At 41.2% G+C, this 140,839-nt stretch overlaps 1 long non-coding RNA gene across 1 annotated transcript; it reads left to right on the top strand.

Moving 5' to 3' along the window:
- Positions 1-19,301: 19,301 nt before the first annotated feature.
- LOC138852987 (uncharacterized) lies at positions 19,302-114,779 on the top strand. Its single transcript, XR_011392227.1, has 3 exons — positions 19,302-19,445; positions 113,908-113,956; positions 114,182-114,779. It is a non-coding gene; the product is annotated as an uncharacterized lncRNA (long non-coding RNA).
- The last annotated feature ends 26,060 nt before the right edge of the window (positions 114,780-140,839 follow it).

Here is a 140,839-nt window from a genome sequence, read left to right as displayed (position 1 = left end):
CAAAACTAATCACATAATGATGGGGCTGACTAGGCATAGCATTAAGTAATGCATTAATTAGAATATTGAACAGTGTGGGACTGAGCACACCTCCCTGTGGGGTTCCTAATTCAAAGTCTTTAGTTACACTTCTATGTCCCTGGAACAACACAGACGATTTTCTGTTGGACAGGTAACCTTTACTCCAGCGGAGAAGCCATCCTCCAACATCCATTCTGGCAAGTTCACTAATGATTACATGTCGGTTGGCTACATCGAAAGCGGATTTAAGGTCAAGGAAGGTAGTGTATGAGCTGTCAGTGTGCAGGGTGAGAAAGGTGGCTATGCAATGATGCACACTCCTTCCATGCATGAAACCATGTAACCGGGGAGACAAAAATTGTTTACCTGGAGTTTACCTGGAGAGAGTTCCGGGGGTCAACGCCCCCGCGGCCCGGTCTGTGACCAGACCTCCTGGTGGATCAGAGCCTGATCAACCAGGCTGTTGCTGCTGGCTGCACGCAAACCAACGTACGAGCCACAGCCCGGCTGATCAGGAACTGACTTTAGGTGCTTGTCCAGTGCCAGCTTGAAGACTGCCAGGGGTCTGTTGGTAATCCCCCTTATGTGTGCTGGGAGGCAGTTGAACAGTCTCGGGCCCCTGACACTTATTGTATGGTCTCTTAACGTGCTAGTGACACCCCTGCTTTTCATTGGGGGGATGGTGCATCGTCTGCCAAGTCTTTTGCTTTCGTAGTGAGTGATTTTCGTGTGCAAGTTCGGTACTAGTCCCTCTAGGATTTTCCAGGTGTATATAATCATGTATCTCTCCCTCCTGCATTCCAGGGAATACAGGTTTAGAAACCTCAAGCGCTCCCAGTAATTGAGGTGTTTTATCTCCATTATGTGTGCCGTGAAAGTTCTCTGTACATTTTCTAGGTCGGCAATTTCACCTGCCTTGAAAGGTGCTGTTAGAGTGCAGCAATATTCCAGCCTAGATAGAACAAGTGACCTGAAGAGTGTCATCATGGGCTTGGCCTCCCTAGTTTTGAAGGTTCTCATTATCCATCCTGTCATTTTTCTAGCAGATGCGATTGATACAATGTTATGGTCCTTGAAGGTGAGATCCTCCGACATAATCACTCCCAGGTCTTTGACGTTGGTGTTTCGCTCTATTTTGTGGCCAGAATTTGTTTTGTACTCTGATGAAGATTTAATTTCCTCATGTTTACCATATCTGAGTAATTGAAATTTCTCATCGTTGAACTTCATATTGTTTTCCGCAGCCCACTGAAAGATTTGGTTGATGTCCGCCTGGAGCCTTGCAGTGTCTGCAATGGAAGACACTGTCATGCAGATTCGGGTGTCATCTGCAAAGGAAGACACGGTGCTGTGGCTGACATCCTTGTCTATGTCGGATATGAGGATGAGGAACAAGATGGGAGCTAGTACTGTGCCTTGTGGAACAGAGCTTTTCACCGTAGCTGCCTCGGACTTTACTCTGTTGACGACTACTCTCTGTGTTCTGTTAGTGAGGAAATTATAGATCCATCGACCGACTTTTCCTGTTATTCCTTTAGCACGCATTTTGTGCGCTATTACGCCATGGTCACACTTGTCGAAGGCTTTTGCAAAGTCTGTATATATTACATCTGCATTCTTTTTGTCTTCTAGTGCATTTAGGACCTTGTCGTAGTGATCCAATAGTTGAGACAGACAGGAGCGACCTGTTCTAAACCCATGTTGCCCTGGGTTGTGTAACTGATGGGTTTCTAGATGGGTGGTGATCTTGCTTCTTAGGACCCTTTCAAAGATTTTTATGATATGGGATGTTAGTGCTATTGGTCTGTAGTTCTTTGCTATTGCTTTACTGCCCCCTTTGTGGAGTGGGGCTATGTCTGTTGTTTTTAGTAACTGTGGGACGACCCCCGTGTCCATGCTCCCTCTCCATAGGATGGAAAAGGCTCGTGATAGGGGCTTCTTGCAGTTCTTGATGAACACAGAGTTCCATGAGTCTGGCCCTGGGGCAGAGTGCATGGGCATGTCATTTATCGCCTGTTCGAAGTCATTTGGCGTCAGGATAACATCGGATAGGCTTGTGTTAATCAAATTTTGTGGCTCTCTCATAAAAAATTCATTTTGATCTTCGACTCTCAGTCTGGTTAGCGGCTTGCTAAAAACTGAGTCATATTAGGACTTGAGTAGCTCACTCATTTCCTTGCTGTCATCTGTGTAGGACCCATCTTGTTTAAGTAGGGGCCCAATACTGGACATTGTTCTCGATTTTGATTTGGCATAGGAGAAGAAATACTTTGGGTTTCTTTCGATTTCATTTATGGCTTTTAGTTCTTCCCGCGATTCCTGAATCCTAAAGGATTCTTTTAGCTTAAGTTCGATGCTTGCTATTTCTCTGACCAGTGTCTCCCTACGCATTTCAGATATATTGACCTCTTTTAGCTGCTCTGTTATTCTTTTCCGTCGCCTGTAAAGGGAGCGCCTGTCTCTTTCTATTTTACATCTACTCCTCCTTTTTCTTAGAGGAATAAGCCTTGTGCATACATCGAGTGCCACCGAGTTAATCTGTTCTAGGCATAAGTTGGGGTCTGTGTTGCTTAGTGTATGTTCCCAGCTTATATCGGTTAGGTCTTGGTTTACTTGGTCCCACTTTATGTTTTTGTTATTGAAGTTGAATTTGGTGAATGCTCCCTCGTGACTAGTCTCATTTTGTCAGTCTGGGGCTCCACGCATACATGTCTGAACCTCAATTATGTTGTGATCTGAGTATATCGTTTTTGATATGGTGACATTTCTTATCAGATCATCATTGTTAGTGAAGATGAGGTCTAGTGTATTCTCCAGTCTAGTAGGCTCTATTATTTGCTGGTTTAAATTGAATTTTGTGCAGAGATTTAAAAGCTCGTGTGAGTGTGAGTTTTCATCAGAGCTGCCTCCTGGTGTTATTACTGCAACAATATTATTTGCTATATTCCTCCATTTTAGGTGCCTTAAGTTGAAATCCCCCAGGAGCAAGATGTTGGGTGCAGGAGCTGGAAGATTTTCCAGACAGTGGTCAATTTTTAACAGCTGTTCCTGGAATTGCTGGGATGTTGCATCCGGAGGCTTGTAGACTACCACAATGACTAGGTTTTGGTTCTCGACCTTTACTGCTAAAACTTCCACTACATCATTTGAGGCATTAAGCAGTTCTGTGCAAACAAGTGACTCTGCAATGTACAGGCCAACCCCCCCCTTTTGCCTGTTCACTCTGTCACATCTGTATAGGTTGTAACCTGGGATCCATATTTCGTTGTCCAAGTGATCCTTTATGTGGGTCTCAGTGAAAGCCGCGAACATTGCCTTTGCCTCTGCAAGCAGTCCACGGATGAAAGGTATTTTGTTGTTTGTTGCTAGCTTTAGACCCTGTATATATGCAAAGAAGAATGTTATCGGACTGGTGGTATTGTTGGTACTGGGGGGGGGGATTTTTTTTCCAGCATTAGTATCTGTATCTGTTGGTTTGGAGTGGAGGCCATCGACTGTTTACCTGGAGTTTACCTGGAGAGAGTTTCGGGGGTCAACGCCCCCGCGGCCCGGTCTGTGACCAGGCCTCCTGGTGGATCAGCGCCTGATCAACCAGGCTGTTGCTGCTGGCTGCACGCAAACCAACGTACGAGCCACAGCCCGGCTGATCAGGAACTGACTTTAGGTGCTTGTCCAGTGCCAGCTTGAAGACTGCCAGGGGTCTGTTGGTAATCCCCCTTATGTGTGCTGGGAGGCAGTTGACCAGTCTCAGGCCCCTGACACTTATTGTATGGTCTCTTAACGTGCTAGTGACACCCCTGCTTTTCATTGGGGGGATGGTGCATCGTCTGCCAAGTCTTTTGCTTTCGTAGTGAGTGATTTTCGTTTGCAAGTTCGGTACTAGTCCCTCTAGGATTTTCCAGGTGTATATAATCATGTATCTCTCCCTCCTGCGTTCCAGGGAATACAGGTTTAGAAACCTCAAGCGCTCCCAGTAATTGAGGTGTTTTATCTCCGTTATGCGCGCCGTGAAAGTTCTCTGTACATTTTCTAGGTCGGCAATTTCACCTGCCTTGAAAGGTGCTGTTAGAGTGCAGCAATATTCCAGCCTAGATAGAACAAGTGACCTGAAGAGTGTCATCATGGGCTTGGCCTCCCTAGTTTTGAAGGTTCTCATTATCCATCCTGTCATTTTTCTAGCAGATGCGATTGATACAATGTTATGGTCCTTGAAGGTGAGATCCTCCGACATAATCACTCCCAGGTCTTTGACGTTGGTGTTTCGCTCTATTTTGTGGCCAGAATTTGTTTTGTACTCTGATGAAGATTTAATTTCCTCATGTTTACCATATCTGAGTAATTGAAATTTCTCATCGTTGAACTTCATATTGTTTTCTGCAGCCCACTGAAAGATTTGGTTGATGTCCGCCTGGAGCCTTGCAGTGTCTGCAATGGAAGACACTGTCATGCAGATTCGGGTGTCATCTGCAAAGGAAGACACGGTGCTGTGGCTGACATCCTTGTCTATGTCGGATATGAGGATGAGGAACAAGATGGGAGCTAGTACTGTGCCTTGTGGAACAGAGCTTTTCACCGTAGCTGCCTCGGACTTTACTCTGTTGACGACTACTCTCTGTGTTCTGTTAGTGAGGAAATTATAGATCCATCGACCGACTTTTCCTGTTATTCCTTTAGCACGCATTTTGTGCGCTATTACGCCATGGTCACACTTGTCGAAGGCTTTTGCAAAGTCTGTATATATTACATCTGCATTCTTTTTGTCTTCTAGTGCATTTAGGACCTTGTCGTAGTGATCCAATAGTTGAGACAGACAGGAGCGACCTGTTCTAAACCCATGTTGCCCTGGGTTGTGTAACTGATGGGTTTCTAGATGGGTGGTGATCTTGCTTCTTAGGACCCTTTCAAAGATTTTTATGATATGGGATGTTAGTGCTATTGGTCTGTAGTTCTTTGCTATTGCTTTACTGCCCCCTTTGTGGAGTGGGGCTATGTCTGTTGTTTTTAGTAACTGTGGGACGACCCCCGTGTCCATGCTCCCTCTCCATAGGATGGAAAAGGCTCGTGATAGGGGCTTCTTGCAGTTCTTGATGAACACAGAGTTCCATGAGTCTGGCCCTGGGGCAGAGTGCATGGGCATGTCATTTATCGCCTGTTCGAAGTCATTTGGCGTCAGGATAACATCGGATAGGCTTGTGTTAATCAAATTTTGTGGCTCTCTCATAAAAAATTCATTTTGATCTTCGACTCTCAGTCTGGTTAGCGGCTTGCTAAAAACTGAGTCATATTGGGACTTGAGTAGCTCACTCATTTCCTTGCTGTCATCTGTGTAGGACCCATCTTGTTTAAGTAGGGGCCCAATACTGGACATTGTTCTCGATTTTGATTTGGCATAGGAGAAGAAATACTTTGGGTTTCTTTCGATTTCATTTATGGCTTTTAGTTCTTCCCGCGATTCCTGAATCCTAAAGGATTCTTTTAGCTTAAGTTCGATGCTTGCTATTTCTCTGACCAGTGTCTCCCTACGCATTTCAGATATATTGACCTCTTTTAGCTGCTCTGTTATTCTTTTCCGTCGCCTGTAAAGGGAGCGCCTGTCTCTTTCTATTTTACATCTACTCCTCCTTTTTCTTAGAGGAATAAGCCTTGTGCATACATCGAGTGCCACCGAGTTAATCTGTTCTAGGCATAAGTTGGGGTCTGTGTTGCTTAGTGTATGTTCCCAGCTTATATCGGTTAGGTCTTGGTTTACTTGGTCCCACTTTATGTTTTTGTTATTGAAGTTGAATTTGGTGAATGCTCCCTCGTGACTAGTCTCATTTTGTCAGTCTGGGGCTCCACGCATACATGTCTGAACCTCAATTATGTTGTGATCTGAGTATATCGTTTTTGATATGGTGACATTTCTTATCAGATCATCATTGTTAGTGAAGATGAGGTCTAGTGTATTCTCCAGTCTAGTAGGCTCTATTATTTGCTGGTTTAAATTGAATTTTGTGCAGAGATTTAAAAGCTCGTGTGAGTGTGAGTTTTCATCAGAGCTGCCTCCTGGTGTTATTACTGCAACAATATTATTTGCTATATTCCTCCATTTTAGGTGCCTTAAGTTGAAATCCCCCAGGAGCAAGATGTTGGGTGCAGGAGCTGGAAGATTTTCCAGACAGTGGTCAATTTTTAACAGCTGTTCCTGGAATTGCTGGGATGTTGCATCCGGAGGCTTGTAGACTACCACAATGACTAGGTTTTGGTTCTCGACCTTTACTGCTAAAACTTCCACTACATCATTTGAGGCATTAAGCAGTTCTGTGCAAACAAGTGACTCTGCAATGTACAGGCCAACCCCCCCCTTTTGCCTGTTCACTCTGTCACATCTGTATAGGTTGTAACCTGGGATCCATATTTCGTTGTCCAAGTGATCCTTTATGTGGGTCTCAGTGAAAGCCGCGAACATTGCCTTTGCCTCTGCAAGCAGTCCACGGATGAAAGGTATTTTGTTGTTTGTTGCTAGCTTTAGACCCTGTATATATGCAAAGAAGAATGTTATCGGACTGGTGGTATTGTTGGTACTGGGGGGGGGGATTTTTTTTCCAGCATTAGTATCTGTATCTGTTGGTTTGGAGTGGAGGCCATCGACTGTTTACCTGGAGTTTACCTGGAGAGAGTTTCGGGGGTCAACGCCCCCGCGGCCCGGTCTGTGACCAGGCCTCCTGGTGGATCAGCGCCTGATCAACCAGGCTGTTGCTGCTGGCTGCACGCAAACCAACGTACGAGCCACAGCCCGGCTGATCAGGAACTGACTTTAGGTGCTTGTCCAGTGCCAGCTTGAAGACTGCCAGGGGTCTGTTGGTAATCCCCCTTATGTGTGCTGGGAGGCAGTTGACCAGTCTCAGGCCCCTGACACTTATTGTATGGTCTCTTAACGTGCTAGTGACACCCCTGCTTTTCATTGGGGGGATGGTGCATCGTCTGCCAAGTCTTTTGCTTTCGTAGTGAGTGATTTTCGTTTGCAAGTTCGGTACTAGTCCCTCTAGGATTTTCCAGGTGTATATAATCATGTATCTCTCCCTCCTGCGTTCCAGGGAATACAGGTTTAGAAACCTCAAGCGCTCCCAGTAATTGAGGTGTTTTATCTCCGTTATGCGCGCCGTGAAAGTTCTCTGTACATTTTCTAGGTCGGCAATTTCACCTGCCTTGAAAGGTGCTGTTAGAGTGCAGCAATATTCCAGCCTAGATAGAACAAGTGACCTGAAGAGTGTCATCATGGGCTTGGCCTCCCTAGTTTTGAAGGTTCTCATTATCCATCCTGTCATTTTTCTAGCAGATGCGATTGATACAATGTTATGGTCCTTGAAGGTGAGATCCTCCGACATAATCACTCCCAGGTCTTTGACGTTGGTGTTTCGCTCTATTTTGTGGCCAGAATTTGTTTTGTACTCTGATGAAGATTTAATTTCCTCATGTTTACCATATCTGAGTAATTGAAATTTCTCATCGTTGAACTTCATATTGTTTTCTGCAGCCCACTGAAAGATTTGGTTGATGTCCGCCTGGAGCCTTGCAGTGTCTGCAATGGAAGACACTGTCATGCAGATTCGGGTGTCATGTGCAAAGGAAGACACGGTGCTGTGGCTGACATCCTTGTCTATGTCGGATATGAGGATGAGGAACAAGATGGGAGCTAGTACTGTGCCTTGTGGAACAGAGCTTTTCACCGTAGCTGCCTCGGACTTTACTCTGTTGACGACTACTCTCTGTGTTCTGTTAGTGAGGAAATTATAGATCCATCGACCGACTTTTCCTGTTATTCCTTTAGCGCGCATTTTGTGCGCTATTACGCCATGGTCACACTTGTCGAAGGCTTTTGCAAAGTCTGTATATATTACATCTGCATTCTTTTTGTCTTCTAGTGCATTTAGGACCTTGTCGTAGTGATCCAGTAGTTGAGACAGACAGGAGCGACCTGTTCTAAACCCATGTTGCCCTGGGTTGTGTAACTGATGGGTTTCTAGATGGGTGGTGATCTTGCTTCTTAGGACCCTTTCAAAGATTTTTATGATATGGGATGTTAGTGCTATTGGTCTGTAGTTCTTTGCTGTTGCTTTACTGCCCCCTTTGTGGAGTGGGGCTATGTCTGTTGTTTTTAGTAACTGAGGGACGACCCCCGTGTCCATGCTCCCTCTCCATAGGATGGAAAACGCTCGTGATAGGGGCTTCTTGTGGTTCCACTCCAGGAATGACTGGATTTGGTGTACGATTTCTGCCATTTCCTGCCAGTTTTTTTTCCTTCCTGGCACTAAAAAACCTCTCCCTCTTGAGTGGCTGTGGCTACTGTTGTGATAGAAACACAGGCCTTATCTCTAGGCTTTATTGAACATAGAATCTTCATAGTACTTCTGCAACAACTAAATATAATGACTAGTACATCTAATAATGGCTTCTACAGGGATGGTGATGTCTTGCATATGTCAAGAGAAAAGTTATAACTACAGGCCACATATTTAAACTCACCATGTAATCTGCATCACTGATAAATGGATATAGTAGGAGAGAATCACACACCATGTGTTGGCACCCATGACACACACCAAACTGTTGTTGTTGTTAAGGGCCCCAAGAGGTGGTGCAGTATTATCCTGCTGCTGCTCCCCACAGGACCAGTATCACTACAGCTACCCAGGTTTTCCCATGGCCTGGATGTTTTGTATCTTTTTGTCCCCTTTAGATGGTATGCCTGGCAATTTAAGTTATAGCACAGTCTTTCCTGTACTGAAGAGGTACACATTTCAGGGTGAAAAAGCTTACAGGAAGGGAGTTTGCATTTTCCTATTGTCATATGGGCATGGCATTTTCTAGGGTGGTCATAGTTGCATGTCCCATCTGTTTTTCCAGATTTCCCATGCCAGCAGATACCAAGTGCATAGTATGTGCACAGGCTTGGTTTCCGCTTGCCTTGGGTTTCTGTGACTGTATTCCCTGTTGGTGCATGTTTCCCTGTCTTACTTCTATCATCCCTAGCACCAACAATGGAGCTCCCACCAGTTGTTTTTGGTAATTTATCCTCAGTATTGCTATTGGAGTCCTCTTGTTTGCTATTTCCTGAGGTATTTCTAGTTTGCAATATTGGTTTTATCTTATCTTTGACTACACTTGTTTCCCTACTATGGCTCCTGTCCCCTATGAGGTCATTTATATGTTTTCCTTCCTGCGTATAATTCCCGACTACCTGGACAAAATCTCCAGCTTCACCATTACTGTCTCCCAGGACAGCACCTCCAGCTTCACCATTACTGTCTCCCAGGACAGTATCTCCAGCTTCACCATTACTGTCTCCCAGGACAGTATCTCCAGCTTCACCATTTCTGTCTCCCAGGACAGCACCTCCAGCTTCACCATTTCTGTCTCCCAGGACAGCACCTCCAGCTTCACCATTACTGTCTCCCAGGACAGCACTATCAGCCCCACATTTACTGACTACCAGGACATCACCTCCAGCCTTACAGTTTGTGAGTACATGGCCAGTATCAAGGGCAGTACCATTCAGCCCAGACTTTTTATGTTCCCATCTGTTGTAGAAAGCTTCCAGGTTTTCTATGAAAGCAGCTTTGATGTTGTCCTCTTTTAATACCCTTGTGATTTTAGTCCACAGATTTTCCTCATTTGGGCATACCCAAAAACACTTCTCTGTTTTAATACTGCTTGTAGCTAGTTCTGGGATATCTGCACAAGGGGCGTGACACCAATTTCCACAAAAATGACAATTTATCCATGTGGAAGCCCGTTTGTTTGACTGACCACAGACTACACACAGCTTCATAATGATTTGAATGGTTGATTTACTGCAATTCTACTAGCAACCTCTTGAATATTCTATTAATAACCTCCTTAAATGAAGCTCTAGCTATTTGTATTTCTGTTTCTAACTGTTTTTGTATATTGGACAGCTTACCGTCACGTTCCTGATTTTTAATGTTTGTGTTTATAAGGGCGCCTACAACCCCATCCGTTTACAGTCTGCTTTATTGTCCAACGAAACCGTTTGAAACCAGTCCCGGGTTCGGACCAGTCAAGGGTTTGGACCAGTCAAGGGTTCGGACCAGTCGATCTGATCTGATCAGTGGGTCACTTATTTAAACATACTGGTCGGTGATTTGAGCTAGCACATGAAGGCTCTACTGGAAATTATCTACCCGAGTAATATGTGATTTGAGTGATACAAAAGTATAACTTGCGTGTTGAAGAAATCGGTGACTGCTGGCACTCCTACAATGACGAACGGTCGACCTCCACCCTTGTTTATCAATCGCTGTATCTAGCTTTTCTATTTTTTTTTTTTTCCATCTCCACCACAATAAATGCTATATTATCACTATAGTTGACTGGTGCAAATTTTGGAGGAAGGACGCTTTTTCTGTAGTAATAATTGCTTCTCATTGTGTATATTGCGACCGCTGGTAACTACAGGTTATATGAAATTCACAGTAACGTCTGGTAATTCAAGAAAAAGAAACTAATGAAAGTCACTCCACTCCACTAAGTACCATTATAATACTGGTTAGTTGCTACTACAACACTGTATTCTGCTATTCACTGGTATCACTAGATTATATGCGAGTACACTAGCAGGCCAGGAAGATTATTAAAACAGCTGACCTGTGGTAAGTTTCTGGCGACTTCTGGCACCTGCCTCTATAGGCTTATCACTTTGTTGTGATAGAAACACAGGCCTTATCTCTAGGCTTTATTGAACATAGAATCTTCATAGTACTTCTGCAACAACAAAATATAATGACTAGTACATCTAATAATGGCTTCTACAGGGATGGTGATGTCTTGCATATGTCAAGAGAAAAGTTATAACTACAGGCCACATATTTAAACTCACCATGTAATCTGCATCGCTTATAAATGGATAAAGTAGGAGAGAATCACACACCATGTGTTGGTGCCCATGACACACACCAAACTGTTGTTGTTGTTAAGGGCCCCTAGAGGTGGTGCAGTATTATCCTGCTGCTGCTCCCCACAGGACCAGTATCACTACAATCTCCCCCTTCTAAAATATCAGAGACAGTAATCTCCCAAACTGTTAGGTGGGCGACGTACACGTCCCGACCTTCGTAGCCCTTGAGCCTCTTCACCAGGTTCGATATTTTCCAGCGGGGTTTGGTTACCTGCTGGAGCAGAATCCTCTATTTCCATAGGGGTAGTCTCAAGGGGCTTTCCAGGAGAAAACGAAGCATCTTTCACATCTATTGGTGTATCTTGAGATTCCACACTAATAGGGATTTCAACTGGGGCTAAATGTCTTGTAGATACTGTAGTCTCTTCACCATTTTGGTAGCGAATGTGGGCGTAATGTGGATTAGCTTGCAGGAGCTCTACCTCTTCCACTAAAGGATCCGTCTTGTTCATCCTACGGTGACTCTTCAGGAGAACGGGTCCAGGATGACATAACCAAGTGGGCACGGAGGCTCCCGTAGAGGAACGACGTGAATAGATGAGGAGTCTTTCATGAGGGGTTGCATTAGTAGCTGTGCACAGCAGTGATCTAATAGAGTGAAGAGCATCAGGTAGGACAGTTTGCCAGTGTTGAACAGGTAGATTGCACGACTTTAATGTCATTGTAACTGCCTTCCATATAGTACCATTGAACCGCTCCACTTGACCATTGCCTTGAGGGTTGTAGCTTGTTGTTCTGCTGCAGGCAATACCTTTGCTAGCCAAAAACTCCTGAAGTTCGTTACTCATGAACGAGGATCCCCTGTCTGAATGGATATAAGCTGGCATACCAAAAATAGAGAACAACTGTGAAAGACAACTAATAACAGTTGAAGCAGCCATATTTGCACAGGGGAATACAAAGGGAAACCTTGAATATTCATCTACTATGTTAAGGAAATACCTATTCTGATTTGTGCTTGGTAGAGGTCCTTTGAAATCTATATTCAATCTTTCGAAAGGCTGGGTGGATTTTATGAGATGAGTCTTCTCTGGCTGATGAAAGTTTGGCTTGCACTCTGCACATACTCTGCATGCTCTGATCACTTGTCGCACATCTTCCACTGAGTAGGGCATGTTCTTTGATTTGACAAAATGGTACAGGCGTGTAACTCCTGGGTGACACAAAGCCTTGTGGAGAGCTGAGAGTGATTGCAAATCATGACATGCTGCTCCACAGTGGGACCTAGAGAATGCATCAGGTGAGATGTTCTCTTGACCCGGTCGGTACAGAATATCAAAGTCATAACACGATAGTTCCATCCTCCAGCGTAATATCTTGTCATTCTTTATCCTACTTTTGTGCCTCTTGTCGAACATATACATCACGGACCGTTGGTCAGTCCTTATGGTGAAATGTCTACCAGTTAAATAATGCCTCCAGTGGCGAACTGCTTCTATGATGGCCTGGGCTTCCTTTTCTACAGCAGCATAACATTTCTCTGATCCTTGAAAAGTTCTCGAAAAGAAGGCTACTGGTCGTCCTGCCTGAGATAAGACTGCAGCAATGGCAATGTCAGATGCATCCGTTTCCACTTCGAATGGTAGGGACTCATCAATGGCTTGAACTACTGAGTTTTCAATGTCCTGTTTGAGAGTATGGAAAGCGGCTTCTGCTTCCTTTGTCACAGGAAATGTGGTAGCACTCAATGGGCGGACTTTACTTGAATAGTTGTAGATCCATTGTGAGTAATAAGCAAAGAGACCAAGAGTTCTTCGGAGTGACTTTTTGTCTTGAGGCATTGGAAGTTCCCGTAGAGGTCGTAGTCGTTCAGGGTCTGGGAATATTGAACCTCCTTCCACTACATAACCAAGGATGCTAAGCCTTTTAGTTGAAAAAGTGCACTTTTCCTCATTGTAACTGATATTTTTCTTCTTGGCGGCTTCCAAAAACTTATCAAGGTTTGCATCATGTTCCTCCTGGGTCTTGCCACAAATGGTAACATTATCTAAATACGCGTAGGTTCCCATGAGTTGCTCTTCCTGAATGAGTGAATCCATAATTCGTTGGAAGCAGGCTACCCCATTGGTGACTCCAAAAGGGACTCTGGTAAACTGATACAGGCCATCACTAGCCTGAAACGCTGTGTATGGTTTATCTTCACTCCTTATAGGGACTTGATGATAGGCACTCTGCAGATCAATTGTGCTAAACACATAGTACTGAGCAATTTTGTTCACTGTATCGTCAATTCGAGGTAGAGGGTACCCATCAAGAAGTGTAAATTTGTTGATTGTCTCAGAGTAATCGATAGCCAGTCTCCGTTTCCTATAACCATCTTTAACAACAACAACCTGTGCACGCCAAGGGGAATCACTCGGTTCTATAATACCCTCCTTCAGCAGCCTCTGAGTTTCTTTCTCAATGAACATCCGATCCTCATAAGAATAGCGGCGTGACTTAGCTGATATAGGATGGCAATCCGCGGTAAGATTTGCAAACAGCTTTGGTGGGTCTACCCTTAAAGTGCTAAGTCCACAGACAACAAGAGGAGGCAGTTCACCTCCATATGTTAAGGTGACACTACCATGCAGCTTCTGAAAGTCCTGACCAAGGATAACATCAGAGCACAGTTGTGGCAGAATAGCTAAATGTACATCTTGATAATCCTTTCCATTAACTCTGAGATTTACCTTACAAAACCCTAAGGTCTGAATAGAGAGAGATGTTGATGCCATGGAAACGGTACCTGATGAGTGATGTAGAGTCAAGGAGAGCCGTTTAACTAAGTCAAGGTTGATGAAACTCTCTGAGCTGCCACTATCAATAAGACCATCTACTTCTGTTCCTTTGATGAATACTTTCACAACTGCCTTTGACAGTGAATTTGGAGTAGCCGCAGAAGTCACTGTTGCTAGAGTCGCATGATCACTGGAATGTGTGGAGGCACTAGCTCTTGTTGATGCATTAGCACGACATACTTTAGCAAAGTGACCTTTCTTGTGGCATTTATGGCACATTGCTTCACGAGCAGGACACTTTGGACGTGGATGTCTTGAAAAACCACAAACGAAACACACCATACCTGCTGCTGCTGTCACTGAGGCAGGTTCCCCAGTAACTTCATTGCAAGAGTCTTGGTCAGGAATTGCAGCACTTACCACTCGAGAAGGCTGAGTGGTACTGTATACTTCAGAATTCTTCTGGGCTGAATCTAGAGCTCTTGCCTGGTCAAAGGCAGCGGCTAAGTCGAGAGTTTTATTCTCCAATAAACGCTGCCTTATTATTGGTGATTGCAGGCCACTGATAAAAGCATCCCTGATGGACTCTTCACAATACTGAGCAGCTGTCACTGCTTGGAAGTGACAGTCCTTACCTAAAATTTTCAGTGCTTGAAAGTATTCCTCTAAGGACTCATCAATCTGCTGGCGGCGAGTTGCAAGGCGATAGCGTGCAAAGATTTCATTTGTAGGTTTAATATACTGAGACTTGAGGGTTTTGATAGCATCTTCGTAGGTATTACACTCAGAAATAGCCTCATATATCTTAGGTGACACAAAATTGATGAGCAGACTTAGTTTATCTAGATCTTCTTTAGGAAGGGCTCCCAAGAAGTTTTCGAAAGTCTTAAACCAGTGCTTCCATTCCTGAGCAGCCGTTGATAAGCTGGGGTCACAGTCTAGCCTCTCAGGTTTCAGTAAACGCTCCATGTTGTGATGTAGTCTAGCGCAGGATCACCACCAGGTAGCCCAGGATTCTATGTTCAATAAATTGTTGTGATAGAAACACAGGCCTTATCTCTAGGCTTTATTGAACATAGAATCTTCATAGTACTTCTGCAACAACAAAATATAATGACTAGTACATCTAATAATGGCTTCTACAGGGATGGTGATGTCTTGCATATGTCAAGAGAAAAGTTATAACTACAGGCCACATATTTAAACTCACCATGTAATCTGCATCGCTTATAAATGGATAAAGTAGGAGAGAATCACACACCATGTGTTGGTGCCCATGACACACACCAAACTGTTGTTGTTGTTAAGGGCCCCTAGAGGTGGTGCAGTATTATCCTGCTGCTGCTCCCCACAGGACCAGTATCACTACACACTTCATTTACAAATTCACCTGTTTTCAAATGACACACACACACACACACACACACACACACACACACACTTTAGTTTAATATCTTTATGCACCCCATACCCATCCTGTGGGCGGTAGTCAAAAGATTACAAAGGTGTGAGTTCATTACCTTTGTAAATTGTGAGTTCATTGCCTCTGTAACTTGCTCAGCTATCAAAACTTTGGAGTCCAGTCCCTGGACCAATCATGTACCTCTGTAATCTTTTGACTACCACCCACAGGATGGGTATGGGGTGCATAATAAACATATTAAATTAAATTAATTCAAATGACACTTTAGCCTTTATCATCAATATACTAGGGAGCCACTGTAGTATACACTATACACTATGTATACTCAATATTATCAGGGAGACTTTCTTTCCTCTGACACGAAAAGTTCAATTATTATTATTTTTTTTCACCCGGGACACAGGCCTATGATTCCCCTCTGGCAGTAAACTCTGCTAGGTAGTGCACACTAATTCTCCTTTTTTGACTCAGTATATAATGTTTTCCGCCCAAGATTGGTTCCAGGCGCTAGAGGGATGTATCGTATAGGATTGATGACACCAATTAAAGTTCTAGCACGTAAGAGCGACCGTGAAAACACGAGATAACCCGGAGCACAACGAGGCACGCTGACACCCTGGCGCGTGTGTGAATAAACTGGATAAGTGTGGATGTACTGAACAGGGAGTAAGTTTAGATCCATGAAGAGTGGGGGGGTGTGTTGCCAGGGATGGGATTTAGTGATTATTCTTACTGCAGCTTTTTGTTGGGTTATTATTGGCTTTAGGTGTGTTGCTGCAGTTGATCCCCAAGCACAAATAGCATAGGTGAGGTATGGATATATAAGTGAGTGGTATAGTGTGAGAAGGGTATTTTGCGGCACGTAGTATCGTATCTTCGAGAGGATCCCAACCGTTTTGGATACTTTTTTGGTTATGTGTTGGATATGGGTGCTGAAATTCAGGTTGTTGTCAAGGTATAGGCCTAGGAATTTGCCCTCATTATGTCTGGTAATTAGAGTGTTGTCGATCTTAATGTTAATTTGTGCATCTCCTGCTCTGCTACCAAACATAATATAGTAAGTTTTGTCAGTGTTAAGCATAAGTTTATTGGCTGTCATCCAAGTCGATATTTTGATAAGCTCCTCGTTAACTATGGTGTTGAGGGTGGCAAGATTAGGGTGAGAGATGACATAAGTCGTGTCATCAGCAAAGAGAATGGGTTTCAGGTGTTGCGATACGTTTGGAAGATCATTGATGTATATGAGGAAGAGCATGGGACCGAGGACACTTCCCTGCGGAACTCCAGTATCAAGTGGCCGTGTTGTTGATGCTGTGTCTTTAATGGTGACATACTGATACCTATTAATAAGGTAAGATTTGAAATAAGCAAGCGCATGGCCTCTTATACCGTAATGGTCAAGTTTGTGGAGTAGGATGTCGTGGTCTACTGTGTCAAAAGCTTTTCTTAGGTCAATAAAAATTCCTAGTGGATATTCCTTATTTTCCAATGCTGTGTAAAGCAGATCTAGCATTTTTATGATTGCATCATTAGTGCTTTTATTTTTCCTGAATCCAAATTGGCAGGGGTTGAGTATGTTTTGTGCTGTTATAAATGAATATAGTCTCCTGTGTATGGGTTTCTCAAAGATTTTGGATAGCAATGGTAAGTTTGATATTGGCCTATAGTTGTTTAAGTCTGTAGGGTCACCACCTTTATGTATTGGTGTAACCCTTGCCATCTTGAGTAGTTTCGGGAAGGTGCTAGTTTCTAGTGACTTGTTAAAAAGTAATGAAATAGCATGCGAAAGGATACGGGCCGCTCGCTTGTACAGTAATGGTGGGACATTAGACAGATTCCCTGAGTTGTTTTTAAGTGACTTTACAATCTCGGTGACTTCCGAGGGCTCAGTTGGTGCAAGATAGAAGGAATTTGGAAAATTCCCATCTAGGTAGTCCCTGGCATGGGCATTGGTATGTGGGATTTTATTGGCGAGATTAGATCCTATGGTTGAGAAGAAGTTTATCTTGTTAGCTGTGTCAGTGGGATGTAGTGGTGTTTCATTAGGTTTAGTTAGGACAATATTCTTGTTTTTTTTCAGTTTGTGGGTCCCTAGAATCTGAGAGAGTGTTTTCCAGGTCTTTTTTATATCTCCTCTAGTGTCTGTGAATCTACTGGAGTAGTATAGTTGTTTGGCTTTCTTTATTACTTTGGTGAGAACTGATGAATAGTGTTTAAGAATATCTTTGTGTATTAAGCCCTGTCTATATTGCTTTTCATATTGGTGTTTCTTGTCAATGGATTTCAGAATGGTGCTGGTTAGCCATGAGCAACCAAGCCGTTTGTTTGTGATCTGTTTCGTTTTTATAGGACAAAGTTTGTTGTATAGTCTAAGTAATTTGTTAAGAAAAATGTCTGTCCAGTCATCAATACCATTGGCCTTGGAGAATTCTGTAGGCCAGTCAACAGTCTCTAGGTCAGCTGTGAACTTCCTTATTGAGGCCTCGTCATAGAGTCTAAATGAGACTTTGTTGTATTCAAGTGGTGGTTTACTAATGTTTGTCAGGAGGAAGGTAGGGTAGTGGTCTGTAGTGCTATCTGTGATTATCCCTGACTTAAGGGGGGCTAGTATATTGGTCCATATGTGGTCAATGAGCCTGGTTGGTTTAGTTACTGTTGGTATGAGAAGTGTGTTGTTCATATTGTTGATGAAATCAGTTACAGGCTGATCATCTAGTAAGCCAAGGTTGATGTTGAAGTCTCCAGCTAAGAGAAGGTGGTGCTTATTCATTTGTCTGTTTGTTATTAGTGACTTCAATTTCTCACTGAAATTTGGGATGTTTGTGTGAGGTATCCGGTAAATGGCACCGATTGTTATAGGTGTCTTAAGGTTTTTTACAGTAAAATTAGCAAAAATATATTTCCCATATTCATCGCTAAAGCAAGTGGTACTAATACAAGATAATTGGTTAGAGTAATAGATTGCAATACCACCCCCAACTTGGTTTGGTCTGTGGTTGTGAATTGCTGTGTATCCTGGTAGAGGGTAGATATCTATTGTGTCCTGCTTAAGCCAGGTCTCAGTAAGAATAATGCAGGAGAAGGATGTCTTTAGTGATTCAAGGAGTGCCAGGAGGTCATCATAGTGTTTGCTTAAGGACCTGATGTTGTAGTTAAGTAATGATAGACTTTTAGCATTGTTTAGGATAGTGCTGGCTTGTGATGCTGTGTAATAAAGGCAGTTACTTTCCAATAGGTTTTGATTGGGTGTCAGATTATGGAGGTTTAGATCAGGGTCAATGTGATCAATCATCTAGGTTTAAATTATGGTTATTTACATCCTGAGTTGTGTGTTGAGTTCTAGTACTGATATCTGTAGTGGTGGGAAGTTTGGATAAGTATATAGCTAGAGTATTTTGGTCATATAGAGTATAGTCACTACTACACATAATGAAGTTGATGTTGTCTGTGTTGTGCTGGAATGAACTAAAGTACAACTAGGTATAAACTAGTAATATAAAAATACAAATTTAAAATAGAACAAGACTCTCACTTGTAATTGCACTAAGGTCTAATATAATGACTTTTGTGGAGTCTATGTTTTGAGCTAGAATGAGCTATAGTACAACTAGATTTAATCTAATAATATAAAAATACAAATTAAAAATAGCACTAGTCTCTCACTAGTAATTGCACTATGGTCTAATATAATGAATTTGGTATTGACTATAGTACAACTGAGTTTAATCTAATAATATAAAAAAGGCACAAGACTCTCAGTTGTAATTGCACTAAGGTCTTATATAAGTTGTTTACAAGAATTAGAGTATAACTAGATTTAAACTGACAGGATAAAATATACAAGTTAAGGTAGCAAAAGAATAAAAAAAAAAAAATAATAATAATAATAATAATAATAAAAATGGCAATGACTTGGTTATAATATGCTAGTAAGATGGTAGACAGGATAATATAAAAGTTGTAGTTGAAAATACTAGTTTAAAAAAGTATAGAATAAAAATGGTCAATAAAAGAAGTTTACAATAAGTTTGATCAATATAGTTTAAAGCAAAATTGGGCAATCACCTTTTCCGAATCAGTTGTGAACCATACCTTGTACAAATAAGTTAAACATTTATCATTCATCGTTTCAAAGATAAGCAGGCCTCAATACGCTGTCAGTGGCCCTTATAAACTCAACAAGAAGCAGCAGTAGCCACAATATTGTGACTGTCTGTGGCCCTATAAACCCCAACAACAACAAAATATTGTGATTTATTAATCAAAACAACAATTATAAACATGAACCTTTTGAGGAAGAGGACGGAAAAGTAAAGAAATTGAGGTAAATGATCATTTTTCTCCTTTAACAGTATTCATAAATATGTGGTGTTATCTCTCAAACAAAAGGACCCCAGTGAAAATAAGTCACTTTGACTTTTTTTTGGGGTTATCCTTGGTAATTTACACTATGTATGATAATTGTCCTTATGTCTACCTGTGCCTAAATAAACTTACTTACTTAAAGTCCAGATTTGCTTGAAATAAATGTTTATTCATAAAAAAATATTACCTGGAGTTAGTATCAATATTTTTCTCTAAAGCTATTTTACTCTCATCATTGTGGACAAGACCCAAGATGATGCTGGAAATTAATTAAAGGTGTTTAAAGGTAAGATGCAAAATCCAATTTATTTAAAGGACTAGATAAAAAATTAAGATAAGGTTAGATCTGCATAAGTGCACTTTTTATGGATGTCCATAACTTATGTGCCGTCAAGTTAGTTATAATTTTGTTATATATGTAAACCTAAATAAAATAAAATATTTAGAGTAATTATAGAGATGAGTGCTTTTTGTGCATTCAGCAGCAATCTATAATTTGAACTAATCAATATTTAGCTTTTTTCGTGCAAATAGGAAGAAAATAGTAATTGCTGAGTCTGGCTACTCAACATATTTTGGTAATAAATTATAGTCAGACACTGCAACATCATGGAATCTTGGTACAAAGACTTCTACGCTTGTCCAACCTTTGGATGATGACCTACTTACATTAGTGGCAGGTCCCACTGTGATCCCGTCTCCTCCTGCTTCGAGTCACCTAACTGCAGTATATAAGCCACCTCTCTGGCCCTATGCTGTACTTCCTACAAGAGTGATGGACTGAACACATCAAATTCAGGCTGAGGGACTGATTACCTGAAACTCCTCCTTTCCTTACCCATTTCTACTTTGTATTGGACAGATGAAGCCACTGTATGGTGAAACGTTTCTTCAATAAAGATTCTCATATGTTGCATAAGTGTCTCATAGTTTAAATTGTCTAATATAAAGTGGGTTGTGCCATAGGGATAGTTATAAGGTATACAAATGGAAAAAACAATGTAACTTTATGTAACCCAAAATAACCTAACAGAATAGTACTTAGCATAACCAAATCTAGCCTAATAAATGATTTTATAATATTACTCACATTGCAGCATGCAAAACTGTCGATTTATGACATAAACAGTGAATATACACGTATCAGTATGAGAAGAAATTACTCCGCAATAATGTGTATTGGAGTAAGTTTATTCATGTATAGGCACCCATAAATACAGTTACATAAATTATCATACATAGCAGCATATGTGTAGATTACCTAGGATAACCCAAGAAAGTCAAAGTGACTATTTCCATTGGGGTCTTTGGAAATAGATGTGTTCATATGTTTCACCATAATTGACTTGGCACATCATGTGACTGATGAGTGGCTAGGTGTGAATATTAACAGCTGATTGGTTGAATATTAACAGCTGATTGTTTTGCAATTTTTATTCCAAAATAACAGTTTGCACAAGAAATAGTGCATGAGTTCCTCCAAAGAACTCATGCACCACTTTCAATAACTGTCAAAAATTTAACAAAATTTAACACAGCCCATCCTAACTTTACCTAGCATAATTTAATCTAATGAAACCTAACCAAAACTAACATTGGTCAACAACAAAAATGCTTCTGAGATCAGAGTAGCAATTTCCAACTAATTTTAGGTCATTGAAAATGAATACAGTATCGTGGTTAAAATTGTTTGTTATCTCTACTTTTCCATATACACCTATGTATCACAACAGGTTCCAACAGGCTTGCAGCAGTGTGTTTCTTACCACACTCACAGTCTTACTGCCCTTCATTATTGTTCCAGCAATCATAGAAGGTGGTTGTGCTGTGCAAGTTTATATTTTATATGAAAGGTAGGTGATTTTCTTAGCCAAGCACTTTTCAAACTTATAATAAATACTCACTGAGCAAGCTATTGATATGCATATGAGGCATATATTAATTTTATTTTCCTACTGAATGCTATAAATACTTCTGCTTAGATATCATGCTCTGTATTATAATAAATTAATGAACAAATTTTCTGTTTATCTTCTAATTGTTTGTTGTTTTCTTCTTTCAGATGCCGCATACTTGTGTGAATAGGGCAGACAACTTCTGCTACACATGCGGTGAGGTAAACTTTGCATCACAGAAACACTGTATAACTGCTATGGTTAGAAAGGCATATCACCTACATTTTGGATGCAAGATTGGTGACCAGGATAAGAACTAGGCTCCACACATATGCTGCAACAAATGTGCTACTAACCTTCACTAATGGTTGAACAGGAAGAGAAAAGGAATGCCTTTTGCTGTGCCAATGACAGGCGGGAGCCAACAAAAGATTCCAACAATTGTTATTTCTGCATGGTACCTCCAGTACAAAAGGGCTTGTCAAAGAAAAAAAAGGGGTCCACTGAATAACCAAACATTCCATCAGTTATTTGCCCAGTTCCACATGAAGAAGGTCTACCTGTTCCTGATGCACCAACTTCGGTATCCTGCAAGTCAGATGAAGAAAGTGGTGAGGAGGAAGAAGAGAAGGATGACAGTGCTGGATTGCAGAGTGACTGAAACTTTGATGAAGCACACTCCTCTAGGCCACATCTCATAACAAAAGGGAAACTCCATGACTTTGTCAGGGATCTGCAACTACCCAAAAATAAGGTAGAGTTGCTAGGCTTTTGTCTTCGACAGTGGAATCTCCTAGCAGCTGATGTGAAGATTTCAAAATTTCGTGACTGTCATCAGCAGTTCAATGATTTCATAATAGAAGGTGATTTAGTGGCCTGCAACAATATTAATGGTCTAATGGAAGCACTTGGCATTGACTGTGAACCCAGTCACTGGAAGCTGGTCATAGATTCATCAAAAACGAGTATGAAAGGTGCCTTGCTGCATAACAGCAATAGTAAACCATCAGTTCCTGTGCGCTATGCACCACATATGAAAGAAACTTATGAGAATATAAAGCATATGTTGCAATGCATGAAATATGATGAACATCAATGGCAACTCTGTGGTGACTTAAAGGTTGTTGTTCTTGTGATGGGCTTGCAGGGCAGATACACCAAGTACTGCTGCTTTCTATTTGAATAGGACAGCAGTGCAAGAGGTTCCCACTACACCAGGAGAGACTGGCCACCTCATCAATCACTGGAACCTGTTATCAAAAATGTTCAACATCCACTTCTCATTGAACCAAAAAAAATTTTGCTACCACCACTACACATAAAACTGGGGCTCATGAAAAACTTTGTAAAAGCTATGGTCAAATCCAGTCAGGGATTCTAACATCAAAATTCCCCCTCACTGAGCGAGGCAGAGGCGTCGTAAATGGGGGGCCGCCCCGGGTGACACCATTTAGGGGTGACACCATAGAGCCTCTAAAGAAGGTGACACTAATGCCCAAAACAGTGCTGCACCAACATAAGAGAAGAATCCTTCATTTCTATATAGCCTATTATATATTAACAAAGTACAAATAAGCCTATCTAAGGAAAATCATTGATTTTGATGATGTGATAGGTGATTTTGCATAATTGAAGGCAAGGAAATGTAAGATCAGATTCACTGAGATGTTACCTGTACTCAAGGTCAGATCGGAACTAGCGTTTCTCTGATATTGCAATGTTTTTCTTTATTTTTCAAGTTTTTTTTTTTTTTGGCATTGTTAAAGATGAATAAATGTAGGATCTGTTGGCTGTACTCAAAGTGGTATTTGAGTTTGTTTCCTCAATATTATTACGTTTATTTATTTTATCATTAATAAAGTCGAGAAGTATTCTCCTGTTCAGTTTATGGTCTTAAATGTTCTCATTGTTAAACATTTGTCGCTGGTCATGCAGTAGTGACATAACTGGAGTTTACCTCCCCCCCCACCCTTGAATTTCATGGGGGTGACACCAGAGATGCTCCCCCGGGTGACACCAGAGATTCCGCCCCGGGTGACACCAGAGATGCCGCCCCGAGTGACACCATCTCTAGCGACGCCTCTGGAGCGAGGCTAAGATAATAGAGGGAGTCTTCAATGGTCCTCAGATTCAAGAGCTTCTTAAAGATGGTGACTTTGAATCAGATCTTCATGGGGAGGAGAAAGCTGCTTGGGAAGCGTTCAAGTTATTGGCGAAGGGATTTCTTGGAAACAGAAAGGAAGGTATCTATGAAGAATTGGTGGAAAACCTCATCAAAGCTTACAAGAACATGGGATGTAACATGTCACTGAAAATCTATTTTTTTGACTCACATTTAGACTTTTTCAGCAAACTGTGGGGCAGTTAGTGACAAACATGGTGAAAGGTTTCACCAAGATATTTCCAACATGGAAAAGTGGTACCAGGGCAAATGGGGCACAATAATGTTTGCAGACTATTGCTGGACTTTGGCAAGAGATGATTCTTCAGCCCACTATAAGTGTCAAGCAAAAAGGCAGAGAGTAGGTATGGATTAGAGTTTAAAACATACTGACACATACTGTATGTTATAATAAAATACAGTGGAACCTCGGCTTACAAACGCCCCACCATGCAAACTTTTCAGGATACGAACTGTTTGGTTGATTTTTTACTTTTGGATACAAACGAAGTTTCAGGATGCATACTTCCCCCTCAAGTGATGTTCCTTAAATAAATAAATAAATATATAAAATATCTGTTTCTTTGCATTTACATATCATAGTATGATTGGAGCAAAGAAAGCCACTATCGTGCTGAGGCATTTTGGGCACACTTAACCTACTTATGTCTAGACAGGTGAAGAGTGGTAGTGGTTATGAATGTTTAGCTCCTCCAACCCCATGGACTTCCCCAAAGACACAATAGATTCCACAACAGGCAGAGGGTCGACAGGGTCAGGGTCAGCCTCAAACCCTTCAAAATCCTTGTCAGGGACACAATCTGGCAACAGTTTTCTCCATGCAGAGTTCAAAATCCTGGAAGTCACTCCCTTCCAAGCCTTACCTATAAGGCTATGTAATGGAGGATACTGAAGTGATTCCTCCAGAACTCTCTTAGGATCAATCCAGTATCTGAGGTCACTTCAAAGCACCTTTGAAACATTGCTTTCGTGTAAATTTTTTGAAGTTAGAAATGACCTGCTGGTCCATGGGCTGGATGAGAGGAGTGGTGTTAGGAGGCAAGAACTTCACTGTTATAAAACTTAACTCCATAGACAATAGGTCTACCAAATTTGGAGGATGAGCAGGAGTATTGTCCAGTACCAGGAGGCACTTGAGTGGCAATTTATTTTCCTGGAGGTATTTTTTCACACTTCGTGGACCCAGTCAATGAAAATTTGCCTTGTGACCCATGCCTTATTATTAGCTTTCCACAACACCCACAATTTACTCTTGACGACATTGTTTTTCTTGAATGCTCTGGGATTTTCAGAGTGATACACCAGTAAAAGGCTTCACTCTGAAATCCCCACTAGCATTACTACAGAACAAAAAAGTAAGCTTATCCTTCATAGGCTTTTGTTCTGGCAGTGCCTTTTCCTCCTGCATGATGTAGGTTCTCTTTGGCATTTTCTTCCAAAAGAGGCCTGTTTCGTCACAATTGAACACTTGTTGAGGGACAAATCCTTCAGCCTCTACATACTTCTTGAATTCATGCACGAATTCTTCAGCCGCACGTTTCTCTGAACTTGCAGCCTCGCCATGCCTTACAACACTGTGTATGCCACTACGCTTCTTAAATCTGTCAAACCAGCCTTTGCTGGCCTTAAATTCACTAACAGCACCACACAGTCCAGGCATTTTGTTCACGAAATCTGCATGAAACTGCTTTGCCTTTTCACAAATGATCAACTCCACAACACTATATCCCGCTAACTTTTATCATTGATCCACACCAGCAATAACTTCTCCACATCTTTGATTATTGTTGTTCTTTGTTTCATTAGCATATTCACCCCTTTCACAACATTAACTTCCTTGATTTCCACTTTCTTTGCCAGGATGGAAGTGTTTGTTGATTTGGATTTGCCATACATCCTGGCAAACTGGAGCACACATACACCACTTTTGTACTACTTTGCTACAATTTCTTTCTTGAATTCTATTGTGTTTCTCACTTTCTTTACCAAAGGGCTACCATTAGGAACTTTCTTTGGGCACATGGTGGCTTATTTCACAGTTGCACTCAACAAACAACCACAAAAAACGATGGAGTGTTGCTCATTCACGGAGAGACACAGCCAGACTGACTCATGCATGTGGTGGAGTGGCAGGTGGACACATCCAATACGGCCAATTTCCGAGTTGCCTGCCGAAATCCAGGGTAGAATTTCGGCCAAAAAAGTGGCTGAAATTCGATTTGGCTGATATCTTCACTGGCTGATATCTGGGGGTCCACTGTACTTAGGTCTACTGTTAGCTTAATATTAGTGTAAACTTGTTACCTGGCATTTGTATGCATTTACAAGTGGAAAAAATGGTATTCTACTTTCCGGTGATAACTGCTTTAAAGCGGTAGCCTGGAGCCTAACTCGCCATATAAGTGGGGCCCTATTATAAATAAATACGAGTTTATCTTCATTTAGTGATGTACTCGTTTACCAACCACTTGGACTTATGACCAGCTCTCCAACCAATATGCTAACCTAAGTATATTAGAGCTGATTTCCTTTATTTTGTTACAGTATACAATACACTACTGAATAAAAATTTAAAAATATACTAAAAATGTTATAAATGGTGTAAAGAATTTAAAAAAATATCTAAAGATGGTTGACACAACCCCACTACCAGTATAGTATGCTTCTTGCTTAATGACCAATTCGCTTACCAACCTAGTCTTAGGAATGGAACCTCATCGTTAAGTAAGGAGAGGCTGTACTAAATGTGCATCACTACTGCACCATCACAAAGTTGAAATATCGTAAAGTGAGGAGAATCTGTACTGGGGAAGAGATTAATGCCTTTTAAATGATTAGAAGCCCTATCATTTACTTTAGCCAAATGGAAACTTTGGGTTAATGAGTTTTGTGAAAGTAGTTAGGGCAGAACCAACAATAGGAGCCAGCCATTCTTAAAAACCTCATCATTGTACAATCTCTGTGAGTATTGTAAGCAGTAATGTTTGTCATCTTGCCCTTGGCAAGTACCATCTTGCTCTGCTTCACACAAATCTCAATGTATTGGAATGTACCCTGACCAAAATCAAACTTTGCAATATCTACAGTGTAATGGCCAGCTAATCACACAAATAGCAATTGCATCCTGCACATATGATCATCCCAGTATTACTGCATACAACAATGTCATTGAAGTATGACTTTATTCTATCCAGATCCAAGGTGACTTGGTGGATGAATCACTGGAAGGAGCATGGTGTATTGCATAGGCCAAATGGCATATGGTAAGTGTAGAGACTGCATGGACTGTGAATGCTGAGATCTCTAGTATGTAGTGTCATTGGCACTTGGTAAATTAGTCAAATCAGGTCAGTCCTGGAGATGTGTCTCACCTCAGATACCAGATTCTAGGTCAGTAATATCATCAGTCCTGGGCAGTGGGTACCAGTCCACCAGTGCAACATTACTGATCCACTTATAGTCAGTGAACGTGCAGTATTTGCCATTTGGCATGGGCACCATTAAACACAGAGATGCCCATCATTGCGGAGGTTTAACCCTGTAAGTGTCCAGACCCCTGATCTGAAAAGTGTCCACAGCATCCAAGAATTTTATTTTTTTTTTTATTTTTTCTTATGAAACCAACTTACGAGGTGATATAAAAAAGACCTGGAAAACCCTATCAGCAATTCTAGGAACAATAAAATCCCAAGCTCAGATACCCCACCCAATGACTACCTCACTGGCAACTACCTGAACACACTGTTCCTAGCTCCGACTAACCCTACTGAATTCTCCCTTATCAACACACTAAAAAACAAGACAGGAGATTTAAATACCCTACCACTCTTTATATACAAAAAAGCGTCACAAGTACTATCACCAATCATTGCAACACTCTTTAACAAATCCATAGAATCATCTACCTTCCCTACAGTTCTCAAAATAGTAAGGGTTACCCCGATCCATAAAGGAGGAGACCAAACAGACTTGAATAACTATAGGCCAATATCCAACTTACACCCTCTCTCTAAAATCTTTGAAAAATTAATTCATAAGCAAATCTATTCCTACCTCATCTCCCACAACATACTCAACCCCTGTCAGTTTGGGTTCAGGCCTAATAAAAATACTAATGATGCTATTATACACATGCTAGAACACATATACACTGCAATAGAGAAAAAAGAGGTCCCACTGGGGATCTTCATAGACTTACATAAAGCTTTTGATACATTTGACCATGACTTGCTCCATATAAAATTGTTGCACTATGGTATAAGAGGGCACTCCCTCAACTACCTAAAGTCTTATCTCAGCAACAGAAGCCAATATGTGTACACAAACGGGGCAAACTCTTCAGCACAGACAATTACAGTTGGTGTCCCACAGGGAAGTGTCCTAGGCCCTCTTCTCTTTCTCATATACATAAATGACCTACCAAATGCATCGCAACTACTCAAACCCACACTATTTGCAGATGACAATACATATGTCTTCTCTCACCCAAACCCAGTCACGCTAGCCAATACTGTAAATACCGAATTACAGAAAATATCTACCTGGATGAGTAATAACAAACTTACTCTAAACACTGACAAAACCTACTTCATTCAGTTTGGTAACAGAGCTACAGACGTCCCTCTTAACATAATGATAAACGGATCACCTATCACAAAACTCACAGAGGGAAAATTCTTAGGAATCCACCTTGATAACAGACTCAAATTTCAAAAACATATACAACAAATTTTCCAAAAAATTTCCAAGACCGTAGGCATACTATCGAAGATACGGTACTATGTTCCACAGTCAGCCCTCCTGGCCCTATATCACTCACTTATTTATCCCTATCTCACCTATGGAATTTGTGCACGGGGCTCAACAACAATAAACCATCTCAGACCATTAATTATCCAACAAAAGGTTGCAGTCAGAATGATAACAAATTCCCACTACAGGCAGCACACTCCACCAATATTCAAAACTCTAAACCTACTCACCATTCAAAACATCCATACTTATTACTGCACCTACTACATTCATAGAACATTTAATTCTGATAGAAACCCTCCCCTCAAACATCTCCTTACCAACCTCAACAGAACACATGGCCATATGTTACACCCTTTTGTTCATTTTGTTCATTTTCTTCTTATTACATGTTATTTTTGCTATTTCACTTAATATTATATTCAGGAGTAATTCCATTAGTAGCTAAAATGGATTTACTCGAATTTATAATATTATCTGGTCGTATTACTTAGCTTTGTATTTAGGTAGGTCATTTAATTAGTGTCAACTGCTGGTGACCTGGCCAAGCACCAGTAGGTGTTTTGAGCTGCTCGACCCCTGCTCCGACCGAGGCAAAGTGGGCTGGTAAAGCCTCACAGAGTTCAGTTCTTACCTTCCTCACCTCTCGTGAGGGAAGCTCCCTGATTCCTGGATTTAAACTTCTGGTCCCACATGAGGTTCCCTAGTGACCCTCCAGTACCTCGGACGGTATCCGACAGAAACGTCTCGGACGAAGTGTGTGTTGCTGTTTTGGAGACGCTGGTGATTGTCCCTAGCTCTACTAGGAGTGAATTTAAGCAGTATTGGTTCAAAGAGGACGGTGAAAAAGTCATGGGAGACAGACTAGCCTCAAAATTCCTTTAAGTGTAAAATATTCCTAATCTCACTTAGTATATTATGAAAGTTGAATAAGAGTGAATTATTATTGAAGTGTTATGTCTTCTGTCTCATTTGGATTCAGTTAAGTAAAGTGTTATTATGTGAAGAGAAGGTGTTATGATACTAGAGCCGTTCAGTACTACAGTGGACCCCCGCATACCGATGGCACCACATAATGATTAATCCGCATACCGCTTGCTTTAATCTCAAAAATTTTGCCTCGCATACCGCTTAAAAACCCGCTCACCGATTTTCGTCCGAGACGCGTCCAATGTGCGCCCTCAGCCAGCCTCACATGTGCCGCCCGTGCCATTGTTTACCAGCCAGCCTCCGCGGAAACATCCAAGCATACAATCGGAATATTTCGTATTATTACAGTGTTTTCGGTGCTGTTTCTGGAAAATAAGTGACCATGGGCCCCAAGAAAGCTTCTAGTGCCAACCCTACACCAATAAGGGTGAGAATTCCAATAGAAATGAAGAAAGAGATCATTGATAAGTATGAAAGTGGAGTGCGTATCGCCGACCTGGTCAGGTTGTACAAGAAACCCCAATCAACCATCGCTACTATTGTGGGCACCAGAAAGGCAATCAAGGAAGCTGTTCTTGCCAAAGGTTTAACTGTGTTTTCGAAACAAAGATCGCAAGTGATGGAAGATGTTGAGAGACTCTTATTGGTGTGGATAAATGAAAAACAGCTAGCAGGAGATAGCATCTCTCAAGCGATCATAAGCGAAAAGGCTAGGAAGTTGCATCAGGATTTAATTAAAAAAATGCCTGCAACTAGTGCTGATGTGAGTGAATTTAAGGCCAGCAAAGGTTGGTTTGAGAGATTTAAGAAGCGTAGTGGCATACATAGTGTGATAAGGCATGGTGAGGCTGCCAGTTCGGACCACAAAGCGGCTGAAAAATATGTGCATGAATTCAAGGAGTACATAGAGACTGAAGGACTGAAACCTGAACAAGTGTTTAATTGTGATGAAACAGGCCTGTTTTGGAAGAAAATGCCAAGCAGGACCTACATTACTCAGGAGGAAAAGGCACTCCCAGGACATAAGCCTATGAAAGACAGGCTTACTTTGTTGATGTGTTCCAATGCTAGTGGTGATTGCAAAGTTAAGCCTTTATTAGTGTATCACTCTGAAACTCCCAGACCGTTCAGGCAAAAGAATGTCCTCAAGGAGAATTGGTGTGTGCTGTGGAGGGCAAACAGTAAGGCATGGGTCACTAGGGACTTTTTCTATAACTGGTTACACCATGCATTTGCCCCCAATGTGAAAGATTACCTAACTGAAAAGAAATTAGAACTTAAGTGCCTCCTGGTGTTAGACAATGCCCCTGGTCATCCTACAGATGTGGCAGAGCGACTTTATGGGGACATGAGCTTCATTAAGGTGAAGTTTTTGCCTCCTAATACCACTCCTCTCCTGCAGCCCATGGACCAGCAGGTTATTGCAAACTTCAAAAAACTGTACACAAAAGCTCTGTTTGAAAGGTGCTTTGTAGTGACCTCAGAAACTCAACTGACTCTAAGAGAGTTTTGGAGAGAGCACTTTAATATCCTCAATTGTGTAAACCTTATAGGTAAGGCTTGGGAGGGAGTGACTAAGAAGACCTTGAACTCTGCTTGGAAGAAACTGTGGCCAGAATGTGTAGACAAAAGGGATTTTGAAGGGTTTGAGGCTAACCCTGAGAGGATTATGCCAGTTGAGGAATCCATTGTGGCATTGGGAAAGTCCTTGGGGTTGGAGGTTAGTGGGGAGGATGTGGAAGAGTTGGTGGAGGAGGACAATGAAGAACTAACCACTGATGAGCTGATAGATCAACTTCAAGAGCAAGAGGCCAGACCTGAGAAAACTGGTTCAGAGGAGGGGAGAGAGAAATTGAAGAAGTTGCCTACTACAAAGATTAAGGAAATGTGTGCAAAGTGGCTTGAAGTGCAAACCTTTTTTGATGAAAATCACCCTCACACAGCTATTGCAAGCCGTGCTGGTGATTATTACACTGACAATGTTGTGAAACACTTTAGGGAAGTCATAAAGAAACGAGAGGTACAGGCCACTATGGACAGATATGTTGTGCGAAAGAAGTCCAGTGACTCTGAAGCTGGTCCTAGTGGCATTAAAAGAAGAAGGGAAGTAACCCCAGAAAAGGACTCGACACCTCAAGTCTTAATGGAAGGGGATTCCCCTTCTAAACACTAACACTCTCTCTCCCCTCCTCCCATCCCATCAATCATCACCAGATCTTCAATAAAAGTAAGTGTCATGTAATTGTGCATGCCTTTTTCAGTTTGTGTGTACTAAAATTAACATTTCATGTGGTAAAAAAATTTTTTTTTTCATACTTTTGGGTGTCTTGCACGGATTAATTTTATTTCCATTATTTCTTATGGGGAAAATTCATTCACATACCGATTATTTCGCATAACAATTACCCCTCTTGCACGGATTAAAATCGGTATGCGGGGGTCCACTGTACATGTATAAGCAAGATAATACTGTGTATTATCTTTTAAGTGGACTTAAGTGTAAATTTCATGAGTACTCTGTTTTATGGTGCGACCTTTTTAAAGTTAATATAAAACCCTTCTATGGTTTATTAAGGAACTTAATAAAAAACCGGAAAGAAACATTGTGATTGTTTACTACTGAACCCTTGAATGATTTCATCTAGAACAGGATATTCAGTCCTGTTTATTTGTTGCAAGAAAGGGCTAAACAGGCTTAAGTAGTGGCCCTGTACGCAACAAAGTGGGGGCCCATCCGCGAGTTGCTCTCTGATCCAAGGTGCTGGAGGAAATATCAGCCCTAGGAAGTAAGTGCCAATCCCATGAAAGTGAGCTGCTGTTCAGGTACCTGGAGTTTACCTGGAGAGAGTTCTAGGGGTCAACGCCCCTGTGGCCCGGTCTGTGACCAGGCCTCCTGGTGGATTAGAGCCTGATCAACCAGGCTGTTACTGCTGGCTGCACGCAAACCAACGTACGAGCCACAGCCCGGCTGATCAGGAACCGACTTTAGGTGCTTGTCCAGTGCCAGCTTGAAGACTGCCAGGGGTCTGTTGGTAATCCCCCTTATGTATACTGGGAGGCAGTTGAACAGTCTTGGGCCCCTGACACTTATTGTATGGGCTCTTAACGTGCTAGTGACACCCCTGCTTTTCATTGGGGGGATGTTGCATCGTCTGCCAAGTCTTTTGCTTTCGTAGTGAGTGATTTTCGTGTGCAAGTTCGGTACTAGTCCCTCTAGGATTTTCCAGGTGTACATAATCATGTATCTCTCCCGCCTGCGTTCCAGGGAATACAGCTTCAGGAACCTCAAGCGCTCCCAGTAATTGAGGTGTTTTATCTCCGTTATGCGCGCCATGAAGGTTCTCTGTACATTTTCTAGGTCAGCAATTTCACCTGCCTTGAAAGGTGCTGTTAGTGTGCAGCAATATTCCAGCCTAGATAGAACAAGTGACCTGAAGAGTGTCATCATGGGCTTGGCATCCCTCGTTTTGAAGGTTCTCATTATCCATCCTGTCATTTTTCTAGCAGATGCGATCGATACAATGTTATGGTCCTTGAAGGTGAGATCCTCTGACATGATCACTCCCAGGTCTTTGACGTTGGTGTTTCGCTCTATTTTGTGGCCAAAATTTGTTTTGTACTCTGATGAAGATTTAATTTCCTCGTGTTTACCATATCTGAGTAATTGAAATTTCTCATCATTGAACTTCATATTGTTTTCTGCAGCCCACTGAAAGATTTGGTTGATGTCTGCCTGGAGCCTTGCAGTGTCTGCAATGGAAGACACTGTCATGCAGATTCGGGTGTCATCTGCAAAGGAAGACACGGTGCTGTGGCTGACATCCTTGTCTATGTCAGATATGAGGATGAGGAACAAGATGGGAGCGAGTTTATCTGGAGTTTATCTGGAGTTTATCTGGAGTGAGTTCCGGGGGTCAACGCCCCCGCGGCCCGGTCTGTGACCAGGCCTCCTTAGGTCAGTGTCCCAGGATGCGACCCACACCAGTCGCCTAACACCCAGGTACCCATTTTACTGATGGGGAACATAGACAACAGGTGGAAAGAAACACGTCCAATGTTTCTACTCTGAAGAATATATGTGAACAGTATTTAGATAAAGGTAGGGAAGTTTTTATTGCATTTATGGATTTAGAAAAGGCATATGATAGAGTGGATAGAGGAGCAATGTGGCAGATGTTGCAAGTTTATGGAATAGGTGGTAAGTTACTAAATGCTGTAAAGAGCTTTTATGAGGATAGTGAGGCTCATGTTAGGGTATGTAGAAGAGAGGGAGAATACTTCCCGGTAAAAGTAGGTCTTAGACAGGGATGTGTAATGTCACCATGGTTGTTTAATATATTTATAGATGGGGTTGCAAAAGAAGTAAATGCCTTGTGGAACAGAGCTTTTCACCGTGCCTGCCTCGGACTTTACTCTGTTGACTACTACTCCCTGTGTTCTGTTAGTGAGGAAATTATAGATCCATCGACCGACTTTTCCTGTTATTCCTTTAGCACGCATTTTGTGCGCTATTATGCCATGGTCACACTTGTCGAAGGCTTTTGCAAAGTCTGTATATATTACATCTGCATTCTTTTTGTCTTCTAGTGCATCTAGGACCTTGTCGTAGTGATCCAATAGTTCAGACAGACAGGAGTGACCTGTTCTAAACCCATGTTGCCCTGGGTTGTGTAACTGATGGGTTTCTAGATGGGTGGTGATCTTGCTTCTTAGGACTCTTTCAAAGATTTTTATGATATGGGATGTTAGTGCTATCGGTCTGTAGTTCTTTGCTGTTGCTTTACTGCCCCCTTTGTGGAGTGGGGCTATGTCTGTTGTTTTTAGTAACTGTGGGACGACCCCCGTGTCCATGCTCCCTCTCCATAGGATGGTAAAGGCTCGTGATAGGGGCTTCTTGCAGTTCTTGATGAACACGGAGTTCCATGAGTCTGGCCCTGGGGCAGAGTGCATGGGCATGTCATTTATCGCCTGTTCGAAGTCATTTGGTGTCAGGATAACATCAGATAGGCTTGTGTTAACCAAATTTTGTGGCTCTCTCATAAAAAATTCATTTTGATCTTCGACTCTCAGTCTGGTTAGTGGCTTGCTAAAAACTGAGTCATATTGGGACTTGAGTAGCTCACTCATTTCTTTGCTGTCATCTGTGTAGGACCCATCTTGTTTAAGTAGGGGCCCAATACTGGACGTTGTTCTTGACTTTGATTTGGCATAGGAGAAGAAATACTTTGGGTTTCTTTCGATTTCATTTATGGCTTTTAGTTCTTCCCGCGATTCCTGACTCCTATAAGATTCCTTTAGCTTAAGTTCAATGTTTGCTATTTCTCTGACCAGTGTCTCCCTACGCATTTCAGATATATTGACCTCTTTTAGCCGCTCTGTTATTCTTTTCCATCGCCTGTAAAGAGAGCACCTGTCTCTTTCTATTTTACATCTACTCCTCCTTTTTCTTAGAGGAATAAGTCTTGTGCATACATCGAGTGCCACCAAGTTAATCTGTTCCAGGCATAAGTTGGGGTCTGTGTTGCTTAGTATATCTTCCCAGCTTATATCGGTTAGGACTTGGTTTACTTGGTCCCACTTTATGTTTTTGTTATTGAAGTTGAATTTGGTGAATGCTCCCTCGTGACTAATCTCATTTTTTCGGTCTGGGGCTCTGCGCATACATGTCTGAACCTCAATTATGTTGTGATCTGAGTATATTGTTTTTGATATGGTGACATTTCTTATCAAATCATCATTGTTAGTGAAGATGAGGTCTAGTGTATTCTCCATTCTAGTAGGCTCTATTATTTGCTAGTTTAAATTGAATTTTGTGCAGAGATTTAAAAGCTTGTGTGAGTGTGAGTTTTCATCAGAGCTGCCTCCTGGTGTTATTACTGCAACAATATTATTTGCTATATTCCTCCATTTTAGGTGCCTTAAGTTGAAATCCCCCAGGAGCAAGATGTTGGGTGCAGGAGCTGGAAGATTTTCCAGACAGTGGTCAATTTTTAACAGCTGTTCCTGGAATTGCTGGGATGTTGCATCCGGAGGCTTGTAGACTACAACAATGACTAGGTTTTGGTTCTCGACCTTTACTGCTAAAACTTCCACTACATCATTTGAGGCATTAAGCAGTTCTGTGCAAACAAGTGACTCTGCAATGTACAGGCCAACCCCCCCCTTTTGCCTGTTCACTCTGTCACATCTGTATAGGTTGTAACCTGGGATCCATATTTCGTTGTCTAAGTGATCCTTTATGTGGGTCTCAGTGAAAGCCGCGAACATTGCCTTTGCCTCTGCAAGCAGTCCACGGATGAAAGGTATTTTGTTGTTTGTTGCTGGCTTTAGACCCTGTATATTTGCAAAGAAGAATGTCATCGGACTGGTGGTATTGTTGGTACTGGGGGGGATTTTTTTTCCGGCATTAGTATCTGTATCTGTTGGTTTGGAGTGGAGGCCATCGACTGTGGTTCCACTCCAGGAATGACTGGATTTGGTGTACAATTTCTGCCATTTCCTGCCAGTTTTTTTTCCTTCCTGGCACTAAAAAACCTCTCCCTCTTGAGTGGCTGTGGCTACCCAGGTTTTCCCATGGCCTGGATGTTTTGTATCTTTTTGTCCCCTTTAGATGGTGTGCCTGGCAATTTAAGTTATAGCACAGTCTTTCCTGTACTGAAGAGGTACACATTTCAGGGTGAAAAAGCTTACAGGAAGGGAGTTTGCATTTTCCTGTTGTCATATGGCCACGGCATTTTCTAGGGTGGTCATAGTTGCACATCCCATCTGTTTTTCCAGATTTCCCATGTCTGCAGATACCAAGTGCATAGTATGTGCACAGGCTTGGTTTCCGTTTGCCTTGGGTTTCTGTGACTGTATTCCCTGTTGGTGCATGTTTACCTGTCTTATTCCTATCTTCCCTAGCACCAACAATGGAGCTCCCACCAGTTGTTTTTGGTAATATATCCTCACTATTGCTAGTGGAGTCCTCTTGTTTGCTATTTCCTGTTGTATTTCTTGTTTGCAATATTGGTTTTATCTTATCTTTGACTACACTTGTTTCCCCACTACGGCTCCTGTCCCCTATGAGGTCATTTATATGCATTCCTTCCTGCGTATAATTCCCGACTACCTGGACAACATCTCCAGCTTCACCATTACTGTCTTCCAGGACAGCACCTCCAGCTTCACCATTACTGTCTCCCAGGACAGCATCTCCAACTTCACCATTACTGTCTCCCAGGACAGCATCTCCAGCTTCACCATTACTGTCTCCCAGGACAGCACCTCCAGCTTCACCATTTCTGTCTCCCAGAACAGCACCTCCAGCTTCATCATTACTGTCTCCCAGGACAGGACCCATAAAATTAACTATTGAGGCTCAAATGCAACAGTTAATGTGTGAGTTAACCTGGGAGGTTTTGAAGTCTTTAAAACTTCAGAAGTGCTGGCAAATTGCTGTACGCCTAGGAGTGAAGTATAACAAATATTACACCGCCGAGACCACTCGATCTATTTTGAGAAACATGCTGTTTCCAGAACAAGGGGAGGTGGATGACATCGACGATACTGATGAGGCAAGTCTAATATCTCAATTTGAACACTTGGACCGACCGCTTGGAGCACAAGGACTTGATCTTGGTGGCCTTCCAACTTCCCTACCCTCTAGTGATGTGGCTGAGCCAGAATCAAAGGGAGCTGCTGGTGAGTGGACATCTCTGGGAGAGGTGCCTGAAATTGGGGCGTCTAATCACCCAGTTTCTGACCCTGGTTCACAAGAAGCACCCAGCACAGGTGCTCGACCCAAGGAAAGACGGGAAAACTTGTATCCTCCAACTCTCCACTACCGATTGGGCCATATCACAGAGCCAGTTCGAAAGAATGGAGCGCCTTATTACTTTACAAATGGCCCAAATAGAAGCCCAAAGGAAGCTGAATGCAGAAGAGTTCGAGAGGGACACCATACTCTACGAACGTCAGTGGCAAAGGGAAGGAGTTGTAAGGCCCGAGGCCCCCAGAAATATTTTCGACATTCATAAAGCAGCATCTTTGGTACCCAAGTTTTGCGAGTCTGATCTGGACACGTACTTCGATACGTTCAAAAATCAGGCTCGAGCTATGCAGTGGCCCCAAAAATTCTGGGCTGTCTTGTTGCATACGACGCTGACTGGTAAAGCTCGAGAATGTACCACGGCTTTGCCTTACGAAAAGTACATACAATATGACTCCTTCAAAAAGGTCATACTGGAGACCTATGATCTACTCCCTTTGAGCTACCAGCAAGCCTTCCGTACTCTGCAAAGGTTACCAGGGCAAACTTGGGTGGACTTTGCCAGGCAGACGAAGGTAGCTTTCGAGAGGTGGCAAAGAGCCTCACAAAGCAACACCGTAAGCAGCTTAACCCAATTAATACTACAAGAGGACTTCTATAATTCTATATCTGGGGATTTGCGGAAGTTCCTGATCGACCGTCCAACACCTGATGTGATGGAGACCGCTGCACTGGCCAATCGCTACGAGATCTCCAGCCAGCTGATCCGTGATAGAACATCCAGAGAGGAAGCAGTAAAATTGGGTCAGAAGGTTCGACCAGTTAAGTCAAGAACAGAACCTCGCCAAAAGTTTCCTTCAGAAGCAGTGACCTCTCGAACCCTGGATAAGCCATGCAATGGTGACCGGTTTCAACTACGACAGAACCGGGAGGTGTATAAAGCCAGGAAGAACTTGTCCTGTTCATATTGCCAAAAGGGAGGTCATGTGAGAAACCAATGTTATCAGCTGGAAAGGGACAGGAAATATAAGTATCGAGAAGGTGCTCCTGTGCAGATGGTGTCTTCAGTAGCCCACACGCAGAGATGTTTACAGGCAGATCTAGAGCCGGCAGGACCGAAGACTGCTTCACTGAGATGACCTGAGATGAGGGCCATCTCAGGGCAAGAAATTGAAAAGGCAATGAGCCCATATTTTTCAAAAGGAAAAGCTGGTATTGACAAGGGTCAAGTGGTGCTGGTTAAAACCTATAGGGATACGGGGAGTTACTTGACATTGTTAAAAAAGGGAATCCTCTCTGTCTGACTGCACTTATACGAAGATAGATGCACTTCTGGAGGCTTATGGAGGAGCTGTTTCTAGAGTTCCCCTCCATAGGATATACCTAGACCTGGGTTGCTATAAAGGATATGCGACTGTCGGTATATCAGATGAAGGATTTCCTATTAAGTCTGCTGACCTACTGATAGGAAATGACCTAAGCTGCGAAGGAATGAAGAAAGAACCTCTGGTGATAGAAAATACCTCAGGAGAGGATTACGTGATTGAGGCTCATAGGAAGGACCTATCATTATTTCCGCTGGGAGTTGTCACTTGGTCCATGGCAACGACCAGGTTACCTCCTGAATCAACAGAGGAAGAAGAGGACAAAGCTGATCTGGGTTTGAACCTATTGTTTAGTGCGACCCACTGGCCCGAGGATGCGATGTCTGTGTCTGCAGGGCTAGACTCAACTTTAGATTCTTTAGGTGCTAAAAAGTTTAGACCTGAAGATCTAATCCAAGCACAGATGGAAGACCCCTCATTGGAGAAAGTAAGAAAGCTGTTGATAATGGAAGAAGAGGCCAAGAAACTAGAGGACTGTGTTTATTCTAGTAGCGGTATACTTATGAAGAAATCCACCAGAAGACATTCTCTAGGGGCACCTTTGGCCAAGGCCAAGCATGTATTAATCCTGCCTAGGATTTATCGTGAGCTTGCATTGAAGGTCGCCCATAATAGTTCAATGGGAGGACATCTGGGATTAAGGAAAACAATGGTAAAGTTGTCAAAATACTTTTTTGGCCTAGAATGCGGGAAACCGTGGTGGAACATCTTCGCAGTTGCCGGGTCTGTCAGACCATCGGTAAACCTGCTCATACCCCGCCTCCAACTCCCCTCTGTCCTATCACCTCAGATGGCGAGCCTTTTTCCCATTTAATCATCGATTGCATAGGTCCACTCCCCAGGACCAAGGCGGGGAATCAGTACCTATTCACTATAATGGATTCTGCCACCCGTTACCCCGAGGCCATCCCCATGAGGAAAATAAATGCTCGCGCAATAGTCCGCGCTTTAATAAAGTTTTTCTCACAGGTAGGGCTGCCTCGTGAGATCCAGTCTGATCAAGGATCAAACTTCACTTCAAAAATCTTCAAGGAGGCCATGTCATGCCTTGGTGTAAGATCTATCCTCGCTACGAGCTATAGGCCCCAGTCCTAAGGAGCATTAGAACGGTTTCATCAAACATTGAAGGTGATGATGCGTTTCTACTGTGAACAATTCAGTAAAGACTGGGACGAGGGCATTCCTTTCCTTCTCCTGGCCATAAGGGAAAGCGAGCAGGAAAGTCTAGGGTATGGCCCTTTTGAGTTGATATATAGTTATACGGTACGTGGACCCCTCGCAGTATTGAAAGATGTATGGACCGGAAGACGTACTCCGTCAGTTCGGGTATGCCCGGCTTTGATGCAGGAACACCTCACTTTCACGAGGAACCTAGCCGCAGAGAACTTGAAGAAAGCCCAGGCTAAAATGAAACTACGACATGATGAACATGCGGCCTCTCACTCTTTCAACATCGGAGATAAAGTATTGGCTCAAAAATTCATGCCCGGACATGCACTGAAACCAAGATATGAAGGACCTTTGGAAGTCATTAAAAAACTGAGTGAAGTGAATTACCTGGTTCGTACCCCAGGGAAAAAGAAATCAGACCATACATACCATGTTAACCAATTGAAGAAATATTATGGAGGGTTAGCCCCGACTGCTGCCATTCTTCTAGAGTCCCAGCAAGAAGCAGAGGATTTGGAGGACTGCTCCAAAGGAATAGAAGTCCGTCTTAGAAACACTCAAGTTTTACGATCCCTGGATGATTTTTTAAAAGGTCTGGCCTGTGACTGAGCCAAAGAAGTGAAAAATGTGATTTTGAAGTATCCATCATTGTTTGGCGATATACCTAAGCGTTGCACGTTGGGGACACACGACGTGGATGTCCAAGGAGCTGCACCCATCAAGCAGTCCCCTTATCGCTTAAGCCCTATTAAACACCAAGCTCTAAAGGAGGAAATCGACTTTTTGCTGACCCATGGACTAATTGAATGAAGCAAAAGCCCATGGGTGTCACCTTGTGTGTTAGTCCCAAAGTCAGATGGAACCTATCGTATGTGTACGGATTATAGAAAGGTGAATTCCGTCACAGTTCCTGATGGTTACCCTTTGCCTAGGGTAGATGATTTAATCGATATGGTTGCCGGAGCCAAGTATGTGAGCCGGCTGGACTTACTGCGAGGCTACTATCAAGTGCCCCTGACGGACCGAGCTCAGGACATATCAGTGTTTACAGTGCATGGAGGCTTGTTCAACTACTTGGTTACCCCATTCGGGTTGTGCAATGCAGCATCCACGTTCCAGCGACTTATGAATGACCTTACTTATAACCTTGAGGGGGTTGAAGCCTACCTCGACGACCTAGTAGTCTTTAGTGACGAGTGGAGTTCACATTTAGTCCGTCTGGAGGCTCTTTTTAAGAAATTAGATGCTTATAATTTTACCATCAATTTAGCCAAATGCAAATTTGGACAAGCAATGATTAAGTATTTGGGCTTCAATATAGGTCAGGGGACGGTGGCACCTATCAGTGCAAAAGTGAGAGCCATTGCAGACTTTCCTATACCAAGAGACAGAAAAGGGGTGCAGAGATTTTTGGGAATGGCTGGGTATTATAGACGATTCTGCCCTAACTTTTCACACATAGCTGCCCCCCTTTTCGCGCTAACTAGTTCTAAAATTAAATTTGCTTGGTCTGAGGAATGTAGTATGGCTTTTAATAGGTTAAAGCGATTATTGAACTCCTCTCCAGTATTGAAAAGCCCTGATTTTAACTTTCCCTTCCTGTTACATATAGATGCCAGCAGTTATGCTGTTGGATCAGTACTACTGCAGTCCTCCCCCTCCTTTGATATTCTACATCCGATATGTTATTATTCCTCCACCTTAAAGCCACACCAAAAGAATTATACAACCGTAGAAAAAGAAGCTCTAGCCCTGGTTATCTCTCTCGAGCATTTTGAAGTTTACTTGGGAACATCACCTCATCAGATTACAGTATACTCAGATCACAACCCTTTGACATTCATTAATACCATGAAGGCTAAGAATGCCAGAATACAGAGGTGGGCCCTTAGAATTCAACCTTTTTCTATTAAAATCCTACACATAAAGGGCAAACATAATGTAACTGCGGATGCTTTGTCCCGCCCTTAAACCAGTTGCACCAATATGCCCCTGTTCTAACTTACACCTAATATTTCCTTTTTTGCCTACAGTTATGTGAATGAGTGGTACTGTTTACAGTTTAGTTATGGAGGATGAAGCTTGGAGACCAGTTGCTGTGTCCTTACATTTTACTTGAGAGACAGCATTCGTGTCACCCAAGGCCAAGAGAGAACCCAATTCTGTTGAGGCAGATGTCTGTTGTCTCAACAATATCCTCCTTGAATACCTTCAGAACACATGAAGATTGTCTGGGACGAATTGGTGGTGAAATGTATATCAGTCTTGCTATATGGGTATTTCAGTTTTTCTACTGAATCTAAAAGGTTCAGGATTATTTTTGTCCTATTGTCAGTGCGACATTTGGTCGTGTGGAGGGGATGTTACACCCTTTTGTTCATTTTGTTCATTTTCTTCTTATTATCACAATGGTATACTATTACATGTTATTTTTGTTATTTCACTTAATATTATATTCAGGAGTAATTCCATTAGTAGCTAAAATGGATTTACTCGACTTTATAATATTATCTGGTCGTATTACTTAGCTTTGTATTTAGGTAGGTCATTTAATTAGTGTCAACTGCTGGTGACCTGGCCAAGCACCAGTAGGTGTTTTGAGCTGCTCCACCCCTGCTCCGACCGAGGCAAAGTGGGCTGGTAAAGCCTCACAGAGTTCAGTTCTTACCTTCCTCACCTCTCGTGAGGGAAGCTCCCTGATTCCTGGATTTAAACTTCTGGTCCCACATGAGGTTCCCTAGTGACCCTCCAGTACCTCGGACGGTATCCGACAGAAACGTCTCGGACGAAGTGTGTGTTGCTGTTTTGGAGACGCTGGTGATTGTCCCTAGCTCTGCTAGGAGTGAATTTAAGCAGTATTGGTTCAAAGAGGACGGTGAAAAAGTCATGGGAGACAGACTCGCCTCAAAATTCCTTTAAGTGTAAAATATTCCTAATCTCACTTAGTATATTATGAAAGTTGAATAAGAGTGAATTATTATTGAAGTGTTACGTCTTCTGTCTCATTTGGATTGAGTTAAGTAAAGTGTTATTATGCGAAGAGAAGGTGTTATGATACTAGAGCCGTTCAGTACTATAATCAAGATAATACTGTGTATTATCTTTTAAGTGAACTTAAGTGTAAATTTCATGAGTACTCTGTTTTATGGTGCAACCTTTTTAAAGTTAATATAAAACCCTTCTATGGTTTATTAAGAAACTTAATAAAAAACCGGAAAGAAAAATTGTGATTGTTTACTACTGAACCCTTGAATGATTTAATCTAGAACAGGATATTCAGTCCTGTTTATTTGTTGCAAGAAAGGGCTAAACAGGCTTAAGTAGTGGCCCTGTACGCAACACCATAACACAAGGCACAGATCAGTCTTTGATGTTCCTCAAGTCCATCTCACGCTATGCAAAAACTCAATGCACATAAAAGGCCCTAAAATCTGGAATTCATTACCTGTGAATATAAAAGAAGCACTATCTGTTTATAAATTCAAGTCTCTTCTCAAAAATCACTTACTCACCCACAACTAAATAAATACTGAATAATTGTATCATAAATTGTATCTCGTAAATGTTTCTCATTATTGTATCTTATAAATGTCTAACCTGTGACCCAATCAAACTTTATTTTTTAATTACATTACCTAACAGAATACTCCATTCTACTGAATGCTCAGCAACACAGTAAATGACCATATGACCTATCTTTGTAATACTCATTTGTGTTAAATTGTTATCTGTTTACAATAATGTTTTTACCACTGAATATATCATTGCTTAGTTAATCTTAAGTCAATTTTAAGCCTGCTCGTAATGCTCTGCATACATGTTGCACTGTAATAACTTTGTACTTCACTGTATCATGTTCAAATTAATAAATAAATAAAATAAATAAAAATAAAAGTACAAAACTTGATGGAAAACTTATGGAACTATGCTCTTACAAAGTCAGTGGTCTTGGCGATATTTACGCATTGGTGATTTCACCCACTTTGACCCTTATTTTCAGCCATTTCCATTGTTCCAGCCAACCAAACTCATAGGTACTTTGCTAGTATTCCTTTCTGTTAATTGAGTACAAGAAATTACCCCTTTACCTATTTCAACTACCAAAGTGATCAGAAATTGATAATTTGGCCAATTTCATGGCCTGGTGATCCACAAGACTTCATGATCAACATGGTTTTGTGATCCACATTACAGTGGACCCTCGACTAACGCTATTAATCCGTTCCTGAGAGCTCATCGTTAGTCAAAATAATCGTTAGTCAAGTTAATTTTCCCCATAAGAAATAATGGAAATCAAATTAATCCGTGCAAGACACCCAAAAGTATTGAAAAAAAAATTTTTTAACACATGAAATATTAATTTTAATACACACAAACTGAAGAAGACATGCACAGTTACATGACACTTACCTTTATTGAAGATCTGGTGATGATTGATGGGATGGGAAGAGGGGAGTGTGTTGATGGTCTTAGTGTTTAGAAGGGGAATCCCCTTCCATTAGGACTTGAGGTGGCAAGTCCTTTTTCGGGGTTACTTCCCTTCTTTTAATGCCACTAGGACCAGCTTGAGAGTCACTGGACCTCTGTCGCACAACATATCTGCCCATAGAGGCCTGTACCTCCCGTTCCTTCATGACATTCCTAACGTGTTTCACAACATTGTCAGTGTCACCATTAAACACTTGTTCAGGTTTCAGTCCTTCACTGTCTATGTACTCCTTGAATTCCTGCACATATTTTTTAGCTGCTTTTTGGTCCAAACTGGCAGCCTCACCATGCCTTATCACACTATGTATGCCACTACGATTCTTAAATCTCTCAAACCAACCTTTGCTGGCCTTAAATTCACTCACATCACCACTAGTTGCTGGCATTTTTCTAATTAAATCGTCCTGCAACTTCCTAGCCTTTTCACATATGATCGCTTGAGAGATGCTATCTTCTGCTATCTGTTTTTCGTTTATCCATACCAATAACAGTCTCTCAACATCTTCTATCACTTGCAATCTCAGTTTTGAAAACATAGTTGCACCTTTGGCAAGAACAGCTTCCTTGATTGCTGTTTTCTTGGCCACAATAGTAGCGATGGTTGAGTGGGGTTTTGTGTACAGCCTGGCCAGCTCGGAGACATGCACTCCACTTTCATACTTAGCAATGATCTCTTTCTTCATATCCATAGTAATTCTCACCCTTTTTGCTGTAGGGTTGGCATTAGAAGCTTTCTTGGGGCCCATGGTGACTTATTTTGCAGGTGCAATCACTAAAAGGGCTGGAAGACCCTATCAGAAATTCTGGGAACAAAAAAGATATCACGACATAGCGAAATAAAATTAGCAAAATCAGATGAACCCCAACTCCCACCAACAGAAACAGCAAACAGACTCAATGATTTCTTCTCCACTATAGGTCAAAACCTTGCCAATAAAATCCCAAGCTCAGATACCCCACCAAATGACTACCTCACTGGCAACTACCCGAACACACTGTTCCTAGCTCCGACTAACCCATACGAAGTCTCCCTTATTATCAACGCACTGAAAAACAAGGCAGGAGATTTAAATACCTTACCACCCTTTATATACAAAAAAGCATCACAAGTACTATCACCAATCACTGCAACACTCTTTAACAAATCCATTGAATCCTCCACCTTCCCTACAGTTCTCAAAATAGCAAGGGTCACCCCAATCCATAAAGGAGGAGACCAAACAGAGTTGAATAACTATAGGCCAATATCCAATTTACATCCTCTCTCAAAAATCTTCGAAAAATTAATTCATAAACGAATCTACTCCTACCTCATCTCCCAAAACATTCTCAACCCCTGCCAATTTGGATTCAGGCCTAATAAAAATACTAATGATGCTATTATACACATGCTAGAACATATATACAATGCAATAGAGAAAAAAGAAGTCCCACTGGGGATCTTCATTGACTTACGTAAAGCTTTTGATACAGTTGACCATGACTTGCTCCACGTAAAATTGTCACACTATGGTATTAGAGGGCACTCCCTCAACTACCTCAAGTCTTACTTCAGCAACAGAAGCCAATATGTGTACGCAAATGGGGCAAGCTCTTCCGCACAACCAATTACAGTTGGTGTCCCACAGGGAAGTGTCCTTGGCCCTCTTCTCTTTCTCCTATACATAAATGACCTACCAAATGCTTCGCAATTACTCAAACCCACACTTTTTGCAGATGACACTACATACGTTTTCTCTCACCCGAGCCCAGTCACGCTAGCCAATACTGTAAACACCGAATTACAGAAAATATCTACCTGGATGAGGGCTAACAAACTTACACTAAACATTGACAAAACCTACTTCATTCAGTTTGGTAACAGAGCTACAGATGTACCTCTTAACATAACGATAAACGGATCACCTATCACAAAGCTAACAGAGGGAAAATTCTTAGGAATCCACCTCAATAATAGACTCAAATTTCATACACATGTACAACAAATTTCTAAGAAAATTTCCAAGACTGTAGGCATACTATCGAAGATACGGTACTATGTTCCACAGTCAGCCCTCCTGGCCCTTTATCACTCTCTTATTTACCCCTATCTCACCTATGGAATTTGTGCATGGGGCTCAACAACAATTAACCATCTCAGACCACTAATTACCCAACAAAAGGCTGCAGTTAGAATGATAACAAATTCTCACTACAGGCAACACACTCCACCAATATTCAAAACACTCAACCTACTCACCATACAAAACATCCATACTTATTATTGCACCTAATACATACATAGAACACTTAACTCTGATATTAACCCTCCCCTCAAACATCTCCTTGCCAACCTCACCAGAACACATGACTATAACACAAGGCACAGATCACTCTTTGATGTTCCTCGTGTCCATCTCACGCTATGCAAAAACTCAATGCACATAAAAGGCCCTAAAATCTGGAATTCATTACCTGTAAATATAAAAGAAACACTACCTGTTTACAAATTCAAGTCTCTTCTCAAAGTTCACTTACTCACTCAAAACCAAATAAATACTGAATAACTGAACCTTATAAATTGTATATCCAAAATGTTACTCACAATTATATCACATAAATGTTAAACCTAGGACCCAATCTAACTTTGTTATTTTTTTAAATACACTACCTAACAGAATACTCCATTCTACTGAATGAACAGCAATGCATGCAACCATATGAGCTGTCTTTGTAATACTCATTTGTGCTTTATAGTTATCTGTTTACAATAATGTTTTATCACTGATTTCATCATTGCTTAGTTAATCTTAAGTTAATTTTAAGCCAGCCCGTAATGCTATGCATATAAGTGGCTTTGGCATGCTGCTCTTACCTGTATTTTTTTTTTTTGTACCTCTGAAGTACATAAGAGGTTAGCGTGACAGTGTCAGCGTGCCTCGTTGTGCTCCGGGTTTTCTGGTGTTTTCACGGTGGCTCTTACGTGCTAGAACTTTAATTTGTGTCATCAATCCTATACGATACATCCCTCTAGCGCCTGGAACCAATCTTGGGCGGAAAACATTATATACTGAGTCAAAAAAGGAGAATTAGTGTGCACTACCTAGCAGAGTTTACTGCCAGAGGGGAATCATAGGCCTGTGTCCCGTGTGAAAAAATAATAATAATTGAACTTTGTGTCAGAGGAAAGAAAGTCTTCCTGAAAACATTGAGTATACATAGTGTATAGTGTATACTACAGTGGCTCCCTAGTATATTGATGATAAAGGCTAAAGTGTCATTTGAAAACAGGTGAATTTGTAAATGAAGTGATAAGCCTATAGAGGCAGGTGCCAGAAGTCGCCAGAAACTTACCACAGGTCAGCTGTTTTTAATAATCTTCCTGGCCTGCTAGTGTACTCGCATATAATCTAGTGATACCAGTGAATAGCAGAATACAGTGTTGTAGTAGCAACTAACCAGTATTATAATGGTACTTAGTGGAGTGGAGTGACTTTCATTAGTTTCTTTTTTCTTGAAATACCAGACATATACTGTGAATTTCATATAACCTGTAGTTACCAGCGGTCGCAATATACACAACGAGAAGCAATTATTACTCCAGAAAAAGCGTCCTTCCTCCAAAATTTGCACCAGTCAACTATAGTGATAATATAGCATTTATTGTGGTGGAGACGGAAAAAAAAATAGAAAAGCTAGATACAGCGACTGATAAACAAGGGTTGAGGTCGACCGTTCGTCACTGTAGGAGTTGCCAGCAGTCACCGGCTCTTCAACACGCAAGTTATACTTTTGTACCAATCAAATCACATATTACTCGGGTAGATAATTTCCAGTAGATCCTTCATGTGTTAGCTCAAATCACCGACCAGTATGGTTTAAATAAGTGACCCACTGATCAGATCAGATAGACTGGTCCGAACCCTTGACTGGTCCGAACCCTTGACTGGTCCGAACCCTTGACTGGTCCGAACCCTGGACTGGTTTCAAACGGTTTCGTTGTGCACTACCTAGCAGGTTATTAATAGAATATTCAAGAGGTTGCTAGTAGAATTGCAGTAAATCAACCATTCAAATCATTATGAAGCTGTGTGTAGTCTGTGGTCAGTCAAACAAACGGGCTTCCACATGCATAAATTGTCATTTTTGTGGAAATTGGTGTCACGCCCCTTGTGCAGATATCCAAGAACTAGCTACAAGCATTATTAAAACAGGGAAGTGTTTTTGGGTATGCCCAAATGAGATAAATCTGTGGATTAAAATCACAAGGGTATTAAAAGAGGTCAACATCAAAGCTGCTTTCATAGAAAACCTGGAAGCTTTCTACAACAGATGGGAACATAAAAAGTCTGGGCTGAATGGTACTGCCCTTGATACTGGCCATGTAGTCAGAAACTGTAAGGCTGGAGATGATGTCCTGGTAGTCAGTAAATGGGGGGCTGATAGTGCTGTCCTGGGAGACAGTAATGGTGAAGCTGGAGGTGCTGTCCTGGGAGACAGTAATGGTGAAGCTGGAGGTGCTGTCCTGGGAGACAGTAATGGTGAAGCTGGAGATGCTGTCCTGGGAGACAGTAATGGGGAAGCTGGAGATGCTGTCCTGGGAGACAGTAATGGTGAAGCTGGAGATTTTGTCCAGGTAGTCGGGAATTATACGCAGGAAGGAATACATATAAATGACCTCATAGGGGACAGGAGCCATAGTAGGGAAACAAGTGTAGTCAAAGATAAGATAAAACCAATATTGCAAACTAGAAATACCACAGGAAATAGCAAACAAGAGGACTCCACTAGCAATAGTGAGGATATATTACCAAAAACAACTGGTGGGGGCTCCATTGTTGGTGCTAGGGAGGATAGAAGTAAGACAGGGAAACATGCACCAACAGGGAATACAGTCACAGAAACCCAAGGCAAACGGAAACCAAACCTGTGCACATACTATGCACTCGGTATCTGCTGGCATGGGAAATCTGGAAAAACAGATGGGACGTGCAACTATGACCACCCTTGAAAATGCCATGCCCATATGACAACAGGAAAATGCAAACTCCCTTCCTGTAAGCTTTTTCACCCTGAACTGTGTACCTCTTCAGTACAGGAAAGACTGTGCTATAACTTAAATTGCCAGGCATACCATCTAAAGAAGACAAAAAGATACAAAACATCCAGGCCATGGGAAAACCTGGGTAGCCACAGCCACTCAAGAGGGAGAGGTTTTTTAGTGCCAGGAAGGAAAAAAAACTGGCAGGAAATGGCAGAAATCGTACACCAAATCCAGTCATTCCTGGAGTGGAACCACAGTCGATGGCCTCCACTCCAAACCAACAGATACAGATACTAATGCCGGAAAAAAAATCCCCCCCCGTACCAACAATACCACCAGCCGATAACATTCTTCTTTGCAAATATACAGGGTCTAAAGCCAGCAACAAACAACAAAATACCTTTCATCCGTGGACTGCTTGCAGAGGCAAAGGCAATGTTCGCGGCTTTCACTGAGACCCACATAAAGGATCACTTGGACAACAAAATATGGATCCCAGGTTACAACCTATACAGATGTGACAGAGTGAACAGGCAAAAGGGGGGGGTTGGCCTGTACATTGCAGAGTCACTTGTTTGCACAGAACTGCTAAATGCCTCAAGTGATGTAGTGGAAGTTTTAGCAGTAAAGGTCGAGAACCAAAACCTAGTCATTGTGGTAGTCTACAAGCCTCCGGATGCAACATCCCAGCAATTCCAGGAACAGCTGTTAAAAATTGACCACTGTCTGGAAAACCTTCCAGCTCCTGCACCCAACATCTTGCTCCTGGGGGATTTCAACTTAAGGCACCTAAAATGGAGGAATATAGCAAATAATATTGTTGCAGTAATAACACCAGGAGGCAGCTCTGATGAAAACTCACACTCACGCGAGCTTTTAAATCTCTGCACAAAATTCAATTTAAACCAGCAAATAATAGAGCCTACTAGACTGGAGAATACACTAGACCTCATCTTCACTAACAATGATGATCTGATAAGAAATGTCACCATATCAAAAACAATATACAGTGGACCCCCGCATAACGATGGCATCACATAGCGATTATTTCGCATACCGCTTACTTTAATCGCAAAATTTTTGCCGCACATACCGATTAAAAACCCACTCACCGATTTTCGTCCGAGACGCGTCCAATGTGCGCCCTCACCCAGCCTCACATGTGCCGCCCGTGCCATTGTTTACCAGGCAGCCTCCGCGCTAACATCCAAGCATACACTCGGAATATTTCGTATTATTACAGTGTTTTCGGTGGTGTTTCTGGAAAATAAGTGACCATGGGCCCCAAGAAAGCTTCTAGTGCCAACCGTACACCAATAAGGGTAAGGATACCCATTGAAATGAAGAAAGAGATCATTGATAAGTATGAAAGTGGAGTGCGTATTGCCGACCTAGTCAAGTTGTACAAGAAACCCCAATCAACCATCGCTACTATTGTGGGCACCAAAAAGACAATCAAGGAAGCTGTTGTTGCCAAAGGTTTAACTGTGTTTTCGAAACAAAGATCGCAAGTGATGGAAGATGTTGAGAGACTCTTATTGGTGTGGATAAATGAAAAACAGCTAGCAGGAGACAGCGTCTCTCAAGCGATCATATGTGAAAAGGCTAGGAAGTTGCATGACGATTTAATTAAAAAAATGCCTGCAACTAGTGATGATGTGAGTGAATTTAAGGCCAGCAAAGGTTGGTTTGAGAGATTTAAGAAGCGTAGTGGCATCCATAGTGTGATAAGGCATGGTGAGGCTGCCAGTTCGGACCACAAAGCAGCTGAAAAATATGTGCAGGAATTCAAGGAGTATATAGAAACTGAAGGACTGAAACCTGAACAAGTGTTTAATTGTGATGAAACAGGCCTGTTCTGGAAGAAAATGCCAAGCAGGACCTACATTACTCAGGAGGAAAAGGCACTCCCAGGACATAAGCCTATGAAAGACAGGCTTACTCTTCTCATGTGTGCCAATGCTACTGGTGATTGCAAAGTGAAGCCTTTATTAGTGTATCACTCTGAAACTCCCAGAGCGTTCAGGCAAAAGAATGTCCTCAAGGATAATTTGTGTGTGCTGTGGAGGGCAAACAGTAAGGCATGGGTCACTAGGGAATTTTTCTATAACTGGTTACACCATGCATTTGCCCCCAATGTGAAAGATTACCTAACTGAAAAGAAATTAGAACTTAAGTGCCTCCTGGTGTTAGACAATGCCCCTGGTCATCCTACAGACGTGGCAGAGCGACTTTATGGGGACATGAGCTTCATTAAGGTGAAGTTTTTGCCTCCTAATACCACTCCTCTCCTGCAGCCCATGGACCAGCAGGTTATTTCCAACTTCAAGAAACTGTACACAAAAGCTCTGTTTGAAAGGTGCTTTGTAATGACCTCAGAAACTCAACTGACTCTAAGAGAGTTTTGGAGAGATCACTTTAATATCCTCAATTGTGTAAACCTTATAGGTAAGGCTTGGGAGGAAGTGACTAAGAGGACCTTGAACTCTGCTTGGAAGAAACTGTGGCCAGAATGTGTAGACAAAAGGGATTTTGAAGGGTTTGAGGCTAACCCTGAGAATCCTGTGCCAGTTGAGGAATCCATTGTGGCATTGGGAAAGTCCTTGGGGTTGGAGGTTAGTGGGGAGGATGTGGAAGAGTTGGTGGAGGAGGACAATGAAGAACTAACCACTGATGAGCTGATAGATCAACTTCAAGAGCAAGAGGCCAGACCTGGGGAAACTGGTTCAGAGGAGGGGAGAGAGAAATTGAAGAAGTTGCCTACTACAAAGATAAAGGAAATCTGTGCAAAGTGGCTTGAAGTGCAAACCTTCATGGATGAAAATCACCCTCACACAGCTATTGCAAGCCGTGTTGGCAACCTGTACACTGACAATGTTGTGAAACACTTTAGGGAAGTGATAAAGGAACGAGAGGTACAGGCCACTATGGACAGATATCTTGTGCGAAAGAAGTCCAGTGACTCTGAAGCTGGCCCTAGTGGCATTAAAAAAAGAAGGGAAGTAACCCCAGAAAAGGACTTACTACCTCAAGTCCTAATGGAAGGGGATTCCCCTTCTAAACAGTAAGAAGATAATGCTCTCCCCTCCTCCCATCCCATCAATCATCACCAGATCTTCAATAAAAGTAAGTGTCATGTAAGTGTGCATGCCTTTTTCAGTTTGTGTGTATTAAAATTAATATTTCATGTGGTAAAAAAAATTTTTTTTTCATACTTTTGGGTGTCTTGCATGGATTAATTTTATTTCCATTATTTCTTATGGGGAAAATTCATTCACATAACGATTATTTCGCATAACAATTACCCCTCTTGCACGGATTAAAATCGTTAACCGGGGGTCCACTGTACTCAGATCACAACATAATTGAGGTTCAGTCATGTATGCGCGGAGCCCCAGACCGACATAATGAGATTAGTCACGAGGGAGCATTCACCAAATTCAACTTCAATAACCAAAACATAAAGTGGGACCAAGTAAACCAAGTCCTAACCGATATAAGCTGGGAAGATATACTAAGCAACACAGACCCCAACTTATGCCTAGAACAGATTAACTCGGTGGCACTCGATGTATGCACAAGGCTTATTCCTCTAAGAAAAAGGAGGAGTAGATGTAAAACAGAAAGAGACAGGCGCTCCCTTTACAGGCGACGGAAAAGAATAACAGAGCGGCTAAAAGAGGTCAATATATCTGAAATGCGTAGGGAGACACTGGTCAGAGAAATAGCAAGCATCGAACTTAAGCTAAAAGAATCCTTTAGGAGTCAGGAATCGCGGGAAGAACTAAAAGCCATAAATGAAATCGAAAGAAACCCAAAGTATTTCTTCTCCTATGCCAAATCAAAATCGAGAACAACGTCCAGTATTGGGCCCCTACTTAAACAAGATGGGTCCTACACAGATGACAGCAAGGAAATGAGTGAGCTACTCAAGTCTCAATATGACTCAGTTTTTAGCGAGCCGCTAACCAGACTGAGAGTCGAAGATCAAAATTAATTTTTTATGAGAGAGCCACAAAATTTGATTAACACAAGCCTATCCGATGTTATCCTGACGCCAAATGACTTCGAACAGGCGATAAATGACATGCCCATGCACTCTGCCCCAGGGCCAGACTCATGGAACTCTGTGTTCATCAAGAACTGCAAGAAGCCCCTATCACGAGCCTTTTCCATCCTATGGAGAGGGAGCATGGACACGGGGGTCGTCCCACAGTTACTAAAAACAACAGACATAGCCCCATTCCACAAAGGGGGCAGTAAAGCAACAGCAAAGAACTACAGACCAATAGCACTAACATCCCATATCATAAAAATCTTTGAAAGGGTCCTAAGAAGCAAGATCACCACCCATCTAGAAACCCATCAGTTACACAACCCAGGGCAACATGGGCTTAGAACAGGTCGCTCCTGTCTGTCTCAACTATTGGATCACTACGACAAGGTCCTAAATGCACTAGAAGACAAAAAGAATGCAGATGTAATATATACAGATTTTGCAAAAGCCTTCGACAAGTGTGACCATGGCGTAATAGCGCACAAAATGCGTGCTAAAGGAATAACAGGAAAAGTCGGTCGATGAATCTATAATTTCCTCACTAACAGAACACAGAGAGTAGTCGTCAACAGAGTAAAGTCCGAGGCAGCTACGGTGAAAAGCTCTGTTCCACAAGGCACAGTACTCGCTCCCATCTTGTTCCTCATCCTCATATCCGACATAGACAAGGATGTCAGCCACAGCACCGTGTCTTCCTTTGCAGATGACACCCGAATCTGCATGACAGTGTCTTCCATTGCAGACACTGCAAAGCTCCAGGCGGACATCAACCAAATCTTTCAGTGGGCTGCAGAAAACAATATGAAGTTCAACGATGAGAAATTTCAATTACTCAGATATGGTAAACATGAGGAAATTAAATCTTCATCAGAGTACAAAACAAATTCTGGCCACAAAATAGAGCGAAACACCAACGTCAAAGACCTGGGAGTGATCATGTCGGAGGATCTCACCTTCAAGGACCATAACATTGTATCAATCGCATCTGCTAGAAAAATGACAGGATGGATAATGAGAACCTTCAAAACTAGGGAGGCCAAGCCCATTATGACACTCTTCAGGTCACTTGTTCTATCTAGGCTGGAATATTGCTGCACATTAACAGCACCTTTCAAGGCAGGTGAAATTGCCGACCTAAAAAATGTACAGAGAACTTTCACGGCGCGCATAACGGAGATAAAACACCTCAATTATTGGGAGCGCTTGAGGTTCCTAAACCTGTATTCCCTGGAATGCAGGAGGGAGAGATACATGATTATATACACCTGGAAAATCCTAGAGGGACTAGTACTGAACTTGCACACGAAAATCATTCACTACGAAAGCAAAAGACTTGGCAGACGATGCACCATCCCCCCAATGAAAAGCAGGGGTGTCACTAGCACGTTAAGAGATCATACAATAAGTGTCAGGGGCCCGAGACTGTTCAACTGCCTCCCAGCACACATAAGGGGGATTACCAACAGACCCCTGGCAGTCTTCAAGCTGGCACTGGACAAGCACCTAAAGTCAGTTCCGGATCAGCCGGGCTGTGGCTCGTACGTTGGTTTGCGTGCAGCCAGCAGCAACAACCTGGTTGATCAGGCTCTGATCCACCAGGAGGCCTGGTCACAGACCGGGCCGCGGGGGCGTTGACCCCCGGAACTCTCTCCAGGTAAACTCCAGGTATGTATGCTTAAATTTCTAAATAAATAAATAAATAAATAAAGGCTGTGATAATATGAAATGTTCCGATTGTATGCTTGGAAGCGACCGCGGTGGCTGGCTGGCTTGTAAACACTGGCCAGAAGTGGACGAGTCTCAGATGGAAGGAATAGTGTTGGTTGAGTTTTTTAGCGCTAATCGAGGCACAATTTTTGTGATAAAATGTATCGCTAGTCAGATTTATCGTTAATCGATGCCATCGCTGGTCGAGGGTCCACTGTACTTGGTGATCCATGTGACTTGGGAGATCCATTGTCTTTGTGATCCACGTGGCTTGGAGATCTATGTGGCTTCGAGTGACCTGGTCACTCAAACACAGCTCTGGCCTGAAATTCACACAGAATTCACAAAGAGACAGCAAGAGAGTGGATAGTATGATTGGTGGTGGAGGTGGAAGTGAGGGGTGTGGGCAAAGCAAGAATCTGCCACCTTGCTCACCTATACCTGGAGAGGGTTTCAGGGGTCAATGCCCCTGTGGCCCAGTCTGTGACCAGGCCTCATGGTGGATCAGGGCCTGATCAACCAGGCTGTTGCTGTTGGCTGCATGTAACCTGACGTATGAGCCACAGCCCGGCGGGTCAGGTACTGACTTTAGGTGCCTGTCCAGTGCCTTCTTGAAGACAGCCAGGGGTCTATTGGTAGCAGCTGAACAGTTTTGGGCCCCTGACACTTATTGTGTTGTCTCTTATTGTGCTAGTAGCACCCCTGCTTTTCATTAGGGGAATGTTGCAGTGTCTGTCGAGTCTTTTGCTTTCATAGGGAGTGATTTTTGTGTGAAAGTTTGGTACTAATCCCTCTAGAATTTTCCAAGTGTATATAATCATGTCTCTCTCCTGCCTACATTCTAGGGAGTACAGGTTGAGGAACTTCAAGCGATCCCAATAATTTAGGTGTTTTATCACACTTAATGTGTGCCATGAAGGCTCTCTGTATATTTTCTAGGTCACACATAAATCAGCATCTAGCTTTCCTCAGGCCTTAGAAATGGGAAGTGATGGTGGTAGGTAGTCCTAGTGATTGTGTCTGTAGCTGATAAAAATACTGCCCACCACTTTTTTCCCCTCTCAAAAAATAATTTTTTTTCTCCTGAAATAGTAAAGTATATTTTCCTGAAGGTAATGACACCAAAAGTACAAAATTTTATAAAAAACTTACAGAATTATGTAGGTGCAAAGTAAGCAGTATGGGTGCAATTTATGCAGTGGCGATTTTGCCCACTTTCAGTCCTATTTTAAAAAAATTTACATTGCTCCAATCAACCAGATTCTTGGCTACTTCGCTAGTATGCCTTTTTGTTCTATCAGTTGAAGATTAGAAACTGTCCATTCAGCTATTACAACTACCCTATAAAGTGCACAGATGCAGGTAATTGGGCTAATTTTACATAAAATAAAAAAATGCCAAATTAAAATTACACTAAAACATTGTAGACATTCCTGGCACTAAAACAACATTTTGTGTGTTTATTAGTCACATCCCCAGGCCTTTCTTATATTACACTTGCCTTCCATTTTGAATTCACACTCTCACAAGATCAGCATGCAACTGCCTTGCCTTTTCACAAATGATTGACTCTGAAACACTATCACCTGCTATCTGTTTATTGTTGATCCACACCACCAACAACTTCTCAACCTCTTCAACTGTTTGGTTAACATGTCAACACCTTCTGCAACTTCAACTTCCTTGAGTTCTTTTCTCTTTGCCAGGATAGAAATGATTGTTGGTTTGTTTTTGCCATACATCCTGGCAAGCTCACCCACACGTACGCCACTTGTATTTTTGTGTTATCTCCTTCACTTCTATGGTGTTTCTCACTTTCTTTACCAAAGGGCTGCTACTATGATGTTTCTCTGGACCCATAGTGGCTTATTTCACAGTCACAATCAATAAACAAGCACTAAACACAATGAATTTATTGTGAAATGTTTGGATGAGTGTGCAGGGTAATGTTCACTCAAGGATAAACAAAGCTAGACTGGCTTGTGATGCCTGTGCAGGGAGGTGCAGAGGCGTGGGCAGGCAGACAGGTCTGGCACGCCGACTGAAACACAGGGCAACAGCTGAAACTCGGGACAAAATTTAGCTGAAAAAAGCAGCCGAAACTCGAAATGGAGGATACTCAGGGCTGCCGAAGCTTGGGGTTCCACTGTACATAGATTATCACACATAGCAGCATATGCGTAGATTACCTAGGATAACCCAAAAAAGTCAAAGTGACTTATTTCCATATGGGTGGTGGGGAAGACAGCATGGTTGATGGCAAAGGCAGTGTGGGTCTATGTAAACAAGTTTTGTAAACAATATAATGATAACAATATTTGTGTGGTTATTGTGTTGCATAAAACTAGTGTATATATATACATTATGCATTATATCGGTCTCACAGGCCACAAAAGTTACTTGAGAAAATAAAATATTAGAAAAGAAAAGAAAAAATAGACTAAAAGTAAAAATAATATTACCGAGTGAGTGGCAGTCGCCGATGTTACCGTAAGTGGTTCACTTTCTGTCAACTTCATGCCTCTATATCTTGGTAAGTACCGATCACAATTTTTTTTTTTTAAACAATCAGAAAAATATTCTTCAGATTTTGGTAAGAATTTTTTTTTTTTAAATATTTTTAGACACTGAGAGCAAGTCTGTGATCAGGGCTCTCGACAGTGAAAGGGTTAAAGTGTATGAGAGAGCTTTTTTTTCAGTTTCTCTTCACAGAATCTACATCAAGAGTTAGTATTACACTGGTTATGCAACTGTAGGTGTATGTGGGGGTTTCCCATAAAAGATGCTTTACTCTTTCTTGGCAACAGTATTGTTTGTTTTAGATTATATCCTGAGCTTACTGTAACCACAAAAGGCTCTTCTCTGATCTTGGCTGTAACTCAGACAATGTCCAAAAGAAAGTCTGAAGTGAATGCTGACCTTGCCTAGGAGGACTCAGATCTTAAATGAGACAAATTTTTTTTGATGAGGAAAATTGGCCAGGGCCTCGTAAATCCAGTGAAGTGCCCCTGATCAAGCTCTCCTATTCCAGGGTAGCAGGATTGCTAGATGCTCGTTTTCATGCCTGATGGAATGACCTAGGAAGAGGAACAGAGAGACCCTTCTTTGGCTTCAGCATTCAAAGCTGCTACTGATGAAATCAACTCTATATACAGTAGGGCCCCACTTGTTTGGCAGGTTAGGTTCCAGGCTACTGCCGGAAAGCAGACATCGCCAGAAAGCAGAACACCATTTTTTCCCACTTATCTACTTATCTACATTAGTGTATGTTATTATTCTATTACTGTACTATTTCCTGTACTATCACTTCATAATAGTATCTACTACCTCACTGTCTCATATGTCACACACAGTTCCTTGTGTGACTTAAATTTGTGTAATCATTCCAGAACCTGCCTTGTACAATTATTTACTAGTCACATACCCATTCTACCTCACAGCTTGCCTTCCATATAGTATTGCTCAGTACAGACAACTACTCTTTTAGTAATTTACATTTATTGCTCTACTTGTATTTTATAAACCCCAAATTTTACTGATTTACTATCAAGTTCACCAGAGTAAACTTCTCATTGAATCCTATACCCAGTACATTATGCACTTTTATTTTAATTTTAACCTTTACTTTCATATTACTGCTCTATTTTTACTTTCATATTACTGCCTTATTTTTACCACTTATGAATATATTTACTTTTTACAGTTCTTCTTGTTGAATGTTATTAAAGTTAATAAGTAATTTTACTTTTATTTAATATCTGTTTTTCCAAATTTCCCATTTACAATTTATCATTATTAACCCTTTGAGGGTTTTGGTCGTACTAGTACGTCTTACGCGTAGGGGTTTTTGTCATACTAGTACGCATAAATTCTAGCGGCCTCAAATCTCACAGGAAAAGGCTGATAAGCCTAGATGTGAGAGAATGGGTCTGTGTGGTGGGTGTGCGCAGTAGGAAAAAAATCTGGGACCCAGTGGTGCATTGTGGGAATACCATCATAGTACACAATTTCCACCGTGCCCTGTGGTAAGAAGTTCCTCACTCCTCGGCGAATTGGGACACTTTTGTTCCCCAGTGACAGTTCTAATACAGATGGAAGTGACAGTGAAGATGAGTTTCAAGGTTCTGGTGAGGTTTTGACCGAAACTAATGACCATAATATGGGTAATAGTGAGGAAAACCCAGACAACCCACAGCCTTCCACCTCTGGTGCTGGGCCATCTTGTTCACGTTCAGTTGTACCAGAATCAAAGAGGAAACTCCTATTTTCCAAAATCCCAGACTCAGATGTGAGCATTGGTGATGATAGTGATAGTGATTATGAACTACAAGCTCTTCAAACTTGTTCCAAGAATGGAGGAGGAGGAGGAGGAGGAGGAGGAGGCAGAGGAGGAGGAGGCAAGAGGAGGAGGAGGCAAGAGGAGGAGGAGGCAAGAGGAGGAGGAGGCAAAGGAGGAGGAGGAGGAGGAAGAAGAAGAGGAGGAGGAGGAGGAGGAGGAAGAAGAGGAGGAGGAGGAGGAGGAAGAAGAAGAGGAGGAGGAGGAAGAAGAAGAATACGTAATGATAACAATAATACATAATAATAATAATACATAATAATACAGTGGACCCCCGCATACCGGACGCCTTGCATAACGGACAATCCACATACCGGACACTTTGATCGCTAAAATTTTGCCCCGCATACTGCCCAAAAACCCGCTCAGTGCCCTTCGTCCGAGACGCGTCCAATGTGCGGCCTGAGCCAGCCTCATATGTTCCGCCGGTGGCATTGTTTACCAGCCAGCCTCCGCGGTAACATTCAAGCATACAATCGGAATATTTTGTATTATTACAGTGTTTTCGGTGCTGTTTCTGGAAAATAAGTGACCATGGGCCCCAAGAAAGCTTCTAGTTCCAACCCTACAGCAATAAGGGTTAGAATTCCAATAGAGATGAAGAAAGAGATCATTGATAAGTATGAAAGTGGAGTGCGTATCACCGACCTGGTCAGGTTGTACAAGAAACCCAAATCAACCATCTCTACTATTGTGGGCAACAGAAAGGCAATCAAGGAAGCTGTTCTTGCCAAAGGTTTAACTGTGTTTTCGAAACAAAGATCGCAAGTGATGGAAGATGTTGAGAGACTCTTATTGATGTGGATAAATGAAAAACAGCTAGCAGGAGATAGCGTCTCTCAAGCGATCATAAGCGAAAAGGCTAGGAAGTTGCATGAGGATTTAATTAAAAAAAGGCCTGCAACTAGTGATGATATGAGTGAATTTAAGGCCAGCAAAGGTTGGTTTGAGAGATTTAAGAAGCGTAGTGGCATACATAGTGTGATACGGCATGGTGAGGCTGCCAGTTCGGACCACAAAGCGGCTGAAAAATATGTGCAGGAATTCAAGGAGTACATAGAAACTGAAGGACTGAAACCTGAACAAGTGTTTAATTGTGATGAAACAGGCCTGTTCTGGAAGAAAATGCCAAGCAGGACCTACATTACTCAGGAGGAAAAGGCACTCCCAGGACATAAGCCTATGAAAGACAGGCTTACTTTGTTGATGTGTGCCAATGCTAGTGGTGATTGCAAAGTTAAGCCTTTATTAGTGTATCACTCTGAAACTCCCAGAGCGTTCAGGCAAAAGAATGTCCTCAAGGATAATTTGTGTGTGCTGTGGAGATCAAACAGTAAGGCATGGGTCACTAGGGACTTTTTCTATAACTGGTTACACCATGCATTTGCCCCCAATGTCAAAGATTACCTAACTGAAAAGAAATTAGAACTTAAGTGCCTCCTGGTGTTAGACAATGCCCCTGGTCATCCTACAGACGTGGCAGAGCGACTTTATGGGGACATGAGCTTCATTAAGGTGAAGTTTTTGCCTCCTAATACCACTCCTCTCCTGCAGCCCATGGACCAGCAGGTTATTGTAAACTTCAAAAAACTGTACACAAAAGCTCTGTTTGAAAGGTGCTTTGTAGTGACCTCAGAAACTCAACTGACTCTAAGAGAGTTTTGGAGAGATCACTTTAATATCCTCAATTGTATAAACCTTATAGGTAAGGCTTGGGAGGGAGTGACTAAGAAGACCTTGAACTCTGCTTGGAAGAAACTGTGGCCAGAATGTGTAGACAAAAGGGATTTTGAAGGGTTTGAGGCTAACCCTGAGAGGAGTATACCAGTTGAGGAATCAATTGTGGCATTGGGGAAGTCCTTGGGGTTGGAGGTTAGTGGGGAGGATGTGGAAGAGTTGGTGGAGGAGGACAATGAAGAACTAACCACTGATGAGCTGATAGATCAACTTCAAGAGCAAGAGGCCAGACCTGGGGAAACTGGTTCAAAGGAGGGGAGAGAGAAATTGAAGGAATTGCCTACTTCAAAGATTAAGGAAATGTGTGCAAAATGGCTTGAAGTGCAAACCTTTTTTGATGAAAATCACCCTCACACAGCTATTGCAAGCCGTGCTGGTGACTGTTACAATGACAATGTTGTGAACCACTTTAGACAAATCATAAAGGAACGAGAGGTACAGGCCACTATGGACAGATATGTTGTGCGAAAGAAGTCCAGTGACTCTGAAGCTGGTCCTAGTGGCATTAAAAGAAGAAGGGAAGTAACCCCAGAAAAGGACTCGACACCTCAAGTCTTAATGGAAGGGGATTCCCCTTCTAAACACTAACACTCTCTCTCCCCTCCTCCCATCCCATCAATCATCACCAGATCTTCAATAAAAGTAAGTGTCATGTAATTGTGCATGCCTTTTTCAGTTTGTGTGTACTAAAATTAACATTTCATGTGGTAAAAAAATTTTTTTTTTCATACTTTTGGGTGTCTTGCACGGATTAATTTTATTTCCATTATTTCTTATGGGGAAAATTCATTCACATACCGAACATTTCGCATAACAGCCAGCCCTCTTGCACGGATTAAGGTCGCTATGCGGGGGTCCACTGTAATACATAATAATAATAATAGGTAATAATAATAATAATAATATGTAATAATAAATGTTCACCCATGACAGTAACAAGATAAGGGGAGATAACATCTGATAAGTGCTGACGTTTGATGAGGGTAAATGAGGGTAGAGCTGATGCTAAAAGATGAGATAAACATCTCCCTCCCTTTGTTTTTGCTGGTATACTAACATTTCTGTCTGTCTATTTGCCTGTCTGTCAAGCTCCCTGTCTATCTGTCTAGCTCTCTGTCTCAGAGAGCCACAAGACTGTGTCATCACTTTTACTCACATCTTCAAGCAGAGTATAGCACTTTGTCTGGGTTTCTTGGGTTATCCTAGGTAATTTATACTATGTATACTTGTATTTATGTGTACCTGTGAGACAGAGATAAAAAGACAGATAGAATGAGGGAGAAAGATAATTAGATAGAATGGAGGAAGGGAAGCAGCATCCGACCCCATTGTTTTGACAGGCGGGAGGGGGGAGTGAGTAATGAGACAATATGTCATTTTGACAGCTGCCGACTCCTGGTAATTTACACTATGGAGGAGGAGGAGAAGGAGAAGGAGGAAGAGTAGGGGGAAGAGGAAGAAGAGGAGGAAGAGGAGGAGGAGGAAGAGGAAGAGTAGGAGGAAGAGGAATAAGAGGAAGAGGAGGAGGAAGAGGAATAGTAGGAGGAAGATTAGGGGGAAGAGGAGGAAGAGGAAGAAGAGGAGGAGGAGGAGGAAGAGTAGGAGGAAGAGGAAGAGTAGGAGGAAGAGGAAGAAGAGGAGGAGGAGGAGGAAGAGGAGGAGGAGGAAGAGGAAGAGTAGGAGGAAGAGGAAGAGGAAGAGTATGAGGAAGAGTAGGGGGAAGAGGAGGAAGAGTAGGGGGAAGAGGAGGAAGAGTAGGGGGAAGAGGAGGAAGAGGAAGAAGAGGAGGAGGAGGGTGGAACACTAGTACACTGGTACTGGTACACTAACATTTCTGTCTGTCTATTTGTCTGTCTGTCAAGCTCCCTGTCTATCTGTCTATCCGTCTAGCTCTCTGTCTCAGAGAGCCACAAGACTGTGTCATCACTTTTACTCACATCTTCAAGCAGAGTATAGCACTTTGTCTGGATTTCTTGGGTTGTCCTAGGTAATTTATACTATGTATACTTGTATTTATGTGTACCTGTGAGACAGAGATAGACAGACAGATAGAAAGAGAGAGACAGATTGAAAGAGATAGAATGAGGGAGAAAGATAAAACACCATTGTGTATGACACCATGTTTCAGAGTTCCACAAGCTGCAGAACTAATAGGAATATGTTCAGTGACTGTATATTGGTATATATATTATAGAACAATAATAATAAACAATGTTTTGTATTGTTTGTTTTTGTAAACAAGTTTTGTAAACAATATATTGATAATTATGTTTGTGTGCTTATTGTGTTGTATACAACGAGTGTATATATGTACATTGCACCTTACTTTGGTCTCATAGGCCACATAAGTTATGTGAAAAAATAAAATAGTGAAAAAAACAACAAACTTTCAAATACAAGTAAACTAAAGTTTACCAGGTAAGCGGCAGTCGCCGCTGTTGCCATACGCTGCTCATTTTCTGCAAACTTCATGCATCCATATCTCCGTAAGTATTGATGGTAAATTTTTTTTGTTTATCCTATAATGTTTAGAAAAAAAAACTCTATTTTTTCATAAGAAAAAATAATTTTTTTTTTTTTTGAAATTTGGCCGACCCTGAGAACGAGTTTTGGAGAGGGCCTGTCGACTCTCAAAGGGTTAATAAGAACTTTACTTTTTCCTAGTATCTGTATTACCAGTTATTCCCATTTATACATTGTTATAAATCCCTTATTATCTTTTTTCACAATCTTACCAAATTTTTCCCTTTAATCCCAGTTTATAAATATTACATCAGTGTGTACTGCCCTTTATTCAGTAATTATTTTACTCTTAGTTTTAACCCTTTGACTGTCGAAAGGCCCAATCTTGATGTGTCTCCTGGTGTCGCAAAATATTCGAAAAAAAAAATTATTTTTTCTTATGAAAATGTTAAGATTATTTTTCTGATTGTTTCAGTCCAAAAAAAAATTTTTTCCCATCAGTACTTACCCAGATATAGAGGCATGGAGTTTGCAGAAAATGAGCCGCATATGGCAAGAGCGGCGTCTGCCACTCACCCAGTAAACTTTGGTTTACTTGTATTTGAAGGTTTGTTGTTTTTTTCACTATTTTATTTTTTCACATAACTTATGTGGCCTGTGAGACCAAAGTAAGGTGCAATGTACATATATACACTCGTTGTATACAACACAATAAGCACACAAACATAATTATCAATATATTGTTTACAAAACTTGTTTACAAAAACAAACAATACAAAATTTTTTTTATTACTATTGTTCTATAATATATATACCAATATACAGTCACTGGACATATTCCTAGAAGTTCTGCAGCTTGTGTAACTCTTTGAAACATGTTTTCATACACAATGGTATTTTACACTCCTCACACATAAAACATGGTGTCATACACAGTGGTGTTTTACACTCCTCACACATAAAACCAGTGTGTGTGCATTTTTGTGGAAGTTTTTTTTTATGTGCAAAGAGAAAACACCTCGTCTGAGCAGTTTTCTTCAAAGTATTAGCAGGCAGTTGTGTTATGTAGTTATCCTAGGTAAATGGTCGTGTGTCATCATTCCTTCCTGCATTCCTTTCCTTCATTCCTTTCCTGCATTCCTTTCCTTCATTCCTTTCCTGCATTCCTTTCCTTCATTCCTTTCCTGCATTCCTATCCTTCATTCCTTTCCTGCATTCCTTTCCTGCATTCCTTTCCTTCATTCCTTTCCTGCATTCCTTTCCTGCATTCCTTTCCTGCATTCCTTTCCTCCATTCCTTTCCTTCATTCCTTTCCTGCATTCCTTTCCTTCATTCCTTTCCTGCATTCCTTTCCTACCTCTCTTCCTACATTCCTTCATCTGTCCTTCCTTACTTTTTTCCTTCCTTTCATCTCGTCCTTCCTTCATTCCTGCCTTCCCTTCTTGCTTCTGGTTTCTATAATATATATACACATATATAGTCACTAGATACTTTCATATAACTGCTATTATCTCCATTCAGCAAGCTTGTCTTGTGTGCAAGTGTGTGGCTTATAATTGTTTTGAGTCAGGAGTCAGCAGCTGTCAAAATGACATATTGTCTCATTACTCACCTTCCCTACCGCCTGTCAAAACAATGGGGTCGGATGCTGCTTCCCCTCCATTCTATCTAATTATCTTTCTCCCTCATTTTATCTCTTTCAGTCTGTCTCTCTCTGTCTCTCTCTCTCTCTCTCTCTGTCTATCTCTGTCTCACAGGTACACATAAATACAAGTATACATAGTGTAAATTACCTAGGATAACCCAATAAATCCAGACAAAGTGCTATACTCTGCTTGAAGATGTGAGTAAACGTGATGATGACACAGTCTTGTGGCTCTCTCTGAGACAGAGAGCTAGACAGATAGACAGGGAGCTTGGCAGACAGACAAATAGACAGACAGAAATGTTAGTGTACCAGCAAAAACAAAGGGAAGGGGATGGTCATCTAATCTTTTATCAACTGCACCCTCCCTCCACCCTCATTTACGCTCATCAAACGTCAGCTCTTATCAGATGTTATCTCCCCTTATCTTGTCACTGTCATGGGGTGAACTGCTTTTCATGCTTCAAGGGAACATATTATTATTATTACGTATTATTATTATTATTATTCCTCTTCCTCTTCTTCCTCATCTTCTTCTTCTTCTTCTTCTTCTTCTTCTTCTTCTTCTTCTTCTTCTTCTTCTTCTTCTTCTTCTTCTTCTTCTTCCTCATCTTCCTCATCTTCTTCTTCCTCTTCTTCCTCTTCTTCCGCTTCTTCCTCTTCCTCCTCCTCCTCCATTGCTTTTGGTCTCAAACTCCTCGAAATCATGAAATTAATCTTCACTGACACTTCCATCTGTGTTAGAGCATCACTTGGGAAGAGAAGAGTCCCAGATTTGCTGGGGAGTCACATATTTCTTACCGCTAGACATGCTGAAAAAGGACTGAAACGGCATTCTCACAATGCACCACTGGCTCCCTGATTTTTTTTATATGGTGCACACTGACCATGGAGACCCATTCTCTCACATGTGGGCCTACCAGCTTTCTCCTGCTTGATTTGAAGCCGCTAGAATTTATGCGTATATATACGTCAAACACGGTATCTCCTATGACGTATATATACGACCGCGACAGCCAAGGGGTTAATAACAATCAAGGGACAAATTCAGGTGCTAAAATATTTTTCTTTCTTTATTCATTATAGTCACTTTTGTTAAAAAACTAGGGTGCTACTGCAGGTGCTAAAGTGTAATACTTTTATTGTTTTTTTTATTTTTACTATTATATTCCATAGCACCTTTATTTTTTAGCTTTAGAATATTTACTTTGTCTTATACTTAAGTCTAGTTATAGATTCACTCTAAATCTGATGATTACAAGCATTGATCCTGATACCAACCTCTTATTAACCCTTTGAGGGTTTTCGTCGTACTAGTACGTCTTACGCGTAGGGGTTTTTGACGTACTAGTACTCATAAATTCTAGCGGCCTCAAATCTAGTGGGAGAAAGCTGGTAGGCCTTCATATGAAAGAATGGGTCTATGTGGTCAGTGTGCACAGTCTAAAAAAAATCCTGCAGCACACAGTGCATAATGAGAAAAAAAAAACTTTGACCATTTTTTTTTAATAAATCAGCGATTTTGCAGTGTATTTTCGTATGGTATTTATTGTTGTATTCTAGTTTTCTTGGTCTCATTTTATAGAATGGAAGACATATTACAGAAATTGAGATGATTTTGACTGGTTTTACAAAGAAAAGTGCCTTGAAATTGAGCTCAAAGTAGCAGAAATGTTCGATTTTTACCAAACTTCAAAAGTACACAAATCGTGCCAAGCGTGCAATACACGTCAACTGGTGAGTCTAATATTCTTTCACAAGTGCACCAATAATATTTATACCATTTTTTACACTAATGCAGTAGTCTGCATAACAGTAAATCTTATATTTTTTGTGAAAATAAAAATTCAAAGTGGAAAGCAAAAGAATATAAGAGGGGCCTTGAGACGTTACTAATGACTAGAGGAAATGTCATTTTAGTGCTAGGAATGTCTTTCTTGTTTATTCTGGACCCTATTCGGAAATTGGCATCTTTTGAAATTTGTGTGAAATTGGCAAAATTGCTAAATTCTGACCACTGTACTGGATAGTTGAATTTCATAAATGAGTGGTTTCTTGCACCCATTCGATAGAAAAAATGGAGTTCTAGCGAAATATTCATGTTTTTTGTCGACTAGTACAGTGAAATTGGCCGAAAATGGGGCTCAAAGTGGGCAAAATCGCCGATGCATAAACATCGCCGAGACCGCTAACTTTGCGAGAGCATAATTCCGTAAGTTTTCTATCAAATTTCAAACTTTTGGTGTCTTTATGATCGGGAAAAGATTCTCTATCTTTTCATAAGAGAAAATAATTTTTTTTTTTTTTAAATTTGGCCGACCCTGAGAACGAGTTTCGGAGAGGGCCTGTCGACCCTCAAAGGGTTAACCCTTTCAGGGTCGAGAGGCCCTCTCCTAAACTCGAAAATTTTTTGGAAAAAAAAAATTATTTTTTCTTATGAAATGATAGAGAATCTTTTCCCAATCATAATGACACCAAAAGTATGAAATTTCATGGAAAACTTACAGAATTATGCTCTCATGAAGTTAGCGGTCTTGACGATGTTTACGCATCGGCAATTTCACCCACTTTGAGCCCTATTTTCGGCCAATTCCAGTGTACTAGTCGACAAAAATCATATTTATTTTGCTAGAACTCCATTTTTTCTATTGAATGAGTACAAGAAACCACCCATTTACCGATTTCAACTATCGAGTAAAATGGTCAGAAATTGGCAATGTTGCCAATTTCACACAAATTTCAGAAGATGCCAATTTCAAAATAGAGTCCAGAATAAACATGATAGACATTCCTGGCACTAAAATAACATTTTCTCTGTTCATTAGTCACGTCCCCAGGCCCCTCTTACATCTCTTTTGCTTTCCACTTTGAATTTTTATTCTCACAATAAATAGAAGATTTACTGTTATGCAGACTACTGCATTAGTGTAGAAATGATATAAATAATATCAGCACACTTGTGAAAGAATATTAGACTCACCAGTTGATGTGTATTGGACGCTTGGCATGATTTGTTTACTTTTGTACTTTGGTAAAAATCAAACATTTCTTCTAATTTGAGCTGAATTTCAAGATACTTTTCATTGTGAAACCAATCAAAATCATCTCAATTTCTGTAATATGTCTTCCATTCTATAAAATGAGACCAGGAAAACTAAAATACAACCATAAATACCATACAAAAATACACTGCAAAGTTGCTGTTTTAACCCTTTGAGGGTTTTGGTCATACTAGTATGTCTTACGCATAGGGGTTTTTGACGTACTAGTACGCATAAATTCTAGCGGCCTCAAATCTCGCAGGAAAAGGCTGATAAGCCTAGATGTGAGAGAATGGGTCTGTGTGGTGGGTGTGCACAGTAGGAAAAAAATCTGGGACCCAGTGGTGCATTGTGGGAATGCCATCATAGTACACAATTTCCACCGTGCCCTGCGGTAAGAAGTTCCTCACTCCTCGGCGAATTGGGACACTTTTGTTCCCCAGTGACAGTTCTAATACAGATGGAAGTGACAGTGAAGATGAGTTTCAAGGTTCTGGTGAGGTTTTGACCGAAACTAATGACCATAATATGGGTAATAGTGAGGAAAACCCAGACAACCCACAGCCTTCCACCTCTGGTGCTGGGCCGTCTTGTTCACGTTCATTTGTACCAGAATCAAAGAGGAAACTCCTATTTTCCAAAATCCCAGACTCAGATGTGAGCATTGGTGATGATAGTGATAGTGATTATGAACTACAAGCTCTTCAAACTTGTTCCAAGAATGGAGGAGGAGGAGGAGGCAGAGGAGGAGGAGGCAGAGAAGGAGGCAAGAGGAGGAGGAGGCAAGAGGAGGAGGAGGCAGAGGAGGAGGAGGAGGAGGAGGAAGAAGAGGAGGAGGAGGAGGAGGAGGAAGAAGAGGAGGAGGAGGAGGAGGAGGAGGAGGAAGAAGAGGAGGAGGAGGAGGAAGAAGAAGAATACGTAATGATAACAATAATACATAATAATAATAATACATAATAATAATAGGTAATAATAATAATAATAATATGTAATAATAAATGTTCACCCATGACAGTAACAAGATAAGGGGAGATAACATCTGATAAGTGCTGACGTTTGATGAGGGTAAATGAGGGTAGAGCTGATGCCAAAAGATGAGATGAACATCGCCCTCCCTTTGTTTTTGCTGGTATACTAACATTTCTGTCTGTCTATTTGCCTGTCTGTCAAGCTCCCTGTCTATCCGTCTAGCTCTCTGTCTCAGAGAGCCACAAGACTGCGTCATCACTTTTACTCACATCTTCAAGCAGAGTATAGCACTTTGTCTGGGTTTCTTGGGTTATCCTAGGTAATTTATACTATGTATACTTGTATTTATGTGTACCTGTGAGACAGAGATAAACAGACAGATAGAATGAGGAAGAAAGATAATTAGATAGAATGGAGGAAGGGAAGCAGCATCCGACCCCATTGTTTTGACAGGTGGGAGGGGGAGTGAGTAATGAGAGAATATGTCATTTTGACAGCTGCCGACTCCTGGTAATTTACACTATGGAGGAGGAGGAGAAGGAGAAGGAGGAAGAGTAGGGGGAAGAGGAAGAAGAGGAGGAGGAGGAAGAGGAGGAGGAGGAAGAGGAGGAGGAGGAAGAGGAAGAGTAGGAGGAAGAGGAATAAGAGGAAGAGGAGGAGGAAGAGGAATAGTAGGAGGAAGATTAGGGGGAAGAGGAGGAAGAGGAAGAAGAGGAGGAGGAGGAAGAGTAGGAGGAAGAGGAAGAAGAGGAGGAGGAGGAAGAGGAGGAGGAGGAAGAGGAAGAGTAGGAGGAAGAGGAGGAAGAGGAAGAGGAGGAAGAGTAGGGGGAAGAGGAGGAAGAGTAGGGGGAAGAGGAGGAAGAGGAAGAAGAGGAGGAGGAGGGTGGAACACTAGTACACTGGTACTGGTACACTAACATTTCTGTCTGTCTATTTGTCTGTCAAGCTCCCTGTCTATCTGTCTATCTGTCTAGCTCTCTGTCTCAGAGAGCCACAAGACTGTGTCATCACTTTTACTCACATCTTCAAGCAAAGTATAGCACTTTGTCTGGATTTCTTGGGTTATCCTAGGTAATTTATACTATGTATACTTGTATTTATGTGTACCTGTGAGACAGAGATAGACAGACAGATAGAAAGAGAGAGACAGATTGAAAGAGATAGAATGAGGGAGAAAGATAAAACACCATTGTGTATGACACCATGTTTCAGAGTTCCACAAGCTGCAGAACTAATAGGAATATGTTCAGTGACTGTATATTGGTATATATATTATAGAACAATAATAATAAACAATGTTTTGTATTGTTTGTTTTTGTAAACAAGTTTTGTAAACAATATATTGATAATTATGTTTGTGTGCTTATTGTGTTGTATACAACGAGTGTATATATGTACATTGCACCTTACTTTGGTCTCATAGGCCACATAAGTTATGTGAAAAAATAAAATAGTGAAAAAAACAACAAACCTTCAAATACAAGTAAACTAAAGTTTACTAGGTGAGCGGCAGTCGCCGCTGTTGCCATACGCTGCTCATTTTCTGCAAACTTCATGCATCCATATCTCCGTAAGTATTGATGGTAAATTTTTTTTGTTTATCCTATAATGTTTAGAAAAAAAAACTCTATTTTTTCATAAGAAAAAATAATTTTTTTTTTTTTGAAATTTGGCCGACCCTGAGAACGAGTTTCGGAGAGGGCCTGTCGACCCTCAAAGGGTTAATAAGAACTTTACTTTTTCCTAGTATCTGTATTACCAGTTATTCCCATTTATACATTGTTATAAATCCCTTATTATCTTTTTTCACAATCTTACCAAATTTTTCCCTTTAATCCCAGTTTATAAATATTACATCAGTGTGTACTGCCCTTTATTCAGTAATTATTTTACTCTTAGTTTTAACCCTTTGACTGTCGAAAGGCCCAATCTTGATGTGTCTCCTGGTGTCGCAAAATATTCGAAAAAAAAAATTATTTTTTCTTATGAAAATGTTAAGATTATTTTTCTGATTGTTTCAGTCCAAAAAAAAATTTTTTCCCATCAGTACTTACCCAGATATAGAGGCATGGAGTTTGCAGAAAATGAGCCGCATATGGCAAGAGCGGCGACTGCCACTCACCCAGTAAACTTTGGTTTACTTGTATTTGAAGGTTTGTTGTTTTTTTCACTATTTTATTTTTTCACATAACTTATGTGGCCTGTGAGACCAAAGTAAGGTGCAATGTACATATATACACTCGTTGTATACAACACAATAAGCACACAAACATAATTATCAATATATTGTTTACAAAACTTGTTTACAAAAACAAACAATACAAAATTTTTTTTATTACTATTGTTCTATAATATATATACCAATATACAGTCACTGGACATATTCCTAGAAGTTCTGCAGCTTGTGTAACTCTTTGAAACATGTTTTCATACACAATGGTATTTTACATTCCTCACACATAAAACATGGTGTCATACACAGTGGTGTTTTACACTCCTCACACATAAAACCAGTGTGTGTGCATTTTTGTGGAAGTTTTTTTTTATGTGCAAAGAGAAAACACCTCGTCTGAGCAGTTTTCTTCAAAGTATTAGCAGGCAGTTGTGTTATGTAGTTATCCTAGGTAAATGGTCGTGTGTCATCATTCCTTCCTGCATTCCTTTCCTGCATTCCTTTCCTTCATTCCTTTCCTGCATTCCTTTCCTTCATTCCTTTCCTGCATTCCTATCCTTCATTCCTTTCCTGCATTCCTTTCCTGCATTCCTTTCCTTCATTCCTTTCCTGCATTCCTTTCCTGCATTCCTTTCCTGCATTCCTTTCCTCCATTCCTTTCCTTCATTCCTTTCCTGCATTCCTTTCCTTCATTCCTTTCCTGCATTCCTTTCCTACCTCTCTTCCTACATTCCTTCATCTGTCCTTCCTTACTTTTTTCCTTCCTTTCATCTCGTCCTTCCTTCATTCCTGCCTTCCCTTCTTGCTTCTGGTTTCTATAATATATATACACATATATAGTCACTAGGTACTTTCATATAACTGCTATTATCTCCATTCAGCAAGCTTGTCTTGTGTGCAAGTGTGTGGCTTATAATTGTTTTGAGTCAGGAGTCAGCAGCTGTCAAAATGACATATTGTCTCATTACTCACCTTCCCTACCGCCTGTCAAAACAATGGGGTCGGATGCTGCTTCCCCTCCATTCTATCTAATTATCTTTCTCCCTCATTTTATCTCTTTCAATCTGTCTCTCTCTGTCTCTCTCTCTCTCTCTCTCTGTCTATCTCTGTCTCACAGGTACACATAAATACAAGTATACATAGTGTAAATTACCTAGGATAACCCAATAAATCCAGACAAAGTGCTATACTCTGCTTGAAGATGTGAGTAAACGTGATGATGACACAGTCTTGTGGCTCTCTCTGAGACAGAGAGCTAGACAGATAGACAGGGAGCTTGGCAGACAGACAAATAGACAGACAGAAATGTTAGTGTACCAGCAAAAACAAAGGGAAGGGGATGGTCATCTAATCTTTTATCAACTGCACCCTCCCTCCACCCTCATTTACGCTCATCAAACGTCAGCTGTTATCAGATGTTATCTCCCCTTATCTTGTCACTGTCATGGGGTGAACTGTTTTTCATGCTTCAAGGGAACATATTATTATTATTACGTATTATTATTATTATTATTCCTCTTCCTCTTCTTCCTCATCTTCTTCTTCTTCTTCTTCTTCTTCTTCTTCTTCTTCTTCTTCTTCTTCTTCTTCTTCTTCTTCTTCTTCTTCCTCATCTTCCTCATCTTCTTCTTCCTCTTCTTCCTCTTCCGCTTCTTCCTCTTCCTCCTCCTCCTCCATTGCTTTTGGTCTCAAACTCCTCGAAATCATGAAATTAATCTTCACTGACACTTCCATCTGTGTTAGAGCATCACTTGGGAAGAGAAGAGTCCCAGATTTGCTGGGGAGTCACATATTTCTTACCACTAGACATGCTGAAAAAGGAGGACTGAAACGGCATTCTCACAATGCACCACTGGCTCCCTGATTTTTTTTATATGGTGCACACTGACCATGGAGACCCATTCTCTCACATGTGGGCCTACCAGCTTTCTCCTGCTTGATTTGAAGCCGCTAGAATTTATGCGTATATATACGTCAAACACGGTATCTCCTATGATGTATATATACGACCGCGACAGCCAAGGGGTTAATAACAATCAAGGGACAATTTCAGGTGCTAAAATATTTTTCTTTCTTTATTCATTATAGTCACTTTTGTTAAAAAACTAGGGTGCTACTGCAGGTGCTAAAGTGTAATACTTTTATTGTTTTTTTTATTTTTACTATTATATTCCATAGCACCTTTATTTTTTAGCTTTAGAATATTTACTTTGTCTTGTACTTAAGTCTAGTTATAGATTCACTCTAAATCTGATGATTACAAGCATTGATCCTGATACCAACCTCTTATTAACCCTTTCAGGGTCGAGAGGCCCTCTCCTAAACTCGAAAATTTTTTGGAAAAAAAAAATTATTTTTTCTTATGAAATGATAGAGAATCTTTTCCCAATCATAATGACACCAAAAGTATGAAATTTCATGGAAAACTTACAGAATTATGCTCTCATGAAGTTAGCGGTCTTGACGATGTTTACGCATCGGCAATTTCACCCACTTTGAGCCCTATTTTCGGCCAATTCCAGTGTACTAGTCGACAAAAATCATATTTATTTTGCTAGAACTCCATTTTTTCTATTGAATGAGTACAAGAAACCACCCATTTACCGATTTCAACTATCGAGTAAAGTGGTCAGAAATTGGCAATGTTGCCAATTTCACACAAATTTCAGAAGATGCCAATTTCAAAATAGAGTCCAGAATAAACATGATAGACATTCCTGGCACTAAAATAACATTTTCTCTGTTCATTAGTCACGTCCCCAGGCCCCTCTTACATCTCTTTTGCTTTCCACTTTGAATTTTTATTCTCACAATAAATAGAAGATTTACTGTTATGCAGACTACTGCATTAGTGTAGAAATGGTGTAGAAATGGTATAAATAATATCAGCACACTTGTGAAAGAATATTAGACTCACCAGTTGATGTGTATTGGACGCTTGGCATGATTTGTTTACTTTTGTACTTTGTTAAAAATCAAACATTTCTTCTAATTTGAGCTGAATTTCAAGATACTTTTCATTGTGAAACCAATCAAAATCATCTCAATTTCTGTAATATGTCTTCCATTCTATAAAATGAGACCAGGAAAACTAAAATACAACCATAAATACCATACAAAAATACACTGCAAAGTTGCTGTTTTAACCCTTTGAGGGTTTTGGTCATACTAGTACGTCTTACGCGTAGGGGTTTTTGACGTACTAGTACGCATAAATTCTAGCGGCCTCAAATCTCGCAGGAAAAGGCTGATAAGCCTAGATGTGAGAGAATGGGTCTGTGTGGTGGGTGTGCACAGTAGGAAAAAAATCTGGGACCCAGTGGTGCATTGTGGGAATGCCATCATAGTACACAATTTCCACCGTGCCCTGTGGTAAGAAGTTCCTCACTCCTCGGCGAATTGGGACACTTTTGTTCCCCAGTGACAGTTCTAATACAGATGGAAGTGACAGTGAAGATGAGTTTCAAGGTTCTGGTGAGGTTTTGACCGAAACTAATGACCATAATATGGGTAATAGTGAGGAAAACCCAGACAACCCACAGCCTTCCACCTCTGGTGCTGGGCCGTCTTGTTCACGTTCAGTTGTACCAGAATCAAAGAGGAAACTCCTATTTTCCAAAATCCCAGACTCAGATGTGAGCATTGGTGATGATAGTGATAGTGATTATGAACTACAAGCTCTTCAAACTTGTTCCAAGAATGGAGGAGGAGGAGGAGGCAGAGGAGGAGGAGGCAGAGGAGGAGGAGGCAAGAGGAGGAGGAGGCAAGAGGAGGAGGAGGCAGAGGAGGAGGAGGAGGAAGAAGAGGAGGAGGAGGAGGAGGAGGAAGAAGAGGAGGAGGAGGAGGAGGAGGAGGAAGAAGAGGAGGAGGAGGAGGAAGAAGAAGAATACGTAATGATAACAATAATACATAATAATAATAATACATAATAATAATAGGTAATAATAATAATAATAATATGTAATAATAAATGTTCACCCATGACAGTAACAAGATAAGGGGAGATAACATCTGATAAGTGCTGACGTTTGATGAGGGTAAATGAGGGTAGAGCTGATGCCAAAAGATGAGATGAACATCGCCCTCCCTTTGTTTTTGCTGGTATACTAACATTTCTGTCTGTCTATTTGCCTGTCTGTCAAGCTCCCTGTCTATCCGTCTAGCTCTCTGTCTCAGAGAGCCACAAGACTGCGTCATCACTTTTACTCACATCTTCAAGCAGAGTATAGCACTTTGTCTGGGTTTCTTGGGTTATCCTAGGTAATTTATACTATGTATACTTGTATTTATGTGTACCTGTGAGACAGAGATAAAAAGACAGATAGAATGAGGAAGAAAGATAATTAGATAGAATGGAGGAAGGGAAGCAGCATCCGACCCCATTGTTTTGACAGGCGGGAGGGGGAGTGAGTAATGAGACAATATGTCATTTTGACAGCTGCCGACTCCTGGTAATTTACACTATGGAGGAGAAGGAGAAGGAGGAAGAGTAGGGGGAAGAGGAAGAAGAGGAGGAGGAGGAAGAGGAGGAGGAGGAAGAGGAGGAGGAGGAAGAGGAAGAGTAGGAGGAAGAGGAATAAGAGGAAGAGGAGGAGGAAGAGGAATAGTAGGAGGAAGATTAGGGAGAAGAGGAGGAAGAGGAAGAAGAGGAGGAGGAGGAAGAGTAGGAGGAAGAGGAAGAAGAGGAGGAGGAGGAAGAGGAGGAGGAGGAAGAGGAAGAGTAGGAGGAAGAGGAAGAGGAGGAAGAGGAAGAGTATGAGGAAGAGTAGGGGGAAGAGGAGGATGAGTAGGGGGAAGAGGAGGAAGAGGAAGAAGAGGAGGAGGAGGGTGGAACACTAGTACACTGGTACTGGTACACTAACATTTCTGTCTGTCTATTTGTCTGTCTGTCAAGCTCCCTGTCTATCTGTCTATCTGTCTAGCTCTCTGTCTCAGAGAGCCACAAGACTGTGTCATCACTTTTACTCACATCTTCAAGCAAAGTATAGCACTTTGTCTGGATTTCTTGGGTTATCCTAGGTAATTTATACTATGTATACTTGTATTTATGTGTACCTGTGAGACAGAGATAGACAGACAGATAGAAAGAGAGAGACAGATTGAAAGAGATAGAATGAGGGAGAAAGATAAAACACCATTGTGTATGACACCATGTTTCAGAGTTCCACAAGCTGCAGAACTAATAGGAATATGTTCAGTGACTGTATATTGGTATATATATTATAGAACAATAATAATAAACAATGTTTTGTATTGTTTGTTTTTGTAAACAAGTTTTGTAAACAATATATTGATAATTATGTTTGTGTGCTTATTGTGTTGTATACAACGAGTGTATATATGTACATTGCACCTTACTTTGGTCTCACAGGCCACATAAGTTATGTGAAAAAATAAAATAGTGAAAAAAACAACAAACCTTCAAATACAAGTAAACTAAAGTTTACCGGGTGAGCGGCAGTCGCCACTGTTGCCATACGCGGCTCATTTTCTGCAAACTTCATGCATCCATATCTCCGTAAGTATTGATGGTAATTTTTTTTTGTTTATCCTATAATGTTTAGAAAAAAAAACTCTATTTTTTCATAAGAAAAAATAATTTTTTTTTTTTTTGAAATTTGGCCGACCCTGAGAACGAGTTTCGGAGAGGGCCTGTCGACCCTCAAAGGGTTAATAAGAACTTTACTTTTTCCTAGTATCTGTATTACCAGTTATTCCCATTTATACATTGTTATAAATCCCTTATTATCTTTTTTCACAATCTTACCAAATTTTTCCCTTTAATCCCAGTTTATAAATATTACATCAGTGTGTACTGCCCTTTATTCAGTAATTATTTTACTCTTAGTTTTAACCCTTTGACTGTCGAAAGGCCCAATCTTGATGTGTCTCCTGGTGTCGCAAAATATTCGAAAAAAAAAATTATTTTTTCTTATGAAAATGTTAAGATTATTTTTCTGATTGTTTCAGTCCAAAAAAAAATTTTTTCCCATCAGTACTTACCCAGATATAGAGGCATGGAGTTTGCAGAAAATGAGCCGCATATGGCAAGAGCGGCGACTGCCACTCACCCAGTAAACTTTGGTTTATTTGTATTTGAAGGTTTGTTGTTTTTTTCACTATTTTATTTTTTCACATAACTTATGTGGCCTGTGAGACCAAAGTAAGGTGCAATGTACATATATACACTCGTTGTATACAACACAATAAGCACACAAACATAATTATCAATATATTGTTTACAAAACTTGTTTACAAAAACAAACAATACAAAATTTTTTTTATTACTATTGTTCTATAATATATATACCAATATACAGTCACTGGACATATTCCTAGAAGTTCTGCAGCTTGTGTAACTCTTTGAAACATGTTTTCCTACACAATGGTATTTTACACTCCTCACACATAAAACATGGTGTCATACACAGTGGTGTTTTACACTCCTCACACATAAAACCAGTGTGTGTGCATTTTTGTGGAAGTTTTTTTTTATGTGCAAAGACAAAACACCTCGTCTGAGCAGTTTTCTTCAAAGTATTAGCAGGCAGTTGTGTTATGTAGTTATCCTAGGTAAATGGTCATGTGTCATCATTCCTTCCTGCATTCCTTTCCTGCATTCCTTTCCTTCATTCCTTTCCTGCATTCCTTTCCTTCATTCCTTTCCTGCATTCCTATCCTTCATTCCTTTCCTGCATTCCTTTCCTGCATTCCTTTCCTTCATTCCTTTCCTGCATTCCTTTCCTGCATTCCTTTCCTGCATTCCTTTCCTCCATTCCTTTCCTTCATTCCTTTCCTGCATTCCTTTCCTTCATTCCTTTCCTGCATTCCTTTCCTACCTCTCTTCCTACATTCCTTCATCTGTCCTTCCTTACTTTTTTCCTTCCTTTCATCTCGTCCTTCCTTCATTCCTGCCTTCCCTTCTTGCTTCTGGTTTCTATAATATATATACACATATATAGTCACTAGATACTTTCATATAACTGCTATTATCTCCATTCAGCAAGCTTGTCTTGTGTGCAAGTGTGTGGCTTTTAATTGTTTTGAGTCAGGAGTCAGCAGCTGTCAAAATGACATATTGTCTCATTACTCACCTTCCCTACCGCCTGTCAAAACAATGGGGTCGGATGCTGCTTCCCCTCCATTCTATCTAATTATCTTTCTCCCTCATTTTATCTCTTTCAATCTGTCTCTCTCTGTCTCTCTCTCTCTCTCTCTCTCTGTCTATCTCTGTCTCACAGGTACACATAAATACAAGTATACATAGTGTAAATTACCTAGGATAACCCAATAAATCCAGACAAAGTGCTATACTCTGCTTGAAGATGTGAGTAAACGTGATGATGACACAGTCTTGTGGCTCTCTCTGAGACAGAGAGCTAGACAGATAGACAGGGAGCTTGGCAGACAGACAAATAGACAGACAGAAATGTTAGTGTACCAGCAAAAACAAAGGGAAGGGGATGGTCATCTAATCTTTTATCAACTGCACCCTCCCTCCACCCTCATTTACGCTCATCAAACGTCAGCTCTTATCAGATGTTATCTCCCCTTATCTTGTCACTGTCATGGGGTGAACTGTTTTTCATGCTTCAAGGGAACATATTATTATTATTACGTATTATTATTATTATTATTCCTCTTCCTCTTCTTCCTCATCTTCTTCTTCTTCTTCTTCTTCTTCTTCTTCTTCTTCTTCTTCTTCTTCTTCTTCTTCTTCTTCTTCTTCTTCTTCTTCTTCCTCATCTTCCTCATCTTCTTCTTCCTCTTCTTCCTCTTCTTCCGCTTCTTCCTCTTCCTCCTCCTCCTCCATTGCTTTTGGTCTCAAACTCCTCGAAATCATGAAATTAATCTTCACTGACACTTCCATCTGTGTTAGAGCATCACTTGGGAAGAGAAGAGTCCCAGATTTGCTGGGGAGTCACATATTTCTTACCGCTAGACATGCTGAAAAAGGAGGACTGAAACAGCATTCTCACAATGCACCACTGGCTCCCTGATTTTTTTTATATGGTGCACACTGACCATGGAGACCCATTCTCTCACATGTGGGCCTACCAGCTTTCTCCTGCTTGATTTGAAGCCGCTAGAATTTATGCGTATATATACGTCAAACACGGTATCTCCTATGACGTATATATACGACCGCGACAGCCAAGGGGTTAATAACAATCAAGGGACAAATTCAGGTGCTAAAATATTTTTCTTTCTTTTTTCATTATAGTCACTTTTGTTAAAAAACTAGGGTGCTACTGCAGGTGCTAAAGTGTAATACTTTTATTGTTTTTTTTATTTTTACTATTATATTCCATAGCACCTTTATTTTTTAGCTTTAGAATATTTACTTTGTCTTATACTTAAGTCTAGTTATAGATTCACTCTAAATCTGATGATTACAAGCATTGATCCTGATACCAACCTCTTATTAACCCTTTGAGGGTTTTCGTCGTACTAGTACGTCTTACGCGTAGGGGTTTTTGACGTACTAGTACTCATAAATTCTAGCGGCCTCAAATCTAGTGGGAGAAAGCTGGTAGGCCTTCATATGAAAGAATGGGTCTATGTGGTCAGTGTGCACAGTCTAAAAAAAATCCTGCAGCACACAGTGCATAATGAGAAAAAAAAAAACTTTGACCATTTTTTTTTAATAAATCAGCGACTTTGCAGTGTATTTTCGTATGGTATTTATTGTTGTATTCTAGTTTTCTTGGTCTCATTTTATAGAATGGAAGACATATTACAGAAATTGAGATGATTTTAACTGGTTTTACAAAGAAAAGTGCCTTGAAATTGAGCTCAAAGTAGCAGAAATGTTCGATTTTTACCAAACTTCAAAAGTACACAAATCGTGCCAAGCGTGCAATACACGTCAACTGGTGAGTCTAATATTCTTTCACAAGTGCACCAATAATATTTATACCATTTTTTACACTAATGCAGTAGTCTGCATAACAGTAAATCTTATATTTTTTGTGAAAATAAAAATTCAAAGTGGAAAGCAAAAGAATATAAGAGGGGCCTTGAGACGTTACTAATGATTAGAGGAAAAATCATTTTAGTGCTAGGAATGTCTTTCTTGTTTATTCTGGACCCTATTCGGAAATTGGCATCTTTTGAAATTTGTGTGAAATTGGCAAAATTGCTAAATTCTGACCACTGTACTGGATAGTTGAATTTCATAAATGAGTGGTTTCTTGCACCCATTCGATAGAAAAAATGGAGTTCTAGCGAAATATTCATGTTTTTTGTCGACTAGTACAGTGAAATTGGCCGAAAATGGGGCTCAAAGTGGGCAAAATCGCCGATGCGTAAACATCGCCGAGACCGCTAACTTTGGGAGAGCATAATTCCGTAAGTTTTCTATCAAATTTCAAACTTTTGGTGTCTTTATGATCGGGAAAAGATTCTCTATCTTTTCATAAGAGAAAATAATTTTTTTTTTTTTTTTAAATTTGGCCGACCCTGAGAACGAGTTTCGGAGAGGGCCTGTCGACCCTCAAAGGGTTAACCCTTTCAGGGTCGAGAGGCCCTCTCCTAAACTCGAAAATTTTTTGGAAAAAAAAAATTATTTTTTCTTATGAAATGATAGAGAATCTTTTCCCAATCATAATGACACCAAAAGTATGAAATTTCATGGAAAACTTACAGAATTATGCTCTCATGAAGTTAGCGGTCTTGACGATGTTTACGCATCGGCAATTTCACCCACTTTGAGCCCTATTTTCGGCCAATTCCAGTGTACTAGTCGACAAAAATCATATTTATTTTGCTAGAACTCCATTTTTTCTATTGAATGAGTACAAGAAACCACCCATTTACCGATTTCAACTATCGAGTAAAGTGGTCAGAAATTGGCAATGTTGCCAATTTCACACAAATTTCAGAAGATGCCAATTTCAAAATAGAGTCCAGAATAAACATGATAGACATTCCTGGCACTAAAATAACATTTTCTCTGTTCATTAGTCACGTCCCCAGGCCCCTCTTACATCTCTTTTGCTTTCCACTTTGAATTTTTATTCTCACAATAAATAGAAGATTTACTGTTATGCAGACTACTGCATTAGTGTAGAAATGGTGTAGAAATGGTATAAATAATATCAGCACACTTGTGAAAGAATATTAGACTCACCAGTTGATGTGTATTGGACGCTTGGCATGATTTGTTTACTTTTGTACTTTGGTAAAAATCAAACATTTCTTCTAATTTGAGCTGAATTTCAAGATACTTTTCATTGTGAAACCAATCAAAATCATCTCAATTTCTGTAATATGTCTTCCATTCTATAAAATGAGACCAGGAAAACTAAAATACAACCATAAATACCATACAAAAATACACTGCAAAATTGCTGTTTTAACCCTTTGAGGGTTTTGGTCATACTAGTACGTCTTACGCGTAGGGGTTTTTGACGTACTAGTACGCATAAATTCTAGCGGCCTCAAATCTCGCAGGAAAAGGCTGATAAGCCTAGATGTGAGAGAATGGGTCTGTGTGGTGGGTGTGCACAGTAGGAAAAAAATCTGGGACCCAGTGGTGCATTGTGGGAATGCCATCATAGTACACAATTTCCACCGTGCCCTGCGGTAAGAAGTTCCTCACTCCTCGGCGAATTGGGACACTTTTGTTCCCCAGTGACAGTTCTAATACAGATGGAAGTGACAGTGAAGATGAGTTTCAAGGTTCTGGTGAGGTTTTGACCGAAACTAATGACCATAATATGGGTAATAGTGAGGAAAACCCAGACAACCCACAGCCTTCCACCTCTGGTGCTGGGCCGTCTTGTTCACGTTCAGTTGTACCAGAATCAAAGAGGAAACTCCTATTTTCCAAAATCCCAGACTCAGATGTGAGCATTGGTGATGATAGTGATAGTGATTATAAACTACAAGCTCTTCAAACTTGTTCCAAGAATGGAGGAGGAGGAGGAGGCAGAGGAGGAGGAGGCAGAGGAGGAGGAGGCAAGAGGAGGAGGAGGCAAGAGGAGGAGGAGGCAGAGGAGGAGGAGGAGGAAGAAGAGGAGGAGGAGGAGGAGGAGGAGGAGGAAGAAGAGGAGGAGGAGGAGGAGGAGGAGGAGGAAGAAGAGGAGAAGGAGGAGGAAGAAGAAGAATACGTAATGATAACAATAATACATAATAATAATAATAATACATAATAATAATAGGTAATAATAATAATAATAATATGTAATAATAAATGTTCACCCATGACAGTAACAAGATAAGGGGAGATAACATCTGATAAGTGCTGACGTTTGATGAGGGTAAATGAGGGTAGAGCTGATGCCAAAAGATGAGATGAACATCGCCCTCCCTTTGTTTTTGCTGGTATACTAACATTTCTGTCTGTCTATTTGCCTGTCTGTCAAGCTCCCTGTCTATCCGTCTAGCTCTCTGTCTCAGAGAGCCACAAGACTGTGTCATCACTTTTACTCACATCTTCAAGCAGAGTATAGCACTTTGTCTGGGTTTCTTGGGTTATCCTAGGTAATTTATACTATGTATACTTGTATTTATGTGTACCTGTGAGACAGAGATAAAAAGACAGATAGAATGAGGAAGAAAGATAATTAGATAGAATGGAGGAAGGGAAGCAGCATCCGACCCCATTGTTTTGACAGGCGGGAGGGGGAGTGAGTAATGAGACAATATGTCATTTTGACAGCTGCCGACTCCTGGTAATTTACACTATGGAGGAGGAGGAGAAGGAGAAGGAGGAAGAGTAGGGGGAAGAGGAAGAAGAGGAGGAGGAGGAAGAGGAGGAGGAGGAAGAGGAAGAGTAGGAGGAAGAGGAATAAGAGGAAGAGGAGGAGGAAGAGGAATAGTAGGAGGAAGATTAGGGGGAAGAGGAGGAAGAGGAAGAAGAGGAGGAGGAGGAAGAGTAGGAGGAAGAGGAAGAAGAGGAGGAGGAGGAAGAGGAGGAGGAGGAAGAGGAAGAGTAGGAGGAAGAGGAAGAGGAGGAAGAGGAAGAGTATGAGGAAGAGTAGGGGGAAGAGGAGGATGAGTAGGGGGAAGAGGAGGAAGAGGAAGAAGAGGAGGAGGAGGGTGGAACACTAGTACACTGGTACTGGTACACTAACATTTCTGTCTGTCTATCTGTCTGTCTGTCAAGCTCCCTGTCTATCTGTCTATCTGTCTAGCTCTCTGTCTCAGAGAGCCACAAGACTGTGTCATCACTTTTACTCACATCTTCAAGCAAAGTATAGCACTTTGTCTGGATTTCTTGGGTTATCCTAGGTAATTTATACTATGTATACTTGTATTTATGTGTACCTGTGAGACAGAGATAGACAGACAGATAGAAAGAGAGAGACAGATTGAAAGAGATAGAATGAGGGAGAAAGATAAAACACCATTGTGTATTACACCATGTTTCAGAGTTCCACAAGCTGCAGAACTAATAGGAATATGTTCAGTGACTGTATATTGGTATATATATTATAGAACAATAATAATAAACAATGTTTTGTATTGTTTGTTTTTGTAAACAAGTTTTGTAAACAATATATTGATAATTATGTTTGTGTGCTTATTGTGTTGTATACAACGAGTGTATATATGTACATTGCACCTTACTTTGGTCTCACAGGCCACATAAGTTATGTGAAAAAATAAAATAGTGAAAAAAACAACAAACCTTCAAATACAAGTAAACTAAAGTTTACCGGGTGAGCGGCAGTCGCCGCTGTTGCCATACGCGGCTCATTTTCTGCAAACTTCATGCATCCATATCTCCGTAAGTATTGATGGTAATTTTTTTTTGTTTATCCTATAATGTTTAGAAAAAAAAACTCTATTTTTTCATAAGAAAAAATAATTTTTTTTTTTTTTTGAAATTTGGCCGACCCTGAGAACGAGTTTCGGAGAGGGCCTGTCGACCCTCAAAGGGTTAATAAGAACTTTACTTTTTCCTAGTATCTGTATTACCAGTTATTCCCATTTATACATTGTTATAAATCCCTTATTATCTTTTTTCACAATCTTACCAAATTTTTCCCTTTAATCCCAGTTTATAAATATTACATCAGTGTGTACTGCCCTTTATTCAGTAATTATTTTACTCTTAGTTTTAACCCTTTGACTGTCGAAAGGCCCAATCTTGATGTGTCTCCTGGTGTCGCAAAATATTCGAAAAAAAAAATTATTTTTTCTTATGAAAATGTTAAGATTATTTTTCTGATTGTTTCAGTCCAAAAAAAAAAATTTTCCCATCAGTACTTACCCAGATATAGAGGCATGGAGTTTGCAGAAAATGAGCCGCATATGGCAAGAGCGGCGACTGCCACTCACCCAGTAAACTTTGGTTTACTTGTATTTGAAGGTTTGTTGTTTTTTTTTCACTATTTTATTTTTTCACATAACTTATGTGGCCTGTGAGACCAAAGTAAGGTGCAATGTACATATATACACTCGTTGTATACAACACAATAAGCACACAAACATAATTATCAATATATTGTTTACAAAACTTGTTTACAAAAGCAAACAATACAAAATTTTTTTTATTACTATTGTTCTATAATATATATACCAATATACAGTCACTGGACATATTCCTAGAAGTTCTGCAGCTTGTGTAACTCTTTGAAACATGTTTTCATACACAATGGTATTTTACACTCCTCACACATAAAACATGGTGTCATACACAGTGGTGTTTTACACTCCTCACACATAAAACCAGTGTGTGTGCATTTTTGTGGAAGTTTTTTTTTATGTGCAAAGACAAAACACCTCGTCTGAGCAGTTTTCTTCAAAGTATTAGCAGGCAGTTGTGTTATGTAGTTATCCTAGGTAAATGGTCGTGTGTCATCATTCCTTCCTGCATTCCTTTCCTTCATTCCTTTCCTGCATTCCTTTCCTTCATTCCTTTCCTGCATTCCTTTCCTTCATTCCTTTCCTGCATTCCTATCCTTCATTCCTTTCCTGCATTCCTTTCCTGCATTCCTTTCCTTCATTCCTTTCCTGCATTCCTTTCCTGCATTCCTTTCCTGCATTCCTTTCCTCCATTCCTTTCCTTCATTCCTTTCCTGCATTCCTTTCCTTCATTCCTTTCCTGCATTCCTTTCCTACCTCTCTTCCTACATTCCTTCATCTGTCCTTCCTTACTTTTTTCCTTCCTTTCATCTCGTCCTTCCTTCATTCCTGCCTTCCCTTCTTGCTTCTGGTTTCTATAATATATATACACATATATAGTCACTAGATACTTTCATATAACTGCTATTATCTCCATTCAGCAAGCTTGTCTTGTGTGCAAGTGTGTGGCTTATAATTGTTTTGAGTCAGGAGTCAGCAGCTGTCAAAATGACATATTGTCTCATTACTCACTCCCCCTACCGCCTGTCAAAACAATGGGGTCGGATGCTGCTTCCCCTCCATTCTATCTAATTATCTTTCTCCCTCATTTTATCTCTTTCAATCTGTCTCTCTCTGTCTCTCTCTCTCTCTCTCTCTGTCTATCTCTGTCTCACAGGTACACATAAATACAAGTATACATAGTGTAAATTACCTAGGATAACCCAATAAATCCAGACAAAGTGCTATACTCTGCTTGAAGATGTGAGTAAACGTGATGATGACAGTCTTGTGGCTCTCTCTGAGACAGAGAGCTAGACAGATAGACAGGGAGCTTGGCAGACAGACAAATAGACAGACAGAAATGTTAGTGTACCAGCAAAAACAAAGGGAAGGGGATGGTCATCTAATCTTTTATCAACTGCACCCTCCCTCCACCCTCATTTACGCTCATCAAACGTCAGCTCTTATCAGATGTTATCTCCCCTTATCTTGTCTCTGTCATGGGGTGAACTGTTTTTCATGCTTCAAGGGAACATATTATTATTATTACATATTATTATTATTATTATTCCTCTTCCTCTTCTTCCTCATCTTCTTCTTCTTCTTCTTCTTCTTCTTCTTCTTCTTCTTCTTCTTCTTCTTCTTCTTCTTCTTCTTCTTCTTCTTCCTCATCTTCCTCATCTTCTTCTTCCTCTTCTTCCTCTTCTTCCGCTTCTTCCTCTTCCTCCTCCTCCTCCATTGCTTTTGGTCTCAAACTCCTCGAAATCATGAAATTAATCTTCACTGACACTTCCATCTGTGTTAGAGCATCACTTGGGAAGAGAAGAGTCCCAGATTTGCTGGGGAGTCACATATTTCTTACCGCTAGACATGCTGAAAAAGGAGGACTGAAACAGCATTCTCACAATGCACCACTGGCTCCCTGATTTTTTTTATATGGTGCACACTGACCATAGAGACCCATTCTCTCACATGTGGGCCTACCAGCTTTCTCCTGCTTGATTTGAAGCCGCTAGAATTTATGCGTATATATATGTCAAACACGGTATCTCCTATGACGTATATATACGACCGCGACAGCCAAGGGGTTAATAACAATCAAGGGACAAATTCAGGTGCTAAAATATTTTTCTTTCTTTTTTCATTATAGTCACTTTTGTTAAAAAACTAGGGTGCTACTGCAGGTGCTAAAGTGTAATACTTTTATTGTTTTTTTTATTTTTACTATTATATTCCATAGCACCTTTATTTTTTAGCTTTAGAATATTTACTTTGTCTTATACTTAAGTCTAGTTATAGATTCACTCTAAATCTGATGATTACAAGCATTGATCCTGATACCAACCTCTTATTAACCCTTTGAGGGTTTTCGTCGTACTAGTACGTCTTACGCGTAGGGGTTTTTGACGTACTAGTACTCATAAATTCTAGCGGCCTCAAATCTAGTGGGAGAAAGCTGGTAGGCCTTCATATGAAAGAATGGGTCTATGTGGTCAGTGTGCACAGTCTAAAAAAAATCCTGCAGCACACAGTGCATAATGAGAAAAAAAAAACTTTGACCATTTTTTTTGAATAAATCAGCGACTTTGCAGTGTATTTTCGTATGGTATTTATTGTTGTATTCTAGTTTTCTTGGTCTCATTTTATAGAATGGAAGACATATTACAGAAATTGAGATGATTTTGACTGGTTTTACAAAGAAAAGTGCCTTGAAATTGAGCTCAAAGTAGCAGAAATGTTCGATTTTTACCAAACTTCAAAAGTACACAAATCGTGCCAAGCGTGCAATACACGTCAACTGGTGAGTCTAATATTCTTTCACAAGTGCACCAATAATATTTATACCATTTTTTACACTAATGCAGTAGTCTGCATAACAGTAAATCTTATATTTTTTTGTGAAAATAAAAATTCAAAGTGGAAAGCAAAAGAATATAAGAGGGGCCTTGAGACGTTACTAATGACTAGAGGAAAAATCATTTTAGTGCTAGGAATGTCTTTCTTGTTTATTCTGGACCCTATTCGGAAATTGGCATCTTTTGAAATTTGTGTGAAATTGGCAAAATTGCTAAATTCTGACCACTGTACTGGATAGTTGAATTTCATAAATGAGTGGTTTCTTGCACCCATTCGATAGAAAAAATGAAGTTCTAGCGAAATATTCATGTTTTTTGTCGACTAGTACAGTGAAATTGGCCGAAAATGGGGCTCAAAGTGGGCAAAATCGCCGATGCGTAAACATCGCCGAGACCGCTAACTTTGCGAGAGCATAATTCCGTAAGTTTTCTATCAAATTTCAAACTTTTGGTGTCTTTATGATCGGGAAAAGATTCTCTATCTTTTCATAAGAGAAAATAATTTTTTTTTTTTTTAAATTTGGCCGACCCTGAGAACGAGTTTCGGAGAGGGCCTGTCGACCCTCAAAGGGTTAACCCTTTCAGGGTCGAGAGGCCCTCTCCTAAACTCGAAAATTTTTTGGAAAAAAAAAATTATTTTTTCTTATGAAATGATAGAGAATCTTTTCCCAATCATAATGACACCAAAAGTATGAAATTTCATGGAAAACTTACAGAATTATGCTCTCATGAAGTTAGCGGTCTTGACGATGTTTACGCATCGGCAATTTCACCCACTTTGAGCCCTATTTTCGGCCAATTCCAGTGTACTAGTCGACAAAAATCATATTTATTTTGCTAGAACTCCATTTTTTCTATTGAATGAGTACAAGAAACCACCCATTTACCGATTTCAACTATCGAGTAAAGTGGTCAGAAATTGGCAATGTTGCCAATTTCACACAAATTTCAGAAGATGCCAATTTCAAAATAGAGTCCAGAATAAACATGATAGACATTCCTGGCACTAAAATAACATTTTCTCTGTTCATTAGTCACGTCCCCAGGCCCCTCTTACATCTCTTTTGCTTTCCACTTTGAATTTTTATTCTCACAATAAATAGAAGATTTACTGTTATGCAGACTACTGCATTAGTGTAGAAATGGTGTAGAAATGGTATAAATAATATCAGCACACTTGTGAAAGAATATTAGACTCACCAGTTGATGTGTATTGGACGCTTGGCATGATTTGTTTACTTTTGTACTTTGGTAAAAATCAAACATTTCTTCTAATTTGAGCTGAATTTCAAGATACTTTTCATTGTGAAACCAATCAAAATCATCTCAATTTCTGTAATATGTCTTCCATTCTATAAAATGAGACCAGGAAAACTAAAATACAACCATAAATACCATACAAAAATACACTGCAAAGTTGCTGTTTTAACCCTTTGAGGGTTTTGGTCATACTAGTACGTCTTACGCGTAGGGGTTTTTGACGTACTAGTACGCATAAATTCTAGCGGCCTCAAATCTCGCAGGAAAAGGCTGATAAGCCTAGATGTGAGAGAATGGGTCTGTGTGGTGGGTGTGCACAGTAGGAAAAAAATCTGGGACCCAGTGGTGCATTGTGGGAATGCCATCATAGTACACAATTTCCACCGTGCCCTGCGGTAAGAAGTTCCTCACTCCTCGGCGAATTGGGACACTTTTGTTCCCCAGTGACAGTTCTAATACAGATGGAAGTGACAGTGAAGATGAGTTTCAAGGTTCTGGTGAGGTTTTGACCGAAACTAATGACCATAATATGGGTAATAGTGAGGAAAACCCAGACAACCCACAGCCTTCCACCTCTGGTGCTGGGCCGTCTTGTTCACGTTCAGTTGTACCAGAATCAAAGAGGAAACTCCTATTTTCCAAAATCCCAGACTCAGATGTGAGCATTGGTGATGATAGTGATAGTGATTATGAACTACAAGCTCTTCAAACTTGTTCCAAGAATGGAGGAGGAGGAGGAGGCAGAGGAGGAGGAGGCAGAGGAGGAGGAGGCAAGAGGAGGAGGAGGCAAGAGGAGGAGGAGGCAGAGGAGGAGGAGGAGGAGGAGGAGGAGGAAGAAGAGGAGGAGGAGGAGGAGGAGGAAGAAGAGGAGGAGGAGGAGGAGGAGGAGGAAGAAGAGGAGGAGGAGGAGGAAGAAGAAGAATACGTAATGATAACAATAATACATAATAATAATAATACATAATAATAATAGGTAATAATAATAATAATAATATGTAATAATAAATGTTCACCCATGACAGTAACAAGATAAGGGGAGATAACATCTGATAAGTGCTGACGTTTGATGAGGGTAAATGAGGGTAGAGCTGATGCCAAAAGATGAGATGAACATCGCCCTCCCTTTGTTTTTGCTGGTATACTAACATTTCTGTCTGTCTATTTGCCTGTCTGTCAAGCTCCCTGTCTATCCGTCTAGCTCTCTGTCTCAGAGAGCCACAAGACTGCGTCATCACTTTTACTCACATCTTCAAGCAGAGTATAGCACTTTGTCTGGGTTTCTTGGGTTATCCTAGGTAATTTATACTATGTATACTTGTATTTATGTGTACCTGTGAGACAGAGATAAACAGACAGATAGAATGAGGAAGAAAGATAATTAGATAGAATGGAGGAAGGGAAGCAGCATCCGACCCCATTGTTTTGACAGGCGGGAGGGGGAGTGAGTAATGAGACAATATGTCATTTTGACAGCTGCCGACTCCTGGTAATTTACACTATGGAGGAGGAGGAGAAGGAGAAGGAGGAAGAGTAGGGGGAAGAGGAAGAAGAGGAGGAGGAGGAAGAGGAGGAGGAGGAAGAGGAGGAGGAGGAAGAGGAAGAGTAGAAGGAAGAGGAATAAGAGGAAGAGGAGGAGGAAGAGGAATAGTAGGAGGAAGATTAGGGGGAAGAGGAGGAAGAGGAAGAAGAGGAGGAGGAGGAAGAGTAGGAGGAAGAGGAAGAAGAGGAGGAGGAGGAAGAGGAGGAGGAGGAAGAGGAAGAGTAGGAGGAAGAGGAAGAGGAGGAAGAGGAAGAGGAGGAAGAGGAAGAGTATGAGGAAGAGTAGGGGGAAGAGGAGGAAGAGTAGGGGGAAGAGGAGGAAGAGGAAGAAGAGGAGGAGGAGGGTGGAACACTAGTACACTGGTACTGGTACACTAACATTTCTGTCTGTCTATTTGTCTGTCTGTCAAGCTCCCTGTCTATCTGTCTATCTGTCTAGCTCTCTGTCTCAGAGAGCCACAAGACTGTGTCATCACTTTTACTCACATCTTCAAGCAAAGTATAGCACTTTGTCTGGATTTCTTGGGTTATCCTAGGTAATTTATACTATGTATACTTGTATTTATGTGTACCTGTGAGACAGAGATAGAAAGAGAGAGACAGATTGAAAGAGATAGAATGAGGGAGAAAGATAAAACACCATTGTGTATGACACCATGTTTCAGAGTTCCACAAGCTGCAGAACTAATAGGAATATGTTCAGTGACTGTATATTGGTATATATATTATAGAACAATAATAATAAACAATGTTTTGTATTGTTTGTTTTTGTAAACAAGTTTTGTAAACAATATATTGATAATTATGTTTGTGTGCTTATTGTGTTGTATACAACGAGTGTATATATGTACATTGCACCTTACTTTGGTCTCACAGGCCACATAAGTTATGTGAAAAAATAAAATAGTGAAAAAAACAACAAACCTTCAAATACAAGTAAACTAAAGTTTACCGGGTGAGCGGCAGTCGCCGCTGTTGCCATACGCGGCTCATTTTCTGCAAACTTCATGCATCCATATCTCCGTAAGTATTGATGGTAAATTTTTTTTGTTTATCCTATAATGTTTAGAAAAAAAAACTCTATTTTTTCATAAGAAAAAATAATTTTTTTTTTTTTGAAATTTGGCCGACCCTGAGAACGAGTTTCGGAGAGGGCCTGTCGACCCTCAAAGGGTTAAACCAAAAACACGGTCGGAGTTTTTTTTTCTCATTATGCACTGTGTGCTGCAGGATTTTTTTATACTATGCACATTGACCACATAGACCCATTCTTTCATATGTAGGCCTACCAGCTTTCTCTCACTAGATTTGAAGGTGCTAGAATTTAGGCATGCAAGTACGTCAATAACCCTGGTGCGTAAGCCGTACTAGTATGTTGGAAACCCTGAAAGGGTTAAATGACTTAAATGAATTAAACAGCAACTGTAATTACTACACAGCAGAACAAGCAAAGGCACTCCTCAGAGCTAACAACAACATAACTGTCTTTAACTATGATGACCTCACAGCATTACTAAATTCCCTGCATGTCAGGGAATTACTCTCATTACTCTCACCGAAACCTGGCTAAAGCCAGATACTACAGATGTCTATGCCATTCCTGGTTACACAGCCATACACAACTGTAGGCCAGATCAACAAGGGGGGTGGCACAGCTATGTACTACTCAGACCAACTGGAATGTATCAACAATACTTTCTCAAGGGATAAACATGGGGAATATATAATAGCTAAATTCAAATCTAAATACCTACAAAAACCTCTCACAGTAATAAACATCTACAGAGTACCACAGTCAAATATAAGCAGTTTTAGTGAAAACCTAGGAAGTATGATAACTGATGCACACATGAACAAAGACCATTTACTACTCACAGGAGACTTCAGTGTAAGTCTTCTCCAAGACCAGGACCCACATGTAACTGAATTCACAAACACTATGAGTAACTGCTTGTTATTACCAGCAGTAACAAAACCTACAAAAATCTCTGAGACTAGTGTTTCCCTATTAGACCACATCTGGACCAACACCATATCCCCTTTAAAATCAGTCATAATCACAGATAACACCACAGACCACTACCCTACCTTTCTCATAACCAATCTAGGTAAATTATCCCAAGACACTACTAAAGTAACCTTCAGACTTCACAATGAGACAGCCATTAATAACTTCACAACAGCAATGACAAACATCGACTGGCAAATTGAGCTAGAAACCCATACAGATACTGATGAATGTATTAATAATTTTCTAAAAAAGACCCAATACCTCTATAACAAGCACTGCTCTAAAAAACCAGGCCCGGTGGCCTGGTGGCTAAAGCTCCCGCTTCACACACGGAGGGCCCGGGTTCGATTCCCGGTGGGTAGGAAACATTTCGACACATTTCCTTACACCTGTTGTCCTGTTCACCTAGCAGCAAATAGGTACCTGGGTGTTAGTCGACTGGTGTGGGTCGCATCCTGGGGGACAAGATTAAGGACCCCAATGGAAATAAGTTAGACAGTCCTCGATGACGCACTGACTTTCTTGGGTTATCCTGGGTGGCTGATCCTCCGGGGATTAAAAATCCGAACGAAATCTTATCTTATCTTATCTTAAGAGACCGAGCAGTCCCTCTGCTAACACCCAGCTTCCTCAGATCCGTAAATATAAAGCACCTATATGAAAAACAGTACAGAATGGGTCAAATAACCAGAGACTAAACAAAACGTTAGTCGTCAGTCCTAACCAGTCTGATAAGAAGGGCAAAAAAGTTATGAGAATAGATTATCCAACTTAAAATATGATATAAAAAAGACCTGGAAAACCCTATCTGAAATTCTAGGAACAAAGAAGGTACGAGTAAACAGAACAATCAAACTAACAAAACCAGATGAACCCCTACTCTCGCCGACTGAAACAGCAAACAGACTTGATGTTTTCTTCTCCACCATTGGAAAAAAACCTGGCAGAAAAATTCCCAAGTTCAAATACCCCACCTAATGACTACCTCACTGGCACCTTCCCGAACACACTATTCCTAGCCCCAACTAACCCAACAGAAGTTTCACTCATTATCAACACACTAAAGAACAAGGCAGGAGATTTAAATAACTTACCACCCTTTATATACAAAAAAGCTTCACAAGTACTGTAACCAATCACCAACACTCTTTAACAAATCCATTGAATCCTCTACCTTCCCCACATTTTTCAAAATAGCGAGGGTCACCCCGATACATAAAGGTGGAGATCAAGCAGACTTGAATTACTATAGGCCAATATCCAACTTACCCCTTCTCTCTAAAATCTTTGAAAAATTAATTCATAAGCGAATTTATTCCTACCTCATCTCCCAGGCGTAATAAAAATACGAATGATGCTATTATACACATGCCTGAACAAATATACACTGCACTCAAGAAAAAAGAAGTCCCATTGGGGATCTTCATTGATTTATGTAAAGCTTTTGATACAGTTGACCATGATTTGTTGTACATAAAATTATCACACTATGGTATAAGAGGGCACTCCCTCAACTACCTAAAGCAACCAAAGCAACAGAAGCCAATATGTGTACACAAATGGAACAAACTCTTCCACACAACCAATTACAGTTGGAGTCCCACAGGGAAGTGTCTTTGGCCCTCTTCTCTTTCTCATTTACGTAAACGACCTACAAAATGCATTACCTGGAGTTTACCTGGAGAGAGTTCTGGGGGTCAACGCCCCCGCGGCCCGGTCTGTGACCAGGCCTCCTGGTGGATCAGAGCCTGATCAACCAGGCTGTTGCTGCTGGCTGCACGCAAACCAACGTACGAGCCACAGCCCGGCTGATCAGGAACTGACTTTAGGTGCTTGTCCAGTGCCAGCTTGAAGACTGCCAGGGGTCTGTTGGTAATCCCCCTTATGTGTGCTGGGAGGCAGTTGAACAGTCTCGGGCCCCTGACACTTATTGTATGGTCTCTTAACGTGCTAGTGACACCCCTGCTTTTCATTGGGGGGATGGTGCATCGTCTGCCAAGTCTTTTGCTTTCGTAGTGAGTGATTTTCGTGTGCAAGTTCGGTACTAGTCCCTCTAGGATTTTCCAGGTGTATATAATCATGTATCTCTCCCTCCTGCATTCCAGGGAATACAGGTTTAGGAACCTCAAGCGCTCCCAGTAATTGAGGTGTTTTATCTCCGTTATGCGCGCCGTGAAAGTTCTCTGTACATTTTCTAGGTCGGCAATTTCACCTGCCTTGAAAGGTGCTGTTAGTGTGCAGCAATATTCCAGCCTAGATAGAACAAGTGACCTGAAGAGTGTCATCATGGGCTTGGCCTCCCTAGTTTTGAAGGTTCTCATTATCCATCCTGTCATTTTTCTAGCAGATGCGATTGATACAATGTTATGGTCCTTGAAGGTGAGATCCTCCGACATGATCACTCCCAGGTCTTTGACGTTGGTGTTTCGCTCTATTTTGTGGCCAGAATTTGTTTTGTATTCTGATGAAGATTTAATTTCCTCATGTTTACCATATCTGAGTAATTGAAATTTCTCATCGTTGAACTTCATATTGTTTTCTGCAGCCCACTGAAAGATTTGGTTGATGTCCGCCTGGAGCTTTGCAGTGTCTGCAATGGAAGACACTGTCATGCAGATTCGGGTGTCATCTGCAAAGGAAGACACGGTGCTGTGGCTGACATCCTTGTCTATGTCGGATATGAGGATGAGGAACAAGATGGGAGCGAGTACTGTGCCTTGTGGAACAGAGCTTTTCACAGTAGCTGCCTCGGACTTTACTCTGTTGATGACTACTCTCTGTGTTCTGTTAGTGAGGAAATTATAGATCCATCGACCGACTTTTCCTGTTATTCCTTTAGCACGCATTTTGTGTGCTATTACGCCATGGTCACACTTGTCGAAGGCTTTTGCAAAGTCTGTATATATTACATCTGCATTCTTTTTGTCTTCTAGTGCATTTAGGACCTTGTCGTAGTGATCCAATAGTTGAGACAGACAGGAGCGACCTGTTCTAAACCCATGTTGCCCTGGGTTGTGTAACTGATGGGTTTCTAGATGGGTGGTGATCTTGCTTCTTAGGACCCTTTCAAAGATTTTTATGATATGGGATGTTAGTACTATTGGTCTGTAGTTCTTTGCTGTTGCTTTACTGCCCCCTTTGTGGAGAGGGGCTATGTCTGTTGTTTTTAGTAACTGTGGGACGACCCCCGTGTCCATGCTCCCTCTCCACAGGATGGAAAAGGCTCGTGATAGGGGCTTCTTGCAGTTCTTGATGAACACAGAGTTCCATGAGTCTGGCCCTGGGGCAGAGTGCATGGGCATGTCATTTATCGCCTGTTCGAAGTCATTTGGCATCAGGATAACATCAGATAGGCTTGTGTTAATCAAATTTTGTGGCTCTCTCATAAAAAATTAATTTTGATCTTCGACTCTCAGTCTGGTTAGCGGCTTGCTAAAAACTGAGTCATATTGGGACTTGAGTAGCTCACTCATTTCCTTGCTGTCATCTGTGTAGGACCCATCTTGTTTAAGTAGGGGCCCAATACTGGACGTTGTTCTCGATTTTGATTTAGCATAGGAGAAGAAATACTTTGGGTTTCTTTTGATTTCATTTATGGCTTTTAGTTCTTCCCGCGATTCCTGACTCCTAAAGGATTCTTTTAGCTTAAGTTCGATGCTTGCTATTTCTCTGACCAGTGTCTCCCTACGCATTTCAGATATATTGACCTCTTTTAGCCGCTCTGTTATTCTTTTCCATCGCCTGTAAAGGGAGCGCCTGTCTCTTTCTATTTTACATCTACTCCTCCTTTTTCTTAGAGGAATAAGCCTTGTGCATACATCGAGCGCCACCGAGTTAATCTGTTCTAGGCATAAGTTGGGGTCTGTGTTGCTTAGCATATCTTCCCAGCTTATATCGGTTAGGACTTGGTTTACTTGGTCCCACTTTATGTTTTGGTTATTGAAGTTGAATTTGGTGAATGCTCCCTTGTGACTAGTCTCATTATGTCGGTCTGGGGCTCCACACATACATGTCTGAACCTCAATTATGTTGTGATCTGAGTATATTGTTTTTGATATGGTGACATTTCTTATCAGATCATCATTGTTAGTGAAGATGAGGTCTAGTGTATTCTCCAGTCTAGTAGGCTCTATTATTTGCTGGTTTAAATTGAATTTTGTGCAGAGATTTAAAAGCTCGAGTGAGTGTGAGTTTTCATCAGAGCTGCCTCCTGGTGTTATTTCTGCAACAATATTATTTGCTATATTCCTCCATTTTAGGTGCCTTAAGTTGAAATCCCCCAGGAGCAAGATGTTGGGTGCAGGAGCTGGAAGATTTTCCAGACAGTGGTCAATTTTTAACAGCTGTTCCTGGAATTGCTGGGATGTTGCATCCGGAGGCTTGTAGACTACCACAATGACTAGGTTTTGGTTCTCGACCTTTACTGCTAAAACTTCCACTACATCATTTGAAGCATTTAGCAGTTCTGTGCAAACAAGTGACTCTGCAATGTACAGGCCAACCCCCCCCCCCTTTGCCTGTTCACTCTGTCACATCTGTATAGGTTGTAACCTGGCATCCATATTTCGTTGTCCAAGTGATCCTTTATGTGGGTCTCAGTGAAAGCCGCAAACATTGCCTTTGCCTCTGCAAGCAGTCCACGGATGAAAGGTATTTTGTTGTTTGTTGCTGGCTTTAGACCCTGTATATTTGCAAAGAAGAATGTTATCGGACTGGTGGTATTGTTGGTACTGGGGGGGGATTTTTTTTCCGGCATTAGTATCTGTATCTGTTGGTTTGGAGTGGAGGCCATCGACTGTGGTTCCACTCCAGGAATGACTGGATTTGGTGTATGATTTCTGTCATTTCCTGCCAGTTTTTTTTCCTTCCTGGCACTAGAAAACCTCTCCCTCTTGAGTGGTTGTGGCTACCTAGGTTTTCCCATGGCCTGGATGTTTTGTATCTTTTTGTCCCCTTTAGATGGTATGCCTGGCAATTTAAGTTATAGCACAGTCTTTCCTGTACTGAAGAGTTACACAGTTCAGGGTGAAACAGCTTACAGGAAGGGAGTTTGCATTTTCCTGTTGTCATATGGGCATGGCATTTTCTAGGGTGTTCATAGTTGCACGTCCCATCTGTTTTTCCAGATTTCCCATGCCAGCAGATACCAAGTGCATAATATGTGCACAGGCTTGGTTTCCGTTTGCCTTGGGTTTCTGTGACTGTATTCCCTGTTGGTGCATGTTTCCCTGTCATACTTCTATCATCCCTAGCACCAACAATGGAGCTCCCACCAGTTGTTTTTGGTAATATATCCTCACTATTGCTAGTGGAGTCCTCTTGTTTGCTATTTCCTGCAGTATTTCTAGTTTGCAATATTGGTTTTATCTTATCTTTGACTACACTTGTTTCCCTACTATGGCTCCTGTCCCCTATGAGGTCATTTATATGTATTCCTTCCTGCGTATAATTCCCGACTACCTGGACAAAATCTCCAGGTTCACCATTACTGTCTCCCAGGACAGCATCTCCAGCTTCACCATTACTGTCTCCCAGGACAGCACCTCCAGCTTCACCATTACTGTCTCCCAGGACAGCACCTCCAGCTTCACCATTACTGTCTCCCAGGACAGCACCTCCAGCTTCACCATTACTGTCTCCCAGGACAGCACTATCAGCCCCACATTTACTGACTACCAGGACTTCATCTCCAGCCTTACAGTTTCTGACTACATGGCCAGTATCAAGGGCAGTACCATTTAGCCCAAAAATTATAGGGAGATAAGTCTGTTGAGTATACCTGGTAAAGTGTATGGCAGAGTTATTATTGAAAGAATTAAGAGTAAGACGGAGAATAGGATAGCAGATGAATAAAGAGGTTTTAGGAAAGGTAAGGGGGTGTGTGGACCAGGTGTTTACAGTGAAACATATAAGTGAACAGTATTTAGATAAGGCTAAAGAGATTTTTGTGGCATTTATGGATTTGGAAAAGGCAGGGTGGATAGGGAGGCAATGTGGCAGATGTTGCAGATTTATGGTGTAGGAAGTAGGTTACTGAAAGCAGTGAAGAGTTTTTATGAGGATATTGAGGCTCAAGTTAGAGTATGTAGGAAAGAGGGAGATTATTTCTTAGTAAAAGTAGGCCTTAGACAAGGATGTGTGATGTCACCGTGGTTGTTTAATATATTTATAGATGGGGTTGTAAGAGAAGTAAATGTGAGGGTCTTGGCAAGGTGTGGAGTTAAAAAATAAAGAATCACACATAAAGTGGGAGTTGTCACAGTTCCTCTTTGCTGATGACACTGTGCTCTTGGGAGATTCTGAAGAGAAGTTGCAGAGGTTGGTGGATGAATTTGGTAGAGTATGCAAAAGAAGAAAATTAAAAGTGAATGCAGGAAAGAGTAAGACTATGAGGATAACAAAAAGATTAGGTGATGAAAGATTGGATATCAGATTGGAGGGAGAGAGTATGGAGGAGGTGAATGTATTCAGATATTTGGGAGTGGACGTGTCAGCGGATGGGTCTATGAAAGATGAGGTGAATCATAGAACTGATGAGGGGAAAAGGGTGAGCGGTGCACTTAGGAGTCTGTGGAGACAAAGAACTTTGTCCTTGGAGGCAAAGAGGGGAATGTATGAGAGTATAGTTTTACCAGCACTCTTATATGGGTGTGAAGCATGGGTGATGAATGTTGCAGCGAGGACAAGGCTGGAGGCAGTGGAGATGTCATGTCTGAGGGTAATGTGTGGAGTGAATATAATGCAGAGAATTCGTAGTTTGGAAGTTAGGAGGAGGTGCGGGATTACCAAAACTGTTGTCCAGAGGGCTGAGGAAGGGTTGTTGAGGTGGTTCGGACATGCAGAAAGAATGGAGCTAAACAGAATGACTTAAGAGTGTATCAGTCTGTAGTGGAAGGAAGGCGAGGTAGGAGTCGGCCTAGGAAAGGTTGGAGGGAGGGTGTAAAGAAAGTTTTGTGTACGAGGGGCTTGGACTTCCGGCAGGCATGTGTGAGCGTATTTGATATTAGTGAATGGAGGCAAATGGTTTTTAATACTTGGCATGTTGTTGGAGGGTGAGCAAAGTAACATTTATGGGATTCAGGGAAACCGGCAGGCTGGACTTGAGTCCTGGAGATGGGAAGTACAGTGCCTGCACTCTGAAGGAGGGGTGTTAATGTTGCAGTTTAAAAACTGTAGTGTAAAGCACCCTTCCAGCAAGACAGTGATGGAGTGAATGATGGTGAAAGTTTTTCTTTTTCGGGCCACCCTGCCTTGGTGGGAGGGCCAGTGTGTTAATAAATAAATAATAAAAAAAAAGTAAAAATAATATGAGGTAGTCGGTACTAGCTAGCAAAAGAAAGTTTTGGAACTTGAACAATAATGTAATTGGAATATACACTAATTACACACACAATATAGTTACTAAGATATGAAGAATACTCAAAGAGTAGGATTTGCCTTATAGCATAAAGTTTGAGCAATTAATATCACTATAGGAATATATTTGAGGTAGTTGATACTAGCTAGTAGTTTGTTATTTGTAGTTTGGGAGAAAAGGGAAAAAAAAGGTATGATTATAAGAGAATTTTAACAGTGCTTAAGTTGTAAAGAAAATGGTAATACAGATATTATTAAAGAGTAAGTATCTTATTAACAAATAATAATTTGTGAATTGGAAATCTGGGAAGATACGATAAACTGGGTCACACAAAGAACTGTGTGGGACACCTGGGATAATGAGGTAGTAAAATACTATCTAGGAGGTGATAGTACAGGGATTAGTTCAATAATGACATAATAACATACACTAATGTAGTAAGGATTTGGTCACTAATATCAGTCAGACTCTGTAATGTTTGCATCATGAAGGAAGTTTGCTAGATCATTTTCATTTGTAATATAGTACACACAGCCTACATTTGTTTTTCTTACTAGGATTTGTCCATTACGTACAAAGCACTGGTGAATTTTATCATTATTCTCACTAAACCCACAAGGGTCGTGAATATCTAAATATAGAGTGAAGGCATACGAAAGGAATAAATTTCTAGTTAAGTTACTGGTGTTTGACTAGAGAAAACATAATTCTTCAACTCTCGTACCAAACGCTTGGTAAACAAATCTTGTATTTATGTCAGTTTTTATATTGTGGGTGTATGTATCATGTTTATATGTTACATAGCATGTTTATTATATACAGTGGACCCCCGCATACCATTGGCATCACATAACGATTAATCCGCATACCGCTTGCTTTAATCGCAAAAATTTTGCCTCGCATACCGCTTAAAAACCCGCTCACCACTGTTCGTCCGAGACGCATCCAATGTGCGCCTTAGCCAGCCTCACATGTTCCGCCGGTGGCATTGTTTACCAGCCAGCCTCCGCTGTAGCATCCAAGAATACAATTGTAACATTTCGTATTATTACAGTGTTTTTGGTGATTTTATCTGGAAAATAAGTGACCATGGGCCCCAAGAAAGCTTCTAGTGCCAACCCTACAGCAATAAGGGTGAGAATTACTATAGAGATGAAGAAAAAGATCATTGATAAGTATGAAAGTGGAGTGCGTGTCTCCGAGCTGGCCAGGTTGTATAATAAACCCCAATCAACCATCGCTACTATTGGTGGTACAGCTGCTGCTGCTGCACTGTCAGCTGCTGCTGCTGCTGCACTGTCAGCTGCTGCTGCTGCTGTAGCATCGTCTGCTGCTGCTGTAGCATCATCTGCTGCTGCTGTAGCATCGTCTGCTGCTGCTGTAGCACTGTCAGCTGCTGCTGCTGCTGTAGCATCGTCTGCTGCTGCTGTAGCATCGTCTGCTGCTGCTGTAGCATCGTCTGCTGCTGCTGTAGCATCGTCTGCTGCTGCTGCTGCTGTAGCATCGTCTGCTGCTGCTGTAGCATCGTCTGCTGCTGCTGTAGCATCGTCTGCTGCTGCTGTAGCACTGTCAGCTGCTGCTGCTGCTGTAGCATTGTCTGCTGCTGCTGTAACATCGTCTGCTGCTGCTGCTGCTGTAGCATTGTCTGCTGCTGCTGTAGCATCGTCTGCTGCTGCTGTAGCACTGTCAGCTGCTGCTGCTGCTGTAGCATTGTCTGCTGCTGCTGTAGCATCGTCTGCTGCTGCTGCTGCTGTAGCATCGTCTGCTGCTGCTGTAGCATCGTCTGCTGCTGCTGTAGCACTGTCAGCTGCTGCTGCTGCTGCTGCTGTAGCACTGTTGTTGGTGTGGCTTATTGAGAATACCAAGAAACAATTAACCCCAGAGGATTTTCCACCCAGGATAACCCAAAAAAGTCAGTGTCATCGAAGACTATCTAACTTATTACCATTGGGGTCCTTAATCTTGTCTCCCAGGATGCAACGCACACCAGTCGACTAACACCCAGGTGAACAGGGAAAAATGCCTGGAACTAGTGCTTATATTGGTGAATTTAAAGCCAGCAAAGGTTGGTTTGAGAGATTTAAGAATCGTAGTGACATACACAGTGTGATAAGGCATGTTCTGGAAGAAAATACCAAATAGGACCTACAGTACTCAGGAGGAAAAGGCACTCCCAGGACACAGCGTCTCATCAGTCATTGCTGCATCTTCAATAAAGGTAAGTGTCATTTATTCTTCATTTAGTAGACTAGTACATGCACAATATATACTGTGCATGTACTACTCTACTATTGTGCATGTATCCTTCTCTTTGTGTGTAGGAAAATGTATATTTCACGTGGTAAAATTTTTTTTTCATACTTTTGGGTGTCTTGCACGGATTAATTTGATTTCCATTATTTCTTATGGGGAAAATTCATTCGCATACCGATTATTTCGCATACCAATGAGCCCTCTTGCACGGATTAAAATCGGTATGCGGGGGTCCACTGTAATTTTGAAAAAAATATCATAGATGGATTAATGGAAATGTCTATATTAACATAATCTACGACATTTAATGTGCCCAAGAGATTATATGGCATTGAGTAAAGAGACTCTTAGTGATTTTAATGTGTACCTGCGCTCCAACACAGTGTGTAAGTATATTTAGGTACAGGTACACATAAATATAATCATCAGAGTACATATGAAATATGTAATAACTTTAAAACACTTGAAAGTCTGGAAAATTTCCAGACATAATAGAGAGTTGTGCTCACGGAGAATGTAAACAAACCGGGTGGGGCGCACCATATTTGAAAGACCACTCGCTGTATAGCAAATTTTGGTCATAATTTGAAATTGCCATATTAGTGGAACGCTGTAAGACGAAGCGCCGTAAAGCGGGGCCATACTGTACCCTGCTAAATATATATTAAAATACAAAATATTATTTAGTCTGGCTACTGGTAAGGAGGTAGGGGGAGTATCCAAATCTGATAGGCTTGTAATGTCTAAGAAATTCAGACTTCAGGTTATGAAGATATCTTGTGGAAACTTATTCGGTCCAAAAGTTCCACAGGACAGATATGGCGTACAAAGATCCCAACATGGCCGTGTAAGGAACGGCTGGATAGGGTGGCCCTTGAACCTAACCAAAACACACACACACACACACACACACACACACCCAGGTTGGTGAAGGTGGTTGGTAGGTACTTCCTAATTGATAGATTTACCCTTCAGGGAAGAAGTAGGTAGTTTATATACTGTTAGTTCACTAATATTAGGATTATTGAGGCAACTGTAGATAATAATAATGTAGACCTAAGACCTTAATGTAGGTAGTAAATAGGCCGATAATGTAGGCAAACACTAGGTTATGTTAGCCAGGGAGAACTGGCAGCCCAAGTTTGAATACTGGGGCACCAGTCTGAGACCGCAGTGCCCTTTCTTCTAAGACTAGACACCGTTGGAACAGCAAGTGCCGTGATCAGCAGGCGGTGCCCCCATGTGTCTTCACATACTAGGCCTGGGGAAATCTGATGGAGGCACCTCAACATACCATAGATGACCTCCTCTGTCAGGCCCATACAGTAAGATGAGACCTCCATTTTTTCTACTCGATCCTGGCCAGTGTCTGGGTAAAATTGTGAGTGAGTCGTGCTGTGGCCTTTGTGCAGCCGGCAGTTCATGACCAGTATGTACCGGCATCTCTTGTCAGCCTAGAAGCTAGTGTCACTCTCTGCATAGTATTCTAGGGGATTCACACCCCCTTGGAAATAGGAATTTCTGAGGTGCAGGCAGGTCACTAATATTGACTGAATATTGCAGGAATTAAGGCTCCTGGTTGCACGTGGTTCTGAGGGGAAGTCCAGAGGGACTAAAGCTTAGGGAGGTTGAAGACCGAGACACATTCTCCAACACCAAGTAAGTTAGTCCTTTATACGTGCATGCAGGCGAGATTTCTTGCAACTTTATGAAAATCTGTCCTATAAGCCACTTGTGAGGCTGAGGTACCGACCTCAGAGCTCGGTGTCAACAGAGCTTGCCAGGGTAGACAACTCACATGGAGGCAGTCCAGACAAATTTTCACATATCTCGTGATTTATCCTTAGGACACTTTGGTGTCAAAAAGACACTTTATAGGACATTACAACACTTTGAGTGGCCAGATTTAAGATGAGATGTTCAGAGTTACATCAAATCCTGCCATGAGTGTCAGCAAGTGGGGAACCCAGACACTACATTAAACCTGCACCCATTCATTCCCTAACTGCTGATGGAGAGCCACTTGCAGATTTCATAATCGATTGTGTGGGACCATTACCTAAGTCTAAGTCAGGTAACCAATATCTATTTATGTAGAATTGTTGATAAAACTACCTGGTATCCTGAGGCAGTGCCTATGCATAGCATTAATACTAAGGCTATCCTTAGAGTCCTTATCCATTTTATCTCTCACATTGGAATTTCCAGATCCATTCAAAGTGACCAGGGCACTATACTGCAAAAGCATTCAGAGAGGCCTTAACCTGGCTAGGAATTAAACAGAATCTTTTCAGTCTATCATCCTCAAGGAGCATTAGAGAGGTTTCATCAGACCTTAAAAACTATGATGCATACATATTGCATGCATTTTTTCCACAGACTGGGATGAATCACTTCCTCTGCTGCTGTTTACATTGCAAAAAACTATACAGGGACCAACAGGGTACAATCCATTTGAACTGATTTTTGGACAAAATGTGAGAGGTCCACTACAAGTGTTTAACCCTTAACCCTTTCAGGGTCCGTCCCGTAGATCTATGGCTTTACGTTCAGGGTCCAAACCGTAGATCTATGCCATGAGCTCAGCTCACTCTGATAAACTGTGAGTGGTACATTTGGGCCTAGATATGAGAGAATACATCTATGTGGTATGTGTGCACCACATAAAACAGATCCTGCAGCACACTGTGTATAATGAGAGAAAAAAAATGAAATCATGATTTTTCGATTAAAACAGCAACTTTGCAGTGTTTTTTCGTATGTTTTTTATAGTTGTATTTGCGATTTCTTGGTCTCATTTGATAGAATGGAAGACATATTACAGAAATAGAGATGATTTTGATTGGTTTTAGCACTGGAAATGGCTTGAAACTGAGCTCAAAGTAGCAGAAATGTTAAATTTTTGCCGATATTCAAGAGTAAACAAACGACCTCACACGTCTAATACACGTCAGCTGGTGGGTCTAATATACATTCACAAATATGGTGATGATATTTATACAATTATTACAGTATTGCATAACAGTAAATCTTCTATTTTTTGGTGTGAATAAAAATTCATTATGTGAATAAAAAATCAAAATGGAATTTATTTGTAAAGCCTCAAAACATAACTAATGAACAGAGGAAATGTTAGTTTAGTGCCAGGAATGCCTACATTGTTCATTCTGGACCCTATTTTGAAATTGGAATATTTTGAACTTTGTGTTAAATTGGCCAAATTAACAATTTCCGATCACTTTATTTTGTAGTTGAAACAGTTGACTTGGCGATTTCTTGTGCTCAATCGATAGAATAGAAGTAATACTAGTGAAATAGCTAAGAATTTGGTTGATTGGAATAATGTAATTGGCCTAAAATGGGAGTCAAAGTCGGCAAAATCGCCGATTCGTAAATATCGCTGACACATCAAAATTCGCGAGAGCATAATTTCGTCAATTTTCCACCAAATTTCGTACTTTTTGTTTTATTACCTTCACAAAAAGATTCTCTACGATTTCATAAGAAAAAATAACAAATTTTTTTTTTGAAAATTCTTGGACACTGGTGCGTGACTCCAGATTTGGGCCTTGGACCCTGAAAGGGTTAAACTGTCCAAATGTAGATCTACGTTTTTTCAACATTTGAAGGTATGTAAAAAAACGTAGAGCTTCTTTTTCTTTTTTTTACATTTGAAAACGTTTAAAAAAAGCTTTGATCTACATTTTTTTTGGTTATATTTGAAAATATGTAAAAAAATGTAGATCTACTTTTGGAGCACTACGCATGTGAACATAGATCTGTTTGGACAGTTTAAGGGTTAAAGAAGAACAGTTGGGAGAAGACTCCTTCAAGATGCCCAGTGATCCTAAATCAAGATGTGGCAAGGCAGCTGGCCAAGGCCAACCTGAAAACAGCTCAGGACATGGAACAGAGGTATGATAAAAAGTCTAAATTCTGCTTCTTTCACCCAAGAGATGAAATGTTGGTCCAGGAACCTGTGCTGGGACACACCTTAAAGGAGAGATTTATAAGCCCTATGCAGGTGGTAAAGAAAAATTCTGATCTTAACTATTTTATTTTATTTTTATTAACAAAAAATCCTCCCCCAGTACCAACAATACCACCAGTCCGATGACATTCTTCTTTGCAAATATACAGGGTCTAAAGCCAGCAACAAACAACAAAATACCTTTCATCCGTGGACTGCTTGCAGAGGCAAAAGCAATGTTCGCGGCTTTCACTGAGACCCACATAAAGGATCACTTGGACAACGAAATATGGATCCCAGGTTACAACCTATACAGATGTGACAGAGTGAACAGGCAAAAGGGGGGGGGGGGGTTGGCCTGTACATTGCAGAGTCACTTGTTTGCACAGAACTGCTAAATGCCTCAAATGATGTAGTGGAAGTTTTAGCAGTAAAGGTCAAGAACCAAAACCTAGTCATTGTGGTAGTCTACAAGCCTCCAGATGCAACATCCCAGCAATTCCAGGAACAGCTGTTAAAAATTGACCACTGTCTGGAAAATCTTCCAGCTCCTGCACCCAACATCTTGCTCCTGGGGGATTTCAACTTAAGGCACCTAAAATGGAGGAATATAGCAAATAATATTGTTGCAGTAATAACACCAGGAGGCAGCTCTGATGAAAACTCACACTCACACGAGCTTTTAAATCTCTGCACAAAATTCAATTTAAACCAGCAAATAATAGAGCCTACTAGACTGGAGAATACACTAGACCTCATCTTCACTAACAATGATGATCTGATAAGAAATGTCACCATATCAAAAACAATATACTCAGATCACAACATAATTGAGGTTCAGACATGTATGCGTGGAGCCCCAGACCGACATAATGAGACTAGTCACGAGGGAGCATTCACCAAATTCAACTTCAATAACAAAAACATAAAGTGGGACCAAGTAAACCAAGTCCTAACCGATATAAGCTGGGAAGATATACTAATCAACACAGACCCCAACGTATGCCTAGAACAGATTAACTTGGTGGCACTCGATGTATGCACAAGGCTTATTCCTCTAAGAAAAAGGAGGAGTAGATGTAAAATAGAAAGAGACAGGCGCTCCCTTTACAGGCGACGGAAAAGAATAACAGAGCGGCTAAAAGAGGTCAATATATCTGAAATGCGTAGGGAGACACTGGTCAGAGAAATAGCAAGCATCGAACTCAAGCTAAAGGAATCTTATAGGAGTCAGGAATTGCGGGAAGAACTAAAAGCCATAAATGAAATCGAAAGAAACCCAAAGTATTTCTTCTCCTATGCCAAATCAAAATCGAGAACAACATCCAGTATTGGGCCCCTACTTAAACAAGATGGGTCCTACACAGATGACAGCAAGGAAATGAGTGAGCTACTCAAGTCCCAATATGACTCAGTTTTTAGCAAGCCGCTAACCAGACTGAGAGTCGAAGATCAAAATGAATTTTTTATGAGAGAGCCACAAAATTTGGTTAACACAAGCCTATCCGATGTTATCCTGATGCCAAATGACTTCGAACAGGCGATAAATGACATGCCCATGCACTCTGCCCCAGGGCCAGACTCATGGAACTCCGTGTTCATCAAGAACTGCAAGAAGCCCCTATCACGAGCCTTTTCCATCCTATGGAGAGGGAGCATGGACACGGGGGTCGTCCCACAGTTACTAAAAACAACAGACATAGCCCCACTCCACAAAGGGGGCAGTAAAGCAACAGCAAAGAACTACAGACCAATAGCACTAACATCCCATATCATAAAAATCTTTGAAAGGGTCCTAAGAAGCAAGATCACCACCCATCTAGAAACCCATCAGTTACACAACCCAGGGCAACATGGGTTTAGAACAGGTCGCTCCTGTCTGTCTCAACTATTGGATCACTACGACAAGGTCCTAAATGCACTAGAAGATAAAAAGAATGCTGATGTAATATATACAGACTTTGCAAAAGCCTTCGACAAGTGTGACCATGGCGTAATAGTGCACAAAATGCGTGCTAAAGGGATAACAGGAAAAGTCGGTCGATGGATCTATAATTTCCTCACTAACAGAACACAGAGAGTAGTCGTCAACAGAGTAAAGTCCGAGGCAGCTATGGTGAAAAGCTCTGTTCCACAAGGCACAGTACTCGCTCCCATCTTGTTCCTCATCCTCATATCCGACATAGACAAGAATGTCAGCCACAGCACCGTGTCTTCCTTTGCAGATGACACCCGAATCTGCATGACAGTATCTTCCATTGCAGACACTGCAAGGCTCCAGGCAGACATCAACCGAATCTTTCAGTGGGCTGCAGAAAACAATATGAAGTTCAACGATGAGAAATTTCAATTACTCAGATATGGTAAACACGAGGAAATTAAATCTTCATCAGAGTACAAAACAAATTCTGGCCACAAAATAGAGCGAAACACCAACGTCAAAGACCTGGGAGTGATCATGTCGGAGGATCTCACCTTCAAGGACCATAACATTGTATCAATCGCATCTGCTAGAAAAATGACAGGATGGATAATGAGAACCTTCAAAACTAGGGAGGCCAAGCCCATGATGACACTCTTCAGGTCACTTGTTCTATCTAGGCTGGAATATTGCTGCACACTAACAGCACCTTTCAAGGCAGGTGAAATTGCTGACCTAGAAAATGTACAGAGAACCTTCACGGCGCGCATAACGGAGATAAAACACCTCAATTACTGGGAGCGCTTGAGGTTCCTGAACCTGTATTCCCTGGAATGCAGGCGGGAGAGATACATGATTATATACACCTGGAAAATCCTAGAGGGACTAGTACCGAACCTGCACACGAAAATCACTCACTACGAAAGCAAAAGACTTGGCAGATGATGCAACATCCCCCCAATGAAAAGCAGGGGTGTCACTAGCACGTTAAGAGACCATACAATAAGTGTCAGGGGCCCGAGACTGTTCAACTGCCTCCCAGCATACATTAGGGGGATTACCAACAGACCCCTGGCAGTCTTCAAGCTGGCACTGGACAAGCACCTAAAGTCGGTTCCTGACCAGCCGGGCTGTGGCTCGTACGTTGGTTTGCGTGCAGTCAGCAGCAACAGCCTGGTTGATCAGGCTCTGATCAACCAGGAGGCCTGGTCACAGACCGGGCCGCGGGGGCGTTGACCCCCGGAACTCTCTCCAGGTAAACTCCAGGTAAACACTGGCCGATTCCCACCAAGGCAGGGTGGCCCGAGAAAGAAAAACTTTCACCATCATTCACTCCATCACTGTCTTGCCAGAAGGGTGCTTTACACTACAGTTTTTAAACTGCAACATTAACACCCCTCCTTCAGAGTGCAGGTACTGTACTTCCCATCTCCAGGACTCAAGTCCAGCCTGTCGGTTTCCCTGAATCCCTTTATAAATGTTACTTTGCTCACACTCCAACAGCACGTCAAGTATTAAAAACCATTTGTCTCCATTCACTAATATCAAACACGCTCATGCATGCCTGCTGGAAGTCCAAGCCCCTCGCACACAAAACCTCCTTTACCTCCTCCCTCCAACCTTTCCTAGACCGACTCCTACCCCGCCTTCCTTCCACTACAGACTGATACACTCTTGAAGTAATTCTGTTTAGCTCCATTCTCTCTACATGTCCGAACCACCTCAACAACCCTTCCTCAGCCCTCTGGACAACAGTTTTGGTAATCCCGCACCTCCTCCTAACTTTTAAACTATGAATTCTCTGCATTATATTCACACCACACATTGCCCTCAGACATGACATCTCCACTGCCTCCAGCCTTCTCCTCGCTGCAATATTCATCACCCATGCTTCACACCCATATAAGAGTGTTGGTAAAACTATACTCTCATACATTCCCCTCTTTGCCTCCAAGGACAAAGTTCTTTGTCTCCACAGACTCTTAAGTGTACCACTCACCCTTTTCCCCTCATCAATTCTAATATTCACCTCATCTTTCATAGACCCATCCACTGACATATCCACTCCCAAATATCTGAATACATTCACCTCCTCCATACTCTCTCCCTCCAATCTGATATCCAATCCATTTTTGGATAAACTCAACATGGATAAGGTCTATCACATAAACCTAATTACACAGTTTTTTGAACCACCTCAGGTTCCAAAAATGATCTTATCATCTGTTCCATCTGATTCCCTGTACACTGTTTTGGAGGTTCAAATAAGGCTTCCCATCTCAGCCCTCCTCCAGGATCCTCACCCTAGTATGTCAGGACTTGCAGAAGGCCAAATAATAACACTATCCTTCTGCAAACCTATCCTGACAAATTTTTTAAAATTCAAAAAATGTGCAGCCTAGGTGATTATGATGTGGATGTGGGATCTTCTAACCTTATTAAACTTTCTCCTTACAGAGCTAATCCTGAGAAGCAGAAATTATTTTAACAGGAAATAAAGTGTCTACTACATGGATTGGCAGAAGAGTCTTCCAGCCCATGGGCCTCATTGTGCATCTTGGTTAACCCTTTCAGGGTTTCGGCTGTACTAGTACGGCTTACGCGCCAGGGTTTTTGACGTACTGGTACGCGTAAATTCTAGTGCCTTCAAATCTCGCGGGAAAAGACTGGTAGGCCTAGATGTGAGAGAGTGGGTGTGTGTGGTCGGTGTGTGCGGTAGAAAAAAAAATCTGGGACCCAGTGGTGCATTGTGGGAATGCCATTTTAGTAGACCTTGTTCACCATGCCTCGCAGTAAGAAGCTCCTCACTCCTCGGCGAATTGGGACACTTTTGTTCCCCAGTGACAGTTCTAATACAGATGGAAGTGCCAGTGAAGATGAGTTTCAAGATTTTGGTGAGGTTGTGACCAAAACTAATGACCATAATATCAGTAATAGTGAGGAAAACCCAGATGACCCTCAGCCTTCCACCTCTGCTGCAGGGCCATCTTGTTCACGTTCAGTTGTACCAGAATCAAAGAGGAAACTCCTATTTTCCCAAATCCCGGACTCAGATGTGAGCATTGGTGATGATAGTGATAGTGAATATGAACTACAAGCTCTTGAAAACAGTTCCAGTAGTGATAGTGAAGTGGAATATTCTCCAGTGAAGCGTCAGTATATACAACGATATATGCTCTCTGGTAGTGTGCCATATGCTATTGCAAGGGGAAGGAGTACATCTCGGAGTACATCCCGTGGCTGTACAACAAGAACAGACAGTGAAAATGACAATGATAGTGTTGCAATTGAGATGGAAAATGTGCATGGTGGTGGTAGTGGTGGTGCCGGCTGTGAGACACCAGCAGTGGGTCATGCTGCCACCCACGCTGCCACCCACGCCGCTGTCTCAGCTGTTCTACAACAAAGGCCACCATCCCCCACCCACCCACCACACCAGCCTCCACAACCACAACCACCTGTCAATGTCCAGTACCCACCAGCAGACTGCACCTGGGATTGGCAGGAAGCTGTCAATTTTGTTCCAAATCCCCACCAGTTTGATGAAAGCCAAAGTGGAATATGGCCATGTTGTACACTGGGGAACAATACCAGTGAACTGGAATGTTTCAAGTTATTTTTTGACGAACCCCTGATGGAAATTATTGTCAGGGAAAGCAACAGATACTATGAGTACACCATGGCAAACACAATACTTTCACCAAGCTCATGGCTACACAAGTGGAAGGAGACAACTGTGGCTGAGATGTATCTTTCCTTTGCTACAATAATGCTTATGCCACATGTGTATAAGCACAGTGTGAAATCACAGTGGTCATAAGACCGCCTGATTGCAACCCCAGGTTTCAGTGATATAATGCCAGTGAATCGATTTGTGCTACTATTACATATGCTTCACTTCTCAGACAAAACCAGGCCTGACAGAAACAACAGGTTATATAAGATTAGGAATGTGTTTGTGTATCTGAAAGAGAAATTCAGTATGTATTTTTATCCCTTCAGGAAGCTTGAAATTGACGAGTCTTTGATTCTGTTCAAAGGAAGACTCTCTTACAAGCAGTACAAACCAAGCAAGAGGAAATGCTTTGGTATAAAGTTGTTTGTGCTTTGTGATTGTTACAGTGGTCTGGTATTGGATATTATTGTGTACACTGGAAGTTATACATTGCAAAATACCAGGAAGTTATTGGGCATCTCTGGTGATGTGGTTAGAACAATGATAGAACCATACCTTGGTAAGGGGCATATATTATATACTGATAACTGGTACACAAGCCCCTCACTCATTGATTTTTTGCAAGTGAACATGACAGGTGTGTGTGGCACAGTGCGTGCAAATTGGAAACATATGCCCAGGTTTGACGCTGGCACTCGTAGAGGTGAGGTGCAGGCGTTTGCTGCCAATGACATCATGGCATTTCGGTGGCATGACAAACGAGATGTCACACTGTTGTCATCAGTTCACCCTAACAAAATGACAAACACTGGCAGGCAGCATAGAGACAGCAATGAACCCATTCTAAAACCTGCAGCTGTGATTGATTACACCCTCAATATGCACTCAGTGGACAAATGTGACATGCAGATTGGGTTTGCTGATTGTGTTTGCAAAAGTTATAAGTGGTACATAAAACTCTTTTTCCATCTTCTGGACATTTCCATGCTCAATGCTTATAATATGTATAAGATGAGGACCAGAAACAAATCACCACATGGCGAATTCTGTTTGTCTGTTGTCAGACAAATAGTATTCAAGCACCAAGGAACAACACCTGCAATAGACCGCCCACTAAATTATCAACAACTACCTTCTCGTCTGAAGCATGGTGATCACTTCCTAGTAAAACTGCCTGCTACTGCTTTCAAGAAAAAGGCTCAGAAGAAGTGTTACGTCTGTGCACATACAAAAAAAAAAAAACGCCCACAACAAAGCAGAGACACTCGTTTTATGTGTGAGGAGTGTAAAACACCACTGTGCATGACACCATGTTTCAAAGACTTCCACAGGCTGCAGAACTTCTAGAAACATTCCCTGTGACTGTATATGTATATATAAAATATAGAAAAATAGTAATAAACAACATTTCATAATGTTTGTTTGTGTAAATATTTTCTGTAAACAAAACAGTGACAACAGTGTTTATGCAGTTATTGTATAGTATAGAAAAAGAAATAACTTACAAAATAGTGATCATATTGGTCTCACAGGCCATAAAAGTTACATGAAAAAAAAAATTAAAAAATAATAGAAAATAGTACATAAAAAACTAAATAAAGTAATACCGGGTGACGGCAGTTGGCAATGTTACCATATACCAGGCATTTTCTGTCAACTTCACGCCTCCATATCTCGGTAAGTATTGATGGTAAATTTTTTTTGTTTAGCCTATAAGATTTAGAAAAAAAAACTCTTTTCATAAGAAAAAAAAATTATTTTTTTTTTTTTTTAAATTTTGGCGACCCTGAGAACAAGTCTCTGAGAGGGCCTGGGGACCCTGAAAGGGTTGAGAAACCTGACGAGGGAGTATGGATGTGTACAGATTACCACAAGATGAATGAGCTCACAGCACCATTTACTTACTTTCTTCCTCATATGGATGACATAGTGGACTTCGTGGGTAAGGCCAAGTATGTTTCTAAATTAATTCTTCAATTATACTATCAAGTACCTGTAATGTATAAAGCTAAGTCAATTTCTGCCTTTGTAATTCTAGGAGGTCATTACCAGTATACTGTGAACCTTTTGGAATTAGGAGTTCACCTACCTCATTCCAAAATCTGATCCATCAGGATTTGAAGGCACAGCAGCATTCAAGTTGTGGTTTCTGATATCTGGGACCAATATGTGTCCCATCTAAAAGAACTCTTTGAGAGGTTCAGAACATACAAGTGAGCTTTCAATCTTAGTAAATCATCATTTGGCCAATCTACCATAACTTTCCTAGGCCATGAAATAGGCAGTGGTAAAGTGGCACCCAAGTTTGCTAAAATTTTAGCCATTCAAAATTTTCCTGTTCCCCAAGATAAGAAATCCCTTCATTAATTTCTGGGAGGAGTAAACTCCAGTGATAAGGTTTCATAGGAAGCTCTGTCAGAACTATTCTGACATTATGGCCTGCATAACCTTTCTTACTATTAATAAATGTATATTCTCTTGGTCATTTAGTTGTCAAGAGGCCTCTTCTAAAATAAAGTGTTATGCGCTGCTTCCATATTGTTATCTCTGGATTATACGAAGCTGTTTTTCTTACAGGATGATGTCCGTGAGGCTGGAGTGGGTGCAGTGTTACTTCAAGCCTCTGGTGAGGGAGTCTTTCATCCAGTTGCCTATTTCTCAGCCAAATTCAAGGCTTATCAGTGGGCCTAGTCTACTTGGCGTTGATTGTTGCTCATGAACATATCGATGTACAGCAGACCGTTATATTACATGGATTTATTTGCTACATTTTGATTATTGCACTATTGAAAAATTGCAACAATATTATACAACACTTTGTAAAATTAACTTAACATGGTTCCATTTGCAGGTGCTGAAAAAATTTCCCCAGCTCAAGCTGCCACCTTGTTGTGGGTCAACGGGGGAGACCTACCGCCATCCCCTGCCACCCCTCAACACTCCCACCCCAGCCTTCGTGAATATGTGTTCAGTTCCATTGTCTTAGGAGCTAGCTGTGTTTGTGAATGGTTTTGATCTTTTAATAGCCATATCTTGTATCTACCAAGCAATCATAGCTGAAAGTGGCAAGAAAAGGTATAAGTGTTTAAGTCTTAGAATTAATGACGAAATTAGAGATATTAGACAAGAGATAGGCTATGACCTTATGAAGCATCACTTTGTACAATTAAAAAGAATGAGGTAAATACACAAGTTTGTGTGATGAATAACTGGCTGACTTACTTGACTGACTGACTTATTTGACTGACAGACTTACTTGACTGACAGACTTACTTGACTGACTTGACTGACTTTACTGACTGGACTGGCTTACTTGACTGACTTTACTGACATACTGACTGGTGACTGACTTACTAACTTGACTGACTGGCGACTGATTTAATGACTGACTTGACCAATTTACTGACTTGAATGATTTACTGACTTGACTGATTTACTGACTGACTTGATTGGCTTAAAGTTGGACTTTTTCACTGAAGAGGACCCTGACAAATCCAGAAGCAGTGCTCTGAAACAGTGTATAGAGCAACTGATGCTTTACCATCAGCTGTATAATGTACTGGAGGGCAAAATAGAATGGAAACCCATTACAGAATTTATGCACACTCCAGTATAACCATTGACTTCAGTCCCAGAACCTCTACCATCCACCTCAGCCCAGTAGGGCCACAGCATAACTCTCCACTCTCTTCACAATCATTGATAAACACCAGCACCCACAATTTAAGGTAAGAAATACTATTATTTCTGTTGCATTTGTAGTCTTAAGCAGTATAAACAACATAATACATAAAGACAATGAACTACAATTACATATTCACATCAGTGTTTCACACGAGATGGGAAAATACTAGTAAGGAAAACATCAACAGGACAACAATATACCATCTCAAATGAACATGATTTCTCTACCTTCCTTAGAAAAGCTGACATTTCTGTAACAGATTAGATAAGTGCCCTTAATACATATATACGTGTGGTGCATATAGTGTACGTTACTGTTATATTGTGTATTATTATTTTTTTATTTTTCATCACTAGCTAATGCCAACTACCTCCAATACTTTATACTTCTTTCTTACTGCTATTAATTGCTCATAATTTTGTGTTACAAGTCAAATCTTACTCCAAATTAATATTATTCATCGTTCTTACCTGTCCATTTAAATTTGTTTACCACTACTTGTTTTAGTCACCTTTTATTGTGTGTGCAATTAGTGTATATTCCAATTACTTTTTTGCAAGTCCCAAAACTATCTTTTGCTAGCTAGCACCAACTACCTCATATTTTTTTTACTTTTTATTGTGGAATAAACTGCTCAACTTATTTAATATTACAAATCAGATCTTACTCCTAAACCAATATTATTTCATAGTGACTCTGTCCATTTAACTTTGTTTACCATTACTTAATTTAGTCCCTTATATATTTTCTCCTTTATTTTAGCTTTATATAACTACCCTAGTTCATATATTCACAATTGTTAAAATAATCAAGGTGCTATTCTCAGATGCTAAAGTGTAATAAGTTCACTATTTTGCCATTATATTCCAAAACTCATTTAGTTGATTACCACTTTATTGTTCACCACAACTTATATTAGTCCCTTTTATATTGTTTTCCCTAATTCTAACTTTAAAGAATTACCTTTGAAGTACTACCTACTATCATATTCCCAAGCTCCATTATTTGATCATCACTTTATTTGCTCACTACAAATTATTTTAGTCCCTTTTATATTGTCTCCCTTTAGTTTAGCTTTAAAAAACTACCATAGCTGATTATTTTTACATTTCTTAAATAATTGATGTGCTATTTTTTAGCTTTAGAATATTTACTTTGTTTTATACTTAATTTTAACTATAGATTCACTACAAATCTTATGATTACAATCATTGATCCTGATACCAACCTCTTATTTAATGACTTAAATGAATCAAACAGTTACTCTAATTACTACACAGCAGAACAATCAAAGGCACTCCTCAGAGCCAACAACAACATAACTGTCTTTAACTACAATATCAGATCTTTAACCCTTTCAGGGTCCAAGGCCAAAATCTGAAGTGGTGCCCCAGTGTCCAAGAATTTAAAAAAAAAAAATAGTTATTTTTTCTTATGAAATCGTAGAGAATCTTTTTGTGAATGTAATAAAACAAAAAGTACGAAATTTGATGGAAAATTGACGAAATTATGCTCTCGTGAATTTTGATGTGTCAGCAATATTTACGAATCGGCGATTTTGCCGACTTTGACTCCCATTTTAGGCCAATTACATTATTCCAGTCGACCAAATTCTCAGCTATTTCACTAGTATTACTTCTATTCTATCGATTAAGCACAAGAAATCGCCAAGTCAACTGTTTCAACTACAAAATAAAGTGACCGGAAATTGGTAATTTGGCCAATTTAACACAAAGTTCAAAATGTTCCAATTTCAAAATAGGGTCCAGAATAAACAATGTAGGTATTCCTGGCACTAAACTAACATTTCCTCTGTTCATTAGTTATGTTTTGAGGCTTTACAAATAAATTCCATTTTGATTTTTTATTCACATAATGAATTTTTATTCACACCAAAAAATAGAAGATTTACTGTTATGCAATATTGTAATAATTGTATAAATATCATCACCACATTTGTGAATGTATATTAGACCCACCAGCTGGCGTGTATTAGACGTGTGAGGTCGTTTGTTCACTCTTGAACATCGGCAAAAATTTAACATTTCCGCCACTTTGAGCTCAATTTCAAGCCATTTCCAGTGCTAACACCAATCAAAGTTATCTCTATTTCTGTAATATGTCTTCTATTCTATCAAACAAGACCAAGAAATCACAAATACAACTATAAAAAACATACGAAAAAACACTGCAAAATCGCTGTTTTAATCGAAAATCATGGTCTCAGTTTTTTTCTCTCATTATACACAGTGTGCTGCAGGATTTGTTTTATGTGGTGCACACATACCACATAGATGTATTCTCTCATATCTAGGCCCAAATTTACCACTCACAGTTTATCAGAGTGAGCTGAGCTCATGACGTAGATCTATGGTTTGGACCCTGAACGTAAAGCCGTTGATCTACGGGACGGATGCTGAAAGGGTTAAGCAAGCATTACGATGACCTCATAGCATTACTAAATTCCTTGCATGCCAATATGTCCATCATTACACTAACTGAAACCTGGCTAAAGCCTGATACTACTGATGTCTATGCCATTCCTGGTTACACAGCCATACACAACTGTAGGCCAGACCAACAAGGGGGTGGCACAGCTATATACTACTCAGACCAACTAGAATGTATCACTAATACTTGCACAAGGGATGAACATGGGGAATATATAATAGCTAAATTCAAATCCAAATACCTACAAAAACCTCTCACATTAAGATAAGATAAGATTTCGTTCGGATTTTTAACCCCGGAGGGTTAGCCACCCAGGATAACCCAAGAAAGTCAGTGCGTCATCGAGGACTGTCTAACTTATTTCCATTGGGGTCCTTAATCTTGTCCCCCAGGATGCGACCCACACCAGTCGACTAACACCCAGGTACCTATTTGCTGCTAGGTGAACAGGACAACAGGTGTAAGGAAACGTGTCGAAATGTTTCCACCCGCCGGGAATCGAACCCGGGCCCTCCGTGTGTGAAGCGGGAGCTTTAGCCACCAGGCCACCGGGCCACAATAAACATCAACAGAGTTCCACAGTCAAACATTAGCCGATTTAGTGAAAACCTAGGAAGTATGATAACTGATGCACGCATGAACAAAGATCACTTACTACTCTCAGGTGACTTCAATATAAAAGAGAGAAGCTTACAGCGATGTTTCAGTCCGACTTGGACCATTTACAAAGTCGTCGTATGCTTCTCTCTTTTATGAGCGGGTTATTTGTGTATCGTTCCAGTCATGGTATTGTGCCTTTTTTTGTTATTCAATATAAATCTCCTGCAAGACCAGGACCCACACATTACTGAATTCACAAACACAATGAGTAACTGCATGTTGCTACCAACAGTAACAAATTCTACAAGAGTTACAGAGACTAGTGTTTCCCTACTTGACCACATCTGGACCAACACCATATTCCCTTTAAAATCAGGCATAATCACAGATAATACCACAGACCACTACCCTACTTTCCTCATAACAACTCTTGGTAAATTACCCCAAGACATTACTAAAGTCACCTTCAGACTTCACAATGAGGCAGCCATTAATAACTTCACAACAGCAGTAACAAACATTGACTGGCACACTGAGCTAGAAATCTATACAGATATTGACGAATGTATTAGTAATTTTCTAAAAAAGACCCAATATCTCTATAACAAGCACTGCCCTAAAAAAACTAAACAGATGACAGCTAAGAGACTGAACAGTCCCTGGCTAACACCCAGCATTCTCAAATCCATAAATACAAAACACCTATATGAAAAACAGTACAGAATGGGTCACATAACCAGAGACTAAACAAAACATTACTCGTCAATCCTAACCAGCCTGATAAGAAGGGCAAAAAAATTGTATTATGAGAACAGATTATCCAACTTACGAGGTGATATAAAAAAGACCTGGAAAACCCTATCAGAAATTCTAGGAACAAAAAAGATATCATGAAATAGCAAAATTAAATTAGCAAAATCAGATGAACCCCAATTCCCACCAACAGAAACAGCAGACTCAATGATTTCTTCTCCACTATAGGACAAAACCTTGAGAATAAAATCCCAAGCTCAGATACCCCACCCAATGACTACCTCACTGGCAACTACCCGAACACACTGTTCCTAGCTCCGGCTAACCCATACGAAATCTCCCTTATTATCAACACACTAAGAAACAAGGCAGGAGATTTAAATACCTTACCACCCTTTATATACAAAAAAGTGTCACAAGTGCTATCACCAATCATTACAACACTCTTTAACAAATCCATTGAATCCTCTACCTTCCCTACAGTTTTCAAAATAGCAAGGGTCACCCCGATCCATAAAGGAGGAGACTTAACAGAGTTGAATAACTATAGGCCAATATCCAACTTACACCCTCTCTCAAAAATCTTCGAAAAATTAATTCATAAACGAATCTACTCCTACCTCATCTCCCAAAACATACTCAACCCCTGCCAATTTGGATTCAGGCCTAATAAAAATACTAATGATGCTATTATACACATGCTAGAACATATATACACTGCAATAGAGAAAAAAGAAGTCCCACTGGGGATCTTCATTGACTTTGGTAAAGCTTTTGATACAGTTGACCATGACTTGCTCCACATAAAATTGTCACACTATGGTATAAGAGGGCACTCCCTCAACTACCTCAAGTCATACCTCAGCAACAGAAGCCAATATGTGTGCACAAATGGGGCAAACTCTTCCGCACAACCAATTACAGTTGGTGTCCCACAGGGAAGTGTCCTTGGCCCTCTTCTCTTTCTCCTATACATAAATGACCTACCAAATGCTTCGCAATTACTCAAACCTACACTATTTGCAGATGACACTACATACGTCTTCTCTCACCCGAGCCCAGTCATGCTAGCCAATACTGTAAATACCGAATTACAGAAAATATCTACATGGATGAGGACTAACAAACTTACACTAAACATTGACAAAACCTACTTCATTCAGTTTGGTAACAGAGATGATAAACGGATCACCTATCACAAAGCTAACAGAGGGAAAATTCTTAGGAATCCACCTTGATAATAGACTCAAATTTCATACACATATACAACAAACTTCTAAGAAAATTTCCAAGACCGTAGGCATACTATCGAAGATACGGTACTATGTTCCACAGTCAGCCCTCCTGGCCCTATATCACACTCTTATTTACCCCTATCTCACCTATGGAATTTGTGCATGGGGCTCAACAACAATTAACCATCTCAGACCACTAATTACCCAACAAAAGGCTGCAGTCAGAATGATAACAAATTCCCACTACAGGCAGCACACCCCACCAATATTCAAAACACTAAACCTACTCACCATACAAAACATCCAGGGTCCCACATCAGAGACTATTGAGGAAAATTAAAGCACATGGAATAGGAGGAGAAATTTTTTCCTGGATAGAGGCATGGTTGACAAATAGGCAGCAGAGAGTTTGCATAAATGGGGAGAAATCAGAGTGGGGAAGCGTCACGAGCGGTGTTCCACAGGGGTCAGTGTTGGGCCCCCTGCTGTTCACAATCTACATAAACGACATAGATGAGGGCATAAAGAGCGACATCGGCAAGTTTGCCGATGACACCAAAATAGGCCGTCGAATTCATTCTGATGAGGACATTCGAGCACTCCAGGAAGATTTGAATAGACTGATGCAGTGGTCGGAGAAGTGGCAGATGCAGTTTAATATAGACAAATGCAAAGTTCTAAATGTTGGACAGGACAATAACCATGCCACATATAAACTAAATAATATAGATCTTAATATTACGGATTGCGAAAAAGATTTAGGAGTTCTGGTTAGCAGTAATCTGAAACCAAGACAACAGTGCATAAGTGTTCGCAATAAAGCTAATAGAATCCTTGGCTTCATATCAAGAAGCATAAATAATAGGAGTCCTCAGGTTGTTCTTCAACTCTATACATCATTGGTTAGGCCTCATTTAGATTATGCTGCACAGTTTTGGTCACCGTATTACAGAATGGATATAAATTCTCTGGAAAATGTACAAAGGAGGATGACAAAGTTGATCCCATGTATCAGAAACCTTCCCTATGAGGATAGACTTAAGGACCCTGAAACTGCACTCTCTAGAAAGACGTAGAATTAGGGGGGATATGATTGAGGTGTATAAATGGAAGACAGGAATAAATAAAGGGGATGTAAATAGTGTGCTGAAAATATCTAGCCTAGACAGGACTCGCAGCAATGGTTTTAAGTTAGAAAAATTCAGATTCAGGAAGGATATAGGAAAGTACTGGTTTGGTAATAGAGTTGTGGATGAGTGGAACAAACTCCCAAGTACCGTTATAGAGGCCAGAACGTTGTGTAGCTTTAAAAATAGGTTGGGTGGTTGTGAGTTAGACCTGATAGCTTGTGCTACCAGGTCGGTTGCTGTGTTCCTCCCTTAACCCTTTGACTGTTTCAGGCCCCTCTCTGAAACTGTCATTCTATGTCGCCAAATATTCAAAAAAAAAAAATTATTTTTTCTTATGAAAATGTTAAGATTATTTTTCTGAGTGTTTTAGTCCAAAAAAAAAATTTTTGCCATCGGTACTTACCGAGATATAGAGACGTGAAGTTTGCAGAAAATGAGCCGCGTATGGCAACAGCGGCGACTGCCGCTCACCCGGTAAACTTTAGTTTACTTGTAATTGAAGGTTTTTTGTTTTTTTCACTATTTTATTTTTTCACATAACTTATGTGGCCTATGAGACCAAAGTAAGGTGCAATGTATATATATACACTCGTTGTATACAACACAATAAGCACACAAACATAATTATCAATATATTGTTTACAAAACTTGTTTACAAAAACAAACAAACAATCATCCTCGTCCTCCTCCTTCTCCTCCTCCTTCTCCTCCTCCTCCTTCTCCTCCTCCTCCTCCTCCTTCTCCTCCTCCTCCTTCTCCTTCTACTCCTCCTTCTCCTTCTTCTCTTCCTTCTCCTTCTACTCCTCCTCCTCCTCCTTCTCCTTCTCTTCCTCCTCCTTCTACTCCTCCTTCTCTTTCTAGTCCTCCTCCTCCTCCTTCTCCTCATTCTTCTCCTCCTCCTTCTCCTCTTCCTCATCCTCCTCCTCCTCGTTCTCCTCCTCCTCCTCCTCCTCCTCCTTCTCCTCCTTCTCCTCCTTTTCCTTCTCCTTCTCCTCCTCCTCCTCCTCCTTCTCCTCCTCCTTCTCCTCCTCCTCCTCCTTCTCCTCCTTCTCCTCCTCCTTGTCTTGTGTGCAAGTGTGTGGCTTATAATTGTTTTGAGTCAGAAGTCGGCAGCTGTCAAAGTGACATATTGTCTCATTAGTCACTCCCCCTACCGCCTGTCAAAACAATGGGGTCGGATGCTGCTTCCCCTCCTCCATTCTATCTAATTATCTTTCTCCCTCATTCTATATCTTTCAATCTGTCTCTCTTTCTATCTGTCTGCCTATCTCTGTCTCACAGGTACACATAAATACAAGTATACATAGTGTAAATTACCTAGGATAACCCAAGAAATCCAGACAAAGTGCTATACTCTGCTTGAAGATGTGAGTAAACGTGATGACACAGTCTTGTGGCTCTCTCTGAGACAGAGAGCTAGATGGACAGACAGGGAGCTTGACAGACAGACAAATAGACAGACAGAAATGTTTGTGTACCAGCAAAAACAAAGGGAGGGTGATGGTCATGTAATATTACCCTCCTTTACACTCATCAAAGTCAGCTCTTATCAGATGTTATCTCCCCTTATCTTGTCACTGTCATGGGGTGGACTTTTTTTTTTCTTGCTTCAAGGGAACAATATTATTACATCTTCTTCTTCCTCCTCCTCCTCTTCTCCTCCTCCTCCTCCTCCTCCTCCTCCTCTTCCTTCCCTCCTCCTCCTCCTCCTCCTCCTCCTCCTCCTCCTCTTCCTCCCCTCCTCCCCCCCCTCCTCCTCCTCCAAATCATGAAATTGATCTTCACTGACACTTCCATCTGTGTTAGAGCATCACTTGGGAAGAGAAGAGTCCCAGATTTGCTGGGGAATCACATATTTCTTACTGCTAGACATGCTGAAAAAGGACAACTGAAATGGCATTCCCACAATGCACCACTGGCTCCCCGATTTTTTTTATATGGTGCACACTGACCATGGAGACCCATTCTCTCACATGTGGGCCTACCAGCTTTCTCCTGCTTGATTTGAAGCTGCTAGAATTTATGCGTATAAATACGTCAGAAACATTGGCTCGTAAGACGTATTTATACGTCGGAAACAGTCAAAGGGTTAAGTCAATGTGACCTGACCTGACTAGGTTGGGTGCATTGGCATAAGCCGGTAGGAGACTTGGACCTGCCTCGCATGGGCCAGTAGGCCTTCTGAAGTGTTCCTTCATTCTTATGTTCTTATGTTCTTATTACTGCACCTATTACATAGAACACTTAACTCTGATATTAACCCTCCCCTCAAACATCTTGCCAACCTCAACAGAACACATGACCATAACACAAGGCACAGATCTCTCCTTGATGTTCTTCATGTCCATCTCATGCTATGCAAAAACTCAATGCACATAAAAGGCCCTAAAATCTGGAATTCATTACCTGTAAATATAAAAGAAACACTACCTGTTTATAAATTCAAGTCTCTTCTCAAAGATCACTTACTCACCCAAAACCAAATAAATACTGAATAACTGAACCTTATAAATTGTATATCTTAAATGTTTCTCACAATTATATCACATAAATGTTAAACCTAAGACCCAATCTAACTGTTATTTTTTAAATACACTACCTAACAGAATACTCCATTCTACTGAATGTACAGCAATGCATGCAACCATATGACCTGTCTTTGTAATACTCATTTGTGCTTTATTGTTATCTGTTTACAATAATGTTTTATCATTGATTACATCATTACTTAGTTAATCTTAAGTTAATTTTAAGCCTGCCCGTAATGCTATGCATACAACTGGCTTTGGCATGCTGCTCTTATCTGTATTTTTTTGTACCTCTGTATGTATGTTCAAATTATAAAATAAATAAATAAATAAATAAATAAGATCTGGAGGTCTAAAAAAAAAAAAAAAAAGAGTTGTTTGGCTTTTTTGGGGCTCCCAAGAATGTAACCTTATATTTCCCATAAGTTCTTCAGTTCACCTAACACCAATCTGTCTAACACAGCATTTTCAGGAACGTAACTACAGTGTAATATAACGGTCTGCTGTATTTTAATCCTTGTGACAATATGTGGTGCAAGTACTCAGCGACCACAACCCACTGAACTACCTCAGTTCCATGAGAAACAAAAACACCCATCTCATGCACTGGGCTTTGTGCCTGCAACCCTACAATATCTCCATCAGGTACATCACTGGCAAGGATAACATTACAGGAAACTCTCCAGCGCTCAGTTGTTAGGATATATTATCTTTTATTAATTGTGTCATAGAGGGGGTAAATGGGTAGATAAGCTCTTTTTATTCTCATGTGGTCAAATTGTTAATAATACAGGGTGTAGGGTAGCATTAACCCTTTGAGGGTTTCGGCCGTACTAGTATGGCTTACGACCCAGGGTTTTTGATGTACCTGGAGTTTACCTGGAGAGAGTTCCGGGGGTCAGCGCCCCCACGGTCCGGTCTGTGACCAGGCCTCCTGGTGGATCAGAGCCTGATCAACCAGGCTGTTGCTTCTGGCTGCATGCAAACCAACGTACGAGCCACAGCCCGGCTGGTCAGGAACCGACTTTAGGTGCTTGTCCAGTGCCAGCTTGAAGACTGCCAGGGGTCTGTTGGTAATCCCCATTATGTATGCTGGGAGGCAGTTGAACAGTCTCGAGCCCCTGACACTTATTGTATGGTCTCTTAACGTGCTAGTGACACCCCTGCTTTTCATTGGGGGGATGTTGCATCGTCTGCCAAGTCTTTTGCTTATATAGTGAGTGATTTTCGTGTGCAAGTTCGGTACTAGTCCCTCTAGGATTTTCCAGGTGTATATAATCATGTATCTCTCCCGCCTGCGTTCCAGGGAATACAGTTTTAGGAACCTCAAGCGCTCCCAGTAATTGAGGTGTTTTATCTCCGTTATGCGCGCCGTGAAGGTTCTCTGTACATTTTCTAGGTCAGCAATTTCACCTGCCTTGAAAGGTGCTGTTAGTGTGCAGCAATATTCCAGCCTAGATAGAACAAGTGACCTGAAGAGTGTCATCATGGGCTTGGCCTCCCTAGTTTTGAAGGTTCTCAATATCCATCCTGTCATTTTTCTAGCAGATGTGACTGATACAATGTTATGGTCCTTGAAGGTGAGATCCTCCGACATGATCACTCCCAGGTCTTTGACATTGGTGTTTAGCTCTATTTTGTGGCCAGAATTTGTTTTGTACTCTGATGAAGATTTAATTTCCTCATGTTTACCATATCTGAGTAATTTAAATTTCTCATCGTTGAACTACATATTATTTTCTGCAGCCCACTGAAAGATTTGGTTGATGTCCGCCTGGAGCCTTGCAGTGTCTGCAATGGAAGACACTGTCATGCAGATTCGGGTGTCATCTGCAAAGGAAGACACGGTGCTGTGGCTGACATCCTTGTCTATGTCGGATATGAGGATGAGGAACAAGATGGGAGCGAGTACTGTGCCTTGTGGAACAGAGCTTTTCACCATAGCTGCCCTTGGCTTTACTCTATTGACGACTACTCTCTGTACTAGTACGCCTAAATTCTAGCGCCCTCAAATCTAGTGGGAGAAAGCTGGTAGGCCTACATATGAAAGAATGGGTCTTTGTGGTCAGTGTGCACAGTATAAAAAAAATCCTGCAGCACACAGTGCATAATGACAAAAAAAAAACTTTGACCGTTTTTGGTTTAAAACAGCGACTTTGCACTGTAATTTCGTATGGTATTTATGATTGTATTCTAGTTTTCTTGGTCTCATTTTATAGAATGGAAGACATATTACAGAAATTGAGATGATTTTGACTGGTTTTACAATGAAAAGTACCTTGAAATTGAGCTCAAAGTAGCAGAAATGTTTGATTTTTACCAAAGTTCAAAAGTAAACAAATCATGCCAAGCGTCCAATACACGTCAACTGGTGAGTCTAATATTCCTTCGCAAGTATGCCAATATTATTTATACCATTTTTTACATTAATGCAGTAGTCTGCATAACAGTAAATCTATTTTTTGTGAGAATAAAAATTCAAAGTGGAAAGCAAAAGAATGTAAGAGGGGCCTTGAGACGTGACTAATGAACAGAGGAAATGTCATTTTAGTGCCAGGAATGCCTTTCTTGTTTATTCTGGACCCTATTCGGAAATTGGCATTTTTTGAAATTTGTGTGAAATTGGCAAAATTGCTAAATTCTGACCACTGTACTGGATAGTTGAAATTGATAAATGGGTGGTTTCTTGCACTCATTCGATAGAAAAAATGGAGTTTTAGCGAAATATTTATGTTTTTTGTCGACTAGTACAGTGGAATTGGCCGAAAATGGGGCTCAAAGTGGGCAAGATCGCCGATGCGTAAACATCGCCGAGACCGCTAACTTCACGAGAGCATAATTCTGTAAGTTTTCCATCAAATTTCAAACTTTTGGTGTCATTATGATCGGGAAAAGATTCTCTATCTTTTCATAAGAGAATTTTTTTTTTTTTTGAAATTTGGCCGACCCTGAGAACGAGTCTCGGAGAGGGCCTGTCGACCCTCAAAGGGTTAAAGGCACTCAATATGTGGCCCTCTGGTTGCTCGGCAAACATTGATGCGATAGCCCAGTTCAGTCCAAATGCTCTGCAGCATATCTGGCGTTATGTGAACTGCTTCAGTGATTGAAATTTTCAGCTCCTCCAGGGTTGCATGTGGTGGTGGTGGTACATAAACTATGCTTTTCACATACCCCCAAAGAAAGAAATCACAAACAATTAGGTCCGGTGACCTCTGCAAATGCCCTGCAAGGTCACCGAACCTGTTTGTGACTTCTTTCTTTGGGGGTATGTGAAGAGCACAGTTTACGTACCACCACTACCTGCAACCCTGGAGGAGCTGAAAATTTTGACCACTGAAGCAATTCGCATAACACCAGATATGCTGCAGAGCATCTGGACAGAACTGGACTATCGCATCGATGTTTGCCGAGCAACCAGAGAGGCACACATTGAGTGTCTTTAATGCTACCCTATACCACATGAAAGTGAATGAAATCCTGCATCTGAAGCTACTAACTGTGAAAGATTATTACAATAAAGTTACAAGTTATACCTGTTTGAAATCAAGGAGTGTTTTTGTGGACACTCTGTATATATGTGAAAAATAAAGGTCATAAAGTTTCTTGGTGAGAGGACACATTGCTTCTCTTTGCATGTGTCTTGGGCCTATGTTAGCCCTACTGTTTACTGTCTCAGTCTAGGGTTAGTTCTTTGGGTTGAGCACTGTTTGTTGGGTTGGATGGTTGAGGGGAAAGATGGTGGGGGTGTGGCATGCAAAGAGTAAGTTTAAATTTATTTGATGCATGTTACATGCCCATGTAGACATGCCTTTCCAACCAGTGAACTAGCAGTTAAGAGTATAACAGTTGGAGCCATGCACAAGAAAGCCCACCAATTCTACGAAGTGATGTCTTCAGCTGGTGGAGCAGAATAGGCAGGCTTTCATTTATTATGGTCAAAGATGGTTCTCACCATATCTCTTGCTTGCAAGTACCACCTTGTAAATATTCTTTGTACATATTGTAATTATTTGCATATTATTGGTGAAGTAATACATGGATTAAGAATTTCTCTCTGCTGTCTTTTGCTTTGTACCTGAACCTAGTTGAGTGTTTGCTGACTTAGTTATGAACAGTGAAAGAGGACAACCAGAAATTACCTGTGTTCATAATAATCATAGATCATGTCTTAATTGACGGTTGGCTCTACAGGTCTCCCTCAACACTCGCGAGGGTTAGGGGATCAAGAACCTCATGAATGTTGAAAAATCGCTAATGTTTGGTGCCCCAATATATTGTAGGGAAATATGATACGATACTGCTTCCTTAACCTATTGAACCATAAACAATAATAAACACATGAAAACATCGTAAAATATTGTACTGTGCCAGCCCTTTGGTAAAGAAGGTGAGAAAAGCTATAGAATTCAAGGAAAAACCTCATAACAGAGTACCAAAGTGGAGGAGGAAGAGAGAGGGGAGAATGTGCCTTCTTCAGTGATTCTATGATATGTACGATACTAAAGCAGCATAAGTCGATAAAGGCTATAGCACCAGCCAGCGATAAGGTGTAGCATTAACAGTGTAGCAAGTAAATTAAGCAATTAATCAATAGAAAAATGAAAGCATGAACCTAGCTCCTCCAATGTTGTTGGAGTTATATAGGGCGACTGACAACACTGCCGTCTCTAGTCTCTACTGCCACCTCCACCATTATTATATATGGCTCATGTCACAGTGGCCCTTATACACTGAACAACAACAACAAAGTAACACTTGTGACATACTTAATGACGTATTTTATTCATTCTAGAGTATATGCCATGTTTCTATGTTATTAATATTGTTTATTATGTCATATTAGATGAATTGTGATAGATAAATAAGCCACAGAGTTGATATTAGTGTCATGTTGAAGGACTATCTTGTCCTATCTCCTAACAAACTCTGCCACTGCCACAATTTCTAACATACTTAATAACATATATTGTATTCATTCTAGACTATATGTCATGTTTCTGTTATTAATATTGTTTATAAAGTACAGTGGACCCCCGGTTAACGATTTTAATCCGTGCAAGAGGGCTCATCGTTATGCGAAATAATCGTTATGCGAATGAATTTTCCCCATAAGAAATAATGGAAATCAAATTAATCCGTGCAAGACGCCCAAAAGTATGAAAAAAAATTTTTTTTACCACATGAAATGTTAATTTTAATACACACAAACTGAAAAAGGCATGCACAATTAAATGACACTTACTTTTATTGAAGATCTGGTGATGATTGATGGGATGGGAGGAGGGGAGAGAGTGTGTTAGTGTTTAGAAGGGGAATCCCCTTCCATTAGGACTTGAGGTAGTAAGTCCTTTTCTGGGGTTACTTCCCTTCTTCTTTTAATGCCACTAGGGCCAGCTTCAGAGTCACTGGACTTCTTTCGCACAAGATATCTGTCCATAGTGGCCTGTACCTCTCGTTCCTTTATGACTTGCCTAAAGTGTTTCACAACATTGTCAGTGTAATAATCACCAGCACGGCTTGCAATAGCTGTGTGAGGGTGATTTTCATCCATGAAGGTTTGCACTTCAAGCCACTTAGCACAGATTTCCTTTATCTTTGTAGTAGGCAACTTCTTCAATTTCTCTCTCCCCTCCTCTGAACCAGTTTCCTCAGGTCTGGCCTCTTGCTCTTGAAGTTGATCTATCAGCTCATCAGTGGTTAGTTCTTCATTGTCCTCCTCCACCAACTCTTCCACATCCTCCCCACTAACCTCCAACCCCAAGGACTTTCCCAATGCCACAATGGATTCCTCAACTGGCACAGGATTCTCAGGGTTAGCCTCAAACCCTTCAAAATCCCTTTTGTCTACACATTCTGGCCACAGTTTCTTCCAAGCAGAGTTCAAGGTCCTCTTTGTCACTTCCTCCCAAGCCTTACCTATAAGGTTTACACAATTGAGGATATTAAAGTGATCTCTCCAAAACTCTCTTAGAGTCAGTTGAGTTTCTGAGGTCATTACAAAGCACCTTTCAAACAGAGCTTTTGTGTACAGTTTCTTGAAGTTGGAAATAACCTGCTGGTCCATGGGCTGCAGGAGAGGAGTGGTATTAGGAGGCAAAAACTTCACCTTAATGAAGCTCATGTCCCCATAAAGTTGCTCTGCCACGTCTGTAGGATGACCAGGGGGATTGTCTAACACCAGGAGGCACTTAAGGTCTAATTTCTTTTCAGTTAGGTAATCTTTCACATTGGGGGCAAATGCATGGTGTAACCAGTTATAGAAAAATTCCCTAGTGACCCATGCCTTACTGTTTGCCCTCCACAGCACACACAAATTATCCTTGAGGACATTCTTTTGCCTGAACGCTCTGGGAGTTTCAGAGTGATACACTAATAAAGGCTTCACTTTGCAATCACCAGTAGCATTGGCACACATCAACAAAGTAAGCCTGTCTTTCATAGGCTTATGTCCTGGGAGTGCCTTTTCCTCCTGAGTAATGTAGGTCCTGCTTGGCATTTTCTTCCAGAACAGGCCTGTTTCATCACAATTAAACACTTGTTCAGGTTTCAGTCCTTCAGTTTCTATGTACTCCTTGAATTCCTGCACATATTTTTCAGCCGCTTTGTGGTCCGAACTGGCAGCCTCACCATGCCTTATCACACTATGGATGCCACTACGCTTCTTAAATCTCTCAAACCAACCTTTGCTGGCCTTAAATTCACTCACATCATCACTAGTTGCAGGCATTTTTTTAATTAAATCCTCATGCAACTTCCTAGCCTTTTCACATATGATCGCTTGAGAGACGCTATCTCCTGCTATCTGTTTTTCATTTATCCACACCAATAAGAGTCTCTCAACATCTTCCATCAATTGCGATCTTTGTTTCGAAAACACAGTTGAACCTTTGGCAAGAACAGCTTCCTTGATTGTCTTTCTGGTGCCCACAATAGTAGCGATGGTTGATTGGGGTTTCTTGTACAGCTTGACTAGGTCGGCTATACGCACTCCACTTTCATACTTATCAATTATCTCTTTCTTCATCTCTATAGTAATTCTTACCCTTTGAGGTGTAGGGTTGGCACTAGAAGCTTTCTTGGGGCCCATGGTCACTTATTTTCCAGAAACAGCACCGAAAATACTGTAATAATACGAAATATTCCGAGTGTATGCTTGGATGTTACCGCGGAGGCTGGCTGGTAAACAATGGGACGGAGCGGCACATGTGAGGCTGGCTGAGGGCACATTGGACGCGTCTCGGACGAAAATCGGTATGCGGGTTTTTAATCGGTATGCGCGGCAAAAATTTTGCGATAAAAGTAATCGTTATGCGGAAAAATCGCTATGCGATGCCATCGTTATGCGGGGATCCACTGTACAAGTACAGCATAGGGCCAGAGAGGTGGCAGTCAGGTGAGTCAAAGCAGGACGAGGTGGGATCGCAGTGGGACCTTCCACCAGTGTAAGTAGGTCATCGTCCAAAGGTTGGACAAGCATTGAGGAAGTCTTTGTACCAAGATCCCATGATGTTGCAGTGTCTGACATATGTGATGAATAGTTTTGAAAACCGACAAGTTGAAGAATTGAGACATTACGCAACATATGAGAATCTTTATTGAAGAAACGTTTTGCCACACAGTGGCTTCATCAGTCCAATACAAAGTAGAAATGGGTAAGGAGAGGAAGAGATTGAGGCAACCAGTCCTTCAGCCTGGAATCGATGTGTTCAGTCCATCACTCTTACACATCTCCCTAAGAGACCCCATCATCAGGTAACCAAATGAAAACCACCCAATTCCCTTTTTTGTATCATGAACACATCCAAAACAATATAGACTTATTGTTATCTGTAATTCCCCCATAATTTCCACCTACACCCACCCAAAGGATTGTAAACACACAATTCCTAATATAGCTATTGCCTATTAACCCTTAAACTGTCCAAACGTAGATCTATGTTCACTCGTGTGGCACTCCGAATATTTTGAAAAATAAAAAAAATAGTTTTTTTTCTTTTAACCCTTTGACTGTCGCGGTCGTATATATACGTCATAGGAGATACCGTGTTTGACGGTAGAGGCTTCAAATCAAGCAGGAGAAAGCTGGTAGGCCCACATGTGAGAGAATGGGTCTCCATGGTCAGTGTGCACCATATAAAAAAAATCGGGGAGCCAGTGGTGCATTGTGGGAATACCATTTCAGTCGTCCTTTTTCAGCATGTCTGCAGGTAAGGTAAATATGTGACTCCCCAGCAAATCTGGGACTCTTCTCTTCCCAGGTGATGCTCTAACACAGATGGAAGTGTCATTGAAGATCAATTTCATGATTTCGAGGAGTTTGAGACCAAAAGCAATGGAAGAGGAGGAAGAAGAAGAGGAGGAGGAGGAAGAAGAGGAGGAGGAGGAAGAAGAGGAGGAGGAAGAAGAGGAGGAGGAAGGAAGCAAGGAGGAAGGAAGGAAGGAAGGAAGGAAGGAAGGGAGGGAGGAAGGAAGGAAGGAGGAAGGAAGGAGGAGGAGGAGGAGGAGGAGGAGGAGGTGGAAGGAGGGAGGAGAAGGAAGGAGGGAGGAGGAGGAGGAGGGAGGAGGAGGAGGGAGGGAGGAGGAGGAAGGAGGGAGGAGGAGGAAGGAGAAGGAAGGAGGAGGAAGGAGGAAGGAGGAGGAGGAAGGAGGAAGAAGAAGAAGAAGAAGAAGAAGAAGAGGAGGAAGAATAGGAAGAAGAGGAATAATAATAATAATAATAATAATACCTAATAATAATGATATATAATAATATGTACCCTTGAGGCATGAAAACAGTTCACCCCATGACAGTGACAAGATAAGGGGAGATAACACCTGATAAGAGCTGACCTTTGATGAGCGTAAACGAGGGTGGAGGGAGGGGGGCAGCTGTCCATATGTCAAGAGCCAGGAGGAGGAGGAGGAGGAGGAGGAGAAGGAGAAGAAGGAGGAGGAGAAGGAGGAGCAGGAGGAGGAGGAAGAGGATGGAGGAGGAGGAAGAGGACGGAGGAGTAGGAAGAGGAGGAGGAGGAAGAGGAGGAAGGGGGAGAAGGAGGACGAGGAGGGAGAAGGAGGAAGGAGAAGTAGGAAGGAGGAGGAGGAGGAGGAGGAGAAGGAGAAGAAGGAGGACGAGAAGGAGAAGGAGGAGAAGGAGAAGAAGGAGGAGGAGAAGGAGAAGGAGGAGGAGATGGAGGAGGAGGAGGAGAAGGAGAAGAAGGAAGAGGAGAAGGAGAAGAGAGAGGAGGAGAAGGAGAAGAGAGAGGAGGAGAAGGAGAAGATAGAGGAGGAGAAGGAGAAGAGAGAGGAGGAGAAGGAGAAGAGAGAGGAGGGGAAGGAGAAGAGAGAGGAGGAGAAGGAGAAGAGAGAGGAGGAGAAGGAGAAGAGAGAGGAGAAGAAGGAGAAGAGAGAGGAGGAGAAGGAGGAGGAGAAGGAGGAGGAGAAGGAGGAGGAAAAGGAGGAGGAGAAGGAGGAGGAGAAGGAGGAGGAAAAGGAGGAGGAGAAGGAGGAGGAGAAGGAGAAGGAAGAGAAGGAGAAGGAAGAGGAGGAGGAGGAGGAGGAGGAGGAGGAGGAGGAGGAGAAGACGACGACAAACAAACATTTGTCTGTCTGTCTATTTGTCTGTCTGCCAAGCTCCCTGTCTATCTGTCTAGCTCTGTCTCAGAGAGAGCCACAAGACTGTGTCATCATCACGTTTACTCACATCTTCAAGCAGAGTATAGCACTTTGTCTGGATTTTTTGGGTTATCCTAGGTAATTTACACTATGTATACTTGTATTTATGTGTACCTGTGAGACAGAGATAGACAGAGAAAAAGAGAGAGACAGATTGAAAGAGATAGAATGAGGGAGAAAGATAATTAGATAGAATGGAGGGGAAGCAGCATCCGACCCCATTGTTTTGACAGGCGGGAGGGGGAGTGAGTAATGAGACAATATGTCATTTTGACAGCTGCGGACTCCTGACTCAAAACAATTATAAGCCACACACTCGCACCCAAGACAAGCTTGCTGAATGGTGATAATAGCAGTTTTATGAAAGTATCTAGTGACTATATATGTGTATATATATTATAGAAACCAGAAGCAAGAAGGGAAGGCAGGAATGAAGGAAGGACTAGATGAAAGGAAGGAAAAAAGTAAGGAAGGACAGATGAAGGAATGTAGGAAGAGAGGTGGAATGCCCTCCAGGTAGCCTCCAGGTAGGAAAGGAGTGAAGGAAATTAGGAAGGAAGGAATGATGACACACGACCATTTACCTAGGATAACTACATAACACAACTGCCTGCTAATACTTTGAAGAAAACTGCTCAGACGAGGTGTTTTGTCTTTGCACATAAAAAAAACTTCCACAAAAATGCACACACACTGATTTTATGTGTGAGGAGTGTAAAACACCATTGTGTATGACACCATGTTTTATGTGTGAGGAGTGTAAAACACCACTGTGTATGACACCATGTTTTATGTGTGAGGAGTGTAAAACACCATTGTGTATGACACCATGTTTCAAAGAGTTCCACAAGCTGCAGAACTTCTAGGAGTATGTTCAGTGACTGTATATTGGTATATATATTATAGAACAATAGTAATAAACAATTTTTTGTATTGTTTGTTTTTGTAAACAAGTTTTGTAAACAATATATTGATAATTATGTTTGTGTGCTTATTGTGTTGCATACAACGAGTGTATATATGTACATTGCACCTTACTTTGGTCTCACAGGCCACATAAGTTATGTGAAAAAATAAAATAGTGAAAAACACAACAAACCTTCAAATACAAGTACGTAAACTAAAGTTTATGGGTGAGCGGCAGTCGCCGCTGTTGCCATACGCGGCTCATTTTCTGCAAACTTCATGCCTCTATATCTCGGTAAGTACTGATGGGAAAAAAATTTGTTTGGGGCTAAAACAATCAGAAAAATAATCTTAACATTTTCATAAGAAAAAATCATTTTTTTTTTTCGAATATTTTGCGACACCAGGAGAAACACTTAACCCTTTGACTGTTTCAGGCCCCTCTCTAAAACTGTCATTCTATGTCGCCAAATATTAAAAAAAAAAAAAAATTATTTTTTCTTATAAGATAAGATAAGATAAGATTTCGTTCGGATTTTTAACCCCGGAGGGTTAGCCACCCAGGATAACCCAAGAAAGTCAGTGCGTCATCGAGGACTGTCTAACTTATTTCCATTGGGGTCCTTAATCTTGCCCCCCAGGATGCGACCCACACCAGTCGCCTAACACCCAGGTACCTATTTGCTGCTAGGTGAACATGACAACAGGTGTAAGGAAACGTGTCGAAATGTTTCCACCCGCCGGGAATCGAACCCGGGCCCTCCGTGTGTGAAGCGGGAGCTTTAGCCACCAGGCCACCGTGTTTTAGTCCAAAAAAAAATTTTTGCCATCGGTACTTACCGAGATATAGAGCCGTGAAGTTTGCAGAAAATGAGCTGCGTATGGCAACAGCGGCGACTGCCGCTCACCCGGTAAACTTTAGTTTACTTGTAATTGAAGGTTTTTTGTTTTTTTCACTATTTTATTTTTTCACATAACTTATGTGGCCTATGAGACCAAAGTAAGGTGCAATGTATATATATACACTCGTTGTATACAACACAATAAGCACACAAACATAATTATCAATATATTGTTTACAAAACTTGTTTACAAAAACAAACAAACAATCATCCTCCTCCTCCTCCTCCTCCTCCTCCTTCTCATCCTCCTCCTTCTCCTTCTCCTCCTCCTCCTCCTTCTCCTCCTCCTCCTTCTCCTCCTTCTCCTCCTTCTCCTCCTTCTCCTCCTTCTCCTCCTCCTCCTCCTCCTCCTTCTCCTTCTCCTCCTCCTTCTCCTCCTCCTTCTCCTTCTTCTCCTCCTCCTTCTCCTCCTCCTCCTCCTCCTCCTCCTCCTCCTCTCCTCCTCCTCCTCCTCCTCCTCCTCCTCCTCCTACTCCTCCTACTCCTCCTCCTTCTTCTACTCCTTCTCCTCCTGCTCCTTCTCCTCCTTCTCCTCCTTCTCCTCCTCCTCTCCTCCTCCTCCTCCTCCTCCTCCTCCTCCTCCCTCCTCCTTCCTCCTCCTCCTCCTTCTCCTTCTCCTCCTTCTCCTCCTCCTTGTCTTGTATGCGAGTGTGTGGCTTATAATTGTTTTGAGTCAGAAGTCGGCAGCTGTCAAAGTGACATATTGTCTCATTAGTCACTACCCCTACCGCCTGTCAAAACAATGGGGTCGGATGCTGCTTCCCCTCCTCCATTCTATCTAATTATCTTTCTCCCTCATTCTATATCTTTCAATCTGTCTCTCTTTCTATCTGTCTGCCTATCTCTGTCTCACAGGTACACATAAATACAAGTATACATAGTGTAAATTACCTAGGATAACCCAATAAATCCAGACAAAGTGCTATACTCTGATTGAAGATGTGAGTAAACGTGATGACACAGTCTTGTGGCTCTCTCTGAGACAGAGAGCTAGATGGACAGACAGGGAGCTTGACAGACAGACAAATAGACAGACAGAAATGTTTGTGTACCAGCAAAAACAAAGGGAGGGCGATGGTCATGTAATATTACCCTCCTTTACGCTCATCAAAGTCAGCTCTTATCAGATGTTATCTCCCCTTATCTTGTCACTGTCATGGGGTGGACTTTTTTTTTTCTTGCTTCAAGGGAACAATATTATTACATCTTCTTCTTCCTCCTCCTCCTCCTCCTCCTCTTCTCCTCCTCCTCCTCCTCCTCCTCCTCCTCCTCCTCCTCCTCCTCCTCCTCCTCCTCCTTCTCCTCCTCCTCCTCCTCCTCTTCCTCCTCTTCCTCCTCTCCTCCCCTTCCTCCCCCTCCTCCTCCTCCATTGCTTTTGGTCTCAAACTCCTCCAAATCATGAAATTGATCTTCACTGACACTTCCATCTGTGTTAGAGCATCACTTGGGAAGAGAAGAGTCCCAGATTTGCTGGGGAATCACATATTTCTTACCGCTAGACATGCTGAAAAATGACAACTGAAATGGCATTCCCACAATGCACCACTGGCTCCCCGATTTTTTTTATATGGTGCACACTGACCATGGAGACCCATTCTCTCACATGTGGGCCTACCAGCTTTCTCCTGCTTGATTTGAAGCTGCTAGAATTTATGCGTATAAATACGTCAGAAACATTGGCTCGTAAGACGTATTTATACATCGGAAACAGTCAAAGGGTTAAGGATTGGGCCCTTCGACAGTCAAAGGGTTAACCCATTGATTGTTGCGGTCATATATATACATCATATGAGATACCTTGTTTGACGTATCTATACGCATAAATTCTAGCGGCTTCAAATCAAGCAGGAGAAAGCTGGTAGGCCCACATGTGAGAGAATGGGTCTCCATGGTCAGTGTGCACCATATAAAAAAAATCGGTGTGCCAGTGGTGCATTGTGGGAATGCCATTTCAGTCGTCCTTTTTCAGCATGTCTAGCGGTAAGAAATATGTTACTCCCCAGCAAATCTGGGACTCTTCTCTTCCCAAGTGATGCTCTAACACAGTTGGAAGTGTCAGTGAAGATCAATTTCATGATTTAGAGGAGTTTGAGACTAAAAACAATGGAGGAGGAGGAGGAGAAGGAGGAGGAAGAAGAAGAGGAGGAGGAGGAGGAGGAAGAAGAGGAGGAGGAGGAGGAGGAAGAAGAGGAGGAAGAGGAGGGGGAGGAGGAAGAAGAGGAAGAGGAGGGGGAGGAGGAAGAAGAGGAGGAGGAAGAGGAAGAAGAGAAAGAAGAGGAAGAAGAGAAAGAAGAGGAAGAGGAAGAAGAAGAAGAAGAAGAAGAAGAAGAAGAAGAATATGTAATAATATGTTCCCTTAAAGCATGAAAAACAGTTCACCCCATGACAGTGACAAGATAAGGGGAGATAACATCTGATAAGAGCTGATGTTTGATGAGCATAAACGAGGGTGGAGGGAGGGTGCAGCTGATAAGAAAAGATTAGATGACCATTGCCCTTGCTTTGTTTTTGCTGGTACACAAACATTTCTGTCTATTTGTCTGTCTGCCAAGCTCCCTGTCTATCTGTCTAGCTCTCTGTCTCAGAGAGAGCCACAAGACTGCATCATAATCACATTTACTTGCATCTTCAAGCAGAGTATAGCACTTTGTCTGGATTTTTTGGGTTATCCTAGGTAATTTACACTATGTATACTTGTATTTATGTGTACCTGTGAGACAGAGATAGACAGATAGAAAGAGAGAGACAGATTGAAAGAGACAGAATGATGGGAGAAAGATAATTAGATAGAATGGAGGGGAAGCAGCATCTGACCCCATTGTTTTGACAGGCGGTAGGGGGAGTGAGCAATGAGATAATATGTCATTTTGACAGCTGCGGACTCCTGACTCAAAACAATTATAAGCAACACACTCACACACTCGCACACAAGAAAAGCTTGATGAATGAAGATAATAGCAGTTATATGAAAGTATCTAGTGAATATATATGTTTTTTTTTTTTATTATCACACTGGCCGATTCCCACCAAGGCAGGGTGGCCCGAAAAAGAAAAACTTTCACCATCATTCACTCCATCACTGTCTTGCCAGAAGGGTGCTTTACACTACAGTTTTTAAACTGCAACATTAACACCCCTCCTTCAGAGTGCAGGCACTGTACTTCCCATCTCCAGGACTCAAGTCCGGCCTGCCGGTTTCCCTGAACCCCTTCATAAATGTTACTTTGCTCACACTCCAACAGCACGTCAAGTATTAAAAACCATTTGTCTCCATTCACTCCTATCAAACACGCTCACGCATGCCTGCTGGAAGTCCAAGCCCCTCGCACACAAAACCTCCTTTACCCCCTCCCTCCAACCTTTCCTAGGCCGACCCCTACCCCGCCTTCCTTCCACTACAGACTGATACACTCTTGAAGTTATTCTGTTTCGCCCCATTCTCTCCACATGTCCGAACCACCTCAACAACCCTTCCTCAGCCCTCTGGACAACAGTTTTGGTAATCCTGCACCTCCTCCTAACTTCTAAACTGCGAATTCTCTGCATTATATTCACACCACACATTGCCCTCAGACATGACATCTCCACTGCCTCCAGCCTTCTCCTCACTGCAACATTCATCACCCATGCTTCACACCCATATAAGAGCGTTGGTAAAACTATACTCTCATACATTCCCCTCTTTGCCTCCAAGGACAAAGTTCTTTGTCTCCACAGACTCCTAAGTGCACCACTCAACCTTTTCCCCTCATCAATTCTATGATTCACCTCATCTTTCATAGACCCATCCGCTGACACGTCCACTCCCAAATATCTGAATACATTCACCTCCTCCATACTCTCTCCCTCCAATCTGATATCCAGTCTTTCATCACCTAATCTTTTTGTTATCCTCATTACCTTACTCTTTCCTGTATTCACTTTCAATTTTCTTCTTTTGCACACCCTACCAAATTCATCCACCAATCTCTGCAACTTCTCTTCAGAATCTCCCAAGAGCACAGTGTCATCAGCAAAGAGCAACTGTGACAACTCCCACTTTATGTGTGATTCTTTATCTTTTAACTCCACGCCTCTTGCCAAGACCCTCGCATTTACTTCTCATACAACCCCATCTATAAATATATTAAACAACCACGGTGACATCACACATCCTTGTCTGAGGCCTACTTTTACTGGGAAATAATTTCCCTTTTTCCTACATACTCTAACTTGAGCCTCACTATCCTCGTAAAAACTCTTCACTGCTTTCAGTAACCTACCTCCTACACCATACACCTTCAACATCTGCCACATTGCCCCCCTATCCACCCTGTCATACGCCTTTTCCAAATCCATAAATGCCACAAAGACCTCTTTAGCCTTATCTAAATACTGTTCACTTATATGTTTCACTGTAAACACCTGGTCCACACACCCCCTACCTTTCCTAAAGCCTCCTTGTTCATCTGCTATCCTATTCTCCGTCTTACTCTTAATTCTTTCAATAATAACTCTACCATACACTTTGCCAGGTATACTCAACAGACTTATCCCCCTATAATTTTTGCACTCTCTTTTATCCCCTTTGCCTTTATACAAAGGAACTATGCATGCTCTCTGCCAATCCCTAGGTACCTTACCCTCTTCCATACATTTATTAAATAATTGCACCAACCACTCCAAAACTATATCCCCACCTGCTTTTAACATTTCTATCTTTATCCCATCAATCCCGGCTGCCTTACCCCCTTTCATTTTACCTACTGCCTCACGAACTTCCCCCACACTCACAACTGGCTCTTCCTCACTCCTACAAGATGTTGTTCCTCCTTGCCCTATACACGAAATCACAGCTTCCCTATCTTCATCAACGTTTAACAATTCCTCAAAATATTCCCTCCATCTTCCCAATACCTCTAACTCTCCATTTAATAAATCTCCTATCCTATTTTTAACTGACAAATCCATTTGTTCTCTAGGCTTTCTTAACTTATTAATCTCACTCCAAAACTTTTTCTTATTTTCAACAAAATTTGTTGATAACATCTCACCCACTCTCTCATTTGCTCTCTTTTTACATTGCTTCACCACTCTCTTAACCTCTCTCTTTTTCTCCATATACTCTTCCCTCCTTGCATCACTTCTACTTTGTAAAAACTTCTCATATGCTAACTTTTTCTCCCTTACTACTCTCTTCACATCATCATTCCACCAATCGCTCCCCTTCCCTCCCGCACCCACTTTCCTGTAACCACAAACTTCTGCTGAACACTCTAACACTACATTTTTAAACCTACCCCATACCTCTTCGATCCCACTGCCTATGCTCTCATTAGCCCATCTATCCTCCAATAGCTGTTTATATCTTACCCTAACTGCCTCCTCTTTTAGTTTATAAACCTTCACCTCTCTCTTCCCTGATGCTTCTATTCTCCTTGTATCCCATCTACCTTTTACTCTCAGTGTAGCTACAACTAGAAAGTGATCTGATATATCTGTGGCCCCTCTATAAACATGTACATCCTGAAGTCTACTCAACAGTCTTTTATCTACCATTACATAACCCAACAAACTACTGTCATTTCGCCCTACATCATATCTTGTATACTTATTTATCCTCTTTTTCTTAAAATATGTATTACCTATAACTAAACCCCTTTCTATACATATATATGTGTATATATGT

This window comes from Cherax quadricarinatus, chromosome 20, assembly GCF_038502225.1.
Source record: "Cherax quadricarinatus isolate ZL_2023a chromosome 20, ASM3850222v1, whole genome shotgun sequence".
Lineage (NCBI taxonomy): Eukaryota > Metazoa > Arthropoda > Malacostraca > Decapoda > Parastacidae > Cherax > Cherax quadricarinatus.
This window is presented reverse-complemented; position numbering and strand designations above follow the sequence as displayed.